The sequence below is a fragment of the Acipenser ruthenus genome, chromosome 14 (assembly GCF_902713425.1).
Source record: "Acipenser ruthenus chromosome 14, fAciRut3.2 maternal haplotype, whole genome shotgun sequence".
Lineage (NCBI taxonomy): Eukaryota > Metazoa > Chordata > Actinopteri > Acipenseriformes > Acipenseridae > Acipenser > Acipenser ruthenus.
Window position 1 is genome coordinate 25,435,407 of NC_081202.1, and position 138,036 is coordinate 25,573,442.

Consider the following 138,036-nt stretch of genomic DNA (forward strand, 5'->3'; position numbering starts at 1 on the left):
AATATATTCAAGCACAAACTAAAATTTTGTGAAATTATGTTACTATTTATAAAAAATATATATAAAAACATGGTTTGTGTTCAAAATTTTGGTACTGTTGTCTTTGTATAGGGCTCCCTTTGGACTTACACTGCTTTGTTACTTGTTTTAAACAAATAAAGTCACTTTATCTCAATTTGAACAGCACATGGTCTGAAACTTTATTTTGTTCACAAAGATTAATTGGACCTGACCAGCCTGACAGCCTCAAAATAAATGGACTGCAAAGGGTTAAGCCTAATTTGAGCTCACATGTGGCAAGAATCAGTTGTTTATCCTGCCGAAGCTATCACAATTTTACAGATTACAAAAAAAAGCAACTGTATTCGTCCCAACAAACATTTCCACTATAATTCAAGGAAGGAATCCCTTCCTTATACATATACAGATATATCGCTTAGCCTTGAAAACTTGGGTTATTCTAGTATTACTTTGTTAAGGTGACTAGACAAATGTATTATGTATAGGATACTATATGGTATGGAGTCCATTATAACCTGATAAATATATGAAGGGGTTTGGATGATGTCATCAATCACGTGACTGGAGATGTTGTAGTCGTTAGAAAACCCCAAGCTATCTGCCACCTAATAATATAGAATACCAGTAATTGTCTTCTAATAATATAGAATACCAGTAATTGTCTTCTAATAATATAGAATACCAGTAATTGTCTTCTAATAATATAGAATACCAGTAATTGTCTTCTAATAATATAGAATACCAGTAATTGTCTTCTAATAATATTGAATACCAGTAATTGTCTTCTAATAATACAGAATACCAGTAATTGTCTTCTAATAATATAGAATACCAGTAATTGTCTTCTAATAATACAGAATACCAGTAATTGTCTTCTAATAATATAGAATACCAGTAATTGTCTTCTAATAATATAGAATACCAGTAATTGTCTTCTAATAATATAGAATACCAGTAATTGTCTTCTAATAATGTAGAATACCAGTAATTGTCTTCTAATAATATAGAATACCAGTAATTGTCTTCCCCAAAACATTCACTAAGATCAAAAATAAAATGAAGTTCTAAAATACCTTGACAAAGACAACTGTTTCTGTTTTAGATCACTTTTTTTTGTATTTAGAGTTTAGTTTAATGTATTTCAGATTTAGATTTAGCTTAAACAATGAACAAAAATGGAACTGTGGGATTTAATAATTCATCTTGAATGTATTTTCAGGGCATGTTAAAGCTCTGTTAAAGGTTAAAGGCTCTAAATGACCACAGCACGGTGCAGAAGTGTGCCGTGTGGGTGGAAGGCTGGTTGGTTTGCTGCTTGGCTGTTTGTCTGGGGGCTGTGGAGGAGGGGCGGTGATCAATTGAGAGAGGATAAGAGGTGGATCAGGGGTGGAATCCTGGAATTAGATTTTATAGGTCAATTTAAGCCTTTCATGTTACTTCCCCACTGTGAGATGTAAGGTGGAGTTTGGCCACCACATGTTATTGATCCGTGTGGAGATATAGTACTTACTGAGACCCAGCCAAACAAATGACCCTGACTAAGCAAACACCTCCAAAATCGTTACATAACAAATGTAGTTCTGCATGCCAATTTTTTCTAGGAATCTCATGTGTAGGAAATGTACCACACAATTAAATAATATAACTTTGCAACATTGTGCAATTGTAGGCTACTCCCAAATTATTATTATTATTATTATTATTTATTTCTTAGCTGACGCCCTTATCCAGGGCGACTTACAATTGTTACAAGATATCACATTCTTTTTACATACAATTACCCATTTATACAGTTGGGGTTTTTTTTTTTTTACTGGAGCAATCTAGGTAAAGTACCTTGCTCAAGGGTACAGCAGCAGTGTCCCTCCGGTCAAGAGTCCAGAGCCCTAACCACTACTCCACACTGCTGGGAGGTGAGAATAATACTTAAATTGATCAATCAATCAATTATTTATATTATACCTATACTTTAATACTCCAAAGAAAATCCAGTTATTGATTTGATTTGGTTGCCACAATTTCATTCACTTTAAGGTTTAAATGCTTTCCTGATTAGAAACACAAACCCACAGAGATATACAAGCCTGTCAAACACATGATGTAAAACTTCTGGAATAAAGGGGCAGCTTGTGTTGACAGGACATGTACTGTTAGTGCTTATAGCAGTGTGCTGTGCAGTGGTTATTTGTATTTCTACTTTGTGCCACCAAGGCCAGTACTTTGTGGACAGGAAACAGAAGCCACCCTTTGTATTTGTAAACAGTGAACTTCACATTGCAGATAAAGCTCTTTTTTGTCCATGTGAAATCAGCCCGCACCTAATAACACCTACCTGTAATTATTGCTAGTGAAAGACTCACCTCAAACAAGCGCAAAGTTTTAGCCAGTGCCCCAACTCCCTCCTTAAGTGAGAAGATACAGGACACGACCTGAGCCTTGTTGGACAGTTCCTCAAGGTACATGGACTCCTAGGTAGAACCAAAATAAATAAAAAAAAAGATCATACAAGCATCTCAATATCCTTCAAAAGGAGATACTAAATGAATTAGTTTGTGCAAAAAACAGGATATAATTCCTGAAATGTATTAGCAGACAAATGCTCAGTAACTGTGGCTTCAAGCTAGACTGAGATTTTAGAGGACACAGGTCTACCAGTGCCAAATGGTGTAACCCAGACATACCAATGACCAGGGAGTTCTTAAAGAAAAGAAAAAAAGAAAAACTGTAATATACTACAGCTACATTTTATTTGTGGGACACATATGTTCCTTGTACATTAAAGGGTTAAAAAAAAAAAAAAAGTATTTCAAGAAAATGTTTCTTAAGAAAACCTAATGGACAATATAACACAGAAGTAAAAGTAGTATTACACAGTTCACCAACAGTGCTAAAAATGTGACTGGCAAAGCCACCAGCAGCAGATATCTGTATTCAAACTTCAACCCCCACCCCCTACAAAAAACAGTATCATTCGGTGAAGACCATATGGAATTGATTATTATATAAGACAGCAGTATGCTTTGCTATAAAAGATGTCTAATCGTTCTAGTAGTCCTTTAACCTGTTTCTTATTGACATAATGCTGCCTACACCAGCTTGCATCATGCCATTAGGTTCACAAAGCAGAAATCAAGTAACCAGAAATGCTATTGACATGTTACAACTTGCTCTTTTGTTAAAATATTTTTTTTTAAGTAAAATAAGTTTTTTTTTACAGCAACATAAACAAATTCTATCTATCTACCTATCTATCTATCTATATATTAAACTTACATTTTCAGCTGCTTGTCCTGTTGATGTGAAACATTCCATAATTTTTGCCTGATTTATACTCTAAATGATTCCTTGCACAAACACACCTGAAATGATTCAGTTACTGCTCTTACTCAGGCAGAACCTTGCAAGCTTGTGGGGCAGGAAATATCATTCATATTATTATTTTTTTGGCTGGATACCATCTGTTCCTCAAACACCTGTCCATCATTTGCCTAATACTGAAATGATGCAATCCTACTCTGTAGTTCATCATTCCACAAGATACACAGGGAGAGTGGAGAGACAGAATCAGTAAACAACTTTTCAACTGTACATTGATGAAGGCACTAGTTTGTCTAGTTGATTTACTTTTCTTTTAAAATGTATAATGAAGTGTTCAGAAGTTATGGATACATCTGTGTCCTGTTATAATTCTTCAGATTCCTGGGGATTTAATGCCTTTTCAAGTCAATCCTTTTGCTCAGGAAATTAAATTAAAATTATTTAATTCAACATGCTGGTGACTTATGGAATAGGATGAAGAATTGTGATTGTTTTATATATATATATATATATATATATATATATATACATATATATATATATATATATGGCAGGTGTTTTTTTATTCCCATCCCATAATTGAAGTTACTGAAGAAAAGTCCAGAATGTAATTAAATATACAGCTTAGCTCGTTGGCTTTGTCACCTGTCTTTGCTGGATGGTATTGATTGACCAGTCCGTTCTGTTGCTGCATGTAAACATTTGCAGGTATTACATCACAATCTACTGTTATAACATTGTTTTTGTAGAACTCTATTGATGTAGCCACCACTACAAACACTGTTGCACACAATAGCGCATTTTCAAATGGTCTCAAAAGCAAAGCTCTGGAAGTTGTGAACAGAACATACTGGTGGGGTTTAAAAACACTAAATAGTGTAATGTAACAACTGAACACAATTGCATCAGTTTATGTTGGTGGCCTATCCACTGTTTAACGTTATAATGTGTAGGTTGTTGCTCATGCTTTTCTCTGGCTTAGTTAGTTGCATAACAATCAAACAGCTTGTTAAGAACCACTCCTACTTCCCTAACACATGTTAAACCTGTGCTGGATTTTGGTGCTGGGGATGGGGCTTTGCGGGTCATTCCACCCCATTCAGATTCCTTGTTTTCTGAATATCTTGGTATCCCTGAACATATAATCATAGCCCTTATTTTAATAACCTAACATCCAACATGTGCTGTGGTACCCCAAATTTTATCCATTTACTACCAACCCATAAGGACTAGGGGTAGACCTAATCTGTTCTTCATTTTTACTGCAAAAGGGTTTCTACAATGAAGACTAACAAGAATGCCATGGCATTGATTGTCTTGGCACTCCCCATTACAGAAAGCTGTACGTTTTGGCTACAAGAGCCTATTGCAAATTAATACTTTTCCTAATAAATAAATGCGTACTTGAGCTCACTTAAAAAAAAAAAAAAGTATTTGAATATGCAAAACAATCTTATGTGAATGAGCCTTGAGTCTATTTGATTCGTGCACAGACTCAGTAATAGCGCTAATATGTATAATTACAGTAGAATACTAGAACGAGAATTAGACGAATACTATCAATAACATACACGAGCTGGGGGTGCAAGTTTCACATGGCTTTGAATAAACCCTCAGTTATAAAGAATGATGCTAGTGTGGGTTAAACTAACAGGACTACGTAAGGGATAAACATCAGTGCGATCTGGTGGACAGGGCAGGTAATTGAGCCTATAAGAAGTAACATGAACGTAAGTATAGGTGTGCCAAGGTAGTTATTTAAATATATTCCAGTACAATGGAATCTTCGTATCATGTAATAATAATAATAATAATAATAATAATAATAATAATAATAATAATAATAATCACCTGTATGCCAGTTTCTCCATTTATCTTGCGATATGGTGCATCCATGGTTCACTCTTCTGTGGTTTCCTACTTCTCTGCAGTTTTCTTCAGCTATGGGTCAGTAGTCTACGGCTTATGATGTTACACAACCCAGACTATGTTTGTTACCATCTAGACTAGAGGGATTTAAATTCTGACGAAACACCACACCCACTCCACGTGCACCGAGTAACATCCTGGGGCGTTCCTATACCACGCGATGTAAATCTGTTTTTGTGAAGGCATTCACGTGAGCACCGCATGATTGCCGTTGAACTTTTTCAGATGTGTTTCAGTTTAAGTCGAAATGGGTAACGCGCTTTGAAGGGCAGCTGTATCTACAATAGGTACTATGCAAGCCAAATGTTACTTAATGTCTTAACATACAGTTCTGTAATGCATTGTTCAAATTACAATAAAACAGTCTTAAATAAAGTATTCATTAATCTTCATTTTTTTTAATAATATGTATTTTGGTGTGTAGAATACCCTGTGCCTGTGTATGGGCACCCATTGCTAACTTGGTGAGATGTATATTCAGTAAAATACAGGAATGGGAAATATAAGACAGAAATATAAAAATAGAATACTAGGAATGTTAAAAGTGTGATTTTTTTTCCCACAAAGGATGGTAAAAATTCAAATAAAGTATTTGGCATTAAACATATTCTCAGCGTAGTTTCTAATTAATTACATATTTGCTAAGAAAATGACACATTTTTAAAAATTTTTTAGCATATATGTTCATGTTTAGTCTATTTTGACTAAAGAAGCAGCTAAAATCAATGATAGAAACAGTTCTTCATTCAGGAGTAATCAGACTTCTACATTTGCAATATAAAATGAGCCAGTCACTGTAATCACCATGTTCTTCATCATCATATGTATCATCCATTACTGCTGCATCAAATATGCCATGAGAGTTAATTGTGGAAAGCCATCTTGTAACAAAAATGGTTTTAGTATGTGATGTAAGTTAACAGAATCAAAAACAGTTGATTATTTTTGGCTAACAACTTGGCTCTGATCTTGAGACATGGCCTTGAAGTGGCAAAAATAGGCAGATTTGAATAGCTAGATAACTTTATATTGCAAGCAATTTCTCAGGAAATGGTTGATTACTTACAATGTATGAAACAAATCTATACTAAAAGTTTGTTAAATGGAAAAAATGGCAAACTGTTCATCTAATCATGTCAAGTTCTTATTTCTTTACAAAAAGTTCTACTGGTCCATATACAAAGAAAATATCTTATTATACTTATTGTGAATGCCCAGTGAATCTCGGGCAATGGTGTTACTGCCAACATTGGCCTGCCATTGTCAACAACGCCCAGTGAATCTCGGGCAATGATGTTACTGCCAATTACGGTAGTCTGTCATGCTGCACTAAGTACCCTACACTGAAAAGAAAAAAAAATGGTGTTTGTTATAAAAATAAAAAAAATGTTCTTGCAAAACGAAGTTTTACCAATAAGTGTACATAAAAAAAGCTAATGGTAAACTGTGTAACTGTAAGTGACATAGTAACCTGTCATGCTGCAAAAGTACACTAAGGAAAAAATGTTCTGTTGTAAAAAAAAATAATAATAATAAATTGATAAATGTTGTTGATTTTAACACTAGCTCTGTGTCGTTGGTTCTATTAATATTGAATACATTTGGTTGAATACAGCTATATTGTATAACGTATAAAACACTCCTACACACTGTACTTTGCCAAATCTCACTTTTATTATTTAAAATGAAAGATTTCTTCAGAGCATTATTTGGTTGAATAAAGCAATATGTTTTTTTTTTATTATTTTAGTCATAGTAATATGATTTTTTCAACATTGGTCACCTACTTCTGAGCAATGTCGTGTTGTTATTTAGGTCTTTATAACAACATTGACTGACAAAACTGGGCAATGACGTCAATGCCCGGTCAACGCTGTCATTGGCCACTGCTCTTGGGCACTGACAACAATGCCCAGCCATTGACGTCATTGGCCGACTTCGGACATTGGCCGTAACATATTCTGGTGATCCTAGATTATTTCCTAGATTCCTTGTTAAACTTTCCTATTAAATTTTTGTGAAGAATTTCATAAAACCTCTCATAAAGAGAAGTCCATCGTAGACTGACACATTTACAGTACATATTTACAAAATCGTTTGAGAACAGAAACTCAGGATAGATTTCACAACAAATAAAGACAAATAACAAAACATTGGCTTTGACATACACCAGGATCATTAAACAGTGCAAAGAGTTTGTATGGGACAGTTGCCAGGTAGCAATCCGACTTTACATTATTGCAAAGCCTGAGGCATTGGCAAAGGAGATGGGGATAGTGTGCATGGTTGAGTGCAATTCAGAGGCTAAATACATTAACTGAACTGAATTGTAATTTATATATACATAGGTTTTGGAATAGGTAAAACTGCAGTGTACACAAATGAAAGAAAACGTTTTTGTATTATTTTTAAAAAATGTATATTTCAGGATGTTTTGGACAGAGATCCTTCTTCAGCTATTGACTTTTTGTCTGAAACGTCCTGAAAAAAATAATTTTTTAATCCTTTAAACCTTTCGTGTACATAAAAAAAAAACGTATATATATTGAAATTCCACTGTCATAAATAATATCATGAAGTAAGTCATACATCAAACAGCTAAATCTCATGGTGACCGGTATGATTAACTTTGATCTTTGAAGACTAAGAGGGATGGAATAAACACATGTCTCTATAGTTCAGCCTTCTATAAACTCTTCTTTATCAGAAATCTGACATTGTTGGCTTACTAGTTTGTTACAAGGTACTGTTAGTTGCAGACACAGGCTTCTTCTCTCCTTTAAGTTTTCTGTGATCTTTATGAACAAAACAGTCTCCCTGCAGCTACCTGTAGCAACAGAGGGGAATGCATGATCTGTGTACTCTCCAGTTTAGCTCACTGAAGCAAATCCAACAATATATTTTTTTACTGTATTGACTGGACCACAGCAGCCGGGGGAGAGCTCCTTCATGTGGTCAGTGGGCAGGGCCGGTTTTCTGGGGACCTATGAAACTGATTAAATTAAATTTTCTTGAAACCAGTCAATTAATGTTCAGTTTTCACTATGCAAACCCTTTAAAACTACGCAGTTGTGACAGAATTTAAACTTTTTGTTTACTGTTTTCTGAGTATTGACATCCTTCCGATCTAAATTTATACAGAGGTTTCAGTATTAATCATTTCTAGAATCTGTTTATGAACTGTATTCCATGTATTTTCTTTATATTTTTTGAATAAATTGTATTGTACAAATGTCCTTTTCTCATTTTAAAGGCTGCCGCCGTGCCTTGCAAGAAGACCCAGAGTCAGGAGCCCACCAGTTTAGAGCTGACTGCTTTGAAGGCTTTAGAAATAGTTAAAAATTAAATGATAAACTAGCAGTGTTCCAAACATAGATTTCTGACCTTGGCTGGGTTAAGATACTGCCAGAATGTTGTCCATTGAGCAATATACCACTGGCTGAAAAATACATGATAATGATTCACTGCATTGTAGACAATCCATAGCCACAGATTTGTTTTTGCATTACTGTTTCATGGAATTGGACTTTTAATTTGGTATGTTTTTTTAAATTATTTTTTTATCCACCCACTCAGGGACCTGGATTAATTGCTGTGAATCTTTACTTAATTCAGGCCAGAATCTCAACCACATTCTAAACAGTATAGTAGTACCGGTGTTGTTATTTTGTGGTATGCTTCAATAAGAGGTACACCGGGTACTGCGCTTGCCCAGGAATGCACAAATGATTTGTATCTCAGAAAACAAGGAAATGGCCATCTGAACGGGGTATGACGTACTGAGTTTGCCCTTTAAAGTTGTTTTTAATATCATTTTTTTTCACAATTCAGCAAATGTATGTGAGCAACAAATGGGGTTATGTAAAATTGTAAACATATACGATTTTGTGGGTGAACTACACATTGTCTTGTTCATAGTGATTTGTGCATTAGTCAATCACAGCATTGGCAGCATATCATTTTCTGGCGTCAAACTGGTACGTGTACCACATTCTGACTATGTACCACTTTCTGGCCTTGTACCAGTATTTAAAAGACTGCCATAGTTAGTTCAGAGTTGGAATCAAACCTAGGACCTAGCTGGTGAAAAGTGAGTGGTCTTACCACTGCACCACTTACGACTGTGGCACAGTAGAAATAGACCCCCCAATAAATTATTTTTGTTAGTAATCAAGATTTTTTTCAGTTAATTGAGAAGGTCTCTATATTTTCACTAGGTAACTTAGTTCCACTGAAATTCATTGGCCGGTCGCTACCACCTCCAGCCAATCAGTGGCGTCAGTAGCTCATGCAGACAAGGTTGAAATGAGTGGAAGTCATGTTCGTCCTATACTTTTACTGATCACCCTTGTTTATAGTACTGCTAATGTTCAATGAGACGGTATAAACGATTATATGTTTGCTTTTTCAGAAATAAATGTGGTCTAATGGGAGTGAAATGACATGGGAATCCCATCTTTACAGTTTATTGTGAACATGTGTATGGATTAATTTCAGGGAACCAGGGTTATGATAATATTTTCAAGTACGAAATGTAACCATTACAAAATGGGTGAGTGTACCAAAGCCATCGCAAGGTCAATATTGCATAACGACTGGAATGCTACAAGGCTAAGCCTAAAGGCTACCTTGTGCTTACCCATTACAGTCTTCTAATTCCACAGACTGCTTTTTGGCAAAAAAGCAGGATTGGTAGGAAGCGTAACCTTTGTCCTGGCTTCTGCAAAAATTAAGCAGGCTTTCGCAATTGCATCTCACTCATCTGCTTAGCAGAGGTGATTGCAAGCAAGAAAGCCGCTTTTAGCGATAAAAAATTTAGCTTAGCTGAATGCAAGGGCTCAAATGGAAGCTTCATGAGTGCTTCAAGCACCACATTAAGCCTCCAGTGAGGAACAATATCCTTCATAGGGGGCCGAAGCCGCCAAGCTCCTTTTAAAAATTGTCCCGCCAGGAAGTGAGCTCCTGGGGAGACTGAGTCAATTTTGACATGGCAAGCTGAAATAGCTGCCAGATAGACCTTTAGTGTGGAGGGGCACTCCCCCTCGTCAAATTGGTCCTGCAAAAATTGCAGTATAACTGCCATCGGACAGGTCGTGGGGTCAAAACCCTGAGGCAGGCACCACATATGAAAGACGCCCCACTTGTACCAGTACTGGGAACTCGTGGACACTGCTCTGGCATTTTGCAGGGTGTCAATGACCCTATTAGAAAGTTCCAGATGGCTCAAATGCAGCCTTTCAGGGACCAGACCCAGAGCTGTAGGCTCAATGGATCGGGATGCCACAAAGTCCCCTGTGCCTGAATGAGCAGATTGCAGCATTTGGGCAGGCTCCATGGCTGGCCACTCAGTAGCTGCATCAGAGCTGAAAACCAAAGTCTCCTGGGCCAGTAAGGGCTACTAATAGCACCCTGGCCCTGCCCTAGACACAGCGGGAGCATGGCAAGTGGTGGAAAGGCATATAACAGTTGCCTCGGCCACTGGTGTGGCAAGACATCTATCGCCAGCGGGTCCCCGGCTCCTGTTATGGAGAACCAAATGGAACAGTGAGTTGATTCCTGGGAAGTAAAGAGATCTATCTCTGCTCTCCCGAACCTCTCCCAAATAAGGCTCACCACTTCAGGGTGAAGCCTCCATTGTGAGGGGCTGGGAGTGCCCCTTGAGAGGACTGACACCCAGTTTATCACCCTGGGCAGGTGTATTGCTCACAATGAGAGGAGGTTCTCATGTGCCCAGAGCAAAAACTTGCGGGTTATGCAATGGAGACTGGGAGACATGAGGCCGCCCTGGTGGTTTATATAAGCCACCACGGTAGTGTTGTCTGACCGCAAGCAAATGTCTCCCTTGAACATCCTGCAAAAAATTCTGCAAGGTCATGGGGACGACGACACACAACATGGGAGAGGGAGCAGGATAATCCTCAAAGATGGATTATTTCCTTGTCTCATCTGTAGGTCAGGGCACTTGCAATTTTGCAGTGGCCCTCTTAATCAATGGCAGAAGCTCTGCCGACAGGGAGAGATTAACTGCAGGTAATGGGCTGTCTGAATCCCCACTGGAGAACAACTCCGGTTCACCCACTTCCTCAGAGGCAGCGATGGACAGCATATCGTCCTGCTGCCAGTCTATGCTTATAGCCTCTTGTTGCCCCAAGGGAACAGGGGGGGCAAGCAGACCAGTGTGCTCATGCAGCAGCTCTGCAAGCACTGAGCTCTGATGGGAAACAGCTGCCCAGAGTTTCTCCAGCTGCTCGGAGTCCGCCGATCTCTTGGACTGGTGACTCTTTCTCTTCCTCTTCCTCAGAGAAAACCAGGCAGAGGATGATGAGGAAGACCGTAAAGATGGCTTCCTACGTGGGCTCTTCCCCCGGCCAACTCTCCTGCTCTCCCTTGGCACAGAGCCATCTGAAGAGGACATAGCCACCTCTTTAACAGATGATGTAGGAGGGCCCTGTCCAAGTGGAATGGACATGGAGCTCTCTGCAGAACTGCGAGACATACGTTTCTCAAGCGTGCGCTTAGAGAAACTCGCACAAAACTCACAGAAGTTGCGGTCAGTGAGTGCCTGTTTAGCATGATCTGGCCCCAGGCAGGAAGAGCAGCTGCCGTGCTTATCCTCAACTGGGAGACTGGCCTTGTATATGTCACAGGGATAAAAGCCAGACATGATGCAAGCAGCAACACAGTGTACAGTACTGTAAAAACTGCTGCCTCAGTCTGCTCAAGCAGCAACACCATTGTACAGTAATGTAACAGGGCAGACGCAGTGTACAGTACTCGGTACGGTACCCTCTGTATGGTGAGCATGACTGCCTCACAGGCACTGGCGCACTGCTTTGGTAATCTTTTCAGGTTTCGGGGTCATTAGGAGGTAAACACCCATTTGGTTATGGTTACATTTCATACTTGAAAGGGAACAATTGTTTGTGGTTAACTTGCTCTGGTGAAAAAGGCTTAAGGGCCCTATTCTCACTTGGTTTACACACCCTCTGAAAGCCCTTCTTCCAGCGCATAAATAGCATGTGAACCAAGTGAATTATGAGTTGCGCACGCAGCACTACCTGTGTGAGCTCCCTGGGAGAGCTACGCTGTGCGAGCCTTCGTTCTGCAGCAACATACTCTTGGTTTTCCACAGTTTGCCTTTATTATGAATGTTCTGCCATTTGTAGCTAAATATTCAGAACGTCCAATTGTAATTAAATATATTGGCAAGGCAGATGGTTTCAACCAAATACCGATAGCTACGAACGACAACCAAAATGTCATGAAGACTCACTTATGTTTAAAAAGCGTGGAACCTTATTTTTCTTTTAATGAATGAATGAAAGTAAATGTTATCTGTTTATTTTAGGATGCATTTGGTGACAATTGACTTATAACCCTTATTTTGAATACAACCTAGATTATTTAAAAAGGAGGCCTACGGATTTATTTCGTGAAAATTAACTGTCGTTACACCAACAGACAAAGATATTGCACTGACGTGTGTCATCCTGTGGTTCGCCAACCTATTTTTTGTTTTCTTGCACAGATATTTTCTGAATGAAAAAATACACTTATATATCTGTTATCTGCTGGCACAGCAGCACCACCTGGTGGTTTTTACGTGTCTCGTGTACTTTAATTCACCTCCAACAGCGCGTCATCAATCTGTCACGTAAATGTAGTACCAAGAGTATTGTCATGCAGAAAAAAAAGCCTACTGCAGTATGTAACAATAATGAAATACTAATGCCACTTCTCTGTTCCCTGTTAAAGGTTTACTGGGTTATGGTACAATCAATGAAAATTGTAGTGAAGCATAGAAAAAGTACAGACACCATAGTTAAGTATAGATATATAACTTTGTTAAATGCATTATCTGGTCTTAGACGGGAAAAAAGCACCAATGGGGGAGTTATACAAATACAAGAGAATACAAATGAAACACGTGCTTTTGTGGCTTTAATTTGACTGTTTATCAGGGTAGTGTAATCAGCAAGTCATCAAAATACTGTACAAACCAGCACAAAGCTACAGTTCATTTAACTAGTTGATATTCATTTTAACAACACAGTGAAATAAATCCGATTAACAAAAAAAAAAACTATTTTACTGTGCTGTATATCAATTGATTGTATGGTTACAATTATGGTGTTTATAGCTGTCGTGAATTAACCACTTTGCTGAATAAAACAGGCCGCTAAACTAACATCCCAAACGATCATTAATTATGTAATAAGACAATCTGAATCTGATGATACAGTATTTCAAAATGTCAGCGATGAATGATTCACGACGACAGATACATGATATGCAGGACAGGCAATGAGATTCCGCTGTTGTTATATTCTGCCCGATTGCACTTTTTTTCATTTTACTGTAGAGATAAAAAAAAAACCTGTTTATAATGGTCAGTATCGAAATGACAAAATACTGGAGGCCTACCCAGCAATTCACCAGTGGTTTCTTCATTACACTGCACTTACCGTGCATGTTAGATTTTAGTTTCAACACATCTTTTTGTTTATTATTTGAAAATATACTTTTAATTTAGCCTACTCAATTCTGTTGTAAAATGATATTCGCTGTTTCATTGGTTTCTGAAAATAGTCAATAGGGATTTACAAAACTCAATGCTCAATTAGAAATTGCATGGCATGTATCACAACTGCAACTTTTTCATTCTTTTTACTAAAACTGTTTGCGACTGGTGTTTTTTCTTTCGTTATTTCGTTTAAGCACTATGTGCTATCACACTAAATTCATACAGACAAAGAATAAACTCCACAGCCTTGTCTAACGTTTTGCAAAAACAATGTGAAGCTTAATTCCTGTGCAGTGTTGAAATAGGTGCAGATGAACATCGACAAGCAAGCAGGCACGCGGCGTATCGTTAGGCGGCGCCCTGGTCCCATCTCAAGTGAGTGAGTGTTTAATTCAACAAGTGGTTTGCCAAAGAAATAATTTCAGTAATCGTTCCAAAGTTGCTGTTGCTGCAGGGAATCCCAGCGTCCCTGCCTGCACCTGGAGCAGCACCTGCCGTCTCTCGAATGGTTAACAAAGTAAACAGAAGAATGGCCTTTATAAGCGTGGCAACACGTTATCACCCTTTCTCTAGGTATTTGGTCAACACGCATATTATTCTATCTTTATCAGTTGCTAATCGCTTTCTCTAATAGGAACCAGAAATAATTCGTTTGAATAGCCTCTTTAAACACATGGCTATGCATACCAAATCAAGTCACTGTAGGCATTATATCCACCAAATTACATGGTAGCATGACTTATTTAGAAATGAACCTTAATGAAATTAAATTAAGAAACTTGATGTATATAGCCCAACTATATACAAACCATATTTCGTATTATATTGAATTATTTTTCAAATCAGTACTATGAATAGCCATAAAAGCAAAAAAAAAAAAAAAAAAAAAAAAAAAACAACAAAAAAATAACGCTTTATTAATATCCACTCCACAGATATCTATTGCGATTTATTTGGAAAGGAGTGGGATATTTTGGATAAATAATTGTGAGATCAGCGTACACTTTCGCAAATATAATTGGAACAAGTGTTGATTTATTTCGTTTGGGGTTCATACTTTTACATTTCAGACTTTTTTCAAGTTATTATTTGTGAGAAAAGAGCGCAACATTGCTTTTTATTAGCATGTTTACTTGGCCTGTGTGAACTGATAGACAGGAGGCGCGTGGCTGCACAATGGACACACGACTGACCTCAGCCAGTTGTGCAGACTTTTACTTCAATCCAATTAAATCATTAATGATCGATTTTGCCAACTGATGGAATAGTAATAACGATTCTTCTATTAAAAAAAAATGTATTATACATTTCAGAAAATGTATTATATGGACACACACAGAGAACATATATATTACAAATCGCACAGTATAAAAGCAATAAAACAAAGTAAAATGACAATGAAACGGAACAACATGCTTTACAGATTGGGCTTCATTACTTCGTTTTGAAAAACCTCCACTGAAAAAGTGAATATGGATATATATTAGCGCTAAAGAGTTGCTTTGAGAGAAACATGATGGTCAGTTCAATATCATTACGACAAAAAGGTTATGTGATGCAAATGCAGCAGTGTGGAGTAGTGGTTAGGGCTCTGGACTCTGGACCGGAGGGTTGTGGGTTCAGTCCCCAGTGGGGGACACTGCTGTTGTACCCTTGAGCAAGGTACTTTACCTAGATTGCTCCAGTAAAAACCCAATTGTATAAATGGGTAATTGTATGTAAAATAATGTGATATCTGTATAATGTATAATGTGATATCATGTAACAATTGTAAGTCGCCCTGGATAAGGGCGTCTGCTAAGAAATAAATAATAATAATAATAATAATAAAATGCATATCGCGACACCAGATCATTGTTAATTTGAATCTCTGATTTTCACATTTGTGTGTGTGTGTGTATATATATATATATATATATATATATATATATATATACAGTGCCTTGCATAAGTATTCACCCCCCCCCCCCCCCTTGGACTTTTTCAAATTTTGTAGTGTTACAACCTGGAATTAAAATGGATTTAATTCGGATTGTTTGTCACTGATCTACACAAAATAGTCCATAATGTCGAAGTGGGGAAAAAAATCTACATATTTTTCAAAATTATTTACAAATAAAAAACTGAAAAGTCTTGATTGCATAAGTATTCACCCCCTTTGCTGTGACACCCCTAAATAAGCTCTGGTGCAACCAATTGCCTTCAGAAGTCACATAATTAGTTGAATGGAGTCCACCTGTGTGCAACTAAAGTGTCACATGATCTCAGATTAAATACACCTGTTTCTGGAAGGCCCCAGAGTTTGTTAGAGAGCATATCTAAACAAACAGCATCATGAAAACCAAGGAGCTATCAAAACAAGTCAGGGATAAAGTTCTGGAGAAGCACCAATCAGGGTTGGGTTATAAAAAAATATCCCAAACTTTGAACATGCCCCGGAGCACCGTTAAATCCATTATTAAAAAAAGGAAAAGAATATGGCACAACTGCGACTCTGCCTAGAGAAGGCAGTCCACCAAAACTCAGTGACCAGGTAAGGAGGGCATTAGTCAGAGAAGCAACCAAGAGGCCAATGGTAACTCTGAAAGAGCTGGAGAGATCCATAGCTGAGATGGGAGAAACCGTCCATGGGACAACTATAACCCGGACGCTCCACAAAGCTGGGCTTTATGGAAGAGTGGCGAGAAGAAAGCCATTGCTAAAAAAATCCCATATCAAATTCCGTTTGGATTTTGCCAAAAGGCATGTAGGAGACAAGGCAACCATGTGGAAAAAGGTTCTCTGGTCTGATGAGACCAAAATTGAACTTTTTGGCCTTAGCGCAAAACGCTAAGTGTGGCGCAAAACCAACACTGCTCATCACCCTGAGAACACCATCCCCACAGTGAAGCATGGTGGTGGCAGCATAATGTTATGGGGATGCTTTTCATCGGCATGGACTGGGAAACTGGTCAGGACTCAGGGCAAGATGGATGGGGCCAAATACAGGGAAATTCTAGAGGAAAACTTGTTTCAGTCTTGGGACTTGGGCGGAGGTTCACCTTCCAGCAGGACAATGACCCTAAACACACAGCCAAAGCTACACTGGAGTGGTTTAAAAACAAGAACCTGAATGTCTTAGAATGGCCCAGTCAAAGCCCAGACCTCAATCCAATTGAGAATCTGTGGCAAGACTTGAAAATTGCTGTTCACCAACGGTACCCATCCAACTTGACAGAGCTTGAGCAATTTTGCCAAGAAGAATGGGCAAAAATTGCAGGATCCAGATGTGCAAAGCTGGTAGAGACTTACCTAAAAAGACTCACAGCTGTAATTGCTGCCAAAGGTGCTTCTACCAAGTATTGACTCAGGGGGGTGAATACTTATGCAACCAAGATATGTCTTTTTTTTGTTTAATTAACTTTTGTATCACAATAAAAAATATTTTGCATCTTCAAAGTGTTAAGTATGTTGTGTAACACTACAAAATGTGGAAAAGTCCAAGGGGGGTGAATACTTATGCAAGGCATTGTATGTGTATATATATATATATATATATATATATATATATATATATATATATATATATATATATATGTGTGTGTGTGTGTGTGTGTGTGTGTGTGTGTGTGTGTGTGTGTGTGTGTGTGTGTGTGTATAGAGACATTGCGGAGGTGTTCTATACAAACTCGAGCGTCTACTTGTCATATTAATTAATACACCCAGACTAAAATAGCCAAAACGGAGAGAGACTGGAAAGAGTTTTTTTTCTGCTTCTCAGAGATCTTTATAGAAAAAAAAACCTTCACAAAGCACTAATTGGGTCCCAGAACTGCACTGACAAGCCACGGAAGAAGATAAGTTTCATAAAGCCGAGCGGTTGTTAAGAGGGCTGGAAAATCTTTGAATAGACCCCACGCTTCTTTTCTAAACTCCCTTGCTGAGCAAGAAATGGGCTACTTCTTGAATACTGTCTTGATCTTGAATGCTATATCCAACAGAGAAAAACTGCACATTTATTTGTAAAGTTTTTTTTCTTTCTTCCAGCTATTCATCTGTACCATGAGTAGGATCAGTTGGTTTTGTTTACCGTGAAAGACCATTACTTTAATTTTTCTTTCCACAAGAACAAAACAAAAACCACACCCACCCACGCATGTGCTCAAAGCGTACGCTAGCTCGCCTACTGTAAGAAAATAGAGTGTAACCAATCATACAAAAAGTAAAGAATACATTGAATCTTTGAAGATCTACATAGATTAACGACCTCCGTTATGCTTATTTAGGGAGTGGCAATTAGTTATAATGTACATTTAGGTTTGTTTCTTTTCTTTACAGGACAATAGAAAGCACTTCAATAGAGCGCCTGGATATTGTTGAAAGTTAAGGACATAACAATGCACAGGCAGCTTTGAAGAGAACTCGAACAGAAGAGACGATTAAGAAAGATATTACTTATACGTACTATGTGTACCCCCGGGACAGCGAATGTGCACTGCCCATAGAATTAGTACACCACCAAAGACATGTCATCGCATATGTATGTAACACGCGTGGAGAAAAAAGATCGTCACACGGTTGTAAGGATATCTGAAACACTAAACTTGCCATTCAACTTTTAACAAGTAGGGTCCTAATGTATATTCATTTTAAACAACTGTAAAAGAACATATTTTGCAGAGCTTAGGACAAATAAACTACTACTACGACGACGACTACTACTACGACGACGACGACTACTACTACTACTACTACTACTACTACTACTACTACTGAATGAAAAATCCATGTAGCATTTTAACATCAGTATTTTTCACAGGTGCACGAACCAAATGTTGTTTTATACCACACTGGGGGTAAAAAACGTTATTTATTCAATATGTACATTTCCATTTAAAATATCACTTACGGTAAATGTAAAATGAAATTCATTAAAGCTATAGGTGTCCGTGAGTAATGTATGTGCCGAGCTTTTTATTAATAGGAAACCTCCATCTGTAGTTGATAGAAGTTTGCCACAAGGTGCAACTTTTACTTAAGTTAAGACGAGGGGAACCCTTTAATCTTAAATCTATGACGAGCAGCACCCTTCCTTATATTTGCGATCAGGTTCACTTATCTGATGGAAATCTGGGGCTGATCCTAGTTGTATTAAGATGGGTGTTGTTTATTCAGTGGTTGGAGTGGCACGCGTCCGGCGTACGCATTGTAACAACAATTGAAGCTGATGGTGAATACAAGTTGTGAGTGGAGGCGTGGTCAGTGCCAGCGCGTGGGGCTGTGTGTGTATTGAAAAACCCGAAACTGCCCGAGCACGGCAGTCATTTCAGCTTGGGAAGTGTGTAAGGCAAGAGCCTGTGAGATTGCTTTAGAAAAACAACTAAAGTGTGCATACAAAGCCACACGCGAACGACACGAGCTAGACGCACAGTCCTCAAACAATCCAAAAGGGACTTTGAGATTCTCGCTTCAATTTCTTCCAACAGCCACTGCCAATGGATATCACTGCCAAGATGGAAATCAACGCCAGCCAGCAGCAGTTCATGCCGCCTGCCTGTTTCTTTGCCGCTGCAGCACAGAACGTGCAGCTCAGCCCGACTGACAGCCAGTGCAGCAGTAAGTCTGCTTCCAAACAGGTCAAGAGGCAGCGGTCGTCCTCTCCGGAGCTGCTGCGCTGCAAGAGAAGGCTGAATTTTGCCGGGTTTGGGTACAGCCTCCCGCCACAGCAGCCAGCAACCGTGGCAAGACGAAACGAAAGAGAGAGAAACCGAGTGAAGCTAGTGAATAATGGGTTTGCCACGCTCCGGGAACACGTACCGAACGGGGCTGCAAATAAGAAGATGAGCAAGGTGGAGACCCTGCGTTCTGCAGTGGAGTACATTCGGGCTCTGCAGCAGCTCTTAGATGAGCACGATGCGGTCAGCGCTGCCTTTCAGTCGGGTGTCATCTCCCCAACCATGTCTCAGAACTACTCCAATGACATGAACTCCATGGCGGGTTCACCGGTCTCCTCCTATTCCTCAGACGAAGGATCTTACGACCCATTGAGTCCTGAAGAACAAGAGCTATTAGACTTCACCAACTGGTTCTGAAATGCTATAGCAGGTGTGTTATAAATCAAGTGGGGATTTAAATGCACAGATGTAAACTGTATTATTACATTTGGGATATATTTGTACTTAAGTTTTGGGATACCGGTACCGTTATCTTTTAGTAGACCTATGACTTGTTTGATGTAACTTGCACGTGCTTTATATGCTAATGGTGAATCTAACCTGATTTCCCCTTTTGTGATTGCAGGAAAATAAATACATCCTCGCGAAGATGTTCCCCAGCATGCCTGGAAAAAAAGAAAAGCACAGAGGAGCTCCATTGCCCCCCCCCCCCCCCCCCCCCCCAGAACACTGAAGCACTGCATTTGCACTCACATCCTTCCACTGGAAGAAAGGGACTTAAAAGGGCCAGCTTCGTGCCCAGAAAGTACCAAGTGCCACCCTACAGTGGAGAGGATGCGCTTCCGTGTCAAGAACGTTCAGATTTCAGATCGGGGGGGGGGGGGATTCCTACATTCTACAGCACTGGTCCTTAAAAGAGACTGCATTATTACACTCTGCTTGGCACAAAGAAAAACGAAAGCCAACAAACACATTTTTTAAAATGTTATTTTTTATCAAACTATGCTAAACCCAATCAAAGTACTTTCATCATCTTTCGTAAACTTATGTAATATTTACATTCTAAAATTCTTCCAAAATTCTAACCTTGTTGTTTGGAATATATTAAGCTATTTTTGTATATAAAAGAGAGATTTATAGAACTTGTTTTATACAAATGTTTTTTTTGTTTTGTTTTGTTTTTAATATGTGTATATATCTTGAATACTTTAATATGTAATGCTTACCGTCTGCATATTTAGACGTGTAGTCTATATTGCTTTTGCAACTGGCTAATTGTGTAAATGATTTTCTCCAGTTGTACTTTAGCACCAACGTGTCTTATTTTATAGGAACTTGTTCATGGAAAGCGCTTTGGGTTTAAAAGGCGCTATATAAATTCAATTCTGTTGTTCACAATGAACAGACGTTTATGCAGCTATTGTCCAAACACAGATCACAATGACGACCCATTGTTTCTATACTACCTTTTATATGTATACCATTGCAAAACTGACAGTATAACTTTGTTTTTTTCTAAATAATAGTTTCATAATAAAACATTTTGAAAATATGTTATTCTGGCTGTGGTTAATATTATTTAGTAAGCAGTTTCATTTCAATCATCTCTATTTCACAATAAATTACACTATATAATACATGTTACAAACTATAGGTTTATGTTATTTACAAATCTAAAGACAAATCACACGTTTCATCAGAGCGATTTCCCCTCCTGTGCCTGTTCAACATGGGGGCGCTGAGTAAATAGATTTTAAAGCACTAGGTCACGTATTTTGTGTACCATTTCTTTTTAGAAATATTAGACAATTTTCAACTTAAGGCCAGTTTCATCATAAAGTACCATTTGTGAGATTAGAAATATCTGCCCCCTGCCATGCAGAATGTGACCTATGGAAGTGCTTTCCAACAACTGAACAGGGGGCTCGGTAGGGTCCCTACAGAGTGCTTGTTGTCAGGTTGGCATGGACGTGACATGAATAGTCTTACATTTCGTCTGGCTTTGCTTGCCCCCTCAATTGCATGTAAATTCAGCTTGCGTGCGCCCAGTCAAGCGGAAACCCAAATCATAAAATTAATCTAACAAACGTAACCTTAAAACCCGGCGGTTAGCGTGGCTCATAAGACGTAATATTGACCCAGTGTTTTGCATTGATAAATACAGATTCTCTGTCTTTATACCACAGTACTAAATGTGTTTTCTTTTTCAAATTCCACATTTTAGCATTTTAAATAACTACATAAAAACAACAGTCAGTCATAATCGGGTCAATATTATAATTTCTAGCGTCTTTATGTATAATTTATTATACTTTAAAATCAAATTATAAAACATTGCATATCGGCCTATAGCCAGGGCTGGTTTCACAGACTGATAATCACTAATGGTGACTGATAATCACTAATGGTGGACTACCTTATCAAATGTAACATTATAGATACACCAGCATTTGTGCTAATACGGGTCTGTGAATCTTAAAAATAAAGATATATATATATATAGTGTGGAGTAGTGGTTAGGGCTCTGGACACTTGACCGGTGGGTTGTGGGTTCAATCCCCAGTGGGGGACACTGCTGCTGTACCCTTGAGCAAGGTACTTTACCTAGATTGCTCCAGTAAAAACCCAACTGTATAAATGGGTAATTGTATGTAAAATAATGTGACATCTGTATAATGTGAAATAATGTATAATGTGATATCTTGTAACAATTGTAAGTCGCCCTGGATAAGGGCGTCTGCTAAGAAATAAATATTATATATATATATATATATATATATATATATATATATATATATATATATATATATATATATATATATATATTCTTCTAATATCAAATGACTACATTTAAATCATTACATATAGAATTCCATACACTGACAGGTGCCAGATTCCTTCATTCATACATGAATATATAGGCTGCCGACTAACTTTTACATCGTTAAGTTAGGTTGCTGTTTTTCTAAAATGCGTAACTTAGTTCCAAAAATCGACTAAAAACACAATTTTACTGGTAATAAGAAAGGGCAAACTAAGATTGGGTTAAATCTCATTACATCTGCTCTAATCGCTTAGCAACATAAAGCCCTTTCTTGTATTAAAAGGGAAGCCCATTCACTGCACCCTGACGCTGCAGCATTAGCTTCCCTATTAAAAGGGAAGCCCATTCACTGCACCCTGACGCTGCAGCATTAGCTTCCCTATTAAAAGGGAAGCCCATTCACTGCACCCTGACGCTGCAGCATTAGCCAAGTCCAAATCCGAAACCCCCACTCGTCTCGCTGCATAGGCTACTATATAAATATATGTTACGTGTAGCAGGCAAGATCTGAATATGAAATCGTTATTTTTATTTATTTTATTTTGGAAACTATAAAACCTAATGATGCAATGGATGACAAATGCGTTCCAAATTATTTAAAGCGCATTTTATTTATATATTTTGTATTATTATCTGCGGACTTAAAACTACAGGATGTAGTGTACAACCATAGCGCACACTGTTACTGCGCTTTGCCGTTTGGAAAGAGCAGTAAGTCTCAAAGTAATAGCCAATGGGTTTTCTCTGATATTTGTACAGGAGAGCAAACTCTTCTTTATTACTTTGACTAAAGGTCAAATTGAGCAACATTTTACAACAATTAAGAATGCTTCTATTTTGATCTGTGAAAGAACAAAACATTATTTATCATCAACCCATATTTACTCGTCGTTTTGATTTGTCGATTTAGTGAATATAATACTACTTTTAAGTTTATGTATGGTTTACTAAAAGTGCTAATAGATAAGTACAATATTTCCTTTTTTATCAATTCATTTAAAAATAACAATAATTGCTTTTTTAGCCCATTAGATAGCAAAATTTGTAACTTAAAAAAATTAGAATATTTACTTTTAAAACAATTACAATTTAAGGTTATCAAATAAAAGTGCTGCTGGTCGCGTGCCTTGTTTAATGAATTATTGGGGTTATATACTGGTTTAGCGAATTCAGAACACTGATTGGCTAGTGGCATGTGCCTACTGTCAGCAGCGCGCGACTTTCCAGAGCGCTGAAGAATTGCCCATGAAAGAAAATGCAGCTGCTGGACGTAAATTTGGTAGGTTGCTGCTGAAAATCAAATCATAAAATACCAAACCGCAAATAGCATTGATTATTTGTTTTCTCGTATCACCTACTTGTGTTATACTGTCAATGTCAATGCAACTGGACATAAAGCTGCAGTAGGCTAAGTGTGTGGACATGACAAAAATACATTCTTAGAATGATTGAAATGAAAGTTCAAAAGGACACACCGCACCTGTAATACCTGCAGCCTCAACGGCCCACCGAGATACTGACAACTATTAATACTTAACTCAATAATGGGTAACTAAACACACTTATCTAAAAGACGTTTCATTTTATATGCTATAATAAAGTATTGTGTTTCCTTACATAGTATTCCAACTTTTTCAATTTATATTTCATAAACTACATTGTCAGCTTGCTCTTTGCAGCCGAATGCAATACACGTTCCTTTTTGCTAAAAAGTATATTATCTTTGCAGTAGTATTACGCACTTTTGCTTCATTGTCAAGAGACAGTTCTTTACAGGGGCCCAGCTTGCCGTCGGATTAAACTCAAAGGTTAGTTAAGAGACAAAAAAAAAAACTGGAAATCTTTCTGAATAATGCTTGCTCCCCTTTGCTCGTCGTAGCATACGCGCCCCCGCTTCAATACAGCAACACTTTGTTATGGCTCGCCTATTGTCAGAGTTCCACATAAAGACAGAAAGGAAAAGCCTCAACAATTACGGGTCGCCTGTCAGAAAACATTAACGCGTTCCTCTCCGAGCCTGTCAAGCGTGAGGGAAATAAAAACTGCCATATCGAATTGCTTATTTTTTTCTTTCTTCTAAAAAAGCACAGACAGCTAGATGTGCATTGCATACACTCAACGGTTTGAGCTGAAAAGCACCGGTTTATTTGTGTTTACTTATATTTAAATACAATAGATATATGCTATGTATAAACTTCTAAACAAACCTATGACTATTGGAGTGTATTTTTAATGACCAAAAATAAGATTACGCTTACCTTCATACTGCAAAACTATTGTATTGTAATTTATTCAGGTAGACTATTACTACGTAACATAAGATTCTAGCAGAGCCCCAGTAGCTTTTTGGAGGCTTTAGTGCTCTGATATGAAATACATTTGATAAATTAACAGTTTCTTATACTGCTAGGGTAGAGGATTGGAACCTATTGTGACCGGCTTGAGGAATCGATTTCCCCCATGCTCACGCACCCTTGCTCTTAGAGAAGTTGATTAAAACGGCGTTTCATTTCAATTTGAGATTCTAAATGGAGCAGCGAAAGGCGTCGTGTTGGTCAGGTGTGAAAATCAGTTTTGATTGAACTGGGATGCTATTTCACCAGGATTATGCTGCAGCAGATTGAAAACTGCCATATAGCACAACACGGGGTGATTTTACTTTGACAGCAATACTAATTAAATGTTCCCTTTTATGTTGCTGGAACACTAAATACATAAATAAAGACAATTACATTGAAAACAAGTTTAAATAATAGAGCGCTTTACTCAACATACATCGTACTCATGCATGGATTGATGTCAAATATTAAATGAAGGGATGAAACGCGTTATCTAACAAGTTACGTCTCTACCCAGTCCTATACAACCCTTACCAAGAACGTGGATCTAGAACAAGAAAGAAAAACTCTAATAATATATGAAGCTCATTGTTGCATTAAAAAAAAAATAATAATAATTACAATTTAAAAAAAAAACTGTGTTACAGACTGTTTTACTGATTTCAGTTCAGTTTTTGCTTTATTTGCTTAAAACAAAATTATACATACTTTATTGCTTTTTAGAACAGAAAAAAGAAAGAAAAAACTGAATGTGGGTTTGGGTGGGCTGTGGAAATTGATTTACGAGTCAACTCCTCCTTTTACCATTTCTCGCTTGAGTGGTTTATAGGCAGCCTCTTTCATTCTGAGAGAATAAAGATGGATGTGGAAGGACCAGCATTGAAATTTAGTTGGGTTCAAATGCACAAATGACGCCGAACTCCCTTAAAAAGACTGGTTTTGGGGGTCACAGACTGTATAGGTATCTGGGTAGAGACTGTATTGTGCTCGGCCCAGCACCAAATAAATTAAATAACAGGCTTAAGCACCATTCAGGGTAGCTGAATGCAAATCAAAGATAAGTAGAAGTTTTCTTTTTTAAAAGGAGCCTATTTTTTTCCCCATTCCTCCTATCTTTACAGGCAAGGTTTGAATGTTAAACATGATTTACCAGGCATTATTCCTCCAGTGTTCTATTCAATTCATCTTTTTTTTTTTTTTTTTTTGCAATGATTGCCTATCCTGGTCTATGATTAATGAGCTGTAGTGCAATTTGGGGGCCATAATGACAATCAACACACAACTATAAACTCACATTCCTCTTGCAGATTTTCCAAGCTGTTACTAAGGGGTCCACAAATGAGCAGGATTGTTAAGAGATAGCTAAGCATTTCTGCAAACACCATTCTGCTCTTATCTTGCTAGGAAGTGCAATGGGCAGCAGGCTCAGTTTGCAAAACGCAAAGCCCAGATTGTGCTGGTTCTTTTATAACTAAACCAAAAATGAAAAGGGCTGGTGAAATAAAGATCCCCCAGTATTTGGCCTCTAAGCTATCATCCAGACAAAATACTTTCTTTGTTTTCTGAATTCAGAATCTGATTAGTTTGGAGCTAATGCTATTAATAAAAGCCACAGGCACAGATAACCTTTATCAACCTTCAGCATAAGTACATCAAAAAGTCTGGTTTTACTCTTCAAAATAAATAAACAAATAACTATCAGATTTAAGGATGGCATTTAATTATGCTAAAAAAAAGTTTTTGAAACCCCAAGCTTTATTTTATTCTATAGTGTAGGTATAGTGTACGCTTTATTCTAAATGTGAACATTTCGAGAGATGCTAACTTTTAATTTGGGGGTACTGGTACATACTTTGGTAAACTAACAAGTACAGTACACACAGTATCTTCAACTTTACATGCCATCTAACACAGATACCTACAACATCACCTCAATCCACACCCCTTCACAGTCTCATGCATATATCAGTTTCATGGGGATAGCCAGGTTACTGTCACCTTACTTGGGAACTGAGGAACTAAATACTGATGTGCAGAAGCAGATACAGCAATCCTCTTGCTGGGCTGTGATTTCAGCAATCTTAAAATATTCAAATTCTGGTAATTTAGTTCTTGGTTTTAGAGACTGGAAGGGTCGATCCCTCTCTCTACTCTTTTACCTCCCACCCTGGTTCCAATGTTACAGAACCAGCTCTAAAGGCACACTACCACTGTTAATGTATACAAAGCATGCAGCAAAACAACAGGCTGCACATGTCAGCTGTTAAATTAACATTCTGTCATTTTCACTTTAGAAACTAAAGTGAGTTAAATCTGACCCATAAGTTGTCTATTTCCCATCGCTAAAAAAAAAGTAAAAACATATTCCTAAGATTTAATTTAAGAAGTGAAACATACAAGTGCTTATTTAAGACTAACTAACAGAGCTCCACACAATAAAACAAACAAAAAAAACATTACAGTACCTCTACTGAATTTGAGTATATCCTACTCTAAAATGAGCCCCCTTTGTGCCAAAAACTTGTTTTTGTGCAGTAGCAAAAGTAGTGTCCTGTTGACAAGCAAGTTCCTTATATAAATAGAGGCAAAGCTTGGCATTGCAGTTGCTAAGGAATACCTGGCAACATTCAACAATAGTCCTTTTAAAGGGCCCATGGCAAACACTGACCATGGTAATGGTGTGGGCTTAGGGGAGGCTCTTGTTTTTTAAAAAAAAGCCTATCCACTCTTATTTAGCTCCAGAAATCGTCTGTGTTCCGGAAATTCTGGGTACAATGCTAGAATTCAATGGCGGGCGTTACGATTTGTGTTGTTTCAGACAACGGAGGCAGCTTCTTTGGCTGAAGCATTTCTTTTTTTCCAACCAAAAAAAAGCTAAGAGGCAAAATGCTTGGGTTTTGTAAAAAGACTGAAAAGATGCAAGGGACAGTGTAAAGAGACAGCAGGAACGCCCCTTGAATTTTAATAGAGATCAGCAAAAGGATCCAAATAACCAATTAGTGATGCTGGGGGTTGTAAATGAGGAGCTTGGCTTTTTATGAGATGCAGAATGAAGTGCAAACCGGCAGTCAGAAATGTAGACATAGAATATAGAATATGTAGATATAGAATATTTATTTTAAAAGGCAATACAAGGAAGGAAAACCACAGCAACAACAAAACAATCTGGTTAAGTAGAAATAAAGAAAGACAAATTCCTGAGATATCCGTTAAAGTGCGAAAAGAAGGAACATGTCTTTGAAGACTACAACACTTTAATTTAAATGTTCTTGTTTCAATTAATTCTTGTTTCAACTATTTGAATATTATTTGTTAAAACTGTTTTAAGATACCATTAAATAACAGCCAGTTTGGAGATAGTAATCTTTTTATGCTGGTAAAGGAGTTGGTACAGACATTTTGAATTCATATGGGAGGGTTTAAAACAGCCAGATTGGAGAGACAATCAGTCTCAAAAGGATCAAAAGATTCACTTGCAAAGTACAGTAGCTGTTCTGAGACAAGGTTGTCCAAAAACACTGCCTAGAGCTTTCAGTACCATAGACAGCACACTGCACACATCTGTTAAGTTTATTTTCTGATATAAATGTGCTGTGCACTTACAATACGCCTGGGAAACCCAAGAAAAGGCTCCGTTTTTTTTTTAAATTTAATTTAAAGGACTTCAGGGTTATCAACAAACCCTAAGAGGTGTGTGCATGAATATCTAGATGAACCAGAAAACATAAATGAAGATAAAGGAGGCACTAAGTTGCCATGAAGTGGTCATGCATTAAATCCCAGTCAATTCATACTTCTATCTCAATGTGTACCCCTTTACTTTTATAAACCAGACTGGGCAGCATCTAACAGTGTTCTACCTTTCAGAGAGATGTGTAATATCAATAGAGCTCCCTGTTACAGAGGATAAATTATATCAAAGGTAAGTATGACTACAAGAGCAGCGGTATACATTGAATTACATCAGCAGTACAATGTCGGTACTCAATTTAAAATCAATGGTGACATAATACACAAAGCCATATTATAATTATAAGATTAATTGTATAAAATATATTGTTTCAAAATGAATACAAACATTATGTCTCTCCTGGTTTGTATACATCATTTTTAATAAAAAAAAATAAAAAGAATCTCAGACTCCCAAATGGGAAATTCGGTTTACATCCACCTTCAGTATTAGTTATGATTTTGATCAAGTTCGGGGTCTGCAGCATAGCAGTGTATCATAGTGTCCTGGAGTCATCCAGTGGGTTGGAGATAACAGAGTTGTGAATGAGGACAAACAGGGGTAAGTACGTGAGGAAGTCAAGGAGGTCGAGGGATTGGATGTGTTTCAGTTCTCGACACACCGCTTCCTCATGCTCTTCACTGATCCCACCAGCCTTCAACTCCAAAACCAGTTGGTCTACTGAGATGCTGTTCGACTGGGAATCAATGTTGCACAGGAACAATTGCTGCAGAGAAAAAACAAACAGTCATAACAGACAAGGTTGTTCGGAACATGAGCACATCTCAAGCACCAACATCCCCGGCACATAGAGCAGTGGAACTTTCAGACTACATCAATCTACAAGTTAAAAACTTTTAAAGATTGGTGAAAATGTAAGGCAGTGTAACAGACAGAGGGACACAAAAACAGACTTACATAGTAAAGCGGTCCACATTTTCATTGAGCCTTCCTATTATATTTTTTTTGTGTTTGTAGTTTTTCTCTTCCTTAGGCATCAGCTATATCAGATGATGCCTATAAAAGATGTGTATATGTTTGTGGCAAAGTGCCCCCCCTGTGTATGTTATATGTTACGTGTTGTGTGTAAATGTTGGTGTATAGGCATTGGTACACGGGATATAAGCGGGTCTGTGTTTCACGTGTGTGTAAATTGTATATTTGTATTAGGCACGGGGATGGCACATCACATCACGTGCAAGTAAAAAGTAATAATATGTGAGCACGGGGAATTGCACTTTAATTAATTCACGTGCAGTTGTACCGAGATTCCAATTGACTGATTGACTAGCAATCGAGTCTCGGTACAACTGCATAAAAGCTGCATGTTTTCACTCACTGGTGGTTGGGTGTTCGAGAGTGGAGAACGGGTGAGGAGAAGGAGGAAAGTTTAAGTAGGAAAGGAAATTAAACTAAAATAACCATTTATTTTACTCACCGTGTTTGTTTGTCTCCGTGCACCGTTTGTCTGTGTAGTCCGTTTTGTTTGTCTATTTATTTTGGGCGTGAAGTGCCGTGTCCTGTTTTTGTGTTTAAAACCTTTTATTTTCTGTTTTGTTAATTATTAAATGCTGAGCGCGATCACGCGCTCAGCTTCACCAAAACCTCAAGTCTCCGTTGTTTATTTCCTGGCTCTGGTCTGACACCACCCACTCCGGCCGTCTTTGTGACAATGTTACAGCGTCTCTAGGAGTCCTGAGAATCAACTAGGCCTAATTTCACTGTAGCAAAAAGAGAACTCCAGGGAATGATAAGATAACTTCAAGATAACCTCACAACAGGGCATTCACAGCAACATGTGACTGTATGATTCATAAGGCTGACTACCAGCCTGGTTACAGCTGACAAAATTGACCATATCAATTTGAAAAAGTCATTAGGAAATGACTTCATAATGGTAGTGCTGAGCAGATAAAGCTGTGATGGCATTAATTTGAGTGGGGCCAACAAACATGCTCGATAATAACCAGTGGCTTGCAGAAGACCACAAAAAATGATAATGAGCCTTTGGTTCTGTAAGTCGTCTGCCAAAAGCATGGACTAACCAAAGATCACTCCACAGCTGCAATGCCTTTCTATTGAAACTCAGCTTCACTCTGAATAGGCTGCATTCGGCAGAGCTGTACATTTTTCCAGTAGCTCAGAGGATTCCAGACATCTATGTGTTGCATACAATGGACATGGGTTTTGTCAGGCAGTGCAACATTTTTTAAAATCTTCACATAAATACTGCATTTAACATATCCACTATCCATAAAAAAGAAGCAACTCACTGCATTAAAAGACTTCAGGGTGTTGCTTTACTTTTTGGTTAAAAAAATGGATTTCAAAAGCAAAACAGTCTGCATTACAAGTTGTTCATTTAGTTACAGCAGCTCCTGTGTATATCTATAAATACCATATAATTGAGATTCCCATTGAACCTTCACAACTACTTTTATCCTTTTAATGACAGCAATTTAAGCAATAGATTTAAAGCAAGAAAGTGACCTTGCATGAATAAGCTCTGAAATGGGATAACCTTGCTGGCAAATGAAAGAAAAAGCAGAGAAATAAAGAACATGAAAAGCATGACTCTTTCCTATAATTTGACTGCAGGTCAATAGTAGTCTAACTACATCCATTCATTTAAGAAAAGCATTCATTTTATGGCAAGACTGAAACTGGAAGACCTCAGGTTTCAGTCTTCTATTTGCTGGCCTTTATGCGTGCACCTGTTTACACAGCTAATGCATCCTGTTTAATAACTCTGGGTAATCCTCTGGCACTAGCACCCAGACAACAATCCTCGCTAGTTCAGCTGGATAATTATAAAAGACTATGTGAATCAAACCCCCATAGTACATCAAGAGTAAAATTACTACACACTGTGTATGAAACATGTTATATGCTACTGGGGGCTTATACTTTGGAAATACCCGCACCCCCTCACCCCTCAATTGACTGAAAGGGATTGCGTTCGACATAATTCCAGCATCGCCATAAACCACTGCTTGAATACATTAGATGCTCACATATATAGGCAGCAGGTATGTGAATTACAGTAGACTCTTTTGTGACCAGTTCTGTATAAAACACCAGCTCACCATTAAGACCACTGTCTGTCAGACCCTTTCAATTTGAACACAGTCTGAAAATCAGCTCTCAATTGCAACCATTTTTTTTTTGTGCTTAATTTTAGGGATTCCAATACAGAGCTGTTTCGTGACTTGTGTTATTTCCCTTTTCTATTGAGCAATTCAGTCAAACTTCTAGATATAGGAGAATGGGCCTTGGATGACACTATTGTTTTTGGAAAATATCCATAAACTTCTGTCAACATTCAATGAGCCCTTAATTTAAAATGCATATACAAAGCCTCTGAAAGTCTGATTGAATCACACAATAGAATAGGAAAATAGCACACCCATTTAAAAAAAAAAAAGAAATCTCAGAGGTGATGAATATATTGACAATGTTATAGCAGGATTTCTCATTTTATTCAACACCTGCATGTTGCTTATTTCCAAAATTGCATGAGTTGCCAGTTGGATTATAAAGATGTAGGTTAAGGGCATCAATGAACATTTAAACAAACATTTCCAACCCAAGGGCAGATAACTTGCCATTCATAGCTGTAAAATTGCAGTCTTAACTCTTTATTATTCCTTGTAGATGTATAACAGTTAGTTAAATGAGTCAGCAGGGCAAACACAGTTTCTTGTGGTGATTCTTGTTAAAGTAATTATCCATGGCTTGCAACTTGTGTGCTCAGATTATCTAGAGACACAATCTTTACAACTTTAATGACTTGCGCGGTGCTGGTTAAACTCTTTTCATCTGCTACAATGGTGTGTCCAATCAGTATCAAATATCAACCCAAAGAGAGCCAGAAATCAACAGTGATGCAGAAAATCTATTATGCAACTTTGAGAATTACAGTACCTGGAAATGGTTCTATTAACAATATTTTTGTTATACATTTTTAGTTAAAGCTTTGGCAATTTGCCAATAGGGCTCATACTAGAATGGATTTCAAAAACCACAGCAAGCCACCTTTTACATATCTAAAAATTATTGACTTTTTAGAATATACACATTTTGTGACGCCACTGGTTCCATTTCAGCATTGCCGTCAGCTTTTACAATATTTCATGTCAGTGGCGTAACTTTAGTGAAGGGGTCTGTTCTTTGCTTTTGTCAGCCTGAACATTCTTGTGCAGTGTTAGGCTCCTTTAGCCAGCATCTAGTTTCACAAATCCCTGAAATGATAACTATTAATTAATGGTAATGAGGGACAGAAAGGGGTGAGATTTAAGTGCTTATAGTAGATTTATGTGGTACTAAGAATGGAATCAGAACCCTTTAAAAATCAGCTGCCTCAATACATATTAAATTGTGAATGATTATAGATGAGAATAAGGCGGGCTGACGCACCTGTTCTAAAAAACACGGATGAACCTGTTAATTGAGAAGCCTCGCCTCTTAGTCTAGTCTCAGGTTTACTGCAGCGTTTGAAGTCTACCACCCCTCCTTACTTAAATATATAATAAAGTAGATACAAGGACAAGCACTTCCTTAATCAGAGGAAACAGAAGGCTGCATGTATTGCCAGATTTAAACACTACATTGAAGGACTAGACTAGAAAAAACATAATAAGCAGTTTTCAAACTTTTGAAATTGGGATAAATGCTAACTTCTTACAATAAACATCTTTATTGAATACAATTGTTTAAAAAAGTGCCTTTGAAATCTTGTTTAGCTCTTTTAGCAGTAAGGGCCCTATTCACAAAACTTTAAAAGCTGTTGTAAGTAATGTGTTTTTTGGGGGTTTTTTTTAACAGTGTTTATAAACATTCTCAGGTGCTTTGAAAAATGAGCAAATAAACCTTTTCTAAAGCAGTTTCACGAACTGCAAACACAGTTTAATGAATCGAAATGGGCTTTAAAAAAATATTCCTTAAAAAAATGTTTTATCTATCCTTAAGGATCCTGAAGTAACAATTCAGAAATGTAACCCTAATTTGTTATTTTAGGGTTACATTTCTGAATTGTCACTTCAAGCCCTGTTCACGATCCTTATTATTATTATTATTTATTTCTGCTAAGAAATAAATAATAATAATAATAAGGATCGTGAACAGGGCTTGAAGTAACAATTCAGAAATGTAACCCTAAAATAACAAATTAAATATTTTCTATATCCTGTATTGAAAAAAGCATATACAAGATTGGTCTTTCGTTTGCTTTATTCTATATATTTTTGACACCTTTCACTTGTGATGTTTACAATCATTCTGAGTGGCTTGGAGTTACCTTAAAACTCTGCTGGCACTAGCTATCTTATAGTATCAGAACGAAGCACATGGGGCTAGCAGAGTTGAAAGATCACCATATTATGTGATTTCTTTGGAATAAAGAAGTACTCATATTGTGAACTAGGATTCTATAGACTCAGACTAAACCAGGTGAATTCTGATATTTTAAAAAATATATTAAACTTCAGTGTTGGAGTAATACAACAGATAAAAAAAACACAATGACATCTGAAGCTTGACCTTCGTGTTCCAAATCAAACATCCAACAGTGCACATTTAGTGTATAACTACTGTATAAGATCCTTTTATGACAAATTTCCCCTTTCTCAGAGTCTTCAATGTCTGTCATACAGTATAATATTACTAAACATACCACCACTGAGTGCTTTATAGTTATGTCTGTTAATGTATACGAAGTGCCTGGGAGTTTTAGATAATCTGAATACACCCCAGTATCTTACATTCCCATGTATCTGTCTACTCCTTACCCTGGCTCTGTACAGCTTTAGCTCCAGTGATTTAAAGTCCATCCTGCCAATCAGGGACCGCATGAAATCACTGTGAACACAACATGGAACAGGAGATAAGAGAATATATATATATACAAACACACAATATTTGTGTATGAAAATGTCACTTACACCAACATCAATACTACTACTACTACTACTACTACTAATAATAATAATAATAATAATAATAATAATAATAATAATAATAATAATAATAAATGGCTTTGTAAAAAGCAGGCATTGTTGTACTCTGGTAGAGGAACAGAAGCCATGTTTTAAGGCAGGACTTTGACTGAATATGTAAACATGGGCGCAGTCTGTTCAGATCTGAGTAACATTACTCCTACAGCAAACTGAAATAACATCAATGAAAAAGACATGTGACTGTCCTGTGGAATTTTTTGTATTGTTTGACTTACATTTTCCATTGCACTTTAAAGAACAGCAAAACAACAGAAGACAATATCAACATCTGTAGATTCCCATTTTCTCTGTATGCTGCCTTTTTCATTGATGTCCTTTCAGTTTGCTGTAGGAGTAATGTTACTCAAATCAGAACAGACTGCGCCCATGTTTACATATTCAGTCATGGGGGTGTATTGAGTGCTGTATGATCAGCAGCTGCCACACTGCACTGTAAGCTGGCACGATTATGAAATGCTCTTCGGACAGTGTGGTCATTTAACTTGCTACCTGACTATAGAAAGACACATTTGAAAATGGGCACCTTTTGCTTCTATTCTGTTGGCGTGTCTCCTGCCATAGCGCTAGCCTGAAACAGCTCATGCAGCTTTACCAATAATGGGTTTACAATAAAAATGACTTTGTTTTTCCCCAAAATTTTGGCGGGTAAATCTGTCAAGTTTATGAGCTGATGATGAACTGTTCTGAATCCTTTGTGACTGCTTACACTGCATTGTGGCTGAAACAATTAGGGAGGACACAGGCCTGGCTCTGTAGAGTAACGGATAAAACTGTCAGGCAGACGAGCGAGCCCGTGCACAACATGACCAGTCACTGACACTGAAAGCATTTCACAATAATTAAACAGAAACAGAAACGCCTCTGTTTAGACAGACTATTACTTGTAACTTGTGGCACAACAGTGGTCAGGCCCTCTGCATCTCCCTGCTAACGAGTTCGGAATGCCCTATTAAACAAGGATGCTACAGGCTTTGTGCCACTAGGACTATGGCACGCATGAGTGGCTCCTGGAATCTCATTGGTCTGCCAGCCCAAAAAAGAACCCTGGCAGGGACTTTGACAAGAACGAGGGGAGACAGCACAGCTAATGATCATTAATTGCACTTGGTTTGCAGTAAAAGACCCCAAACAAGCTCTAATGACAAGATAACACCCAATATAATTGCTGCACCTAGGTCAGGCCTTGCGCCTAACCCAGTTCTTTTGTTGTCTTCCTCAAGCCTTAGCACCCCAGTCATTATCGGAATGGACAAACCAGCATCAATTTGGCACGCTATACTAATAGCTTACTGGCAGTCCCCTTTGAAAAAGCTCATGTAAAACTCAAAAACTCAGACACACACACACGTAGACTCAGTTAAATCAGAAAATATGAAGAGGCTTTTATCTCTTCACAATTTCCAAAGTATTTAACTCCAGACACTAAATCAAATATTCTGAATAAAACCAACATTTGAAAAAGTGTCACACTGATATGGCTCATGTTCCCATCTATATATATATATATATATATATATATATATATATATATATATATATATATATATATACACTAACGGTCAAAAGTTTTAGAACACCCCCATTTTTCCAGTTTTTATTGAAATTTAAGCAGTTCAAGTCCAGTGAATAACCTGAAATGGTACAAAGGTAAGCGGTAAACTGTCAGAGGTTAAAAAAAAAGTTTAGGTTACCAAAAACTGAAAAATAATGTACATTTCAGAGTTATACAAAAAGGCCTTTTTCAGGGAACAAGTAATGGGTTAACAACTTATAGCTGTTCTGCAGCAATGGAAGTAAATTAAGCCTTGAAAGTTGATGCTAACAATTCCTACAGGTGTCCCAACTTTTGTTGATTACTTACAAACCCTCTGTCTGTATAAAAGCAGTGTTGGAACAGACTGTGTTACTACACCCTCTTAAGCATTATTTGGACAGTATTGTACTGCAGGAAGTAGTATATTGCTGTCATAATGGCGAGAAAAAGGCAATTAACAAAGGAAGACAGACAGACCATTATAACCCTTAAAAGTGTAGGTCTTTCCTTTAGAGAAATTGCAAAGAAAGCCAAGGTGTCAGTGAGTACAGTTTCCTACACCATCAAAAGGCACTTGGAAACTGGAGGAAACTCTGACAGGAAGAGGTCTGGCAGATCCAAAGCCACAACATAATCAGAAGACAAGTTTCTGAGAGTCAACAGCTTGCATGATAGGTGGCTCACAGGACAACAGCTTCAAGCACAGCTTAACACTGGTCGAAGTAAGCAAGTCTCAGTTTCAACTGTGAAGAGAAGACTTCGAGCTGCAGGTTTGACAGGTCGAGTGGCAGTAAGAAAGCCATTGCTAAGATGGCAAAATAAGAAAAAGAGGCTTGCCTGGGCCATGAAGCACCGCCAGTGGACTACTGAAGACTGGAAGAAGGTCTTATGGACCGATGAATCAAAATTTGAAATCTTCGGTTCATCACGCAGGGATTTTGTACGCCGTCGAGTAGGCAAAAGGATGGTTCCTCGGTGTGTGACACCAACTGTCAAACACGGAGGAGGAAGCGTGATGGTCTGGGGCTCTTTTGCTGGATCCAGAGTCGGCGACTTGCACAGAGTGAGTGGCACCCTGAACCAAAACTGCTACCACAGCATTTTGCAGCGCCATGCAATACCCTCTGGTATACGCCTAGTTGGTCAGGGGTTCATCCTACAGCAAGCTAATGACCCAAAACATGTCTATGTCAAAGGCTATGTCAGAACTACCTTAGAAGAAAAGAACAAGACGGTAGGCTTCAAATCATGGAATGGCCAGCACAGTCTCCAGACTTAAACCCCATCGAGCTGGTTTGGGATGAACTGGACAGAAGGTTGAAAGCAAAGCAACCTACAAGTGCAACACATTTGTGGGAACTTCTGCAACAGTGTTGGGAAGAACTTTCCGAACAATATTTGATTTCCATTATAGAAAGAATGCCACGAGTGTGTTCGGCTGTTATATCTGCAAAAGGTGGCTACTTTGATGAGTCAAAAATTTAGATTACATTTTGTTAAACAAAACGATTCCATGATTTCTTTTTTATCTCCAATTGTTTATTTGTTCTATGCTTTAATTTTAGAGTACATTGAGACATTAAACTGCGTAAATTTCAATAAAAACTGGAAAAATGGAGGTGTTCTAAAACTTTTGACCGGTAGTGTATATATATATATATATATATATATATATATATATATATATATATATATATATATATATATATATATATATAACAACACTGAATGGACAAGAGTTTGCTATTCCTCAGGTGATCAACAGGGTTTGTTCCTTTAAACTTCACACAGCAGCCTAAGAAGCTCAGAATCTTTAATTGACAAAGTGTATACATGTATTCACACATATTAATATGTTATTCACCCACGTTTGTGAACTATGACCATTTTCACTTCACTACATCATGACTGACATCAATTACTGTATTAGCGTTTGACTGTGCTTTAATTTGCTTAAATATTGGTGTGCTAATTCTTCAAACAATAGACTTAAACACATTTAGAATGATTGCACATGCTAACTCATACACACACAACCCATTTTGATGCCATATTCCCAGAAGTACACATAAAGTATATTAATTGACATGAAGAACAACATATATATTACTTTAGAATTTTAGGGCCAAAAAATGATTACCTTGTGATATTTTTTATTTATTACAAAAATAATGCAATAAAAACTATCTGAACATCTTTTATCTTCATCCATAATGCACTGTATAAATACCGTATTCAAGAAGTCAACAGCATGCATACTACTACTTCAAAAAATGAACCCAGTGTACTTTATAAAGCAAACATACTTTTAGCTGCCTGCTGCTGAATTCTCTCTAAATTAGAACACCCCAAACCACCCCAAAGACCACACTTATTTACTGTGGGTTGACCCCCCCAAACCCAATATATACACAATGCTTAGCCCCCACTCCCCCCTTTTTGTGGCCTGGAATACTTCAATAATCAAGTCCATAACACTAGATTAAATTACATCACTGTAATGTGATTCACTTGAATTTAAAGGGTTGTATTATTACAATTGTTGTCATTATTAAAGTATTTATTATTTTAACCTTTTACATTTCATGAGTCGTGGCTCTTCAGTCAATTGACTGGCAAAGCGGAAAGAGCTATGCCCTCCACTACATAGCTTTCTTATTTAAAGCCAGCAGGAGGGTGGTACTCTTCAAACATTTGCTCCGTATCCTGGGCAACAACCCAATAAAACATAGCTAACCTGTGCATGTCTAGTGCTGAAAAACTATACAGCAAACAAAAGTGAATAAACAATGCTTCAAACACAACCTCGGAACTCTGCCTGTGTAATGCTACCTGCCTTCAGAGATATGCAGTTTCAAGAACAAATGAATAAACGCAGAATGCAAGTTAAAGGCATTTCATTTCATCTTCAATTTAATGGAGTAGCATTATACTATATTAATGTAACATGCTTTTTTTTTTTACTGTATAGCATGTATTTCTCTGTATTTAAAGTATTATGGATTTTCTTGTTGTTACTGCATCTTGTAAAGTGCTTTGTGATGGTGATCCACTATGAAAAGCGCTATATAAAATAAAGATTGATTGATTGATTAATTAAAGCTTTATTCTCTAAAACAGTAGGTCACCAGAAAAATGTGTTGTGTCTCAACTGGATGGAATGAGAATCAGTTGGTTCATGATCCTAGCCCAAGTGTTTATTGTGGTATCCTGTGGTAAAACCATAGTAAACAGTAGTAAAACAATTAGGAAGTCGTTTGTAAACCACATATTTACCATGTCTTCATGCTAAAGTATAGTAAAGCATGGTAAAGTGTGTTAAAATTGTAGTAGAATCATGTCAAATGTTTTAACAGACTTAGAATGGCCAATGGGATCTCTCTGGGCTCCTTCAAGCATCACTGATTGGATCTGACAAGGGCAAGTGGGTCTACCATTGGCTCAGTTACTTGCCTTAGTAAGTGCCCCCCCCCCCCCTCATAGGGAATGTCTGGTGTCTTTATCAGATATTATATATACAGTATATATATATATCTTATATAGATTTTTTTTTTCATTTGGAATCGCTAATTATTTTTTCTTGTTTTCTCCCCAATTTGGAAAGCACTCTGCAGGCCCACCATGCAGCCACCTCAGAGCTACAGCGTCGGAGGACCACGCAGCACTGGGCAGCTTACAGGCAGGCCCACAGGCACTTGGACAGTCTACAGGGGTTGCTGGTACGCAGTGAGTCGAGAACACCCTGGCCGACCTAAGCCCTCTCCACCCAGGCGACGCTCAGGCAATTGTGTGCTGCCCCCTGGAAACTCCCGTCCACAGTCAGCAGAGAAATAGCCTGGACTCGAACCCGCGACCTCCAGGCTATAGGGCGCATCCTGCACTCCACGAGGAGTGCCTTTACCGGACGCGCCACTCAGGAGCCCCATATCAGACATTACTCATATTCATTTTTGTGGTGGTATGCCATGGTAAAATCTAAGTACTGTAACGTAGCAGAATAAAAGCATGACAAAAACAGAGAATCTTGAAACATCATGGTAACTATTTCCAAATTGTTCCTGAAGGTGTTGCTTGTCATGTAATGTGACATGATCTGCACTGAAGGAATGTGTCCACTATACATATTGAAGGAAACTGAAGAGCATGCAGATGTGTAAAAAGTGAAATTGCTTCAGATGAAATATCTTCAGGAAACATATGGCCAAAGAGGGGCAGATGGACTGGGTCTCAGCACAGAGACTCTCTCTGGGCCAATGCAAACAGATCCTTCCCCTGTGGCCATTCCATTGTTCACACAGCAGCCTCGGTACAATGTGATGCCCATCATTCATTCCTCTGAAGTGCCCTCAGGTGATTCTCATATGTGATATCTGGGAGTCTAACCTCTAGATATGCTGTGAAAGACCTACTTTGCCAGAGATAACAATGCACCCTTGTCGGTTTCAGCTTCTTCTTTTATATGTTTTTTAAACTATTTTTTATCAATTATCTAATTAATTGCTGAGCTGTTCAGGCTAGCCGTCACATTCATTTTCATTACAGAAAATGTCAAGTTGTGCCGTTCTTTTTCTAGATCCTAATAAATAAATGTCATTATCCTGCAGTAGCATGCATTTTACTTTTATTGTTGTTGGCTCTTCTTGAGGTCAATGAATGCTGGCCTTCATGCTGTCCCTAGTTTGGCTCAGGGTAGTAGGGGATTTGGTAATTATGCATCAAGACTATAGAACTTTGAGCTTGTTTCTTGTTGTAGTCTTATTACAGTTTAGCACTTTGAGGTGCTAAGAGATTAAGCATACTATGATTCACTGAAGATTGTGCATTACAAAATAGTCATCTATAAGCAAATGTGCAATGGACATACTGTAGCGACTTATTCATATTTACACCAGTATGGAAATTTCACAAATTCCAGTATGACTTTGGCAATTAAAAATGCACAAGATAGGGGTCTTGATTAAAATAAATGGGTATCGAATCTGGATTTGTGTTTTGTGGTTGGTAAGGGGTTGAGATTTAAACCAGTACCATATGGAAAATAATTAAGTGGTAGAAATCCACTCAATGTGCAGCATGTACGGCTTCATGGCCAGTCTGCTGTCATGCTTATAGAAATGTGTTGGTTCACAGTTTAGACCTTCACCTCCAGCATGGATTAATGGGCGTGGGGTCAGGCCTTTCCAGTGCGAACAACCTGTGCATTTATTCCTGCGGCTGCAGGAGGAGGGATATTGCAACCCTTTGGATTCATCCATGTCCCTTATTTATGGGGGCATTCAAACTCTCTCTGGACCCTATTGTGGCTGTGGAGTTAAAATTCATGAGCCTCTCAGTACTTACTCGAGTGTGGCTATTTTCTGTGACAAGCTGGCCATCACCGCAAAGAGACGGAGGTCTGTCAGGCCATCTGTTATGTGATAGTCGACCATCTCCAAAATCTAACCACAGACAGATTGACAGAGAGGGGGAGCAGCCAGCAAAAAGAGAACACATAGAGAACAGTTAAATAAACGAACAACATGTTGTCAATGTTGTTGACAAAGATTATCTGTGGAATTGTGACTATGGGCTTGAGTAGGATAAGGGGTAATACACAATTTAAGAAAAAACTAAATAATTATGAATTATTATTAAACATCAATAGAGAAAGCCTGCACTCACAGACTTAATTGACTTAACTGACAGATAGATGTAATACTTCCATATTTGTTAAAAAAAAAAAAAAATTAAAAACAGCTTCATATACAAGTATTCAACATCAGAGCTTTTTAAATGTATAGTAGATGCTGGTTATTAGCAACCCTGATAAAGACAACTTTCGGTTATTAACAACATTTTCCCAGGAACCAATCCCACCCCATAGACTTCAATTTTAATGGAATTCTGATATTAGCAACTGCACACAGTTTATTGACAACTTTATTACGCACTTGCATAATTTATGCACATACTTCCTGCAGCTTTTATAACACACTTCGCAACTGCGTATTTCTGGCGGACTAAGGCAGAATCGTAGCTTTGAAACTGGCTATGAAGCTGCACGCAAAATTGAGATGGTACATTGTAAAAAGCAGACAACGTTGGACAATTTATTTTAAAATTTTGTTCTTTAAAATTGATTGTAAGTACAACACATGTTTTATGTTGGCTTTACTCATTGTAAGGACAATTGTAGTACATCGTTGTGTAGTACTGTACTATTTAAGCCTACTCCCTTTTTTTACACACGCGTGAAGTACAGTTATGTTTGGGTATTTAGTGTTTCTCATGTTAATTTTTTAACACTAACATTTAAAACACATGTATTTCAGTGCCATATTTGTACAACTACAGTATATATCAATGTTCCTTATAAATACACTTGAAAACAGGGTTTTTCGCTTATTGGCAACTTTCGGTTTATGACAACTTTTTGCTGGTTGTTAATAAGCGGCATCTACTGTATTTGCTTTTCAGCCATGAAGCAGGACTGATGACTAATGTGTTGGATATATGTCTCTTTTTAAATAAATGCTGTGAGCTCCCACTGAAGAACTATCAGTCTTTATTAGCACAGCAAACCAAATAAAAAGTGAGCCAAAACAATAACTAGCATCGAACAAAGACACATCCAACCAGCAGACCCCAATGACTATAGGTAGCAACAACGCCTGCAGAGCACACCTGCTATTGTAAGTAGTGTAGACTGGGCCTGTTTTCATTTGTTTAATGCACGCTAAAACCATATAACATTCACAAAATAAAAGAATCTCACGAGATGTACTTGCACAGCACGTTTGCTGACATAAAAGGAGAGGGAACTTTCAAAACCTGCTGTTGTGTTTGTTCAAATGGCTTTTTGTAATACAGATTCTTTTATTTTAGTAGCGGGGTTCCAAAAAACATAGCATTATAGGTCCCCATGTGTTGCTACAACTGTTTAAATAATGTACCTATAACTTTTCTTTTCATTTTTAACATCCTGACAGCTTTTTAAAGTCTGTTTCAAAGCTCATTTCTAAATGGCAGAAGTTATTTATTTACTTTAAAACAGTTGGATAGTTGGATAGTTCAAGTAACTTGAAATCGGCAACTCTTAAGGAACTAAGAACAATTAAAAAGGTATAATTAAGCACATTATTAGTTCAATTTAGGGTTTAATTAAGTAATTGAGAACTCAGTTGGAATGAAAACCAAAAGACACAATGAGTCCCCAAGACTAGGATTTGGAAACCCTGCTCTAAATTACTGCAGGAGAAGAAAACAACATAACAACAAGTGCTCTGGCTTTTCTGTTCCGCACGCATCATGAATCATTATTGCTGTGTTACCTGTTTGAGAATGTGGGCAATAAACCTTACAATATCAGTGCACTAGAGCGGGCATTTTGAAAAGAGCTTTGAAACAGACTTTAAAGTTATAAGTGTAAAACGTTTTCAGGATGTTAACAATGAAAAGAAAAATGACAGGCATGTTGTTTAATCAGTTGTAGCAACACCTGGGGACGTGTAACACTATATTTTTCGGAACCACGCTACTTACTCATTAAGGACATAGAGTTAACAAAATAATCCCAGTATTTCTTACCTATGTATCACAATCACTTTGTGGGTCTTATATTTTCCTAAACGCACACATTACGGTAAGAAGTATTTTGTTTTTTAAAGCAACTTGTTTTACCATTTAAAAATAAACAAAAAAAACAGCAAAAGTTTACTGAGAATTTTTTGTGGTTCTTTTAGATTATGACTCTTCTGGACAGTGAATATATAAAATAATACATTTGCTTCACTTCCTCCTCTCAAGAGCCATAGTCTAAAAATAACTTGAAACATTCAGAATTTCTAGCATCTCTTTCCTTCAAGGACTCCCAGAAGTTGTTTCAAGTGCTGAATGTCTCTGCAAAGGGTAAGTTCATTCATGAATGCTCCTCCTGAAATGGAAAGACTGGGGCACCAAATAAACCCGGAAATGCAAGACTGAAATATGCCCAAGGAGTGCAAAGAATCTTCTTCACAAAATTACCTCACAATGACGAAGAACACACCAAAAACACTGATAATCAGGTTGAAATCAAAAGATAGAAGTAACCCCAACCCCCATGAATCATGAAGAATTCAAGAGTAAAATTATGTCTGCACATTTTTATTCATCAGTTACAAGTAGCCATGAAGCTTTATTTTTGTTTATAGCTTACAGTAATCTTATAATTTGTAAAGACTGACATAGAATACTGGCTTTTAGACCAACACTTTTGTGGATTCAAAGAATACATTTAGCCAGTGACTTTTTGCACACTTAAATTTCAGTAGGATTTATATGAAACTGACCCCACTCCCTATTAAAACTCTTTTCTCTGTCACCAAGTAAGAATTAGAGGTATTTTTTAAAGCAAACAAAACATTTAATAATACAAAGAATGTATGCTTTAGGAGGCATGGGATGAAAGGTTTTTTTTTTTTTTTTTTAAACCAGGGATAATAATTTAATTGATAGTAGGCTTCATGAATCCATTATACAAAACAAAAAATAACCACCACCTTTTCAGTTACAAGGTGTCTATTAAATGGGCCGCATGTCATGGGTATATGATGAATGGATCAGACAATGCAGCTCACTGATCGGGAGAAAGGCAAAGCTCTCCCTTTGTACAGTAAAGCAGGCTAACAAACACAGACATCCCTGGTTCCACCTGTCAATGGCTTTCAAAATCAGGGGAAGGTGCTGTATTGGTTTAAAAAGGCTAAGATGAGCTTTTGTTATAAGAGGCTTGATGTGGATTACTGTGTGGATTTAGTTAAATACATACTAGAAAACAATACAATAATATATTTTGATCAAATATATTAACTGTATTTATAAAAGGTAAATCTATGAGTACGGTATGTGTGCTTTTAGAATAAGGGGGGCTTCTTTCTCCTTTACTATATCATGCAGGTTTACTGTAAGATGGACATCGGTTTTATCAAGGGCAAGTTGGATGACACATATCCTTACAGAACATTTTCTGGAATGCTTTTTTGTGTATCATCCTTGTTTTTCCCCTTCTCAAATGACCCTGGTTTGAATTTTATTACACTGTGCAAACCATATGGATTTAAACTGGCATATCTTTTTTTTTTTTTTTTTAATGTCCTGATTCCCATCACCTATTTTAGCTTTTTTAATGATGCTTGTGCGTGTGCCTTGTCTCGTTCTACACCTAAGCAGAGTTGAGAAGTTTGCCCCAGGGACCTTATCACGAGGTAGGACTCAAACCCTGTTACTCCAGGCAATTGATCCTCAGCTCTTACCACTGGGCTACACTGTCCCACAACTCGAAAGATTAAAGAGAAAGTGCATCTTCGTTCATGCCTTACTTAGAAAAAGGTGGGTTCCAGTAACTTCTAATGCACATGGGACAACACCTCTGCAGTTGTTGATGCATACATAGTTCACCCCCTAGTCACTGTAAGTCGCTTTGGATAAAAGCGTCCGCCAAATGACTAATTAATAATAATTAATAGTAAATTAGTGTTCTAAAACTATTATATGAGAAGTGCTTTAGTTTTTCCTTTTCCTGGATTGTAAAAAAAAAATGGAGTGACTTTGACGACAGGTTGCCATGCTGTTAGTGGAAGCCTTTGTAACATCCCTGCATATGAAAAGTGGAAATGGTCCTGTATGTTGCTGTATAAATGGATTTGGAATCTTAATGAAACTCACTGGCAAAGAGATTCACATAGCACAGAAGAGTGGTCAAGAGTAATCAGTAGCCAAGGAACCCTAATAATAAACATTTTAATATTACAGTATAAATGGTTAATCCCAGCAATACAAAGCATTCCTGTAAGACCTTTACCCTGTAAACATAAATCTCTTCAGCATCAGTGAGGGCACTTGGTGGGACGATTTCTTTCAGAGCCACAAGCACCTGAAAGCAGGTCAGGTAGCCATCCCCATCACTGTCCGCCTGGAAGACAGTAACATAGATCAGTAACACTATATTATTCTTTCACAGTCAGCATTTATTCTCAGTAAAATACATTAGTCATATGTGTGTGTTTGTAGGTGTAGGGGTGTGTTAAATTACAAACTACAATTGTTCTGTGGTGATATTCACTCAAACTTTCCAGAGTTGCAGTATATAAATGTTTTAAACTAGGGGCTTATAGAATGTAATCATGAGTAATGTGCTCAGTTGGTATGATTGAATAGCAACATAAAACAGGGAACACTGCACGCAATAAAGTCGTACCAGAATCTGCCCATCTAAATTAATTTTAATATAATACAGGTTATATGCACTGGCCTCCATGTCATTCTAAAGTGTGATGTTCATTCTGCTATTAGTGTGCTCTATAGCCTCTAATTGACTTCTAACAGGGTGTTCACTAAAACAGCAAATCTTTTTTCATTACATGGAACTGAGATCAATAAAGTTTTACATTGTTGTTGTTTTTTTTTTTTAAAACCATTTTCTTTTAGCAGTTTTTTCACCCCTCCCTTGATTACTGTGTATTTTTAAATATTCCCTGCATATTGTGTCTGTGAAGTTCTTGTGGACATTACTGTTTGGCACCAGATGGTAACTTCCATTTCAGGATGCTAGTGGCTTGTCTTCAGAACAAATTATTTTAACAGGTTTGCATGATTGAGAGCACCTGACTTACTCTTGACTTGGAATTTTTCAAACTGGGCAACATGCTATCCAAAAACAATGATAACCTCTGACCACAGACCAGGCAGTGCAATGTCCAAGCACTAGTGCATTTGACCTTTGTATCACAGTGCTGGTGTCAGCCTTTAATTGGTGAAATGTTAGATTGGTTTTCTCACAGCCAAGCATGCTTGTCAATGAACACAGCTATGTCTGAACCTCTTGTAGACATCTTGCCATTTGGTCTATTATACCTACTGCATATATGTTCTATTGGCTGGCTGATTATATGTTCTTAGTATATTCCACGTTAACTATAAAAACACTAGAACTGGTATAATTCTGAACACCTGTTTAGGTCCCAAATTAATGTTCTCTTTTCTTTTGATTCATTAACATGCTAGAGTCAACATTAGCCAGATGTAAAGAAGAAGCAGAAGAAGCAGAGTCATATGGCAACCCTGACTCGTAAGTGGATGACAAAGGAGGACTAAGTGTCAGGATTAGCAGAATGTTGAATGACATATCTGACATCAGTTGAAGTTTCTTAGAATTCATATATCCTGGCTTTTGTAAACTACGAGTACAAGAAAAACAACCTTAATCCTGTCTTCATTGCACATGGAAGACAAAGCGAGTTACTATAACCCACACAGTATTACGAATTAGAGAAAATACTGTTTTTACGGGCATGCCATGTTTTTGTTGTGAACCGCAGTTTACTTAGAATGGAGGCTCGGGGACAATAGCACTGGCACCAGTCAGGCAGAGTGCCAGCAGGCACTATGAGAGCTTCCCCTAATAGCTCTGCAAGCACACATCAATTCTGACCTGAACAACTTCTGCCATTCAGACCTCTCAGGCAATTGTACAGAATTGTGTGCTAGTTTTATGCATGGACTAATGTACTTTGGGGGCGAAGTTCGCTTCACCAGATTCATTTCACTGGTGACCTGAGCTAGATTAGAGGCCAGTGAATTAGCCTGCCGTGGAAGAATTCCAGTAGGGTAGTGGATTGACCCATGGATTTAAGTTACAAGTAAAAGCATTTAATTGAGAAATTAAACCATATGAAAGATTTTATTCCATTTGCCAGTTTTCTGAATATTGCATATCTATAAATTTGAACATGTAACTGAACTTCAATAAAAAAAGGTAATTATATATAAATTAAATATGCCCAATAAAACATTACCAATGTATCTTTAGAAAAGACATGACATAACAACAACAGTGTATTTAGGGTCAAAAACATTTTGAAAAGAGATATAAATAAAAGTTCAGTTTGAGTAGTAATCTAATTGTAAATTCTGAATGTGATGCTTTTGTTAATGCCCACCCTTTAATTTGGCCAGTGGTTTCTTTGTTGGAAGGCTGAGCAGAATAATAAAAAAGTAGGAGCGGATATGGGAATTGTTCTTGGGAGAGAAAAGTGTGCCTGCTTTCTAAAGTTACACTTGATTTAGGAGCAATTCAAGAGCTGTGAACCACAAGCCTCCACCTCGGGTTATTTCATCTGAGCCACCACTGGCTGTGGGGGAAAGAAGAGAAGTCAAAAACTGCACTCACCGCTTCAAAAGCCCTTTTGTATTTGGCCAACTTCTCTTGACTGAAAATGCAGTATTTTGCCAAAAAGTCAACTGCAAAAGAACACAGAAAAAAAGGCTGGGAGTTATACAAATACAGCTCTGTTTTCAGAGCAAGCAGTTCAAAACCTACAGCAAAAAAACGCATCTACCAAAACAGAAAACAAATAAAAGAAACTTAAGGGGATCAGTTAGATTTGTTTTATTAAATGTTTACTCACAATAATAGGCTAATTAGAAGTGAGGGACCTTAAAGAGCAACTGGATAGAGTATGAAGTATCACTGTTATTTTAACTAGCATATTTCTCTTTGTATAGTATAGATTCACTTTGTACAGCACTTCCTGTTTCAGTCGTCACATCCAGGTTATTTAGAACATATGGCATTGTTGTTCTAATGCAGATCTTTATTTGAAAAGTAAATAAAAACCGCAGTGAAATACAGCACAATTATAGCAACATTGCAGTTATTTTCATAAGGCCAGTATCTGATCTGCTCAGTTTAAAGAGCCATGTTGACATGAAACAGAAATGCGTTTTAGATGCTGTTTTTCTTCTTCTTTTGGCCTATTGCACAGCTTTTATTAACTTCTTCTTAACAGGGCTATAAAACAGTTACAAGGCTAAATGCACCCAACAGGTCAACCCTTATCACAGTTAGGAAAAAAAAAAAAAAAACGGGAGGGTGGGGTGTGTGTAGGGGGATTGTGAGAGTTTTTTTTATACATTTTTAAGCTCATCCATTTAAAAAAATATATATTAATGATTACATTTTGAAAGGTTAATAAGGCCTTTTTGGCCCAAAGCCTTCTTGAAAAATAAAATTTTTAAGTGGATTGATAGCTGACAATATCTGATGCTTGTCAGCAGTTCTTTTCTATAGAATTGTCCATGAAACTTGGCTAGACAACCTGGCATTAATGTTTGCTCTATGGAAGAAAAACAAAAAAAAACAGCATTAGGTTTGAGCTCAGGTTTGAAGATGTCCTCTGTGGATTTTACAGGTGATCTTTTTAGTTTGAACAGGACAAGCTGACAAAAAAAAACAGAAAAAAAATAGCTTAGAAACAAATGTCACAGCCAATGCTACAGAAAATAGCTTTAATGAAGTGCATACTGTCAATACTATCAATTCACATAACAAATGTTTGTCCATAAATTTCAATTTTGTAAGACAGCCATGGTGCAAAACAAAAATGAATCTCTATTGTTCTGGATTATTTAGAGGGTATAGTATAACAGTCAATATCACAGTTCCTAATTAAGTATGTAAAGTAAATAATATGGTATGTATGCAGTTTGTTTAACAACGTAAGTAGACTTTAACTTGGTTCAGCAAATACAATAGCCTTCATTTATAATAGCAATCCAATGACATAGTGTTGAAAATCATGCCAGTCCTCTTTGAAAGAGTTATGAACAAATAAACACAGGTGCTAACATAGGTACCAATTCAGGTGGGATTTTCTGTGCTTATCTGTTTTGCTTTATACCAAAAAGGGAGAAGAGTTTACGGCTATAGGCTTACTGGCTATCCAAAAATAACATCAGTAGATTAAAAAGTGTAGGGATTTGAGCTGACCAAAAGTGTTTCATAAATTGATTTACTTAAAGTATTTGCAGGTGGTTAAAGTTTCTTGTTTGGTTTAAAAGCTGAAGATGTCTGTGTACCAAAAACACAAAAGCATGGCTCAGGTTTGCAGAGGGCCACATTACTTCTCCTGGTATGCAACTTGACAGTTGTGTGTTTGCCTTACAAATCAAGTTAATGATGCAAAGCATTTTACACAAAATGCCCACTTAGTAGGTTCTTCATGGGATGAAAAGAAGGGGTGTGCTTGAGGACACATTGTTTCTCTCACATATCAGAATAAAGGTTGATTGACTGAAGCAAGGAAAAAGAAAAAAAAGATGGCAGCCCACGAATACCTCCTATGTGTTTGCTACTTTCGACATCACAACTAGAACTTTCTATTCGTCTGTAAAATTGGCCTAAGACAACACTCTGATAGCTGTTTAAAATGTAATATAATAAGCCACATATAACTGAAGGACTCTTTCATATGAACCTGAATATTCTGGAAAGCTTAATGTAATTACGTTTCACAAGATGCATGTCCTCAATTCCTCAATTATATTCTAAGAATCAAGCTACCTATTTATTATTTACAGAGCGTTTTCTCGAAATCTTTGGATTATCTGCTTATCCTTAATCCAAATTAGGTATACAATGATTTTCTTTTAAAATTCAATGATTATATTCACATCTAGTCAACTTTACTTGTTAAAGGTTGACTGAACAAAACCCATAGCCCAGTCTGTACATCTGTTTGCAAATATCTGTGACAGCCCTTTCTGGATAGAAGCAATGTTTCAAGCCGATCCCTACTGGCTTAGAACCAGCCTCTACCTCACTTCAGATACTCAGACATCTGGCAAATCCCAATCAAATCTTTTCAAGAATCAATTCAGTGGCAGTTACTCCATTTGGTGAAAACAATAGAAATCCGCAGACTTCAAGTCTTATCAGTTGCTGACCGCCACCTTCACTACCTCATTCCACGCCTGAAAATCCTCCCTGGATTTATTGCAGATGTACGAAGCTTGGTGGACATAATAGTTCAAGAAAGAGGCTAGTCAACTTTGAGCTCAGAGCAATACCAATGGGAAATTACCCACACAAAAGATGCGTTGGGGTGACAAATGAAGAGAGAGCTGCAGCCCATAGAGGAGGCTGGGGCCTGGAAAAGCTTACACACTAATACCAGCTTGATATCCTTATCTGATTACACTCCAGCGCTTGATGGGTTTTTTTTTTTTTTTTTTTTTACTTTCGCTTAGGGGACACAGGTTCCTTCCTTTGGTGTGCAGCCTACCAGATAATGTTAATCTAGAGAATGACTACATAAAAAAGCCAAGAGTAATTTCTCAAAAAAAAAAGAAAACCCTAAATAACAATAAAAAAAAACTAATCTGCAATGAAGGCGATTCAACCCAGATAAAGAGAAGAATAATAGGCCTCCAAGACGTGATTTATTTTATTTTTAGGATTTTTGTTTTGTTCATTTTTTATTTATTTATTTTGCCTCACTGCAATTTATTATTGAATCTGATCTACCCTATTTCCTGGGAGATTTGTTTGTGAATATATATATATTCATTCACAAAGGAACCTGTGTGATTCTTTAGATATATCTTTACGATTTTATTTATCTACAATGGTACTGAGGAACCCATTGTGAGTGCTCCCATCAGTGAACATTCCCTATCGTTTGAATAACTTCATCTTTGCTAGTTATGGAAACGTCATCTTCTGTGTCCACAGGATGGATAATCACTACTAATTTGGAACAGTATTATGAAATCCTTGGCTATGTTCCTGAATATTATTATTTTTTTAAATGATGGTTTGGTAGGAGTCAGATGTGAAGTACTTTGAAATGAATAGACACCTAGCAGCGTGAAGCATAATTGATCATGCAAACCAGTCTATTTGAGTATAGTAACACAAAAAAACTTTTCACCTGGCACTAAATGAATTACCCTCTCATGTTTGTATTGGGGGTGGGGGTAGTATTCTGTTCAGGCTAGTGTAGCGACACATTTAATAAATGGGTTTCACCAGTTCTATAAAAACCCTCTTGGGGTGGGGTGTCTATGTTACTTTTATGTTAATATTCACACTCTGTATGTTACCAAGATTCTGAACCCAAGAAACTTATCACTTATATTTGAGCATCAAAAGGAATGTATCACTTATATTTGGGCAGCAAAAGAAGAGTATCACTTATATTTCAATAAAATTCACTAGATGTGATTGAAAAAATGACAAACTCTGTGCAGTGACTTTTTATTGTGCTGATTAACAATTGACATCATGAAGATGCTGCAAAATCTGTTGATCTTGGGCAGGTGTTGTGACTTGGTCTCCCAGTTCGTGGCCTGTCATTGACAGAGTGTGTCTGGTTATATCGTCTCGCCAGGTTTGAAATTGCTGGCTGTGAGCACCCAAGACGGTTAGCCACAGTACGCTGCCCTAGTCCAGCCTCCAACATGCCGATTACACGAAGGTGCTGCTTTCTTGACAGACATGGCATATTGTTTTTTTTGTTTATTGCTTTTATTGAAGCTTGCAATTCAACAGTTGAAATCACTCCATATCCAGTGTCCAATCAACTGTCTCACTAATTAGGTGATTAAGTGCATATGCTTCAGTCATAGTCACTCAAGCATGTCATGGTCAAGGATGAATGATTGAGTGATTAAAAAGAAACCAAAAAACATTTCGTCAATGTCCACCATTTCTATACCTTATCCCCCCCCCCCCCAAAAAAAAAAAAAATAAATGTGTTATAATAGTGATAAATTTGATGCTTAGAATACATAGGCGCTTAGAATTACTGTTTGTTTTATTTCGTACTGCACATCACAAACAACAATATACAAAGCTATTAAAAAATAAAGCATTACTATTGTACTGTTATCATATACACACATTGCACAATAACAATAAGCAAATTAAATATCTAGCCAACGAAGTGTTCAAGTGTGGCAGCAATGCACTAGCAAAAGCCACAAGGCAGTGACGTCAGCTCCCTAGCAACAAGCCTCCTATGTTGTGTTGGGAATGGATTATTTCAATGCAGCAGGTTTGTGCATTTGAGAAAGGAGAGGAAGACTCATGAAATTAATTGGAGACTGAAGTTGATGAGAAGTACAAATTAAAATGCTGCTTTTTATACGAAAAATGAAAAAAAAGCAGGTTGCATAGAGAATTTATACTGGACCCTGACGCACCCGAGGGAGTGGTTGTACTGTATGTATTTGATTTTCCATGGGTCTCTCGCTATATCGTGGCCCTCAATATAGCGGATTTATATTTGACCCGACACCCGCGATATATCGAGTGGGTAGTGTATGCCTACCTGTATGTTTGAGAACATTTTTGATGATCAAAAGTTTACTTTGAAAGCTCGTTCTCCCTCAGCAAGTCACAGGCAGTGTGCAAAAGATCCTAATGGCGATGCAAATTTTCCCCAAAACAGTTTGCAGTTTAATTTTGTAGATTGCATTCAGTAGGTCGACGACCTTTCTCTTTGTGAAATCACGTTGTTTTTCTCTTTATTTACATCACTTACAAAATTCTTTAAGATAGGGTTCCTGCTTCACAGCTCTGATTCGAGTGGGATTTACAATGACTTTTTTTTAAATCCGCCTACAATCACACGTAATTTTTATACACTGAGCATAAGCATAATGCAATCCATTTGCTGCGGCATAACGTGGAAAAACACAGATTTTAAGTTTTACACTTGGGACGGGGCAGAAAAGGCTTTTTTGTTTGTTTGATAACCAAATCAATACACTTATCATATATAATCATCAATACAGGCAATTTTGCTTTAAATTTATGGAAACATACTTGTTTAATAAAACTGCTTCTAGTGTACAGAGGTCAAGGTTGAATGAGGCGCACTGTCAGTGTCTCATTCATGCTGAAACATAGCTGCAGTTTACTTCAGTGTCCAGTGCATTGTAACAACTGAATGAGCTGCTTAAACATGTAGAAAACGATTTAAAAAAAAAAAAAAATCACCCCTAAGATCGGGTCAAGGAGTTTGGGAATATCCAGATAACAAAGACTCAGAGATAAACTGCCATGAATACTATTTATAGTTTTATTATTATTAGTACACAGAAGTATTTGTAAAAGTAAAATGGTAAGTTTGTTTATATTAGTGATTGATGGCACTGGTGAGCTTGTAACTTCCTTAGAAGTTAAAAGATGCTTCCTGTGTTAACTGTTATTCAATAGTTCTGTTTGTTTATCTTATGATGTGATGGTGGAGGGCGCAATTTGAGCATTTTATTTTATTTGCGGAGTAACGCAGATTTTTATAGTTTTTTATCAGAGAATTTAATTTTTTTTTAATTGCGGAAAACTAGGATCCCTGGTGATGATGGTATGTGTGAGGTCTGTCGCGCGCTCATGAGCAAGCCGTTTCGAGCAAACCATTTCTCAGCCAAGGAAAGGTGGAAAAAAACATTGAAAGCTTATGGTAAGATTTGAATGCAAAAATGATTAGTGTAGAGTAAGAAAATATTTCCAGGACTTAAGGAAATGTGTTTTGGCAATACAATTAAAACAATAAATAATGCTCGGGCCTGGGGCCCCCCCATAGCTCGGGCCTGGGACAACTGGCAGCAGTGTGGAGTAGTGGTTAGGGCTCTGGACTCTTGACCGGCGGGTTGTGGGTTCAATCCCCAGTGGGGGACACTGCTGTTGTACCCTTGAGCAAGGTACTTTACCTAGATTGCTCCAGTAATAACCCAACTGTATAAATGGGTAATTGTATGTAAAAATAATGTATAATGTGATATGTTGTAACAATTGTAAGTCGCCCTGGATAAGGGCGTCTGCTAAGAAATAAATAATAATAATATGGCCACTATTTCACACGATAATGAATACAATTGCAATAGTAAACACGGAAAATTATGAACTTGCACACTAATTGCAATTATAGTGCATCATTATGTTTAGTGCCCTTTCGTAAATGAGTTAAGTGTCTTAGAGTGGTCTTTGAAATATCGAGGTATTCCAAATTGAAGTAGAAAATACAAGCAATGAACCAAAAGATCTTCAACAGAAGAAAGAGAGAAAGTGATGATTTTCTAACTTAAGTTAACACTGCTTTAAGCAAAACATGATTCAATCCTTAATAAAAATGTTACATAACCAAGTGAAGGACATATTATCAGAAATTTCCTGGCACTGAATGTTTTATTTGTATATGAAAAAGATAAAACAAGGAAATTCGACACATAAATATATACCTTGTCACAAGCTTATAGGAGAAGTTTGTGGTTTGTATTTCATGATTTCTGAATAAGTAAAATTGCTTTCAGCAAAACTGCAATGGGGTGAGTGTTTGTAATAGATCCTTCTATTGTACTGCATCTGAATTCAGTTCGCACAGCCCCTAACTTTGTAGTAGGTTTTCCTTTTTTGAAAGCCTTTCATACAGAAGGCATGAAACTGCTTAATTAGAGGATATAAAGTTTACTGCATACCAGGTTCCTTAGAAAATGCTCCACAATACAGATTACTTTACAGCCACTGCACACTCTGGGGGTGTCACCCTCTGTTACAAGAGACTAAGCTTCAATGAGTTGTCCAGAGAGACCTACTGTAGGGTCTGGCACTAAATCAGGAATTAATCAGAAAGCTAACCAAGGCTATTCCAAAGAATTATTAACACTGAACACAAACCAACACAACACAATTAATGGCCACTGCTTGGGAACCAGTAAACATTCCTCTAGCTCACAAACAATCAGATTAAATGTATTCTTATTACTTGGTTTTAAATTGTGTATAATATAGATAGATAGATAGATAGATAGATAGATAGATAGATAGATAGATAGATAGATAGATAGATACACACACACATATACATTGTGGCAAAGCCCTTGACTTGGGTTTGTTTGCACCCTTTAAAATCACTGACCCAACACAGGAACGCACTTTTATTTACAATAAATCAAAGCAAACAAACCAAAACAAAAGCCTAACTCCTTTACGGAGTGCTAACTAAACTTTTTCTTTAGAACAGCTTCCTGCATGTGAAAAAATGTCGAATAACCAATCCATGCCATTCCATTAACACTTTATTCAACCTGTGTCTTTTTTCAATAACCAGCAATGCACCCTTCAGCAGAAACGTCTCCAGTCATCCTCATCATCCCCTCCATCCCCATGTCACGCACTTAACTCTGTCACCGGGGCTGAACGTTATCAATGTTGTCTTGTTAATTGTGTGTTTAGGTTTGTGACGCTTCTCGACCCTTCATGTATTACATTTATTTTTCATGTTTTTGTTTCACTTGCTGCATGCTACAGTTGCGAAGCCAGAAGTGTGGAATGCTGTGCCATGGTTCAACTGCTGCCACATCAGGGCCTTTTCATAAACCTGTCAGCAGCTGGCAAGATTGTGCCGCTTGGGCTGAGACGGGCTCCCATTATGTTGTAAAGTGAGCGAGGAGGGGGATAAAATAATAAGTGTCGCCACACGCAGCAGCCTGGGGTAAGTGGGCTGGGCCTGCAGCCATTCGCATCACCGCAAGCCTGCGAGATCTCCAGTGATAATACAAACAAAGCAAAATGATATGCTATTATTGCTGTCGTTCCCCTTGACGTTGTGCCATTAATAAGAGCATTGTGGAGGGCCCTTTTCTGGTTGCACTGAACATAATGAGCTCTTTGACAGATTTTTTTTTTTTTTTTTACCCTCCCTACTTTAAAGAAACCCAACATATGCCATACTTCTGCTTATCAATAGCTTTGTTGTTTGTTTGCCCAGTAATTTCAAGTTAATGTCAAGGACAATAAGGTATTCTGGCTTGAGGTTGTGCAAATAGTAGGCACATAAAAGCAGTGTACTGCTGAAAAAGAGCTTCATTTTAGTATATGTCTACTGTACAGGAGTAAGAAGCCATCAATGATAGGTGCATTGGCAGATGTTTAACTTGGAATCTGACCAGTACCGTCTGTTATTTAGACATATAGAAACATACATGTATTGTAAATGTTAGGGTGATTCAAGGTGATACATGCTTCTGGTATGAGACGGTATATGTTCTTGATATTGGAAATGTTTAGCAAAGCACTGTGCCGTTTCATGAATTCCACAAAGCACTGAGATTAATCAGCAGGAAAGATACAGACTCCCTCAGCACAGGCAGTAAGCGTTTTAAGACATTTCACTTTATTGTCCTGTTGTCCTTTGTGTTGGTGTGGTGCGCACAAGACCAAGTACAATGGAGGGGCACCTCAGCCCTGTAGAGTGTTCCTAGCTTTTTTTCCCCTCCATTATTTTGGCTTCTCAGGGAATGCTTAAGTGCCAATTAGCACCAATTAGTGCCATTAATGCTTTTCATATAATAATGAGGTGCTCTGTTCACAGATTACTCAGCTGAATGCATTGCGCCTGGACTCTAAAAAATAGCTATGAGCATTAGTCCCATGCGATTGGACCTTTGTGTCAGGGGTCAAAGGTAAATATCTTGCTCAGAGAAATGCACTACACTGCATAAGTCTGATGTATAACGACTAGCAGCTTACTAAACTATACAATTCATTTTAATAGTTTAAAGCTACTTATTGTTATACATCAAAACTAGTGGCAATGAAGGTCTGTGAAAAAAGACCACTATATACCATTGTTTGTTGCTTGACACAGGACCAAATAAACACTTTTAAGAAGTTTCAAAGAACTAGACATGCAGGGACATTTACAGCAATTATTTTGGGAAAACTGTTGTTCCTCATTTCTATTGTAATTAAGTACTGTGTGAGTGACTGTGGCAGGGCAAAAACTAGAAGTGTGTGTGTGTGTGTATATATATATATAGAGGGTTGGCAGGGTGGGGTTTCAGATTCTCAGAATACATGTGAGAATGTGGCTGGAGCCTTAATTGAATAATTGATGCTTAATTAGGCTCCTTTGTCTGGTGGTGGTGTTGAGGTGAGTGTTTGTATTTGTATTTTGTGGTAACTTGGTCAGTGAAGGTGAATGTTTTGTTTAACCTTTTATTTTCACCCTTGTGCTTGTTTATTTGTTCCTGTCTTTTGTGTTAATAAGTCTTCTTTTTGATGCTATCCTGCTACATATGGTGTCAGAGTGAGATAGTGCCTCCTTGAGACTGACCAAGTTACCATAAAATACAAATACAAACACTCACCTAAACACCACCACCAGACAAAGGATTGTTCCTTCCTTATATAAATGTGACTGGAGCCTAATTAACCATCCATCATTCAATTAAGGCTCCAGGCACATTCTCACATGTATTCCAGCAGGGAGGAAAATGATATTGTGGGAATACCTACAAAACAGCAATGGTAAGTTATGTATTCAGATACTATAACCTGTCCACTTACAGGACCCCAGTAGCACTTTAAGACACGGCCTTGCTGCTGTAGAGGTGAAAATCAATTTAAAAATAACATTCTGTTTCCAATAAGCGGCACTGTACTATCAAATAGCAGGGATGTGTCTGATTTGCAAAACGCACTGAGTGTGTTCTCAGTTTTAGTTCACGTGTCAGGTATCCCACTTTTTATCAGTTTTAAGTTACTTCCCCTGAACTTTCCAATGATTACCATTTTTTTAGGTAGACACAACTTGCATTCGTCCCAAATTAAACTGCAAGCCCTGTGGTTTGCCTGCAGCCCCAGCATGTAACACGACTAGTTTTATCTAGATTTTTAACAAGCAAATACTGGGAGTTATGATTTATACAGGGAGAGGGAGGAAGACAATAGAACAGATTCACAAAGCTTTTACTGTAGTTCCTGTACCTGCTTTTTGCCGTGGTTCAGCACTGTTCCTTGTGGACAGCAGCAGCTCACACGACCAAATGACCCCCACAACTGTACATACACCAACAATACAAAGCGGTCCTGTAGTCCAAGCTCAGTTTAAAAAGTGAAGCGAATCCGCTGTAATACTGTGAGTTACACTGAGCCACAGCCTTGTTGATTGAACCATACCTGGCCGTGTGAACACTTGTCTCTTGTTTCTTTTGCACAAAAAAAATAACAGTTCACACTTCGAGAACAAAGAAGGAGGAAATTATAGAAGATCTGAATGTGATTATTATCATGGAGTCAGCCAGCTAATACAACATAACACTATGTGTTTAGAGTATGAATGTAGCCAGATCAGTTAAACAGATTTGATTACAAGGTTTTGCTGGCACTGCAATCAAGTCTATTGAGCAAAGGCAATATCCCTGAAACCATTGTGGACAGGGTGAACAGTGGGCAACGAGAAACTGAATGAAAAGACTGCTTAATAGTATCCCAAGGCTGGAATAATAATTTGGATTGTGAATCTTGTGTTTCAATTTATTTTAAATTGACAAGAGGTGCAGTTCTAAGAAACTGAAAAAGACTGAAGCTTCCTGATGCCCTTTTATGCTGAAGGTCAACTGCATGGTCTGGCCTCACTCCAAAAGTCCCATCCTCACACTGATAGACTATGGAAGTTAGTTACAAAAAATCTATAAAACTTGCATATGCTTAATTAAAGAAAAGACCAAAAAGATATTCAGCCAATGCTGTACATCAGAGATAATGTTTCGAATGACAATAAGAGGAAAGGCAGATTTTGTAGCCTTGGTTATCACTATTTTAAAACCAATTATCTCATCAACTTTACTACCTGTTTAAGTGTTCTGCATGTTTTCCTGTTCTACCTATGACCTGTGTCCATGTTATTTCTGTCTGTAGTTTTTCTACAGTTGACTAATACATTAATGTTGTCGAGTCATGTTATACATTGTGACCATCAAAAGAGAACAACTTACAGTCTTCAAACTTGGAGATGCTCACTGCTTCAGCAGATTGAGCCCTGGAGGTTTTGTTCTCCCGCAGTTTGGTGTAGATTTGAAATATTTTGGCTTGTCTCTCCTCAGCCAGTCGCTCCTTCTCCCTCTCCTCCCGCCAGGTGCAGTCCAGCTTCAAGGGCTTCTTCTTGTGCCCCTGCCCCCTGCGCACTGCCTCCCCACTCTTCTCTCCTTTTACAGGGCAGCTCAGGACAGACCGGGGGTCCTCCTTCCTGGGGGCACTGCTGTCAGAAAGCCACCCTGAAAGATCATAAGAACTGTCAGGCCTGCTTTTGTGATTGTGGCCTGAGCTTATCTTAATTGATAAAGTTTAATTAACCTCTGCAGTGGACACAGATCGTCTTGATGTTTTTCCAATCACTTTATGACACTTTCATGAACTGCAACAGCTTTATTCTACAGGTTTTTTTTTTTTGGTTTTGTTGTTGTATGGTTAACAAGTTTCTTTTTCTAAATGTTAACCTATTTTATAATTACTTTTTTTTTTTTTAACTGTCATACCGAAGCAGATATCTTCTAATGGTTATGTAGCACCTTTATACAGTAATGATATTTGTAATTTAGTTGTATCCCATTTCACCCTGTGCTGCAGGAAAATATAACTGCACACCAAGAAAAGCTCGCAATAATATACTTTTTAACCCACAAACAGATTAAGCGTTTAAACATATTCCACCAACTAAGACTATAAATAAGATAAACTTTAGTTAGTTTCCACAAAATATTAAAATATCATGCAGTACTTTGGGTGGAAATGAAAACAGGAGTGCTGCAAGGCAATCCCTTCTCCTGACAATGCCTAATCACCATAAATTATACATGTATATAGTTTTTCATTTTATGGTAATTCTTAAATAAAGACATAAACTCACAAGAATAGCTCCCCATATTATTTACAGTCAATTTTGACCCTCTCGTGTAATGGGACACAAGATTTGCTCCAGTGAATGAAGCCCATGAGCATGTGCATGGCTACAATCCAAAAGCTGGTGTTGAAGGTGCTCTATTTGACACAAGAGGCCTCCCACCTGGCCTTGTGATTAGTAGCTAACTGATCCATTCTAATTAGTACAGTAAACGGAAACCTGTGAATGCAGCCACTAGGCAAACATCAGCCCCACACCTTAAGCACATTGCTGGGTTGTTGGAACTGAGCTTTGTAATTACAAACGTTCCACTTAATACAACAAGACTGATTACAGTTTTGGCAACTTGAGCTTTCTCACTGAATAAACAAAAGGTATTTAAATATGGATTGGTTAAGTAAAGTAACATGCAAACCACTTAAAGTTGCATTGAGCCTGATTCCTTTATGAGTCAGATCTGTGCCTTGTATCAACCTTTACTCTCATTGGAGTTTTAGCACTAGTCCATTTAAAGCCCAGGATGGGTTCTGCCTCTAAAGCTTTTTTTTAGTAAAATATTGGATTAATATGTATTCAAAATATAAGACAATCTGCTACATTTTAGGTCATGCTAATATTATACAATTAACTATAAGTCTGCAGTAGTACTTCATGGTAGAAAGCCAGCTATTGTATAGGTTACTTGTTATTACAAGAAGTCCTTGTGTTTTTCATTGACAGTTAATTTTACAATATTGACAGACTACTTATGTAGCCTTATATTTTCCACACATAAAATATGACTGAAATCTACGTATATCCTTCATGTTTTTATCCTCGATTACAGCCAGTTCATCCTTCATTCTTATGTTCTTAACATTCCTAATGGATAATTGCATGGTCCATTTCACCCTCTCTCTTGCGTTACACATCACATAACCATACTTTTTATCAGTCATCGCCAGTACAATTAATTTCTTCACGGAACAAGGTTGAAGGAAAAGCAAATGTTTTTTTTTTTTTCTCTACAAACCAATACCTACTAACATGCAATTGGCCCATTTGAAATCTTAAGAATAATGTTTAGTTTTGTACTCGTTGAAAATTGATACATATTTTGTATTATGTGGTATGTTGCTACTGCTATTGCTGACCCATTTGGAAGTAGAAAACTCTTTGATGGTGTCTTGTTGAAATGGGGATCATTTTGACAATTAACTTATAATCTAGGAATTTGAACACTTCTAAGTTACCAGTGTCTGTGTTTGCATCTGAAGTTGCCATTTTCTAGATGAAAACAGAAGTTAATATAAATAATAAAGTTTAAAATTATTAACCACACAGACACTTTACTGATGAATTTTTTTTATTTTTATTTTACTATATTTAAAAACTGGAAATGGCAGCAGCTGCATTAAACTGCTTAGAAACCATCTTAAATATACAGACAAGGTTTCCATACCAACAAAACCGTCTGAAAAAGGGTAGATAGCTGGATTTGGCTGAGAGAGGTCTTGTTAAATCCTTGCTACAGCCCATCCATGGGCTGAACCAACAGTGGGGACAAAAAAACAGTACGACTGAAAGAAGATCTAACTTGTATCTCTTTCTTTATGTGTTTAAAAAAGGATGGCCGTCCAAATCAAAGAGAGTTAAGCAAGACAATCCCTAAGCTGTGACAATGTGCCAGTCATCCGCGGATGCCACCCAGAGTTTTTTTTTTGTTTTGTTTTGTTTAAAGAGGAAAAACCCACAAATTATTCAAGGGAGATTGTCCTTTGACTGGTAGAGCCTTTGACAGGTTTGGCCTCCCTTTCTCTCAAAACATCATCAACTCTATCAGCCCTGACAAGTGCCAATCAAACTTTTTGTATCCAAAGTTTAAAAAAAAAGTAAAAAAAGCTGGTGGATAAAAACATGGAGGATTTGAAGACAATCGCTACAGAGCATCCACTGTCAGTGTGTGGTCTATGGAGGAAAGCAATCCTTCCCTTAACACTTTTAATCTCTGCCCCAGTGTTTATGTCTTTTATACACTAAATCTTGCAATTCCTCCCAAGCATCCTGAACAAATTGTGGGTCAGTCCAGATTAGGCTGCTTTGCAGGCTTTTCATTAGAACATGTATTTGCACTTTAACATCTTAAGTAACAGCTGAATGCTAAGCACAACAATAAACGTCCCCAAAGTCTCAAGAAATTACCACTGTTACAAAAATTGTTTATTAAACTCAAGATTAAAAATATGTTTATATGTACTTTTTATTATTATACATTTCTTTTCACACTTTGGTTCAGCCTCTATTAGCAGAAGTGCAGCAAGGTGTTTTTTTTTTTTTTTTTTAAACAAAATGGTACTTATACAGGGAGTTTATCATTACGTTGTTTTAGCTATGCATTCCCTGATGAGAACATGTGTACTGAGAGCAAACTGGATAAAGCTTGAATCGCAATATCACCAAAATAATAAACATCTTAAAAAGAGCTATAAACTAACTGTATCATACAGAAAAAAAGGTAATGCTGTAAGGAGTAGATTCGTCTGTCAGTAGCTACTTAGGCTAACCTTTCTGAAGGGCCGAGAAATAAGGAAGGATATGTGATACATCTGTCCCATGTACCGAAGGTAGGTTTACGGTGTATAATAAAAATAAAATAAATACATACATACATAGCTACACAAATAAATGAATACATTTTATATTGCTTGCTTCTTTGTAAACCTATGTTGTATTTCACAGTGTCTGATCATGTGTTTTGGCTGGCAGTATTTTTTAATTAGGCTATCTTGTATGTAAAAATAGATATGTCCAGTAATTACAGCACTTAGATCTGTAATTTACAGATACAGTATATATTTGTTACATGTATTTTTTGTCTCATTTTACTCAAAATAAATGAAGAATTACCATTACAAGCTATGGATTTTTCAAATCTAAGATAGGCCAAGTGCCACCAAACTTAGGAAAAGAACGAGTTAGCAATGTTCTGTAATACGCGATTTCCTATCTTAAGATAGGAAAATGAGTTAGGAGTCCTTGTTCTGTAATACAAATTCCCCTAAACGGACACTTAAGATGTCCTATCGCTAAGATAAGATAGGATAATTCTGGTTTCTCTTCTTTGCACTCTTTCTAGAGCAGAAATATCCTTTTTGTAGCGAGGTGACCAGAACTGAACACAGTATCCACTTGATCATTTAAATTATATTTAATTATACCTTTTAAACAGAATGAAACTCAAGGCCCATAATTGTCTCTATTCTGCAACATAATCATTGTTCAGCATTAAAATTTAAGGATAAAGTCCACTTTGTGTATTTGTTTTAGCTGAAAATGTCCTCGCTCTATTCTTAAAAGTATCAGACAGAACACATGTAACTAGGCATAAAGCAAACCTACCAGTAGTGTGCCCTCCATCTGCAGTCTTCAGTGAAGGTTTGATACAGTGCTCTACTTCGGTCTCCACATCAAGCTTGTTATCACTGGATGGTAAAGCTGTGGTGACATACTTTAATTACAATACAATGACTATAGATGATTAATAGACCATGTAAATTGTGTTCATAGTTATAGAGAAAGTTATGAACTATACAAACAACATTATTTTTTTTTGTGGGGTTCCATTTGGTACTGTGGGGTTCAATTTTTTACTGTGCTAATTTCAGTCCACAACTCCCTCTAGGACCTGAACATTTCACTAGTGTGTTTCCAAAGTCTTAGATTACAACTGGACACATCACATGTCATACTGTTTCTCTTTTCTCTTATTTATTGAACCAATATGACCTGAAAGACCACCTGTTCAGCCATGGTCTTCTCTCAGCCAATGTATGCCTAGTTTTGAGATGTTGACTGCATTCCTGAGGATGAGGCTGAGACCATGAAACTCTTTTAGCACTGATGACCGCCTGATTAGACTCAAGCTCCAGAAGTGAAAGGCTTCTGTGTTAGTTCACTGCACCGCCTAGGCTTTCTAAATCTTGTCTGCCATATAAATATAAGAAACTACAATGATTTTATTTTTTTTATTTCTTCATTACTAAATTTAAGCAAATGTCTTTAAAGGCAATTAATATCTTGTTAAGGGTGCTGAAATGTAATATCACGCTTCGATAATTCATGAATCTGGTTAATTCACAGTTAGGCCTCATGACAGTAAATTTAATGTATAAGCGCCTTCACTAACTCACTGTAAGCAGAGAACACTATATGTACATATTATATATTGTAACGGCTGGCTATCCAGCAGGTTCAGCGGGAGGAAGGTGGAAGAGTCATTTGCTGCAGAAAACCGTGAGAACGGCTGCATTTATTTGGCTCGTCGTGCTCTTTTAGAAAGCTCTTTATTGAAATGGATTTAACACCAGGCATACCACAAACACACTGTCCTTACTCTGGTGAGACAGCACTCTTTATAGCGCCATGCTCCGCCCACTCACTCGGGATAGGGGACTGAAATCACATAAGGGGATAGGCTAACAGCAGACTCAAACAAACTAGCGGGTGAAACAGGACTGCACACATAGGAAGAGTCATATTTCCCACCCGTTCCCCAGTCCATTTTCAAGTCCTGTACCAATTGCGTGGTGGCTGCCCCAGCGGTACTATATATATATATTTCTCAAGGGAAAGTATGTCTGAAAACAAACAGTGGATGTACTTATAGGCTTTTGATGCCATGGTAACTACATTCACATATTTCTGTGTTTGTGATGTAATTTATTACATAGTTAATGATGTAAATGATTTCTTTTTTAAACCTCAATAGCGCATCATGGTATTTAGTGTATTTATCCATTTATTCTTCTGTATTATACATAATCTAATTGTATTTATTCTAAAACTACAAATTGTAGTTAATTCATGTTATTATGTACATTTTTGGTAGTGCTGACTAATGGTTAATTAATTAACTTTTTTTATTTCTTATGCTTGATAGGTAATTCTGTATTATTTTATATAATGCACTGTGTGTGTGTGCTGAGAAGGGGCTTGGCTCCAGCATCCCCCAGGGCCTGGATTGACTTCTTACTCTAAGCTGCTCTGTTTTATCCCTGAGCAATATCTCTTCAGCCACATACGTGGCTCCAGTAGTTAGGAAACATGCACCTCTTTAAGGAAAAGCCAAAGACAACTCATGGCATGATATCATCTCCAGTTATGTCCATTTTATCTCCCACTTCCATACAACCCTTGAAGGGAAGTGAGTCCCACAAAACTGCTAACACTCTTCTGACAGGGTCGATATACTGCATTAAACCTATTTAAAAACCTCTTGAGATTGCCCACATCTACCCAACTATACTTTTGTGAGTTTTCAGTGGTTGCAATAATTCCGTGATGCTGAAGGAAACCGTACACCAGGATTAATTACATTTGTTTACCAGCAACAAAGATTGTTGAGATGATACTGTTGGTCTGAAGGGAACAACTGGTGAGCTTGACCTCTTAAACAGCTTCTAAAAGAGATTTGGAACTTGGAAAACTTGAACATAATAGAAACAGTAAACAAGTTTATGGAATGGGTTACAGTAGGCAGAGATGGATTCATAATCAGGCAATATAAAAGAGGAGTGCTTACGAGCAATAGATATACTGATGAGGAAAATCTAGGTGTGCAGTTAATCTCTATCATTATGGGGAAAGGGGTGATGTATATTCTCTTGGTTTGAAAAATATTTTCTGCAACCCAGTGGATCTAGAACTTAGACCTGCTATAAAGCACACCTTAGTGCAATGGATTGCTAATGTGTTGGGTGTCATAACATTGTTTAGCATTGGTATGTGGAAATATGAAAACGGTAGCAGAGGTATATTCAACCAATGGCTTACGAGAGCTGCGCGTGTGCAACCATGGACCCCTAGTACTGAACCATTACATTGCCGTTAAATACATTTGCTTAGGGTTAAGACACCTGTGTATTATAATAATGTTCTCAACTAACAAATGCACAGGAATTCTGCTATTGAACAGTGTAGCACAGCTCTGTATATTATATGTAAGCCTTTTCATTCAGTAATATTATGTACAACTAGCAATATACTATTTGTATTGCCATGCTGTATCAATCAAAGCAAATTGTGTGTCTTTGAATCTTTTTAAATCAACTCCTAATCACAGTAGAACCTGTCACATCCGATTGAATTGTTTCCAGGGGTGCTTCTGATATGTAGTTACTTTATTAACATCGGGGCATTATAAATTAACAATGTCTGGTACATCATTGTGTCTAAAACACCAATACAGCAAATATATTAGAAAGAAAATCTGTGAATTATGGCAAAATAAAGCACTTTAATATAGTATTTGATAATTTATAAAATAGCATTCCAAACACAGTTCATAACTGTGCTTTCTCAGTCTATGGCAAAGTAATCTATCAGGTTTTCTTGCACTGTGCTTATTAATCCGAGACAGAAACAAGAAGAAAGCGTGCACACAGACACACACTGGCTTTTTAGGTCAGCGAAAAAAATCTTGTTTCAGCTTTGTAATGGTACAGTAATTATATTAAATCCTTGCTTTCTTTTATTTAACATGGTTAAACTGGGCAGTTCAGTGAAGTGACAGAAGTGACAGCAGTGTAAAAAGTGAAACTGAATTCCCCAACGCACCTTCTTTTTCTTTATCTGTAGCTGAATCCATTCTGTCCTGCTAAAAGCTGAATTTACTGTTTTAGACCCCTAATGAAATATGCACTGATCTGTTTCTATCTGTACCATTCAGTTGGTAGCAGCATGTGTGAATGACATGCCAGAGGTCCACTGGTGAATAAAGGGTATCTTTTTAATTCTTTTACCCATGATTTTCTCCCCAATGTGGAACGTTAGGAGAACTGAAGGTTCATTGGGCATCTTCCGATCCCACAACTGAGCCAGCTTTCACACCCATGCACTCCAGAGCAGATGTCAGCAATCTACCAGCCTCTGGAGGGCAAAGGCCAGCACTGCCTTGTGACATGCTGTGATAGTGATATGAACAAACATCAATTGCATTGTTTGGATTTTATGCCAGCAGGTCAATAATTCACCTGCAAGCGGATGGGGCACTTGGGAAGAGTGTTGCAGTGAAAAAGTAAACATAAGTGATCAGGTAACTAGAAACTGTGACTGCACCTGGTCACCTGATAGCATACAAGTTCTACAGACAGAAAAAAGTAGTAATCTAGGCTTTGATATTTTCATGCACTTTGTATACAATTCAATTATCTTTTTTTAATATGTAAGCAAATAAAAGTTTGGGCAATTGTAAATGCATTCAAAAGACAGAGCAAAGTTGGAGAAATAATTATTTGGACTTGATTAATCTAAGATGTGGATTGTGGATATAAATACTGTACAAAACTATTTTAAAGCCTGCATACCTGTGGACTGTAACTGGGAATCTCTTTCTTCACTGGAGAAAGAGTTTGAAGTTGAAAGGTTGCTGGAAGATGGGCCCCTGGCAGGGGATGAGGGACTGGGAGATCGACATCCTGTTTTAGAAGGTGTCTAAATACAAGAGAAACAGACATGCAATTTAGAAAACCACTCATTATGATGCTATGAGTAGTGATAGTATAACAACCAATACTGAAATATGAATATAACTTTGGAGTGCTCCTAAAATGTAAAATAAAGATGTACATGTAATGAAAGTTTTTGTAAACGAACTTGCTGTACATCTGATCAATATATTGACAGTAACAACATAATAACATGGAATCGCATTATAATATAATAACACTGAAACACGGAGATGTACTGTTAATGTCAGCATGTTGTATTACAGAGTAATCAGTTTCTGGGAGAATGGCAAGATAACTGACAGGCCAGTAATGTATGCCCTGGGTATTTTGCTGTAATCCATATCAATTGTTCTTCTTTATTTATACCTGCATTTGCATTGTCACAGCATCAGTAAGAATGGATTCACATAATGCTGGCGTAGCAAATTAAACAAAAAAAAAATTCCCCCTCATTTAGCAGTGTGGAGTAGTGGTTAGGGCTCTGGACGCTTGACCGGAGGGTCGTGGGTTCAATCCCTGGTAGGGGACACTGCTGCTGTACCCTTGAGCAAGGTACTTTACCTAGATTGTTCCAGTAAAACCCAACTGTGTAAATGGGTAATTGTATGTAAAAAATAATGTGCTATCTTGTAACAATTGTAAGTCGCCCTGGATAAGGGCGTCTGCTAAGAAATAAATAATAATAATAATAATAATAAAAAAAGTAAACAGATGCAGACACCCAAGTAATATTTTTTTTCTCCATTAGTATTTTCAAAGACAAATACAATCTGAGTGTTAAAAACCATTGCTTTTGCTGAATAGATTAATTGCAGTATTTCTCAGCTATAACAAACAATTGCGGACTGAGCTCTAACAGCTGACAGTGCAATTTTATTCCGGAGGCTCTCTTTCTTCAGGTGTCAATAGAAACTCACAGCAGTTTTGTAATTACAAGGTTATCACCTCATAAGCTTGCAGCTATTCTGTGTCTGGATATGTACAACTGATTTCACTGCACGTAAACTTTAGCTATACATTAGATTATGAGACAGGTTTCCTTATACAGTGTTCTCTGTGCTAGTCAGTGGCTACATTCACAACAGCAACAGAACACCATGCTTATCACGCTATTATTCCTGAAAACAAAATCCCTTGACCTTGTCCTTTTTTATTTTGGCAAGAGTTTACAACAAACTTCTAAGTGCCATGCCAGTGGGTGTCATTATATGACAATTAAGGAGGGGCTATGCTAATATTTCATATTGCATGCATCATAAGAACATACCAATAATTAAACATGTTTTGTATTAAAAAGGGTTTTAGAATGATATTACAGAAATGTTCTAATTTTACTCACCTAATTGTGCCAATCTATTTCCCTTTCAATTCGAAGACGACCACCAACCAATACTTTTGGGATATGCCTGCCATAGGTAGGTAGTCACTGAGCATTTTATGTCAGAGCTGCCGATAGGCACCTCTGTGGAGTGACGTCCTCATTCCCGCCTGCCGAGGGAATAAGTAGTCGCTCCGTGGAGCTCACTTCCTCTTTTGCCTCTCACCTACGGTAAGGTAAGCTTCTGTGTCACTAACCTGAGTGTGTTTTTGAAAGTTCATCTGAGTCGACTGCAGTTTCCTTGCATTCGTGCTGAGAGTTGGCTTGCCGCTCTCGTGGAATCAGCGGCTCCATTTGAGTCTTTTTTTCTTTTTCACGGCCTGCTTCGCTTATGTCGGTTATGTCTTTTGTATGGCTGTCTGTCTTTTCTACGGCTGTCTGTCACATGAATGTGACTACGTGTGAAGTATTGGTGTATGCGTGTGGTGTCTTTCAACCTACACCTTCAGGGAGAACACCGTTCCTTTGCTAGGGCTCGGCTTGCCATCTCCGCCATTGAACGACTCTGCTGTACAGTATATATATTTAGAGTATAAACAGTTTAACCTGTTTTGACATTATTCAGAGATGTATGTTTTGAAACTCCTGAGAATATACAATCATGGGGAAGCACTGAAGGCTGATGTTTTATTATTATTTATTGTATTATATATTTCGATGTAGTGTCATATGTATTTCTTAACATGAGATTTGCAATGGGATTAGAGGAGATAAGGAAGTCTATTTCTGTCTCAGTAAAATGACGATTCTTCAATTTGACACATTTTGATGTTGAATGATGTTGATTGTACCAAACTGACACTGGCCTACCCCTCCAAACGTTCCACACTTGGAACATGCATTTCCAAAACCTAGACAAGTATATTACGATAACGGGATGATGACATCACGCATTCGAGGTGGCAAAAGCCATTGTAAACATTGCCAGTGTCCTTTTAAATGAAAGGTTTAACTCACAAACATTATCACAAAGTAAGCAGAATGGAAACAGAATATGTTACTGTTCTCGCTCAAAAATAAAAGAATGGGGGCTCTAATGCATGTTAAAATTAAAAGGTTGACAGCATCGTAATAAGGGTAGCAATGGAAATGGTAATTGAGTAAACAGTGACTACAACTTAAGTACAAAAGGTATTGTTTTATAAATTCACACTTTTGTATTATTTTACATAGAAGAGCACCACTGAGCATGATCAGTGGAATTCTCCATTTGTTGCTGTATCTAATTCCTTCCAGACTTTGACAAACAAAGTGATTCCTTAAACCACTATTTTAGAAAATCTACCATATGAACAATGTATAATGCTCAATATAAGGAGCAGTAGTATTTCTTGTCTCTAGGGCTTAGAAATCTCAAAGTTGTATGAGCTTACAGGATTCAGAGTGCTACTGCATTTTTAGAAAGTAAAATGTCTACCAACTGGGCCTGTGCCACTTCCTAACATACAGTTGCTACAAATTGCTTGTGCCTCTCTAACCTCCATTTTGAGGCCAGGCTACAGCCGTCCACTGATGCACCTGCAATGTCCCAGTCATCAATTATCTCCTGGGATGAGGCAGTGTTTTGGTGGCAGTGTGTTTTCACAGACAAGGGAACCTTGTTGACCCCTGACGCTGCCTGGCCCATTCACCAGTAAAGTCTATGAGCAAGTGCCTTGTAGAAAGAAGAGGCTACCTGATGTGAGCTCCTCATGGAGACAAGCGTGACGTCTCTGTCTATACAAACCACAAGCTTGCTCTCTGGGATCTCGCTATGGAAATGACCCCCCACAGCCTGCACCACCAGCACCACCCGTTCTTTAGTGTCCTTTAGTTGTTAAAAACGCTGTACCATCCCCTCTATATGTTTAAGTCTAACCAAAACTCTGTCACTTAGTAAACAGGTTTGCTGTTCTTACCAGTTACTGTTGACTTTTGTTTACATCAGAAATCCATCACAACAAACAACATATAAAGACAAAGCTGACAGTGGAACTATATTGTAACTGCAGTTATAATGCAATGATGTGATGTTACATTGGAGATAAACCCCAGTCATTACTTGCCCAGTTCAGTCACTCTCACTACAGTCAACCCATCCAAATATTACATTGTTTTATGACAATGGAACATAATGTCAGATTTGTATAATTTCTACTGTATTTAACACTTATTCATACATTCTGAGGTAAAACTATAATAAACTAACACTTGTTGCTTCTGTATGTCTTGATATTGTTTGGATGCATTTGAGTGTTTCCCATTTATTCCTCAGACTATGAAAAGAAGACTTTTAATCAAAGCTCCCTTTCCAGATAACGTGTCCTCTATGTGTTAGTCTGAATAAAGCTTGTGTAATCAGTCTTTTTGCTTTGTATTTTGTTACTGAAGAGGTAAAGCTGCAGGTGTGTTTTTTAAATGGGAAGGAACTGCAGGAAGATGATTCCAGGACACTGCTTGTGGAAACTGTGATTTAAGGCAAAATGGAATTGCATTAATTATTTATACAGTACGGTTACAAAACAGAGCTGATTAACCCTGTTCTTTAGAAAGGAGCCTAATGGCGGATATTGATCATCGGTATTGCAGATGAAAACAGCTTGTTAGTATTTACAGCCCTTTGTGCTGATCATTTTATAGATCAGCCCCATCAATGGCAAAACAATAAGAAAACTTGCATTCATTAAGAGTGGAAATGTACTGAACCATACTGCAGATTATGGATAAAAAGACAATGTTGAGGGCTTTTACCCTTATAACAGATGCATCACCTGCTAGAAAAACTATGTATGCAGCAATCAAACTTGCATAATACAGTATTTCTAGTGTAACAATAATTAAATAAATATAGCATTTTAGTAGTTTAAATAATATAGCAAAGTTTTCAACATTTTCAGCACTTCAAACTGGATCATACTGTAGTCCTGCTAAAACCTGGCAAACCGTTTTCTCATTTCCTCATTTAAAAAAAAAAAATAGAAATAAACATCCAAGAAGTTTAATTTAAGTGCGCCTGTGTTGTTTCTTATTGGTTTTGTAATGTCTGCAAATGCTAAATCAAAGAGCATTACTATATACGTATCATGATTCTGTGTCCGTGAAATCCCAGGGACCGACAAAGGTGCACTTACAGACCGGTTGTTGAAAACCACTGGTTTAGACACTGGCTCCATTTTGTCCCTATCTACCCAGAAAATCTAGTTTTAGCAAATATCTACACATTTCAAAAATATGAATTGGTTTTTTGGGGGACCAGATAATAATAATCTATTTAGAATACAGTTCCTGTAAAGGTGTTGTAGCACTGTGGAAACAGAGTAATAGTTATTGTTCTTAAACAAATACGTGTATACGTAAATGTGGAAAAGTACAGCAGGTTTTTGGGGGGGATTATAATTTCGTTCTCCGTTTTGAATCTATATGAAATGAAGCCGTCCACTAATGCACCTGCAATGTCCAAGCCATCAATTATCTCCTGGCATTAGGCAGTGGTTTGGTGGCAGTGTAGACCCCTGACACTGCCTGGTCCATTCACCAGTAAAGTCTATGAGCAAGTGCCTTATAGAAAGAAGAGGCTACCTGATGTGAGCTCCTCATGGAGACAGGCGTGACGTCTCTGTCTATACAAACTGCAAGCTTGCTCTCTGGGATCTCTGAGACCCCCCACAGCCTGCACCACCAGCACCACCCGTTCTTTAATGACATCCTTTATGTGTTAAAACACTAACAAAAAACCCCCACCCCCTCATATAGGGTTAAGTCTAACAAAAAAACCCTGTCACTGAGTAAATAGGTTTGCAGGTTTGTTGTTCATGCCAGTTATTGAGGACTTGTTTACCGCACGAATCCACCTAGAAATAAAGTCCAGGAATGAAGATACCACCTCACCCCGTGGGGTCCTGAAGCCAGGAGTAGTAAATTACCCGGGAAGAGTACACAGCCCAGCAAAGGACTGGCCTGCACTCTGTGAGTGATGAAGAGTACACAGCCCAGCAGAGGACTGGCCAGCACTCTGTGAGTGATGAAGAGTACACAGCCCAGCAGAGGACTGGCCAGCACTCTGTGAGTGATGAAGAGTACACAGCCCAGCAGAGGACTGGCCGGCACTCTGTGAGTGATGAAGAGTACACAGCCCAGCAGAGGACTGGCCGGCACTCTGTGAGTGATGAAGAGTACACAGCCCAGCAGAGGACTGGCCGGCACTCTGTGAGTGATGAAGAGTACACAGCCCAGCAGAGGACTGGCCTGCACTCTGTGAGTGATGATTTCTAATTTCCTGTGCTGCTTACCTTATAGTTACAATTTCTCAAGCCAATGATTAATGAATCAAAATGTATAAAATAAGGACATTTGGTCTTTAATGAGGTAAAACACACACAAAAAAATATTACAAGTAAAATCTTGTTGGCATCATTACTTAAAATGGCATGTTTTACATTATTACCAGTACAAGCGATGATGCCGTGTATCAGGTTGTATTATGTAACTTGTTTCCTATTAAAAGAAGGCAAACACATTGTTGTCTATATGTCACTATAATCCAGTTGATTAGTTATGATAATGGGATTGTTTTAATTCTGGCCTAAAATGGCAGCAGGTGGTATTACTGTGATTGCTGTCTGAATTAGCACAACTGAGTATACACATTTATTCGGCTTTGATTGCATGACATATTTGTTAATAAGGAAATATAATGAAGTACAGTGTAACGGGTGTACAATGTGATTCATTATTTAATTTTCTTGTGCGTGTAAATTTTTTTTATTTTTTTTTATACTCTATTTATTTTATTGATTTGTATTGCGTGATTTATTATTTTTACTTTGATAATGGGATACGGCTCAGTTTAAAACTCACGAAAACTTTGAGGTGTCCATAGCAACTGCAGTGCTAACTCCTAATTGGGATTAGGTGTATAAAAACACGTCGGGTCAACCAAACGAAAGAGCTACCGGGTTTTGGAAATTGTGAGCTGAGAGCACGGGTCTGTGAACTGCCGTTTGGTAAGATTGCTTAAAGTTTAAACTGTATTACTTGCATGCGCTGGAAATTGGCTGGGGCGTTAGGTGCTAATATTAAACTTTCGCTATTCATATTGAATAGTTTGGTACACTCTATATTAGAGTGGTTTGGTACAGTAACCTTCATGCTTTCAGACTGTGGTAGCTATTTGATATGTGTCTTGTCTAAACAAAGAAAACTGCTGCTTTAAAGATCTGTATGGTTTTCGCTACCAAGTTGCTGAGTGATAGCTATTGTTTTACTGCTAAGTGTATTTTTGGATGGAAATTAAGTGCTAAATTATGGACTAGTTTCAATGTGTTAATTGTCACACTCTGTTCAAATAAAATCCTTGTTACTTTTTACGTTGGTGTCTCCCTCGCTTTATACACTTGCCTTTTCTTGATTGTTAAAGAACTTGTTATTTGAAGCTAATTTAGTTTCGAATTGGCGTAGTCATTAAACTTACTTAATTGGTCATTTTAAAATAATCAAATAAATGTATAGTGATAAGCAGGGGCGGTCTCCTTGTCTGCGGTTGGGGGATCTCCTTGGCTACCCTCCTTGAGGGCGGGGCGCTACAACAGGCTTCCATATTTGCTTTACAGAATAGGCCAATCATGCAGCATCTGGGTAAATAAGTCACTGTGTTCTTATTTACCCAACACATTTTCATTCAGTAAATATTTAGGATATGAATTTAAATCTTATCAGTCATCAGTTTGTCCAATAGACGTGAATAACAGCAATTTGCAAACCAAGAGCTCAGTACAAGGCAGGCCAAACTGGGTTCTACTGAATGTACCTTTTAGAAGGACTTTTTTTGGGTTACTACAGTAGGTGGTTAATATGTTGACCCAGTTATCTGCGCTGCAACATTAGTTTTATTGTTCCATTTATGTTATGTTAACTGAAAATTCATAAGATGACCTGGATACAAACATACCCTATGTCAGACTTTAATTGTGTTTGTATTGTCTACTATTTGCTCATTTTTAAAAAGCTCTTGAAATCTTAAGGGATATGATACGTGTGCCGTATGCAATGCAAGAAAAACCTTTTGTAAAGCGGTACTCACCATTGTGCAAATACTCCGCTGATCATCTCTGCCATTATTTGGACAAGTATCCGCTGGCCTGTTTTCTTTAAAGACGGCAGGTGCATGGTGAAATGGGAACCCTGCCAAGAGAGATGATAAATGAGCACTTTGTGTAAGGGAAGAAAAATCAGCATGCAGCTAATATATCAAACCATCCGCAATGTTGACTGATTAGAAAGTGGGTGACTCGGGGGTAAATGGGATTTGTTGTTTAAAGTTTGTATACACACACTCATGAAGAATTCCCCCCACCCCCAATCCACTAGTCAAAAGGCAGTTTTTGATTGAGATGCCATTTAATATTACTGTACATTCAGTGCATTCATCACAACTTTAAACACTCAACCACAGGATATTCAGTAACACTAAATAGAACAATTAAGACACAGCTTAAGTGGTAGAAGTTAAGAGAACAAGAATTCCTTTTTAAATCAATCATGGCATTCGGACATAAAAAGCCATAGTTTATAGGGTAAAATCTGTATTTTGTTTACTAGTAAACATTGGTTCTATGACAAGCTGCCCAATTATTCAAACTGCGTTTTAATGTTGCATCATTTTAAACCCTCTATGGCTATGTTTACAATGACCTTTGACACCCAGAATGGAACATTCTTTTTCTACGTTAATGATGTCACCATACCGTCATCCTACTATGCTTTTCTAGATCTGGGAAATGCACGTTGCAAGTGTGGAACGCCTGGAGGGGATAGGCCAGTGCCAAAATCATTACATGGGTCAAAACGTGTCAAATTCATGTGACAAATTGTGGAATCATCATCTACTGAGATAGAAATAAGCTTCCTTATCGTCTGTAAATTGGAATGTTTCTGTAATATCATTCTAAAATCTTACAAAGTCGTTGTGAAGACCCCTTTTAATTCAATGTGCATTTAAATATTGCTATATTCTTATGATGTGTGCTATACAGCACAGCCCCTCCTTTAAATACCATAAAATGACACCCACTGGTATGGCACTTGTTGTAAACCTTTGTCAAAATAAAAAAGGACAAGGTCAAGGGATTTTTTTGTTCAGGGTCACACACACAGTGAGTCAATGGTTGAGCTGGGATTGAACCTGGAACCTCCTGATAACAATCCCCTTTCTTTAACCACTGGACACGCATCCATTGTTGTTTTACAGTAGGACCCAGTGACAACAGAAACCTTAGGCATAAGGAACATATCAGACTATAAAAACACCCATAGAGATGCCTGCATCACATGGGAAATTAAACACTGGTTTACTTTACCATTAGAATGAATTTCATTATATCCTCCAAGAATATCGCTTTCAAAATTTGCAGTCGTCCCCATGTGATCTCCAGCGATGGTGTCAGCCTCACTTCCGTTGATTCCCCCAAGGGGTTCTCCTCCCCAGCTCTGATGATCCAGCAGCAAGAGCCTTATATCAGACAGTGGCCCTGGTTCATCTCCACCCACAAGATCTTGGGAAGATGTTCCTTTTAACAAAGCTAAAAAATAAAAGAAACCAGCGTGAGCAGTGTTTTTTATAGCTATAATTGTTACAAGAATAATAAATACCATCATAACATTCACCCTAAAAATGTAAATAAGTTTTTGGTAGTAGCCTAAACTTTGTTTATATTTTTCTAATTGAGCCCTTTAACTTTTGCATCACCCATTAACAGCAGTATTGTAATAGTTGTATTGGCTCGGCCAGGCACGATACCAGTGTAAAATATACATTTAATCCTGTATATTATTCTGTCCCAACTTGAAAAAAAAGGAAGGGCGCAGAATCACATGAGTGCACCACAGAGCTTCCTCTTACAGCTTTGCAGACAGACATCAATCCCAACTTGAACCCCCATTTTGAGATCACAAAACTCATTTCACTTGTAACCTGAGCCTGTGTAGTTAGTAACTAACCACACGATTGAATAAAACATTTCTCAAAACGTTTTAAATAAACTATGCATGCAGTGTATGCAACGTATATTAAGTTTAAATCTCTTATATCCCCTTTGGTCACAGGTTTTATTTATATTTTTTGAAATTCGAGTTCGAGTAGTTGCCCTGCCAAAATTTTGAAAAAAACATATGTACATCATAAACTAGATTCATAGATAGGAAACGTAATGTGGTACAGTTATGCATGCGGTGACTGAAGGTGATATGAGACATATGTCTGTTCTTTATGTATACCCCCCCGAAAACTGCATTAAAAAGAGACGCAGCAACTAAGCAGGTCTGCCCTTTCTATTACATCCTTACTGCTTCTAATGTGCTGTAAATCATTTTTGTGATACATGACCTTAACTTCTGTTAATGGACATGTGTAATAGTTGAATATAACAGCAACTAGTTGGTTCCTGCTCACTCAGTCACACTTTATTAAATACTTGATTTGTAACAATGTATTACTGGCACGATGCCTGTTCAAACAGCCCATGAATGAAAAATGATTTTGATTCCTTTGATGTTTTTCACTGGGGGAATTTCTGTGTGTCGCTACACTGTTTATGGTAGGCCGAGTTCCTGCAACCACAAACTTTTATGGTTAGCTTACTCTAACTCTCTTTTTTGTTGTTAACTTTAAGAATGGTCTCATTAGAAAGGTTAAGGGATTCATTTTTGGCAATTTGCTTTAATGCTGATGTTTGTTATTTTGTAAGATTCAGGAGATGGAGATACATTTACTATGCTGTAGTAATACAATGTATCTATAAGAATGGGTCTCTTATGAAAGAGTGGCCTTATTTAAAATCTGTTGACTTAGAATGAACACCCAACTTTATTTAATTAATCAAAAGACTTTAAACATGCTTTAAATAACTATTTAAGCATTCTTTTAAAAACTTGGTTAAAGATTGGTGAAAATTACCCAGTATCATACATTACATTTAATATATTACATATACAGTATACATACATTCTAACACGGTATGTATTTCTTATACAACAATCAAACAATGAAAAATAGATAATTGTTCACACTTTACAAAAGATGCAAATCCTTTTACCAACGAAGGTGTCTCACAAGTGCAGTGATGGACCAAAATGTATACATTGTCTTGGAATACAGAATGGATATTTGTTCTTGGTTTTCACCCCTAAAATAGTGGGATTCTGCAATGGTAGATGCCAAGACTGGTATTAGATTCAGTGAGACGACTTACACTTCTGTCTTTCTAATCCACCTGAACAGACATTTGCTAAGGTCAAAGATAGGGTTGAAATTGTTAAATTAGAAGTATAACAAAATAATATTTAAAAAAAAATACTTAGCTAAAGCATAAATAAGGTTTTCAAGATATTTGATTTATTACAGCAGAAAGCCTACAAGCTTGGCCAGCTTATTTCACTGGCACATTGGTCTTCCATTCCGGGTCCTGATACTTTATCCCATTTAAAACATTTCTGTGATGCTGCCCTTTGATCTTTTGATTGATTAATTCTACAAATCTTCTAACTAAAAGTGGCTGTGTGGCTTTGAAGAGAAGGGGAGTCCGGGGCAGATATACTGTTGATTAATACTGCTCTGAATCCCCAGAACTGTTGATTTGTCAATGAAACCACAGTCAGAACAATTCAGCAGAAAAGGTAATACCATTTTTTTTTTTTTTACATAACAACCATTTCAACAATTAGTTAATTTTAGTATTATACATTTTAAAATAACACTTATGAAAGGCTTATGATTTTAGTTTAGCATTTCATATTGTTAAAGAAAAATAATACAATTATACATTAACAAAAAAAGTTCTCATAATTACAAATTTACTTCCACATAAACATCCTCCCTTACAATTTTTATTTCACATTTCTTCTGGACAGGTTCATTGGGCAACAGCATCACTTAGTACATCTCCATCAATTACATGGACGTTAGATGTAAACTCAGCTTTTGCATTCCTTTTGTTTAACTATTGTTCATACAATTATAGCCCACTTACATTTTGCCTGAGTTCTTCTCGAAAACCGACTGCAGGCAGTGATATTTAGGTATTCATCTGTTTTAGGTTTGGTAAAACGATCCATAACTTTACTCTCCAAGGAACTCATGACATTTCCACAATATGAGAGACATACATTTTACTGCTTGAACTAATTGCAACAAAAGAGTAAAAAAACAAATCTAATTACCAAGTTAACAATCAATTGGATCTCATTATCGAACAAGTATCAATTAGCAAGAAATGTTTTAGATGGCATAATAAACTCAAAGTGTTTTTTCAGACGGTACCTGAGGGACTGTACAATCCTTAACCCCTCTGAAAAACGTCATCCATTTATAATTTGCAAAATATTATTTTTGTATACATTAATTTCAGCATATTAATAAGTGGTCAAATGAATTGGGATGTACACAAACAGGGGCAAGCAAAACCAATACATAAAAGAAATTCAGCAGTTTGTTGTGTGTGAAATCATTACAAGGGAGTTTGGAGAAGGCCATATATTGGGACCACTGAAGGAGCGATAAGATGCCACCCAGGAGGAAACGATGAACTAAAAAGGGATAAGCCTTGATGGGTTGAAAAGCCTTCTCTCGTCCCCAGCCTTTCTCAGGTTCTTAAGTTCTTATGGTATTGTGTTACACTACACAAACAGATGCAATCCATCAGCTCTTCTTACTTTAAGGTATTAATGTGGTCATCATTTTGGATACAGTATTTGCATTTTTTTCCAATTGCTTTACAGCTTCTCTGGATCGCCATAGGATATGCACGGTATACTAGCACCCGTTAAGACCTGTTAAGAAGGCTTCATTCAAAATAGTGGCTGCTAGGGTGACTAAACTTCCCAGGAATGTTTTGGAATTGCCCAGAACAATTGGTTGTTGCTGAGGTTAAACAGAGAAAGAGGTGAATGCTCTGAGACAATGCGCATGACAGCTGAATTTTTAAATTTTTACGCAAACCAAAATACTGCATGCCTTCATTTTTTGAGCCATAAAAGTGACAAATTGTATACACATTCAATTGAATTTCATTATTAATTTTCTATTTTTATATAAGTATCTACCCTGATCCTTACTTTGGGTGTCTTTACTTGTTTTATTTTCAGTTCCTCGACATGGCTCAGGACAGTTAATATCTCTACTAGCTTTTGTTTTTGTTTGTTTTAAGATCCAATGTGCATTAGCTTCTACTTCACCACTAAATTAATAAACAGTACTACCAGAAGGTAATTTGGGTGGTGCTCTCCTAAACAATGAAATCAATGTCTACTGATATACAGAGAATAGTTGCTCTAACTGAACTGATTCTACTACAGTACCTATTCTACCTCTGAGACGGTGTTTGTCAAAAACACCTAAAAAACATATAAACTGGACAGTTATTAACATTACACATACCTGTATCAGGTATATTTCCATGAGCCAAAAGTATATATTGTCTTGTTTTCTTTTTTTTTTTATGTATATATAAATTAGCAAGAACTGTTGGTTTTGGACAGATCGACCCAGGTCATGCTAGATGAATAAATAAAAAACGACAACTTTGGATTCTCACATGATGATTGTTAGCCTTGGGGTTCTCCCAGTCAATACATTGTTCATTAGCACTATTCAATTTCAAATAGCTTAGTTGTGAGTCCATCATTTTAAGTTCAAAACTGAAAGGTCACTACAGTACTACAGTACTTTATAACTGTGTCTGTCTTGCAGGGGGTTTGCATGTGGTGGGGGATCAGCAGTGACAAAGCTAGCTGATATCCTGAGGGAAGACACAGCTTTGTTTAGTTAATAAGACTCATATACCAGCTTAAGTTATAGTTTCAGAACAAAAGGCCCCTTTTAAGAAGACAAACATATTGCAAGTTACTGTTTCACAAACAAACCTGGGATTGGCAAATTAGGTCTACAAGTAATACAACATTGTGTCTGTTAAATTATACATTAATTCACACACCCTTTCTATCTAAATATTATATTTCAGAATCTGTGATAAAGGAAGTAAATACTGTGTGTATCAATTCTACCGCAAGTGAAGTTTAGCTTATATCACAAATCAAACATGAAATAGTTAGATATACTCTAAAAACAAACATAGGCTCAGCAGGAAGATATGAACAAACACAATATGAATAGATGGATAAAATAACTTCAAATTGGATATCCCTTGGTTAAATACTTTAATCACACCATTAAATAAATTGTCATATTTTCTTCAAAACAGAAAAAAAAACACGTAGCACCTCAAGCTTTCTAAGAGCACACTAACACACTTCAACATAATAGTGATTTTCCAGTGTTTACCTGAGCCAGGTGAGCTGTATTGATCATTCCGGCTGTCCAGACAAGGCTGTGAGAGAGAGGAGCCGGTTCTGGGAACTATCCCTTCGAGTTCATCAGAGACATCTGACTGGACATTGCTCAGTTCAAAAGACTTAGAACTCAGCTCACTGGGATCTAACAATAATAAACACAGACACATTATTTATATTTATCGGCAAATTACATTGAAAGACAACACCAAACAGTACGTTATGGTCTTCCTGCTGGACGTAAAACCATGAAATTGTTTCTAACCTTTATTGTATGTAACAAAACATTACTGCCTCAAATACCGCCACAAAATGTTATTGGGGGAATGCATTCTTAAATGTTTGCCTACCAAATGTTGGCTACCAACATTGCTATTCATTTTGTATTGTTTCTGGAGACCAGGTAAGCACTACAATACAAACAACGTAACAGTATATAACCATGTAAAATGTTATCAATCAAAAATATCACAACTATGATGCAGTCTTTTTTTATCTCATTTATTTATTTATATTTAGTTAGAGTGCATTATCTGATCATAGAGATGACATCCGTTCTGGTCATGCAAGGCTAAGCAAATATGCATATAAGCAACATAAGACATTGTAGCACTCTGCTGAGAAAAATCTAAACAAAAGAATTATTTGACTCAACAGTTCAAAGCATACTGCTGCTGTCAAGCCGCCCATCATCTTTCATAGAGGCGCACCATTCTTCAACAAGCAAAGGGAGAAATGGGAAGCTCAAATGAAGTCACTCAGAAACAACAAGCCACTTTGTCTCCTTCCTCCGGCCATGTCATGCGCTTGAAAGCAGTTTAACTCAACATTAAGATGGCATGCAAGGGTCAGACAATGGGAAGGTCTCCCTCATTGTCAAGGACAGTTAGACTTTGAAGATGATGCTCAAAAAGGGTTAAAACAGGGTCAGCTAGCGATTGTTCAGCCCTTGCATGGTGATCTGAAAAGGAACACTGCAGACATTACAATGAAATCATCCATCTGAAAGAGAAACAGAAATCAAGGGTTGGCAAGTGAGGGAGAGAGGGAGGGAAAGAAGGTCCACGGCTGCTGGTACCAACACCCTTATACAGCACAGAGAGACAAGTCATTAGATTCAGTGACATTGCTATACTTCCATTGATTCTATATTTAGATTCTAGCAGTTGGTGGCATGGACTTGTATTCAATGAATATAGCAATAACTACAACATTACATTTGTATAGCACCTTACATGACCAAAGCTGTCAAATTTGACTTAAAAGCTAAAACATACCGGTAAGTATTGAGGCCACATAAAAACAGGCACTGTATTGAATTCTTAATATTCTCAAGTAAGGTCTACACTCAAGAGGCATAGCAGTTAAAAGCCATATCATCCTGACTATATCTCATAGGTTCTGGTTCACATCAAAAACGCATCAAATTTAAACATGCATTTCTCCGTTCAGTTTATTTTTTAGTAGTATAGTCAGGTATTTCCTGCTGAAAAAGGAGACCCCCTCGTTAACGCTTGCTTACATTGTTGTTGTGCTTCCCTGATCTTGCAGATAACCTAATATTAAATCATGGCTTTGAAATTCCACTGCAAAGAGAAAACCTGGCAAATATATATTTGTTCAATCCCTTTATTTCTTAATGCTGATGCTATACAGAAATCTTACAGGGCAGATTTATTTTGGCTATAGACCGTTCGTGGCTCCTCAACTTTATTCTTGTATTTCCCTGAACCCTCTCAAAGCAGGAGGAAGTGAACAGCAAGTTTATGATAACATACACAGAGCCTGCATTTGGGTCTTCTGACAGTTTTAGAACACATCAGTATTCAATGGCTTCCTTCTTTTATCTCCCCTCCGAACAGTGATTTATAAAAGAAGAAAAGGAGAGCGGCCTCTTGTTTGTTTTGAGTTCATTGTTAAAGTGACAGTTAACTGCGGTGAGAATGGATTTATTTATTGTTACCAGCTAGAATTCCTACTAAAACAGAATAACACAGAAGCGAAAATATGGAAAGAAACGTTCTGCAGTAACGGCACACGATGAACCAAACGTCCATTGTAAAAGTCCAATGTCTTGAAACACAGTGGTACAAAATACTACCAGACATTTTTCAAAAGGCACTCTCTTCTCTTTTGTTCTAGCATTCAACATTATTTATTATGTCCAAAAATGGTTTGACAAGGGCCTAACAATGGGCCTGTGGAAACCAATGCATCTGAGGCACTTTCTGTATGCTGAGGAACAATTCCACCCCAGGAGCTCAGGGTAAATAACTATTCATAATACACACACAGGGGCCTGTGAACAAACCATATGGAAATAAAAAAGTAAACATTTATTAACCTCTTTCCGGTGAGATGGGTGGAAGAACAGGCCAGTGGTTGAGGACTCTGTCATGCCAAATTTCCACAAAGGAGGGTGTCCTCTCTGACTGTGAGTGTTTGCCTATAGAGATGGTTTGTTCTTGGAGTGGGCCAGTAGCATTGCTGTGGCAACCAATCTTACTCAGGTTGAGATTCTCAGTGTTGCTGCTGATATTGGTTCCATGGTAACTCGATCCTAACAGCAGGGTTTTGTTCAAGGTGTCTTTCTCCGAACCTGTGCTGGCAGGAGTCTCTGGGTCCAGTTCAGAGTCTGAGGAAGCAAAAGCTGACAGAAAGATGGAGGAGGTGCGCAGCTGGGAGAGTGGGGTGCTGCTGGCCTGTCCAAGGTCACTGATACCTGTGCAATACAACAAAAGACTTCCTCAGCTACATATTGTTTGTTTACTGAGTAAGACTAAAACCTTGGGTGACATCGCATTGGTTAGTATACTGAAGAGCAATTATTTGGTAAAGAGTAAGCTTCCTTAGTATACTGCAGTTGACTGGAGTGATGTAAGGTCATTAGGAGACAATGCCCAGACCAGCTGCTCCCTGGGAAAGGGAGGGTCAGGGAGTTGAACTCGAACTTGACATATCTGTTGCTGTGAAAGTCTGTCACTGAAACATAGCCTGTACTGGCGAACTTGAAGATGTTCCAGCCTGCCCATTCACTATAGCATTTTCTTATTTAGTGGTGGTTAAGGACTGCTAAAGGGAGATGCTAAATACGTGTTCCTCAGTATTCAAAGCCACTATGTATGAACAAATATTCAACTATTAAGTGTGGTAGTACAAACACCTCCGAAGTAGTTAAAATCAGTTCATCTAGTTTTAATTTAGAGGCATTCCCTACGTACTACATTTTAAAAAATCCTTGTTAGACAGGTTGACTTCAAAAGACAGTTCTGTTTCTACTTCCCACAAATCAACACTATGCAGTTGTTGGTCAAGTTGCTATTTTTTAACAATCATAAATCCTGCACCAGAATAGGACACAATAGGAATAACTTACAAAATAAATTATGAAAAGAAATGTGTTCAGAAACTATGAGATGCCCTCTGTAGATTGTGTCAAAACTGTACAGAATGGGTTGATCTAGAATGACAATCATACAAAGCTGATCAGAAATGCTTACTCTACATCATTGATTGCTGCAGATACACATAATAATGGCAATGTAAAATGGGCACTCTAGATGTAAGATTATAACCTTAAAAAATGAAGCAAGGGTTATTGGACTTTACCAGACTTTTGGGAGGTCCTTCCACTGTGGAGGCTGGTACTCCGACTGAAGGCACTAGATGGGGGTCTGCTGAAATCAGAAAGAGACTCTTCGTTGCTCGACAGGGCAGGTGTAATGCTCTCCCTGAGCTGGTCCAATTTGTCTAGCTCTGCGTCATCCTCTTGCAGGCATGTGTCTGCCCAGGGGACCTCAAGTTCTCCATATTCCTCCTCTTCTCTGTAGTCTCTGATCGGCTGGGTCACAGGTTGGGTACAATTCTGAGTGTCAACATTGTCTTCTGCATGAGAGGCTGTGCTGGGTGCAGGAGAACTAGGCTTTTTATACGAGGCTCGGTCAAACACAATTAGGTGCTGGACATGACCAGCGCTTTTCTTGGGATTGAACACTGAAAGAAATTAAACAGATAATGAAACTGACTGAACTGTTTTCAATCTGTTAAAAAAAACTAAACTAGGACTAATTTTAGGTCTCTTAAGAACATAAGTTCAGTATTTCTGGTTTGTAAGATATTTTTGTGTATAAACATTGGTGCAAACTTTGTACTGAGGCCAGAGTTTACCTGATCCAGAAACAATAAGGGGTCCACATTAGGTCCCACGACAGACCCTCATGCTATGTAAAGCAGCACAGATTGTGTCATACATACACTTAACCAATACCCATTTATAAAGATTACAATTACCTCATGTTAAACTTAATGCCAGTAGTTGAGTTAGTAGATTATCATTTTCATGCCACAGTAGATGTTCATTTCTAGATTCATTTTCTCTAATTGGGAACTTTATGAAAGAATTAGCAGTACCAAGTACCAATAATTAATTGTATTACTAGTATCATTTACAGACATGGAGTGAAATGCAATAACTATTGGTATCTTACATTTTAGACTTTTTATAATGTCAGTGTTTGTTTTATCTAATACATGCTAGTGATTAGATTACAGGCAATATACAGTAACACCTCAATTAATATTTAAGCAATAAGACACAACATTATAGAAATTACCAGCAATTTTGAGCCACTTTGGTAAATCCTTGTAATACTATATCTACACGATAGAACCAAAAATGGTTAATTAATTCATCAGTTCATTTATTTTTGCATTTGTTTTTTTTTTTTCTCTGATGTATCCATGTTCTCTCTGAACTGATGATGCACAGACTGGTGATGGCGTTTCTCATCTACAGGAATAACCTGTTGGCTGGAGCAGAGCAGCATATTGTGTATGGTTACATAACATTGCACACACCTAATTGTTTCCTTTTTAGATAATCGCATCAATAAATATTAACATAAGTAATGCCTGGGAAGAGAACAAAACTTCAAAAACTCAAACATAGTGTATAATCTGAGGTAAAACTAGGTCTACTTGACTTTATTTATTCTTGGTTTTATTTAGCACCACACTCATTTGAATATCATTGTCTCAACTCTCTTTTGTGCTGCATATGCTTTGAAAAGTGCATTACTTGAGTAAATAAAGAGCATTAACAATCCAGTGTGTTTATTAGGTGTTTAACATGGTTAAGAGTTGAACATGTGAACATTTGCATTACACCCATCCGGCTTTTAGCTAGACATTGCTATGTACTGTAAGTGTGGCTAAAACAAACCTTCCTTTCTAAACCTATGAGACAAACATGCTTCTGAATTCAGACATTTGTACAAACAAACCCCACAATACCAAATGAATCCCCAGGCTGTACTTAGCATATTAACATTTTCTTGCTAATTTATCAAAATGTTGGACCATTTCAGATTACAATTTCATAGAGCTCTATGCATCACAACAATAAAAAATAAAACCCAGCCATCCATTATAATCTCTTAAAAAGCACAGCGATTCTCTTCTCAAAACCCTATTCTTTCATTTTGCTGATCCGCTATGTAAAGATTGAAAATAACCATCTACGCTTGATTAATTAGGTTTGTAACTATTGTTTTGGAACCAGACAATATTTCTGAAGATTTGAATAGTTCAAAGACTGCCCTATGGCCACATTGCCAATACATCTTCCAATACACACTGGTTACAAGCATTTTTCTTCTCAATATGTTGTCTTTGGTTGGTGCGACATTGTTTGAATGTAAAGCTTTTTGGGTCAAAATGTTTTTCTTTGCATCACAGCAGTGGTGCTGAGCACAGCACTCTGACCATACATCTTCCATGTCACAGCCATCAATGCACATGATGCTTCCTGGTGACCAATCAGAACTGCACTGACATCCTAATGGGGGGCATATTGGCATACTGAGCTCTTTAATGACAGGCATTGTTCAGGGCAAACAAAGGAATAATTAACATGGGGTCTTGTGTGAAGGTCATCTATATGCCACATTCATCATAATTTAAAACTCAAAAAGGAAAAAAATCAGACATGCTTTACTTGTGGCCACCTCTGAAATTTCCATTTCAAATGTATTGGCTTGCAAAGCAAGCATTTTCTTTCATCCTGCTTTGCATCTGTGACAGATAACAATTTTCACACTATTTTGTTTTACTTCAGAACTATTTTGATAAATTAAATGGTTACTAATGCCTGGAATTAGGAGTGTTTAGCTGTAAGCTGTATGCAAAAGGAAAGTAAAACAAATGCCAATATTTACTTTTTGAGGAAACACTAACTTATGTCAAGAAGATTCATCTTTCAGCTACACAGTTAACACTTATTTGGGAGCCACGCACAATTTTCTTTTTACAAAGAAGAACTAAATCTTGCATGGATGAAAAGCAAGTTAACTTTTTTTTTTTTTTGTTAAACTTTCCGTAAATATTTTTAGCAGTGTATCCCTTTTTCATTGGTCTCTGATAAAGGCTTTTACTAAATTGAGTGTGTCTGTGAATAGATTGTCTTTATTGTGTTTCTTGTCTTATATCGCCATTTACAAATACAAGTAAATATGAAAAGAGAAAACACAAGCCTCATCCATTAAGGAGAAGGTTTTATTACAGATCTCTCTCTCTCTCTCTCTCTCTCTCTCTCTCTCTCTCTCTCTCTCTCTCTCTCTCTCTCTCTCTTTCTATATATATATATATATATATATATCACATTAAAACAATGAGTTTATATCATAAATAAATGTTTTGGGTTATATTTAGTAAGGCTCCAATTCTCGGAAGAGGCAGAGGAAAATAAATCAATAAAAAACATGCTGATAAAATATTTTTTTGCTGTGTCCACAAAAGTGTCCAGACGAAGGCTTTTTGGATGAATCATTTATTTGCGCCAATGCTGTAAGAAATGCGTCGGCCCCGTTCTATTTTTGTTCACCCGTTCATGCTGATCTAGTACCTATTGCTTTCTCATAAGTAACATTACTGTATAATAAATCCTTAAAAGAAGAGTTGAGTGTACTGTGGAATACATACAGTATTCAGAATACAGGAAGCACATGAAGCCTTGCAAATATCTTCTGTTGTGTCAACCCAAAATAATGAAACCAATGAGGAAATCGGTTTTGTTTACATTTGAATACATTCATGTTGCTTCATAAGTAATTGTATCAAAGTCAGTTTTTTATAGAGAGATGCGAAATCATAACTGCACTGTTTAAAAGCTGATACTAACTTATGTAAAATATAGAGAAGAGTAACCTTTTAATGTTTTCTTTATTTGTTCATGTGGAGCTTTATACTATTTTATTATTCACCAGCAAATGTTAAAATACAGTCTTATTATTCTTTTTTTTAAATAGTTCAAATTTTTAACTGATAAAAAATGAAGTAATTTAGGCTTCATTTAAGACAAACATACAGCCTTAACTGAGAGTTTTAATTGCATATCAGAAAACTATATTCGATAAAATAATAAAACTTTTCAATAGATTCTACTTTCATGAATTACTAATATAACGCTATTGAAATAATGCAAATAAATAAGGGAAAGAAGGGAAAAGAACAGCTTCCCCAAATCCCCAGTGCTTTAAGTAAGCCTGTTTATATTACTCCTGCTGGCTCAGATTGATTGCTACCTTATTGTGCCTATCAATACAGTGCAAGAGTTGGGAGGGTAGGAGGCTCAAAGAAGATTTCTATAGAAATGTGACCAGGCACTGGGTGAGCCTTGATACCAGACTAATGAAAAGACCTCTGTCAGTCTCTCTTTCTGTATCCCTATCAAGCCACCAATAACATCCTAACTCACAATAAGCCACGCATTGGGGATATAGCGCCCCCCCCCCCCCCCCCCATTCCCATTACAGCAACCCACCCACCCATCCAGAATCCTTTTATCTCCAATCCTGATCCCTTCGATAAATAAAAAAGGCAGCCAAAATTGTGCTTTGCCTTCTTGCCTGAGAGGGAGAGGGAGAAAGAATCAAGGGAAAGCCTCCATGGACAATCCCTGCTTGTTATATCCCCGGACCATGTGACCAAAGTCATTCTGGGGGATAAAGAGCAGGAGCTGAGTACCAGATTTATGCAATGATCTTTTCACAATTCCCAGACTTATCCCATCTGTTATTCGAGGGGCCGCTTGAATGGCATGTGTCAAGAGAGTCATAGCTGTGCAAACTGCCTTAAGAAATCGTCAAGCCAATTTCCTTTTTTGCAGGGGGTGGGCCAATTGTTGCTGAGCCGACCACCATATGGTTGAATAATTAGTGCAGAAAATGCTCTCCATCTCAATGTAAGGCCTTACAATATGTATATTAATGGAGAGCTGATGACGAATGCCTATGCATTAACATCAGTTCCAAGGCTGTAGATAGCCTCTCCAGTGTGATCTTTTCAGTCTTACAGGAAAGAAACCAGAAGGTTCAAGTTTTCAGAAGTTGTTGATATGCAGCGTTGGGAGGTAACATGCAATGCATTACTGCAATCGGATTACATTTTTCAGTACCTCGGCCTGTACTGGGGAAATGTGGTAACTGATTACATTTTTTTGTGAAAAAATGACATTGTTACTTCCAGTTACATTTAAAGGGATGACGACTTATTCATACAGTGGAAATCAAAAAGGACAAGGCTCAATTGAGTCCTGACCTAAGTCTGTCAGGACAGGAGTTGGCCACTCCTGAGAGGTGACTATTTGTAACTGTAACTGTAACTAGTGACAGGTTTTGCAAAGTAAAAAAAATAATAATAATTGTAACCATTTATAATTTCGTCAAATAACTTGTAACAGATCACTTTTTAAAAGTAACTTCCCCAACATAGGTGTAGTTGTAGTACATCCACAAAAACACAATATAGCTATATATACAGTATATGAATTTCAGGTATTTACTTAGGTGAGGTAGCAGCAGCCCAGAAATACTTTAACTGCTAATTTACAGTGAGTCCCAGTCATACTGATCAGTATTGAGATGTCAACACTACCCAATAGAAATGATTCTTAATCAAATCCAGTTAGATGTGTGATAGTCCAAAAATCAGTGCTCATAATATACTAGCCAGTAACACGATAAAAATTGTTAATGCTGTATATATATATATATATATATATATGTATATTGTATGTATGTATGCATCTACTGTATGAATGTATGTACTATATTTGTCTTATGTATTTTATATATATATATACACATACGTTTTGTACTTGAGGAACGGCAGCATCGGTGTGACCTCCTCAGTATTAAGAGCAGGGACACTGCAGGGAGTGGCAATGTGAACTTCACCTCCTCTCTTTTGGAAACAGCTTGAAAAAGTTTTCAAGAACTAATTGCGCTAAATAGTTTCTTGGTATGGTAACATCTTGAAACATTTTCAACATGATTTTTGACCTTGGAAAAGGGATTCTAGCATGACATGAGCAGCTTTCAAAACAAAATATACAAACAACCTCTACTTTTGCTATTCATCAAGCCATGAAATACAGTAGTACCATAAACCTGGGTTACCTGCACAACTCCAATTGCTACTTCGTGCAGTACGAGCCTGGTTTCGCTGCGCATCCAGTGAGTCACATGGATGTGATTGTGGCTTCGATCTGTGAGCTCCGGGGGGTCCCAAGGACCCAGGAGAGGACTTCATGTGGGCAGCAAAGCGAGGGCAAGGCAAAGACGGTCCATGCGAGGGCGGGGTTAGCTGCAGTGACCAGAGAAACACAAATCAGTTAAGCAAAAGGTACTGTTCATAGTACATACAGTGACCCTGTGGTTACACTCTATGTCACAAATAGACTATGTATTCCAAACATGGACAATTCTTTATAGGGGCAAAAGTTCCACAAAAAGTCATAGAAAAGTCTCAACGAACGAACATTAGTAAAAAAAAAAATGTGACACATCAACAATGGACTGGATAAAGTGAATCAGCACAAGAACAATATCATAGTTCAGAATCTATTACTGATTGAGACTGATTCATATAATTTAAGGATGCTGAAAAGGCATAATATCCCAACAGATCTTTATCACTCCTTCAAAAATGAGGTTCCTCACTGTCAGAATATTTGCAACCCAGCTAACTGACAGCATAACTTAAATCACAGCAGCTGATCACAAACTGTGGATCTCTTGATAGTGTCTAGCAATTGCCTACAGGTTCTAAATACTGTATCACAGAGAAGGAGCTGTGTTTATTGCTTTTATTATTCTTAGTACTTTATGTATTTAACTTTTTTTTGGATGCTTTGAACAAGGAATCCATCTAAAATCAAAATAAAACCACTTTCTAATTTAAACAGGTGCAGTTTGTTGTTTCAACTTTAAAACAAAATATAAAATCCCCAATTCTCTATTTGTTTTTCTGTGATGCCTCCCCCTTGTGGACTGCAGCAGATAGAAGCTCCTTACATGTTCACACTTGAGGCCTGGTAACAGTCTGGCACCTAACAGAGCTGAAGATTAAAGTTATTTAAATAAATTAATACATATTTTCACGACCCGTATTGGGTATTCTCTTAATTACACATTATGCAAATGCATTTACTGAAATCCTGACAAAATTCTGACCCTCACATTACCTGAAGAGAAGAATCTATAGTTGAGTAACACCTTCAACAGACAGACCTTTTTAACACATGGGAAAACCTCAACAAACCAAAAACGGTATTATTACTGTTAGTAGTATTTATATTATTACTATTACCCATTTGAATATGTAAAGCAGGTTGACGTTCAAAAACCTTAAAGAGTAGAAGGTGATTTAATTTAAAAAAGGGTTTACAAAATTAGATTAACTCTGCAAGTGCACTGTGCCTTTATCTTTTCTAAAGCTTCCTGCTGCTGTGTTTCAGTCCTGCTCTTCATCTGAAGACAGCTGTCAGTTTTTCTTCAATTGCCCTACTGCTACGTGATTGGCATTTATCAGAACTATGTTTAACTGCATTAGGTTTGCTGCACTAACTAGTGCATCCTGGTCTCTAGTTTATGTCTCTAAGAAAAAGACATAAACATATCACTAAATAACTGCTCCTTCTTTATTCAGTATAAATACTCTTTGCTTGAAGTATTGGTCTGTCCAAACCCTTATCAAAGCAGAAGTCTTCTAGTTATCTTTACCGTGTCAAGACTGTACTCATCCCTTCATTTTCATGTTTTTTTTTAATGCATTTATCCATGTTGTAACTAAATTACACATTGCAGTTTTCAATTCACAAAACTTTAGCATTGATAGAAGACTAGAAATGATCAATTCACAAAACTTTAGTATTGATAGAAGACTATTTGTGAACACTCTTGGGGTTACCAGTAGTTTCTTCCACTTCAGTGAAGGCATTTACTGGTATTTTATTGGCCACCCAACTAGAAGGTTAAATATCTGGGAATGAATTCACGTGTGTACACAAAAAAAAAAACTGAACGAGGAATTATTAAAATACACATTGAAGCAAACCGTGTTTCCTTAATGAAATACATTACTGTGATCATTTTACCACTGCTTGTTTGCAAGGCATTTCTATGGTTGCCAGTCTGTGCATGGTATAGGCTACCATTGCCAAAGTATGTTCAAATCATTTTTCAACAATGGTAGCATGGTGTTCCAAATGTCTGAGAATTGATTTAAATCACAACACAAAAACAGAGAGCTGTACAAAAACAGCTACTGTATAATCATTGCAGCATTTCACATTAACGCTGTATATCATCAAGAGATTGCATACTCATCATGCTCATTAGAATGTCTAGTTCTAGATTGAGCTAAACAGCTTGCTGGATTTGAATGGGATTATTGGCTGCACTTGTCTCCTCGCTCACAGAGCCAGCGTAATGATTGTTACTAACCTGAACCAAGCAGGGATTCTCTCACCCCTCCAGACTGGTAGTCAGTCTGTCCTAATGGGTTCAATTTAGATTTGTATCCAGTGTGAGCCAATACCAGCTGAAGATCAGCCTCACAGTGGAAATGAACCTATGGAAACTTTATGGTTTTGTTTGTTTAGCTATGTTATTATTATTATGTATTTCTTAGCAGACGCCCTTCTCCAGGGCAACTTACAATTGTTACAAGATATCACATTATTTTTACATACAATTACATTATTTTTTACACATTATTTTCATGTACAATTACCCATTTATACAGTTGGGTTTTTACTGGAGCAATCTAGGTAAAGTACCTTGCTCAAGGGTACAGCAGCAGTTTCCCCCACCTGGGATTGAACCCACGACCCTCGAGTCAAGAGTCCAGAGCCCTAACCACTACTCCACACTGCTATATTACTATATTAAGTATATTTTATCACAAGGCATGCGCTTCTCCTCAACCTGTCTGAGCCAGCACAAAGCAGCACTTTATACACGAGACACATGTTTTTATTCCTTCTCAAACAGAGCCTGTCTAACAATGAAAGATACCACAACAGCAAATATTGATTTCCATGATTGATGGCCTACCTCTTGCTACAGACTCTGCCTCCACCAAAGCCAAAGACCCTTTTTGTCAGGAAATAATTTAACATCACTTTGTGTACCACAACGTTCGGAAAGTAAATATTTAATTCTAATAAATTTCTCTCTGTGGGCGGCATGTATTTATTTATTTATTTATTTATTTATTTAGGCCTCAGCATAATTGCACCTGTCATCTTTGTGCTGGTTACACAGGTCTCATGTGTTCTAGTTTATTTTTCCATTCGGCTTCAATATATTTTATCATTAGCAGTGTAAAGAACACTAACAGGACTTACAGTCTTAGAAGCTACTTGTTAACACGTCTTATAATGACAATAAAAAGCACTTCAGAAATGTACAGTAATGGTAAAATTCCAAATTATACCCACAGTATAGAACAGTGCATGGGGAGATATGCAGGATTCCTTGTGGCATGTAGCTCCTCCATACGATAATTCAAATATGTATTAGTACATAATGTTGACCAGTTGTGTAGCAATCCAGATTTGAATGTGCTCCAGCCCACATCAATTCTATATTTAACAGAGTAGCTAATGTAATTAATTGTGTAAGTTAACAGCTTGTTAAAGTAGAACTACAATTGCTGACATGAATGCATGAAGTCTATTAGTTGACATCCCAGCTGGCAATCCAGAGAAAAAAAACTGGAACGGTCCCACCCTACTGTATAATGATACGAAGTGACCTATTGTCTGGGACCAAAACAATCTGAAAATCTTTCTTAGCTGAATAGAAGTTTGTTTGAATTTCTTTACCTTCATAAAGAATCCAGGCTTTCTGTAACTAGGTTAAACCCCCCAGAAGACTGAGCATGACTTTTTTTTTTTTTTTAAATAATAATTTTTTAGTTTCTGCTCATTCTAATTAAGGTTAATATGGGGAAGCCCAGACAGTACAAAGCATTGTTGGGGCCCCGCAGATTTAGGCAGGAAAATCTGATTATCAGCTTGTGTCAGAAGCCAGGCTATAATACTGCTTAGCATTCAGCTGAACTTTGTATCCACAGGAAGAGATAATTATTACTCGTCTTTTCAAATCCTGCATGTCTCTTGCATTAAAGAGCCAGTAGCACAAATACTCAATTCAAAACCAGAGCAAAACTAGTTTCAACAAGCCCACTGCTGCTTGCAGTGACTTGATTGAAACTGGGTGTGAATACATTGAAAAAGACTTCTACTGGAAATGTTTTTCATTGAATTGAAGCTTCTTTTAGTATTTCTAAACTCATTGCCATTGTTTTACTGTACCATGTCAGTGTTTTTAATATTTGTAGTTATGGAGTCAGCTGTGGATCGCTCCCCAAGTGACTGTGTGGTCTTTCAGCAACTTGCACACATCAGATAACAAACCCTACAAATTCCATAAAAAATAACAAACCCTACAAACATCAGTACTGTGTAACTTCTCAGGTTTTGCAACATGACCATTGATTTGATCGAGGATGGCTGTGACATGTAACACGTATATGACTTGCTGCACTGCAAGTCCAGCAAAGAATGCATCTGGAAATATTGAATTCTAAAGGTTCACACTACACTGCCCAAATCTCTGATTGGCTCAAAGGGCTATCAAAATCCAACATACAGAAATCCCAAATATACAAAGTTTAGGAAGAGATTTGTTTACTTTGCCATACACTCTACCTGTTGAGCCGGTCTAGTGATACCTGGGATCTTACCGCTAGAATTAGCCATCATCATTCAACACTTGGTAGTATTAAAATACAGATACCATTCTCCAGAACTATACAGCTCAACTCAATAATGCAGAAATGTGTCTTTTTGTTCTCATCTGTCCGCAATACATTTTCCAGCTGTGGTAGGGTTTTGGTTCCTGTCTCTTAGCTTCGAGTTCAGGCATGTCCTAACAGGACTTTATGTTCAATATTTTAACCTGAACTATAGGTAACCCATGGCAGCCACTAAACATTTGTCCTTTGTCATAGTATTCGGCAGACAAGGGCCTACAATGTCCGACAATAAAAGAACACTTACCTGCTTATATGCTCAACATACCACACTAAAAAAAAACTGGATTTTGAACTGACCTACTTTACAGCTTATTAAATATAGAAATAGGTATAGTAACAGGAAAGGGCAGGGAAATATTTTATTATTTATAAAATACCTATTTTAAAATAGAAACAGTATTTTCTATTTTTATTCTAAATAGATTATTTCTATTTCTATTTCAAATACTTTTTTAGAATGAAAAAATGATTTGTAAATGTTTTTAATCAACATACAAAATGGAAAATTACCTATATGGTAACAGTATCCTGGGAGACAGTCAGCATGGTTTTAGGAAAGGGAGATCATGTCTAACCAAACTGCTTGATTTTTCTGAGGATGCAACATTGACAATGGATAACTCCAAAGCATATGACATGGTTTATTTAGATTTTCAGAAAGCTTTTGACAAAGTCCTGCATAAAAGATTAATTCTCGAACTGAACGCAGTAGGGATTCAAGGAAATGCTTGCACATGGATTAGGGAGTGGATAACATGTAGAAAACAGAAAGTACTGATTAGAGGAGAAACCTCAAAATGGAGTGAGGTAACCAGTGGTGTACCACAGGGATCAGTATTAGGTCCTTTGCTATTCCTAATCTACATTAGATTCTGGTATAGTAAGCAAACTTGTTAAATTTGCAGACGACACAAAAATAGGAGGAGTGGCAAACACTGTTGCAGCAGCAAAGGTGATTCAAAATGATCTAGACAGCATTCAGAACTGGGCAGACACATGGCAAATGACATTTAATAGAGAAAAGTGTAAAGTACTGCACGCAGGCAATAAAAATGTGCATTATAAAATAATATGGGAGATAATGAAATTGAAGAAGGAATCTATGAAAAAGACCAGGAGTTTATGTTGACTCAGAAATGTCTTCATCTAGACAATGTGGGGAAGCTATAAAAAAGGCCAACAAGATGCTCAGATATATAGTGAAAAGTGTTCAATTTAAATCAAGGGAAGTAATGTTAAAACTTTACAATGCATTAGTAAGACCTCATCTAGAATATTTTGTTCAGTTCTGGTCACCTCGTTACAAAAAGGATATTGCTGCTCCAGAAAGAGTGCAAAGAAGAGCAACCAGAATTATTCCAGGTTTAAAAGGCATGTCGTATGCAGACAGGCTAAAAGAATGGAATCTATTCAGTCTTGAACAAAGAAGACTATGCAGCGATCTGATTCAAGCCTTCGAAATTCTAAAATGTATTGACAATGTCGACCCAGGGGACTTTTTCAACCTGAAAAAAGAAACAAGAACCAGGGGTCACAAATGGCGATTAGATAAAGCAGCATTCAGAACAGAAAATAGGAGGCACTTTTTTACACAGAGAATTGTGAGGGTCTGGAACCAACTTCTGGGATCAATAAGCGACTAACAACCAAACAAGCAAGATGGGCCGAATGGCCTCCTCTCGTTTGTAACCTTTCTATAGTGCAAGCGGAAGTGTTGGTGCAGGAAACAGGCATGATCAGGATGAACTCCCACCCAATCTAGGAGAAATGATTGGTTATTAACTGGGCTACTTTGATATAAATGGCTGCTATTGCTTGAAGTAGCAGCAATAATTCTATAAGCAATAATGGATGTAGATAGCAGGTATAGAACATATTGTAAGTAATGAAAGAACAACCATAATTTCAATACTGGTTAAATAAACTAATTAAGCCTAATTAAGCCTAATTAACTAAACAAAGCTGTGTCTTCCCTCAGGATATCAGATAGCTTTGTCACTGCTGATCCCCCACCACATGCAAACCCCCTGCAAGACAGACACAGTTATAAAGTACTGTAATGGCCTTTCAGTTTTGAACTTAAAATGATGGACTCGCAGCTAAGCCATTTGAAATAAAATAGTGCTAATAAACAATGTATTCACTGGGAGAAACCCAAGGCTAAAAATCCTCATATGAGAATCCAAAGTTGTTGGTTTTTTTTATATTTTATTATCTAATAATAAATGGACTAATCTGTCCAAAACCAATAGTCCTTTCTATTTTATATACAGCTATGGCCAAAAAGTTTTACATCACCTCGAATTTTAGGATTTTACTATTGAGAAAAAAAAACAAAAGAACTATGAACATAATTTAGATTTATTTTTTTATTTTTTTTACATCATGTAATCAAAGAAAATATACAAAATGATATTGCAAAAGTCTACCGAAACCATAATAGTATCTCAGTTTTTTATCAGTTTTTCATTAAGTATATAGAAAACTACAAAGTGGTACTGTATGTAATTCAATATGTTAACGTAACATTATTCAGCAGGTTTCATTTGTCTTTATGAAATAAATTAGTTATTCTAAAGGGTGATGCAAAATGTTTGTGCATAGTTGTACAAGTAAAATGCCAGCAAACTCACTGCGTTTCTATGTAAGTTAAGCCGAAATCTACAGCAGCAGCCACTACATTCACCTGGTACACTTCACCCATGACAAAACTACTTTAGGAAATATGTCCACTGGACTGTTTTTTTTTTTAATGCGAATTGATACATGCACAACACGGACGTGTATGTGATGCAGATGTAGAAGTAGCATTGCTATCCTGTGCAGCCGTCATTCCAACTAGATCATTGACCAGTCACTTCAATTATCCAGCTGGAATAATCGCGGCATCGAACAGTAATGCTTAGTGAGTAAACCTTAATGAAATGATGCAATACGGAAAAGGGTAACGCAATAAAAAGTTAAAGTTATTAAGAATATCAGATTCTAGAGATTTAGTAGGAGGTGTCCATGTCTGTCCATACATCCATCCATCTGTATGCCACACTTACATTGTAGCATATATACTGTATTTGGAAAACCGCTTATCTAGTGATTATGAAACTTGGTATTAACAAGTTATTGAACATATCCGATTCCTTGGTATTTGGTAGAGTAATATATTTTTCAATTTGACGCTAGGATTCTCATGCTATTTGCTGGTCCTTTACAAAAACCGACGTTTCATTTCACCTTGCACAGATGGTAATCACTAATTCTAAGCAATGAGGAATGCGACCCCCCTCTTACCTACATGCTAGCTCTGTCACAATCCCCGACATGCTTTCTATTGCAGTACAGACCCTAAACCCCTCTTTTCTTCAACTTCTAAGCTGACCTGTAGAGCAGGGTCCTGACCCACAATAACCTACTGAGCACTGATGCAGAGTCTGCATTCAAGTACTGAGACACTTTATTATTCCAGCAAGAACCTTTTCAAATTAAGGGGTGAAAGTGAACAAAGAATAATGCAGGTATCGAAAGTGGAATATTATGCCGACGGTAAAACAAAAAAAAGAAGCTCAAAATATGAGGATAAGAGGATACTTAGTACAAAGTTACGCTTACCATGTCTTCTGGTGTTTGGAGTGAAGTTTAAAAAATGGCAGTATATACAAAAACAATGACAGTGTCGTTTAATTTTTATATATATATATATATATATATATATATATATATATATATATATATATATATATATATATATATATATACTGTGTATATATATATATATATATATATATATATATATATATATATATATATATATATATATATATATATATATATATATATACATACACTTTAGGAAATGTGTCCACGCTTTGCATCAAAGCTCAGTAGTTATCGCGCAGATACAGTAATCACAGCATTAGTTTCACACAGTACAAACACTCAAACCTAGGTCAAAAACAGCAGACATAATATCTGTAACTGGTGATAGAAACAAAGCTCTCATAGAAGAAACCTTTGTTTTAATTTCTATTTATTTATTATTTGACATCAAAATCCCTGGACTGTTTTTTTTTTTTTAATGCGAATTGATAAATGCATAACACGGACGTGTACAGGAACAAAAACACTGCTGTGCAAAAGTCTTAGACTTGTTGCATTTTTCTACTCTGATGCATTATGAGCATCAACAATTTACTCAAAGCCTCCACTAGTGTTTTCTACTATTATAACAACCTTGACTTGCATAAAGAAGGAAAAACATTGAAGAAAATAGCTTGCATCACTCGCTTTTCAAGGTGTGGTATCCAAAGCATAATCAACAAGTACAGAAAAACATCATCTGTAATTGACAAACCCAGGACTGAAAGACCCAAAAATCTGTCTAACAAGGATGAGCAATACTTGAAGATAATATCCTTAAGGAATAGAAAGAAGACAAGCGCTGAATTGACAACAGAACTGGCAGATGGCACAGGTGTCGTTGTCCATCAAATCAACAGTACGTAGGTCACTCTTGAAATCAGGACTTAAAGGTGTTGCACTAAGAATACCTCTGTTAAGAAAGGGGAACAAGACTAAAAGGCTAAAATATGCACAAGAACACAGAAATTGGACTATGGAACAATGGTCAAAGGAGCTTTGAACTGTTGACAGATGGACAACGGTCAATGCTTGTCTTCTTTTTATTCCTTTATGCCGAAGGTAAAACAAAAAAAAGAAGCATATTTACAACTTGCCCAGAAGAATTAAAACAAGAATACAAGAACTATACAAGGCTAGCATCAAAGCGGGTTTGAAAATGAACCTGAAGGAGACTCAACTCATGTTCAATAAATATACCCCTCCACAGGCAATTGAAGTGAATGGGCTCAAGCTTGAAGAAGTCAATAACTACGTATACTTAGGACAGTTAGTTTCAGCAACGGAGAACCAAATGTGCGAAATCAACAGAAGAGCAAAAATGGGCTGGAGTGCCTTTGGAAGATTAAGCATGGTTCTGAAAGGGAACATACCCTTATGCCTCAAGAGGAAAGTCTTCGACCAGTGCGTGCTGCCAGTACTAACTTAGGGATGCGAAACCTGGACCCTCAATGCAAAAATTACAAAAAAATTACAAACTATTCAATGGAGTATGGAAATAAGCATGCTGGGAATAACAAGAAGAGACAGGAAAAGGAAGGAATGGATAAGAGCGCAAACAAAAGTATGCAATGTTATTATACGAGCGAAAAAACTGAAATGGCAGTGGAACGGACATGTAGCAAGAAGAACAGACCATCGCTGGACCAAGGAGATACTAGACTGGATCCCAAGAGATATAAAGCAACCAAGAAGAAGACCTCCAGGAAGATGGCAAGATGAAATTAGGAAACACACCAGAGCAACGTGGATGAGGGATGCAGCAGGCAGGCTTTTGTGGAAGAATCTTGGGGAGGCTTTCATCCAGCAGTGGACTGAAAAAGGCTAAAGATGATGATGATGTATATATACATATATATATATAATGTTGCATAGTATAGGCATGTGTAACCACATCTGATATTAATTTTAAAACTCCTTACATGGTTTAGCAAGTCATGAGAAAAAACATTCTAACTAAAATAATTCCTTGTAAATCTTTATAACCCCATGACTATTGTTCATCTTATTATCAAAGTGTTTTCCTAATTGTATCTCTTGATAAATATCTCCCATGTGGAGGTTTTAAATTGATATTTATGCTTTTTAACCCATAGTTAGTATGCATGTACACCATGGAACCACCAACCTCATGTTTTTTTTATTATTATTATTTCAGAGTAAGTCAGGCCTGCCACCTCAATCGTACCACTTGAAACTACCTTTCAAAATTCAGACCAAATTCTGAGGGTAACAGTTTTTATGCTGTGCTGGCAATGTGCTTGAAGGGAATGTTTCTATGGGGCTAGTCAAGTGGTTGGCCAGCAGTCGCCAGTACCCACCCCATGAATGTCTATTGTTAAATTATTTCCTTTTCGCTCTTAAATAGTTTGAGAAATAACTCTATGAATTAGCATAGGTTCTTTGTGATTTCCTCTAGTACTTTACAATTATGTCAGTCAACATGAGAGGGAGTGAGAGAGGGAGTGAGAGAGAAAGTGAATATCAAACAAGCTGCTGTTAGATACCATGCATATTCCTCCCAAGAGAAGAGGACAACACACTCCCAGAGCTGCACAAGGAACGTTGCCCTGCAGGCCGTAACGCATTTGGCTTGAACAGTAAGTACTACCACAATACAGTACTTTAACAAGCAGCTAATGGTTATTTTTCAATTCAAAACCTTTTTTAGGGGCTGGTGCAAAAAAAGGATAAATGCTCTCCATTGGTGATGTCCAATTTATGCAATGATGCTTTTCAGATATTTTTATTTTAAGCTTGTTGTCAATATCCAGTGTTGTAAATATTTGCTATGTATGTATATATGTGTGTACAGTAATGTTAACAAACATTTTCGACTTGGACCCCCATCTAAGGGGATGGGATTTGACTGAACAATGAAATTGAAAAAAGAAAAGAAAAACCTTGTGCTACCGAGACAAGCAAAAGAATAGGCCCCCAAAATACAAGACAGAGCTCCATTAAAACTAACTAGAAGAAAATGGACACCCCACCCCCTATTCATTCAGTTCATTATGCCTTCACTACCCCATCAGAAAGCCTGTGTTCAAGAAACTGTGGGGTCATCGTTAAAGGTAACTGAGATCAGTTTAAAGAGTAAAATACGAAGGAAATAGGAACATGTAAGCCAGTTTAAAAATGCAAATTAGACCATTAGCTGAAGAAACGCCTTTGTTTTCTGTTTTCTGCTTGCTTAAGCAAAGGCCAGGACAGGATGCATGCAGTGAAAACTCTGGTATCTCCATGGCAACATTCAGTGTTGATTGTTGTTGCCAACGCCACACATACACCTACCAGTGACCCTTTGCATGAGTGTGTGTGGGGATTTTCTAAAATAAGCTCACAAAGGTTCAGCACTGATTAAGTGGCATTAACAAGCAAGGGTCCACCACGGTGGAAATAAAGAGATAATAGGTTAGCAATTTCCCTGATGTCTTTGGTAATGTACATTTGAGAGAAAAAAAATGAAGTTAACATCCTGATTTGTTTTGCATTGTGCTCCATTTTAATGAGATGATCATCAAACTGGCCCTCAACTCTACAGTTAACCTTTAAAAAGAATCCCTCTGCGCCTAATGGCCGATTGGTGTTCTCTTAAAATTAATTGGCCCATGAAAATCTTTTGGTGGTGACTAATTGGAATGGCTGTTTGTTCCAAGCAGTGTTAAACACTAATATAAAAAGCTGTTGGGAGATAAAGGGACAAAGTATGGTCCACATTTGTTAATTTTTACATAATGTAGAAATCAGGGCCAAAACAGTCTTGTTTATATAAAAAAATAGAAACATAAAAATAAAAACTGTACAGATATTATTTTATAAGAAACAGCTATGAATACAAAAACAGAATAGTTGACATATAGCGAATAATGCACAGGTTTAGTGTGTAATATGACAATTCTCATTTATCACGCACTACCCCATGCAGTAATTTTTATATTATTATTATTTATTTTTTCTTAGCAGACGCCCTTATCCAGGGCGATTTACAGTCGTAAACAAAAATACATTTCAAGAATCACAGTACAAGTATTAATACAATTAAGAGCAAGATAAAATACAATGACTTCGGTTCTAGGAAGTACAAGTATATGACAAAATATGATTCAATAATGGAGCAGATAACAGTGTCAGTGATAGTTACATCAGGATATAATTAAATACAAAATACTACAGATTAAATAACACTTGTGACAGATTACAGTACTCTAAAGTACAGGATTAAATGCAGTAAAATAGAGAGCAGATAAGAGCAAGTAAAGTGCATTTAAGGAAGAGTGATAGTGATAGTGTCCAAAGGGAAAAAAAGAGGAGTTCTACAGGTGCTGTCTGAAGAGGTGAGTTTTGAGGAGGTGCCGAAAGGTGGTCAGGGACTGGGCAGTCCTGACATCTGTAGGAAGGTCATTCCACCACTGCGGGGCGAGGGTGGAGAAGGAGTGGGCTCTGGAGGCAGGGGAGCGTAGAGGAGGTACAGCCAGTCTTCTAGTGCAGGAGGAGCGGAGAGGTTCGAGTGGGGGTGTATAGAGAGATGAGGGTCTGGTCAAGGAATCTGTAGGCAAGTACAAGAGTCTTGAACTGGATGCGAGCGGTGATTGGGAGCCAGTGGAGTGAGCGGAGCAGTGGAGTTGCGTGGGAGAAGCGAGGCAGAGAGAACACCAGGCGAGCAGCGGAGTTCTGGATGAGCTGGAAAGGACAGGTAGCGGACGCAGGGAGGCCAGCCAGGAGGGAGATGCAGTAGTCTAGGTGGGAGAGTACCAAGGAATGGACCAGGAACTGGGTGGCATAGTTGGTTAGGAAGGGTCAGATTCTTCATATGTTGCTCAGGAAGAATCGGCAAGTGCGTGCAAGAGTGAAGATGTGCTGGGAATAAGAGAAGCAGGGGTCCAGGGTGACTCCGAGGTTCTTAGCTGAGGAGGAGGGAGAGAGTGTGGTAGATTCCAGAGGAATGGAGATAGAGAGATCAGAGGAGGGGGAGGAAGAGGGAAAGAAAAGGAGGTCAGATTTAGAGAGGTTGAGTTTGAGGTGATGTGAGTGCATCCATGAGGAGATAGCAGATAGACAGGTAGAGATACAGGAGGATAATCTCTGGTGAGCAATGTTTTCCTGCCAGAGTTCTAAAGTTCTGTGTTGCTTGTTGTGGAAATCCTTTCAGTTTGGCAGCTTGCGCTTCAGTCGCTCTCTGTTGCTGGTTATTATGGGAAATATCAACTAGCTGAGCCCATTGAAAAAAATGCTCAGCAGTTATAACTCAGTCAGGCCATGTGAAATCTCTTTAAAATGCCAAGACTTAGATCTTTTGATCCATTACTGCAAACCAGTGAAGGTCAGACAATATTGGGGCTATTCTTTGGAACATTTTTAGCTGAAGCCTTCAGCGATATTCCGGAAAGTCAATTGGCGCTATGCCAACTAATGAAAAATCGATCCAGTTGCCGTTGCTTTCATTGTTTACTGTAGTTGGAGGAAAATGTAGCTCCTCTAAAACGCAATGTCCATAAAACAGTTACATAGCATCAAAGTTCAATGATTTTATTGAACAGAATAAGAGGGATGAATGTACAATTACAAAGTATATAAATCTTCACAATGGCCATATATACAGTAAAAAGTGCAATCTGTATGGTATATGCTTACATACCATTAAAGTATCAAATGTTTTACTTACAGTGTAATGGTACACTCCTCTGTCCCACAGTGTTGCACCATTCACAAAGGAAACATAGCATGGCGAAACCTGTAAAAATACAAGAATAAAAACATTAGGAAACCTGCTTCTCCTAAATTATCTTGAAACGCTAAGAAATGTCATAAAATGTTCAAATCCACATGTGATCGGCACGAGAATAAAGGCAACAATGATTTATTACTTCCATTCTAGTGTTACTGTGCTTATGCCGTACTGTGTATCGTGTGTTTTAAAGGTAAGTTTATGTAATTGTAGATAAATATATTCACCTTTAAAAAAAAAATTCCTACAGTTTTTGAGTCTTCAGTTTTTTTTTTTTTTTTTTATGAAGACATTTAAAAAAAATGTTTTAAAAGTTTAAACAGGAAGGCAAATGCAAATTAAACATAGTGTAAGTTGTTTTGACCCCCTTTGTAGTAATTACCCCTTATTGATTTTAATGAAACCTGCTTATTAGAATATGAATCATTGAACGCAACTATACAATAAGCGAGATTTAGCTATTACAGATAATTTATTCAAATAAGCACGTTGAGCTTTAATTTATACAATCTTTATACCCTCTTTCACAACATGTCCCAGATTTTTTCAAGGAATTAATAGTCACATAAATAAATAAAGTCCAATTTTGTATTTTGGTATAATAGATCATTTGTATATTATATATGTAAGCCGAATTAGTAATCCTGTCATGTGTCTTAATGTTAACTCACCTGTTAAGAAATGACCTACACTTGTGCATAATCATATATTGTTAATGTAACCATCTATTAGGTGTCTTCCCACAGCCCAATTTAATTGTCCAATTTGCATATTTAAATGTTTCATTTTCCTTCAATTGAGATTAAATACAGTTAACATTAGCAAAAGCTAATATTAATTAATATTTGTTCCCGCCCAGTCATTGGATTTTGTTAGCCACACAGAAAAAGCTGAATCCTGCCAAAACCATGAAAACGTTGTGTATACTAGTTCTGCCTTTTCCAATTCAATTGTATCACAGTAATAAGCCAATAGAAGGATCAGCCCTGTAGATATTACCAGGTACCAATCACAATGATAAACTACACATCAATCAGCATTCAGCACTTGGGAGGTCTATAAAGCAGACCTTCCAACTCCAACATATGCTGTGTGGCACATACAGGACACTCAAGTCTCACGCTCACGCTCCATGTACTCCAGTCATAGGCATCAAAGCAGAACCTGATCCAAGCCCTCCTCATGATCAGTCATGACTGATGGAACCCATCCACTACAGCAAAGGAGGGAAAGCGGCTAAGCCTTCGTTTCTATAGGAGGGAGGTCTCATCAGTGAGCGTTATCTATCACATTACAGTGAGATTACTATGGTAGATTGGCTCCTCTGTGGAAACCCTGGACTGGCTCAAAATGTGCTGAAGCGGGGACATTAGCGTGATGACACAACAACAACAAAAGCAAATCAAAGCAAAACCAATGAAGGAAGAGATTCAGTAAGACAGGACAGGAGGTACAGTAATGAGGGAATTGAGGAACAAGGACAGAACAGCAGAGCCCCCCTCTCCTTCCAAAAAAGATGGAGATAGATGTATAGTAACATCTGAAAGGCCACAAGCGATACGCACAATAAAACAGTGAATGCAAGTACTGAAAAATACAGTATTGACCACAATTCCAAGAGTTACTTGGAATATTTGCCATTTTGTAAAACTCTTGTGACAAAATGGCAAATCTTGACTTCTGTGGTGCATAGATCATAGGTGGATAACAGAAATAAACCTTTATGGTTGGATGAATCAGCCTTCGGGTTGTTTATCATTGATGGCAGCACTGCACCCAGATTCTGGCAAACTACCATAGTTTAATGTGGTTTTCCATCATTTTATATATGCTTTATCAGGCCTCTCCACATTCACCAAAGTCCACATTCACCCTGCTGCTTAATACACGTGATGCCATGTTAATAAGAATGAAGATGACATTAGAAATTCATTACAATCACTTTGATTTAAATTGAAGGGCAGCTAGATAATGGAGCCTGATAAATCCGAGCCAATTAAATAGCAAACTGCAAGCACTTGGGTAACAATTACCTTGTTGGCACTAATTAGGTATTCAAGGCTAAATCAAGTATATTTAGAACAAAAAGGGGGAGACGCCACACCAGTTAAAGGTACACGATGATTGACGAATAGAAAACATGGGACATTAACAAGGAGAGTATTAATAGCAAGCAGCATTCAATGGAACAGGGAATAATATAGCACCGCACAGAACACAAAGGTGTTAGTTAATAAACAATACAAAAATAGAAGGCAACTCCTGAAAGAAAGGAAAATGGTTCTGAGTAAGTGCAGGCAGCTGGTGTGTTTACTATACAAAGCCAGGCACTCAGTACTCGCTGATAAATGGAGCCACCTTGCCGATCAGGTGTATAGGGAGTGAAAGTTAGTTTGTCTGCCTCTTGAGCCTCAAGGAGTCTGATCCTTAATTACCTGCATATATTCCCCTAATGAGAATGAAATATGATACCCAGCTCTGTTAGACTGTCAGCAGATAGCTTATCTACCGACTGGGTTTACAAGATTAGAGAGGACGGTAATTGAAATACTGTTGTTAGGTAAGTAAATAGATTAGAAGTAAAACCAGTTACTTCTAATTAAATTGCAAGATCATTTCAAAGCAGATATGATCTGATTATATGTCTGTATGCTATAGTTTCCTAGTAAAATAGTTTCTATATTCTTTTTTAGTATGCTGAATAACTTCATACACAGACAAGGTAATGACTGATCTGGAGATTTTCAAATCTGTGGGTGTGTTTAAAAATTCACATGTTGACCTGATTGAATCACTCCAAGTCAAATCCAGCATGCCGTACAACCCTAGCCCAATTATATAAAAGCATTCTAATCCCAACCTGCTCTTGAACTAAACATGCAATAACATTCATGTACAGCTTACAGTTATTAACTTCATAGAAATTAACATAAGAAAGTGGTGCAGACAAACTGAATACTCAATATGTCATTGAATTTATTAAGTTTATTGTAGTATTTCTAAATGGAATACATTTGATGCTTCCCTGAATAAACTGATCCCTCATTCCCCAGGATTTTGCTGGAGTATTTTCCCTTTAAGTAAAATAATTGTAACAAATGCTCAGGACACTCCTAAAATATTTTCTGTTTAAATATTTCCATAACATTTACTTAATATTTCAATTTCTTCAGCCCTATTGTTAATCAACGAACCCATCAAAAATATGCTTCACTATATGGTTGTGGAAATGTAGAGGTGGCATTTAGCTTATATTGGATCGAGTGGGGTTGACCTTGTTTGCTTAGGGGATTTCAGTTCCTGGTTTACCACAGTAGTGATTCCAACCCAACGACTTCAAGGGAGACTGCAGAAGACAAAATTGGTGATTCTTTGTTTTTACTCAATTCTTTTTTGCGTTATTATTTGCTTGACAGACACAAAGGTGAGAGAGGCACTGTTAAACAAAGAACAGTGTTTGTTTTTGTCTATCTCAAGCACCGTACCTCAGGGCTCAGAGCGTTGGCCTGAAACCCTGACCTGGACGCTGTCACTCAGAGCACAGCTCTCATACCTGAATGGCCTCTTTATTTTTCTGATATTGTTTCAGTGTAACTCTTGGGTTGGTGTGGCAGGAAACCCTGGTGGCTGTGTGAAGTGGGCTTGCCAGTTCCTCTTCCCTTACTCAATATGGCCCTACTACTGACGCCAACACCGCTGAACCAAAGAATGATTTTACCTGAAGAACTTAAATAACTCAAATATAGAATAAAAGATGCGCAGTAGTGAATTATAATAAATTAGAACATCTAAGGTGTGCTCTGCCAATACCATGTTATTTCTGATTTATTATACAGTGGCATAAAACCAGACTCCCACATCTTGCAGCCAGGATCTCTCCCAACTGAATCAAGGGGTGGCCAAAGCGTACCCTGGATCCCTGATCCAAGTGCTGCCTTGTATGCATAAAGTCCAACCTGTACCTGTGCTGGTTTTGTATGGGACATATGCAGGCGCGTGGTTAATGTCATGCAGTAATTTAATTTGCAGCTTTTTCTCTCATGGGCAATGATGTCAGGACTGCACTACACACCACTATGGATGAAAAGTAGTTATTTCCTGGTACCTAATTATTTCATATGTTGTTGCCCAAACTCGGACTACCAGGATGCAGTATTTAATCTAATTAGCATATCCTGAATTAACAATAAATAAATAAATGAAGAACCAAAAGTTTCTCAGCACAATGAAAGCAATAGTTATCACTTCTTTAATGGAGAAACAGAAACTACATAGCAACTGGTGTATTACATTGTATACTTCATGGTATTCATTTAAATAAGACATCAAGAAATTAGCTCAAATGAATTGCCAGTGACTAAAAGGGGGTTTACAATATTTTATTGTATTCTCTTATTGTTACAACATTATCATAAGAGTTTTTCTTGTTAGTCACCTCGTATACATTTATGTTTTTTACATTCAATTCTATATTTAAATTGTTCATTGCTATAACGAAATGCCAGGGCAATGTTAAAGCCTCTTTATTATTATTTGCCTAGGCCTGAGATTAATAAATATATCTTATACACAGCCGTTAGAAGTCTATGATAATATAACATTTTTAGGGCATTTTGAATGATGACCAATGGTAATAATAAAAAGTTACAGTGGACAATATGAAAGTGTGTGAAGACACAGGTATAGAAAATGTATGCAAATTCTGTAACTGAAGTCCGGTTGTGAGAGCAAAAATGCATCATTAACAGCTGTTATCTTCCCTGAGTTTCGGTTGCAGGGTAACATTTTCTTCCAGTAATGAGTGAAGGATGCTCTTTGGTCTGCTGCCTCTGTTTTCAGTAAACAGTAAAAGGGAAACTGAGAAAGGAGCAGAGTCACAGGCTCCTGAATGACGGGGTTAGCATCCTAGCCCAAGGGCCAACTACGAGGTTTGAGAAAGAACTGCCATGACCTCTCTCCAAGTGTCTTTAATTTGGGACACATTATAAAGACATCTCAGCACAATGCTGCCGCCCCTGCAGACATCAAGAAATATTTGCTCAGGCACAAATTTTACACACTGTTACTTCAAAGCAATCAAAGAACGGCAAAGTCCCTGCTTATTATAGGAGCCCTCCTGCACTGGTCATTCTTCTTTTACAAAAATTGCATTTGGACAAATCAAGGAACCATTCTCTAACTGAACACAGGGGCCAACTGCAATAAACATGTAGCACTCTTGAGGATAAAAAGAAAAATCAATAGGCATTAAACTTTTTAAGCCATGCACCACAAGCATGTCACATCAGATGCAAGTTTTAGTGCTCAGAATAGAGCACTCTGTGCAGGGAAATTGGATTTATTTTGTACATCAGACCTATTGTAGGAACCCCAGTAAGCTCTCCAGTAATAGATGGAGACATTTATAAATTATTGATGCTATCCAGTAAGCCACTTCTAACAGTATGAGAAACAATATCAAATGTACAATAGCATGCTCATGTACTGGACCATAATTGTGACTAGTTAGATTTGTTCTCCTTTAAAGTGTTACTGAGCAGGCGATAGGGGTTAAAACACAACGTATTATTTTCCCTAGCTTTCTGCTTTGTTGTACATATTCTTGCAGTATCTTTTTCAACATAAAAAGCCTGTTGAATCAGAAACATTGGTTGCCGATTCTTCTCCCAAAGTTCAGCATTTTGATTGGTTCCTCTGTCCTACCTACATGCTTTGGCACTGATTCAAAGGGACATGAACAGGTTTATGAATATGCATGACAAGCCCCATATAATGTCAATAAACAAATACATCAATTATTTTGGTGGGTTAGGGTGGAATAAGAACCAGTAATAAAACCTTAAGAGAGAACTCAATACGCTAAGCAACACAACAGCGTTTAGACGGAGAGCAGATTTCACTGCCTAGGTTATAAAGTGTTCTGTGTGACAATGTCTTATGCACATTTTGAGTACAAACATAAATACTCAATAAGGGGCTTGTCATGCATATTCATAAACATATTCCCACCCCTCTGAATCTGTGCCAGAGTAAGCAGGTGGGACAGATGAACCAATCAAAATACTGAACTTTGGTAGAGGAGTAGGGAACCAATGAAATGTTTCTGATTGAACAGGTTGGATTTGAGCAGCCGATGTTATGAATTCAGAAGACATAAATGATATAACATTATCTATTTTAAGTGGGTAATGTTAGCTCTTACCCAGCTCTCATTCTATGGCAATCAGAACTCTAACAAGGTCCATGGCCACAGAGAGCCTTGTAAGTAAGCAATACAAATCAATTCGGTATTGTAGCGATCTTGGTTCCCGCAGGCAGGCGCATCACACAGGGCGAGGAAATCCACACACAGGCAGAGGGCGGGCGTGAACCCGGGGCCTCTCGCACTGCAGCATAGCGTCAAAACCGCTGTACAAAAGAGCCGGCTCCTTTGCAAGGAGCGTATATCAGGCTTATGTCTTTGTGCGTGTTTACATCACCTACCAGCCCTATTGCTGCCTTCCCCCGTGCACGCTACAGTATCATACTAACCAGTAAAGAGGACGAAGTACAAATGCAAATTGAAGAAAGTAATAAAATGTCATTAGGGCTGAAATATTGAGAGAGTGTTAGTGATGAGATATTAAGACCAAATACTAGCAGGCCTGTCTCCCAACTATGCCAATAGGTTATCATCCATGAATATTAAACACTAGAAGCCTTTCTCAATGTCTTCAACACCAATATACAGTGGTAATATGACTGGTTGATCTGGTACGGTTAACACCCTTGTCCCTGCCTTCTGAACCAGCTGGTTTTATAAGTGAAAAAACAGGGAAAGCTGCAAAGGGAACTGCAATAATCCACTCCTGAACAGGGAGGCTTAGCAATGTCACTGGGAGTAGGAGAGTCTAAAATGAGGGTTCATTAAAAGACCCTGGTTTTGCATTGAAGAAACTAGTGTCATAAGCCTAAAGTTTAGATAAATAATGGATGGGGTACTTTAGCCTGCAGTGTTTTAATCAATCTACTTTTTCTGGATTTTATTACAGACAATGTCTCAGTTTTTTGAACCTGTGGTACCACTGACTTACTTCAATAGTATACTTGCTCTAGGCTTCAGGGATTCAGGAGGTGGAGCACAATAGTAGTCAATAGGTCTGTATCATTTTCATGCATAAACCTCAAATGACCTTTCTATCAGGATGTCAAGACAATTAGAGATTTCTTTAATACAACAAAATGAAATCAAGGTATTATTTGTTTAGAGGGAATTAAAGGTTCGAGACTGCTGGAAATTAATATTGTATTATCATTTAGAAACAGTGTCCAAATAAATGTTTTATTGTGAATTGCGAAAAACACTAATTATATATATATCAAGGCAAAGCCCTTGGCTCAGGCTCGTTTGCACCCTTTAAAATCACTGACCCAACACAGGAACTGTAGGTTTAGCACTTTTATTATTCACAAAAACAAAAACCTACCTCTCCTTGGAGTGCTAACTAAACATCTTCACAACTCCTAAACAATCAACCAGACAGCTAAGCCATTTCCCAGTTCAACAAAAACACTTACTACACACCCAGCTTCACACAGTACCTTAAAATCTTCTTTGACTACACAGGTCTCTTCTAATGTTTCTCCCACACACCCACACACCCACACACCCACACACCCACACACCCACACACCCACACACCCACACACCCACACACCCACACACCCACACACCCACACACCCACACACCCACACACCCACACACCCACACTCCAACACTCCCCTTTTACTGGGAACAAAAGCCAGCTTTTATGCCATGTGGCTGAGGCTTAATTGATTGCCAATTCCCCAATTATATCTCAGCCACATTCCAGACAAGGACCCGTTAAGGCAAGATTTAAAAAAAAAAATTCTGCTAACCACCACTCACACCCATGAACACACACACACACACACACACACACACACACTCCGCTCCTTTCCCCCACCTTGCCACTATATATATATATATATATATATATATATATATATATATATATATATATATATATATATATATATATATATTACACATATACACACACTCTTCGGTATTACAATTCAGTATGTGTCTGTCTATAACAGTGTACATTTACTGTAATATTAAAAAGTATAGCAGATGTTCATCAAATAAGTTTTAAATACACTCCCAAACAAATACTGGGGAATGACCTTGATATGAATGCTAGAATGTTTTAAAGGTCCAAAGGAATAAGGAATAAAACACAAGGAATAACATATTTACCCATGTCTCCTATAAACTGGAACAGTCCCAGAAAAAAAACAGCTGAATATTAGAGATGGAATATTTATATTCCATCTCTACAGGTAACCAGAGTCAGAGGCAGATAGGTAAGTGATCCTGCATCAAGCAATTAACATTAGCTTTATTTAAGTAACTTTATAAAGGTGGTGTTGTTTTAATTAGGTGATCTACTGTTTGTGATTAGTACCAGGTGAATGCCTAGTACCAATTGAATAGAGGTTGATTTGCAATTTGATTGGTTTACACACATCTTTTATCCATCTAGTTAGTATAATAGACAGCTAGCCCATTTGTGCGCCAGTCAAATAACCGGGAATCTAGCTGTGGGAGTCCTGCGGGGAGAGGCTGTTGGAGAAAATCCAAACCTAGCAGCGCTCTGGAAGACGCCAACTACTAGAGAGGTCTGTACCCTCCCCCCCACCGCTCCCACTACTACTGTACCTATCTGTCTCTCACATGCCTGTTATTCTGTCCTCACTCCTGTCCTCTCTCCACTGCTGCTCCCCTAACCCATCTAACCTCATCCGTCTGCCTTCCGCTCTGCTCAGCAAGAACCAAACTGTGCTTCGTTAAAAAGAAATGGAAGAGCACTAAACTCCCTGCTGTGCTAGACCTCTACCACTCTCTCCTCTGCTAAACACTCCTATTTCCAATCTATTATCCAATCCTCCACTAACAACCCCCGGGAACTACTCTGCCTTCTCCTCCCTCCTCAACCCTTCCCAACCCAGCTCATAGAGCGATGCCTTGTTGCTTCCCAGTTCAATATGTTTTATTAATTGACTTATACCTGATTACACGGTCACTGGTGCAGATTATATTAATACACAACATTTAATCAATGTAATTACTAGAAATAAAAAATAACACATATATTTAATTATATTTAAAGGTTAGGTGTCCCATCTGGTTAATTAAGAAGGTTGTTTCCATGGTGAAAAAATCATCCCTGTCCATTTAAATGTTATCAGCATATGATTTCTTTCCTGAGCTAAAAACACAGCCATTTACTGTACAATCTCTTATGCCTTCAAGAAGTTAAGCTTGTGTTCTTACAGCAAAAACCACCCTGAAAACAAAAAAAGACTAAAGATCTGCTTTTTGATAAAATAGGGTGAATATATCCTTATAAATGTTTACCATAGTAAAGGCATAGCAAAGTGTATTAAAGCATAGTGGAAGCATGGTAAAGCATTGGCAATTATAGCGATGTATGGTAAAGCATATAAAAAATATGGAAAATCATGGTAAACTATGGTAAATGTATATTACTGTATAACCATGGGAAAAACTGCAAAAATATTGTGCAAAAAACTAAACTGTGGTGAGCTTAAACTGTAGATGACTGGTTAATAGGCACAAATTAATTATATTATAGTGTAAACTTGAACATGATTTAGAAACAGTTTTGAAATGTCTGTTGGTTCATGCAGCTGGCATTGTAGTTTGGACACTATGAAAACTTATCAAGAGATAGGCCTACCCAAGTTTAAATTCTACCCTTTGAATCAAACCAATTATGACATGTGGTGACAGATCTATAATACTGTAGATCTACAAACTTATAGAATCGGAGCCTTTGACAGCTTTATGGCTATTTACTGACTGTAAAAACAGCACCCTTTAGTTTGCACCTGCTCCAAAGGGAAACATATGCTTTATGTTATTTTAGTAAATTCCCATTTAATAATGAACCAAACCTTTAAAAAAAAAGAAAAAAAAGAAAAATAAACATTGTATAATCTAAAACTTTTTTGCATAATGAAACTGCAATTTCATGGAATAAAGATATATATAAAAATATACAGTATATATATATATATATATATATATATATATATATATATATATATATATATATATATATATACTGTACCATCTATTAGTTAACTGTGTTGGGAAGTTAATGTACAAACAAGAAAAACTACCAAGGTAGTGCCCTTTAACTAGGCTTTTTATTGTGATTTGAAACCAGTAAACAAGGCCTTTATTTTTAATTTAAATGTTTTTAAACTGTAGATTTATTTACATTAAAATGTGTCTTTTGAGCATCATGATTGGTGGATGAAAGTTCTGAGCTTTCTAATTATAAATTGTGTTTGACACAAAGATCATAACCATAAACTACAGAGGATGTTAAAGAGTAAGTAAAATATAGTGTTATACGTCCCCACTTGCTGCTACAACTGTTTAAATAACGTACTTGAAATTTTTCTTTCCAATGTTAGCATCCTGACAACTTTTTACACTTCTGTTTCAAAGCTCTTTTCAAAATGTCTGCTCTAGTGCACTGGGGTTTGAGATCTGTCCTCCAAATCACTGCAAGAAAAGCAATAAAAAAAACAGCAAGTGTTCTAGCTTTTCTGTTCCGTACCACATCATAGATCGTTATTGCTGTGTTACCTGTTTGACAATGTGGGAAATAATTCTTACACTATCAGTGCACTAGGATGGCCATTTTGAAAAGAACCTTTAAAGTTATAAGTGTAAAAAGTTGGCAGGATGTTAACAATGAAAAGAAAAATGACAGGTACGTTATTTAAACAGTTGTAGCAACACGTAGGGACATGTAACACTACATTTGTCAGAACCCCGCTGCTTACTCTTTGATGTCACCAACTGAAAAGGAAAATTTGGACTGGATCACTAGTTTCAAGAATCAAGAATCAAGTCCTGTTAGAGGACAACTACTGATGGAGTAATAACCACTCTTTTCAGAACTGGATTGGCTGAGATTATCCATGAAGTTAATAATCAAAGCTAAGTATCCCTGAAAAAGGGATAATGTGCCTTTAAGAAAACCAGTGGCAACCTAGTGAAGCTTTCTAAGGTCTGCCAAGCCTAACTATTCCATAGAAAAAACATAGAACAAGGTCATCAGGAAGCACACCACTCTGTAATAGAAGGGGATTTCTGAATGAAGCAAGGAAAATATCACACAGAGGATTGCCTTGCTTAGAAAAGGATGCATGCTCTTTAAATCTGCAGGTTCTGCTGAGTTGCTGTTCCCCCTTGTGTGTTCACTGGTCCTTTATCAACATGTGCAGGGCTGTTGATTAACTGTCCAATGCAACACAAATCCTCTCCATTGCAGCTTTCAGACAAAGAAGACAGGATAGGGATGCAGCAGTGCACTGAGTCAGACAAAATCCCTTAAAAGAAACGCAAATGCCCAACCCTTTCGATGCAAAACAAAAGGGCTGCCTTACTCTCCTGGCTTGGATGCTGCCAGTTGAAGAAAAAGAAAAAAAAAGGGTTGGATCTTTTCAGCAACCAATGTTAGCAAGAAAACTCAATTGTCTTTAATTAAGTTATTCCAAACAGGGCACTGTGCACATTGGCATTGAGGAGGTTATCAGGGGTCAGATGACTTTGAATGACTTTGTGACCCTGAAACAAGCTTTAAAAGGTGGAGGAGATTCCTGCTGGCATGACAGACTTCCCCGTTAGTCCCTTTCTGCTTTAATGTAATAGCAATCAGCACAATATGGCTCCGTGGCCCATGACAATAGGATGAGCAAAAGTTAGTGTTCTAGCTGTTTGAGTCCGCTCAGCAAGGGGGAAGCAGCGTGACAAAAAGTGGCACTCGTTGGACCCTGCTGCCACAATGGCCTGGTCACTCTGATATCCATAAATAACCTGCTAACCTACTTAAAATTCATGAGGGTTTCAAACTTGAGCAGATGTGAAATCTTTTCATTTTACAAAGCGCCTTCTGGAAAGCTCAGCAAAGCCCAACTGCCTTCTCATCTTTACCAAAAAGCACTTCCTTTCAAGAAAGGTGGATAACTAAATACAACAGGAACAATACAGTATGCTAACTCCCTCTTTTAAATTCAGGGCTAAATGCAGTAGGCTGTTTGAAGTCCAGATGATATACTTGTGAAATCACGATGAGCACCATATACTTGTGTACATAGCCCTCCCCTTCACAGAATAAGGCAACCGTGAATTTACATTACAAGTTGAGGTTCTACACCCACAGTGCTAGAGCATAGAGGACTGATTCACTGAATACAAAGTTGTTTGGTGTAATGAAACACCGTGTCAGCCATCCCCCATAATGCTGAAAGTCTGTCTTGAAAATCCATACATATAATAGAATAGTACTGTCCGAAACACTAAGATTTCCTACAGTATACAACAGCAAATACTTTTGGTGATTCTTATAAACTATAGTGTTTTGGCGCAGTTTCCTATATGGGGGTACAGGGGTTGAGGTCACATAGTTTTAAAAAGGACCCCCCTTCTCCTTCCAAACTTTTCCTCATTAAAAACAAAAAAACATAATATTTCTTGTTCTATGCTGAGTTCGGTGGACAAACTGAAGACAACAGGCCATCCTTTACATTTTCTGGAGTCCTGTCAATTGTATCACTGATCATATTTATATCCAACACATTGACACATTGTACTGTCAAAGCCCCTGTTCTTGCCATGGCCCATGGAACCAAAGCTCATTTTGATTACATTAGGAATCAAAACAGTGCACTATTTTTAAATTACAAAGAAACATAATTTTGGAGCCTTTGAAAGATGTGACACACATTTCAACCATTAACATCTTCTTGAGGCACAACATTTGTCACCTAAAAGAAATTAGTTACAGTAATCCATTGCTTATCCACCACATGTCCACCAATGATCAGCCTCTTCAGCAACGTTAGCTTATTATTGAACAGAGAAGATTACTTCAAATATTGTAGATCCTACCAAAGTTTTCATACACTGTGTTGTATGTGCTCCGTGCGCTGCCATTGCTGGTAGTGTCACGTGAGCTGTTCAGTGTGTTGATATGCAAATAAATCCTGTTTGCCTGCGGGGCGTATCAACTTCAACCTCCGTCTCGATCTCCTGCCTGTCACTCAGCAGCAAATGCAAGCACCCACGCGGCAGACGGCTACTCTGTAACAAGCATTAATACTCTGTATCTTTCTAAACAAGGGATTTAGGGGAGCTCCCTAATAAAAGCTGAATCTCAAAACAATAATTGTGTGCATATAGTAATTGTTACAGCTGTGTATAATGGTATTTAAAACAGGATTCATTCATCCGACTTTTTACATATCCGCCCTTACTCTGGTCCCACAGCAGTCAGATAGGCAACAGATTAGTGTATTTGCCACATACTGTATATGCCTGGTTATACTTTAACACATCCAATATGGCCCCATAAAGGAGCCTGCTGTGCTTCCATGTGGAGGTTTTCAATCAATTGATTTGCTTTTAATCATTCAATTCAAGATCCATCTCCTAATAAGCAAATTTCCAATGAAATTCTGCTATGCACCCTGCAGTTATTGGAAACAAGAACATCCTTCTTCCAGCCCAAGCCTGGAAAATGACTAACAGTACATTTTCAATTGTGTGGTTTGATGTCTCTGTATCTAGCTAGATTTTCAATATGAGTGTAGTTAAAATTCAACTTCAGAGGATAAAGAATGGCAAAACTATCTGAAACTAAGTCAAATAGGCATTTATTGACAAAAACACAAGGTTCATTGTCTTCTAAATAAGATTTTAAATTAAGAATTAAAAATGACATTTATAGGAATTTATTTAGTAAATTACACTTTTAAAATCTGATCTACAGTACACAATTTTAACAGAACTACAAAGAGTACACTGTAACTTTCACATATTAAGCTTACCCTGTGTGTTTGTGGTACTGATCGGCACTTGAAGGAGAGCGGTTTGAAGAACTGCCCGTCCTCAGGCTGGCTCTTGTTCATTGGACTTCTATTCAGTAGCTCCATCGTATTCCTGTTGTGAATGCAGAAATATGGGCTTTTCTTAGGCACAAGCACAGACTTTTGTGCCCAACAGTGCCAGGCAGGCTCTCTAATCTTCGTTTTACAGGGTTGTACACCAACTTTAAAATCTCCTTTCATTTTATTCATTTTGTAAAATAGAATTTATCTTGAAAAAGGAAATGTCAGAGAAAATATACTGGAAGAAGATAGGTAACATTTAAAAGCAACCCGACCAGGGGGCCAAGGAGAGATTTACTCATGCATGCTCAGTGTGGGAAGGCATAGCAAGGAAACACTTTCTGTTAATAATCTTGTGAGATCATTCTGTAAATGTTAAACTAGAGGAGGAAGGAATGTTACCTGCAATCTCAGGAAAGGGACACACTAAGCTTGGGGAGGGTAGTGACCCTGAGAAGCCGCTGGTGGTTATTATTTGCAGGTTTTTATACAAAGTGTTTCAGAAGTACACTCAGAATTCAGCAAACTAAACAAAATATAATATGCTAAAAAAAATTGTGCTGTTGCTCTGTTTGGCATTACAATGACACGTGCAGGCTCAGTTTTAAAAAAGTAGGTAACATTAATGCATGATGGTTCTGCGAATGTAAAAACAATCAATTGGTGAGGAATGAGAGAAACAACTCCCAAATGTGTCCCTCTGTGCTTTTGTTGTCTTCTTTTACTTTATTATGTTTGCTCTACCCACCTGGACTGTATCTCTGGACTAGTTTTCTAATATTCTGCCTCAAATGCAAGCGTTATCCAACTACATTTGAGGGGCAAATACAATGACAAACATCGACAGGGGATGAGCACCTTACATCAGCCCTCATGTTTTCTTGGGAACTGCCTTGACTGAAATAGTCAATCCACATAAAGCCTGTCTTATTGCTCAAACAAACATTTACCAAAAAACTAAATTAAAACTAGAAACAGAAACATCAAGTATATAATATAATGTAATATAATATAAGGTCTTAGGGCTTGCATTTGTTTTTGTAACTTGTAAAGCAATTGCTTTTATTTTATAATTTATCTGAGCAAATATTTTGTGTACTTTTATTTAAGGAAAAACAGAAATAAAATTCCTGCCATCAAAGTGCTACTTGAAATTTTTTCAAAAGTTGCAGCAAGAGCAGGCCTGTGCCTTCAAACTAAAGACTGCCGGAAAGGAGCGAAAACATCTGACATGTATTGTTATAATTTATATAGACATGTTACTGGCTCTTTAATACTTGTTCTGACAATCACAAGAAATACACAGTTCATATACAGTATGAATTACTGTGAACAAATGCAACAGGAAATCTGGAAAAATTATAAATCAATTGTGAAAAAGAGTCCCAAAGAGTGTGTAAATTGCTTTATAAGCAGTTAAATGTATTCATGTTATTTAGCTACACAACTGGGTGTATATGATACAGTATACTTTTATGTGTTTCCATTAGAGTTGAAGCGAATTAAAATTCAAAAGATGAGGATGGTCATATATCCCCATGACAGCAAGAACAGACATCTTTGACTAGACACGTCAGATGAAATAAAAACGAACTTCAAGAGCGCAATAAAACAGAGGCAGTAAAATATAGCAGATATATGCAGGTCACAACCAGTACTCATTATTTCAACACCCCCTCCTTATCCCAGAAAACTGTAACTAAAGTATAAAACACAGAACGACCTTCTATTTCTACTCAAATACTCAAAGAAGAGCATGTAACCCCGTCAGGTTGAGGGGTCAGCCTCCTAATCATTGACGCACTTGCTCCTGGGGACCTCATATTTTGCAGCCGAGGTCAAAGCCAAGACCTCTGTAGAGTGTCCTTAGTGAAGAATTAACAAGTGTGACAATTTCTAGTCCCTCCCCTCTGAGCCCCTTGGCTTTCCCATTCGAATGCTGTAAATAGAGACATCTGGACAGGCCTTTCACTGCAATAATTGAAAATGAACATGGATCAAATTCTAGCCTACCGTATTCATAAATCTTGGGGCCTAATTACATTAAAGGGAAATATATGGGCCAGCTCTATGGAAACAGTGCAGTCTATCAGCCTCTCCAATCATGAATCATTAAGATGAGTGTTTTCTTTAGTTGCTCTGGCTCAGGGTTTTTTTTTTTTTTTGGCTGCGCCCCACATTCTCTTTAAAAAAACAAAAGCAAACAAACAACTAAAAATGATTAACAAGCCCCTTTTTTAGGAAAGAGGACAGCAGTAACCAATGGTGACAGGTCTGCAAGGTAGTTTAATGCTGTTAGAACTGAGGACGATTAAGCTGTGTGTGCAGTACAAAAAATACTGCTCTCCTACAACTAATTACCGTGGAGTAGTGGTTAGGGCTCTGGACTCTTGACCGGAGGGTTATGGGTTCAATTCCAGTAAAAACCCAACTATATAAGTGGGTAATTGTATGTAAAAATAATGTGTAAAAAATAATATAATTGTATGTAAAAATAATGTGATATCTTGTAACAATTGTAAGTTGCTCTGGATAAGGGTGTCTGCTAAGAAATAAATAATAAAATGGGGGACCATGTAATCAATGTTACCTTTTTTTACAAAAAAAAAAAAGGTAACATTCCCTCGTGGATCATTTTAATTAGCAGTTTGTAAACTATAAATAGCCTGGCTAAATAACGTTCGGGAGTTCAGTTCGAAGCGACAGACAAGCAAACCAAGTGCGAGAAGGACAGCGGTTTGGGAGAGGGGATGAGGGATTGGGCTCGCCCCAGGTTCGGTTGCCAGAGTGGGACTGAAGCGAAGTGAAGACTGTAATAAACGAAAACCAAAACGTTGAGGTGTTTTTTCTTGTACAATGCCCCCTTTTCTAAAACATTTTTAGAGTTTATTTAAGTTAAATGTGAGTTTTCACTTGTGTGTACATCTAAAAAAAAGGCAGAAGTAAAACACAACAATGATATAACTTTATGAAAATGTGTCTGTTGCCACTTTCTTTTTGGTGCAGAAACCACAATACCAGGGATTTAAAAAAAAAAAAAAAGGCTACTTTTATACTGTTTCTGCCTAAAAAATATTTTTCTGGAATAGATCATGGTAATTAATCTACACAGAAAAACAAAAGAGAAGCACACAGAACATATTATTGTAAGATAAGTAATACGTACAAAATAAATAAAAGAAACAGGGATATATGTTCTAATCCAAGGCTATTATTGTAACATGGCCAGGTCATGTTGTAGATGAGTACCCAGGGTCTGGAAAGTATGTGGATGATTTCAGAGAATACTATGGAGATTAAAATGGCCAAGTACATCATTAGTAGTAGTAGTGCCTGTTACATAAAAAATATGTGGGGTATTTTAGCCCCTAGCACTTTTTTGTTGAGGATTTCACCCCTGGATACAATGTTACCGGGTCTGCAGTCGGTAGCTATCCAACAGTACTGGTTATATTTATAGCATCATTACTTAGCTTGATTCATGGGTTTACAGCAATCCTGAATTTCTGAAAGACTACTCTGTCAAAAGTGACGGGTTTCATTTGTTGTTGTATTGTTGTTGTCTGTAGCAGAAAAACTACTGGAGTGTATTTTGAGAAGTGAAAGCATATTTCGCACATAGGTGCTACAGCAGATTAGAACTCACTTTGACAGTAGATATAAATAACCCTCTTTCTATCCATTGAACCTGTTGGAAAGTTTTTTTTTAAAATAAACGTCCCATTCAGTCCTTCAGTTTGGGTGCTTTGATACATAATGCGGTTCCATGACTAATTTTATATTCAAACGATGTCTGCACTCATTCAATCCTGCCATGCACTAAAATGGTGCCGCAGGAAATGAGTTGTGGTATGCTAAGAGGGACAAGACAGGAGTGCGATTAACGTGTGTTAAAAAAAGTAATCTCCCAAAAAATGTATGCATTAATTGCAGAAGTTAACTGCGATTAATTGACAGCCCTAATATATATATATATATATATATATATATATATATATATATATATATGGAAAGGTTTCACACAGATTCAGTGGCCCTGACTACAGTTCATTATATAAAGGGCAGACACACACACGTACTAAACAAAAAAAACTATTCTGCCAGCTTCAGGGAGTTCTCCACAGTCAGCACAAAGGTTATCAAACGCAGTTGAAATGAAATAGAATTGCATGCTCGGTTCAGATTATGCCTTTCACTGAATTGATTTCTAAGTAGTGGAACTGCATAATTTAAAGAAAGCCATCCTACATTGAGAGGGCCATTGTTTGAGATGGAGATGAAAAACAAAGGCCTGTGACCTGGGCTGCGTCTCCCCTGAGCAAATACAACACAGTCTGGCAGCAGTCCATCCTACCGTCCCACACTGTGCCACCACGGAGTGCGTTGCTATTTACCCTTCCTTTTAATCTGTCAGCGCTCTGATCAAACATGCACAACAATATGGTCCACACATTTCTCCATTAGTCACTGCTGCTACACAGCTCACAGTATATATTTAATATATGCGCAAGCAAGAACCTGCATTACAAAATACTTTGTTGTTAATCTTTTACATTCTTCTTAAGAACATTCCCTTACTTCAGTAAAATGCTTTTTTTCCTTTGTATTGAAATACTATAAGGCACTCTCTAAAAGATGATTATTGTCATTATTAGTAGTAGAAGTATTTTTGCCTGCCTATGAAAATGTTCACATAAAAACAGATAATTGTATTACCAAGAATGCAGATTTCTTTAAAGAAAGATGGTGGCAGTAGTTTCCTGTATGATTGTATACTCCTACCACTGGTAATAATAATAATAATAATAATAATAATAATAATAATAATAATAATAATAATAAACAACCAACATGTGAACTGTATATTTCATTTAGAATTCAACAAAATCATGATTGTTAAAAAAAAATGTGTGTGTGTGTTTGTCATTCTGGACTTCAAAGGTTTGACTAACTGACTCTCAAGGCATCAAAATTGACATAAACGCCCTTTTCTCCTAATTTGTGACCAATCGCTAATATAACAGTAAATTGTACTCTTTAATATTCTACACTGTCACTGGTGTGGGCACATGCCATGTGTACTATTTCTAGGGACTAGGGAGACTCTCTCAATTATTGCACCCTGTTTAATCTGTGCACATGACATGTTTCATTTGTAAAGATGATCATATAGCACTACCATACTATTGTATTGTGCTGTCTCTTTGAACATCATACTGAAAATAAAACAGCTTTTCAGAAGTGAGAACTGCCCATTTTAAATCTCTCGTCCCATTCTGGCTTCTATTAGGGAAAACAAAACTCCTGTGAGTGATAATAATAGCAAAACAGATTAGGACCAATTTCTTTTTTTTTACCACATAAAAAAATTATCAGATATGAACGCAGCAGACATGTTTTCCTGGGCATGTCCAAAACAAACAGAATATTCTGCCAGCATTAAAAAAAATGTGTATTTAATCTCTAAACAGATTTAATTGAACTTTTTATTGGCTTTCATAAAAAAAACAAGACATACTTAATTCCAAAAACATAAATGAATTATTGCATATGTGATTAGATATCTGTACACAAGATTAATGTGTGTATTAAAAGCAGTATTTTGAATTGTGTGCTTAGTGCTACACAGTTAGGTTTAACTTATTATTACTGTTTTAAAAATGAAGTCATATCACATATTAGATCATTTATTGTTTACCTTTAAAGGTTTCTGCCAATAAAAATGTACTTTACTACAATTATTCTGTATTCTATGACTTCCATTACAACAGCGAACAGATGCTGCACACCAAGCAACATGCATAGCAATCACTGAATAGGTACTTTTTTTCCAGCCAACCTATTAATTGGGCTAGCTTTCAATTAGTTCTTGTTTTGCATCTTTAATTATGTATCAGCCTTCGGTGTAAACTTCCCAAACAATCTGGCTAAGGAGAAAGTATTGATATATGCAGTACAGCTTCCAGACAATAGCCACTCTTTCCCCCCCATTGTAAATCCCAGGTGTTTGTGGGCACAGGGCTCTAAATGTTCCACACTTTCTTTGCCACTTGTTCTAAAACCTTAACTGATCTTCATAAAAACTGAGTAACAAGTAGCTCTCTGTGAGACTCCAGCCTGGCCACTGCGGCATTAGTTCAGACAGATTTGGAGCCCTGCATTGTTTGTGGATTATTCATTATTTAAAAGTGCTGCTGAGGATCTCAGCAGCACGCTATCTTCAGTACGAAAAAAAATTATAAGAGTTAGGAAAGTTACTGTAGCCAAGGTTTAGAAAACTGTCAAAATGCACCCTCTTGTTTTTTTAGTCCTTCATGGCCTGGTTTGGTCATGAATCTATGTGACAGCTATGAAGTTGGTGAAAATCAGTGAATGGTTCTCCAACGCTTTCATGCCACTAGCTTGGGTATCTGCTGTAATGCAGTGTACAGTGTGAAAGAGGGACAGAGCAAGGCCTCCTTGTTGAGCCAGCCTCTTCCAGGCCAGCTATGAATCACAAGGCTGTCTGCCGAGCCGTAGGAAGTGTGCAACATGGCAAGAGGGGAACTCGTGAAAACTCAAAAACCAAGTTGGAAAAAGAGGAGCAACATGATCAATATGGTCGCATTGTTTGGCCTTGCTTACCTCCACGGGACACCATCTGCTCCCTGTCAATGGATCACCTGCTTGTCTGAGCAGTTGCCATGGAGATGGTGGGAGGAGGGATTAGGAAGGAGAAGTTAGGCTGGCTGGTGGGAGGGAATGCATTACTGGGGAGGCTGGGGGAAGTGCAGGGCAGGCTCCAACATTCCTCTATTACAGGACAATTGTTGCCCTCTTCTGGCAGTCAGTTAGACTTTATTATATTACTGTCGAATCAAAGATGAAATGAAGACTCTGTGTGTGTGTGTGTGTGTGTGTGTGTGTGTGTGTGTGTGTGTGTGTGACCATGGCCCATTTAGACATATAATACTATGATACCTTACATGTACAGAACGTTAATAATTATCATTGTTCAACTATTTGCTCGTCTAGTTATTGCCTAAAGAAATGTTTCTATGTTTTGCTGTGTTTTTAGGAAACACTGTGAACATTATCCCTCTAGGACCCACGCTCACACTTTTGGTTGAGACTAGTTGAGAGACAACTTGAAAAGCTAATGCTGTTTACATTGTGTCGTCACGTATGTTTCCCTGTGTAAATAAAATAATAACATAAGTTAACTTTGTTGAATGATTACTCAGTTCATTATTAGATGTGACTGAAAGAAAGCTATTATGATCCTGTATGCTGTAGGAAGTTAAGGATCTTCCTGTGTGCACATTAATCACTAAGGCCAAAGAGGCGTCTACTGCCGTGTGTATAAACAGGTTTATCACAGACCAACGTAGGAGTTCATAAAGCCTTGTTAATTGAAAAAGTCAACACCCGGAATTAATGAAAACAAAAACATACAATACAAATGTCAAAGAGCAGAGGAACAGGGATGTGTACCTTTCCCTGTTAACTTCAAAAACATTAATATTGTTAAAAGAACATTTACTACAGGATACAATTCAGACTCCGCTATATATCATCACTCTTTACTTCATAAAAATAAACTAATAATAATGGAAACCATGGCTACTGGATCCACGGCACTATACTACACTATGTTATTAAAATACATTTTAAATGTAACAGTAAAAAGGTTGGTTTCTGTGAATCCCTTATTTTCAAAATAGGTCCATGGGGCCAAAAAGACCAACATAAATCTGTTACTACCAGAGCCCTAACCACTACTCCACACTGCCGCCCCTCTAGTTGGGATGTGACTTAGAGGGGAGTTAGGAGGAAGGGCCTTTTCTCATAAAGCTCCTAAATTACAGGAATGCTCTGCCTTTTTCTGTCAGGGAAGCTGGCACTCTTACTGTTATCTCTTTTTAAATTTCTGGTTTATCAAATTCTGTATTAGACTGTTTTAAATGTTATGGTTTAATTGTTCACTTTGTGTGTATGTGTGTGTTTGAGAGTGCTTTGGGATCCTTGTGATGAAAGGCACTATAGAAATGGGAATTGCTGTCATTGTAGGCACCATTATAACCAATTCCTACAATAACTGGATTACACTTCAGGGCTGTTATCAATGCCTCTGCTTAGCTTCTGAAAAATGAAAATCCCCTGCATCTTTTTTTATATGTACTGTATATAAATAATATCTTACTACATTGATATCACGAATAGACAAATAGATTCAGACTGGGTGTCTGTGTGAAGGGTGGATCAAAATGAGTGATCTCCAGGATGGGAAGACAAAGACTTTGTGATGTTAGAAACCATTTGTTTTTATCACAACAATATATGCCCTTTTTAAGTTGTCTCTCAACAAGTCTCAAACAACACCCAACTACCACATGGAGTAATAAACTAAACAGTTTCTTCATGATTCTAACTAAAATCGGACAGCTAAGCCGTTTACCGATTAAAAAAAAAAAAAAAAACTTTACAAACACACACAACAAAAAAAGGTTTACACACTACCTTTTTCTTTACACAGACTGCAGACTGATATGAACAAACTTTTTTTTTGCTGTTAAATACCTGCCTGCTAATCACAGGCAGGTGGCATTCATTAACTATTAACGTCAGGTGTACCTCATCCTGGCTCTATCCAGTGGCATTCTGGGGGATGTAGTCCTTTAGCCCCTCCCAGACTAAATTTTTCTCCCCCCCTAGCCTGCCACAAAAGATAAACCACTCACAGGTGAAAAGTGTCTGCTGCTGAGTGTGTCCTTTTTCCTTCTTTCCTGTTTAATTTGTAAAGAGGTGGCATGCTGCCGGGAGGGGCCCACAGCGTTCACTTCATAAGCGTGCCTAGTGCTGATGATATCTTTGCCGGACACTTTTTAAAGTACATGTCAACACAAACCTACAGGAATCCCAGAAAAAAAAAAGCTTCTTTAATGAACTGCTCAGTTTGCTAGAGAGATTAGATTTAACATATATATATTTTTTTGTTCTAGATGCTACCTGTCAACACACCTCAGGCAAGTGTCTGTTAGTTTAGACATTATCTTCTTAACAATCGCTGGCAAACAGTAGTACAGTTTATGCCTCCAAGCAGAATATGTCACAATGTGTCCAAGTCAAAACATGATAATATAATTTGTCTTATGTGCTTTTATACGTGAGTTAAATGCCAAGACATTATACTGTATTGTAAGAATCCAGGGGTTTGTAATTTTAAACCCAATTAAAGGAGGCATCTGAAAACAGTTAAACAAGTTAAAACTCTTCAATAACAGATTCAAATTTCTGAGTAATAATAAAGGAATAATATCAATGTAAATTATATTCTTTACCAGTAATCGATTGCCAGAGCACTGTAAAACCAAATGCACAGATAAAGAGCCAGGGGAGAAGTAAGACATTAAACAGTCCCTAAGTAACACAATCATTGCAATAATTAGTTTAGAAGAAAAAAAACATAGTGACCAACCATTTTCCATAAAATTGAACAGTTCTATGAAAATTGAAGGAATGCTGAAGCATTCATGCAAACTGCATTCTCCTGTTGATGTTTGCTGGTGACTCTGTTGTGATCACCAGGTTATGACTATCTGGTTTTATTTCCACAAGTGTTGGTGACATCAAGTCAAGCATTTGCAGTACATTTGAAACTTCCACACAAGTTGTCCAAGCACTTCCCCTGAGAGATATTCCTTCCAGTGTCATGCTCCATTAGGGCAAATCTGTATTTCAGAGTCCACAGGGTAACACCCAGAAGATTGATTAACATCTCTGAAATTCATATCACATGCAGCTCCTTCCACTTTTTTGCTTTCATTATTCTGAGATAATCAGTTCATTGCAAATGGATGTTACACTAAATAAAGTCATTCTTTCCATGGAAAAGAACATTGCAGAAACAATAGTCATTTTTACATGTGTAAACTGTAGCATTTTTATTTTTCCATAATCTAAGCAAAAGATTAACTAGACCTGTTCCTTTAAAGGCACAGCTAGACTCTCTTTCCAATCTAATCTCAAATGCATGTCATTTGCCCATGGTTAGTTTTTATAGCAACATCCTAAAACAGTAACAAGATAGAGGAAGGTTGGAATTCCTGTTGTTTACAACACAATAGAAAGTAACAGGAAAGTTTAAGATGTTAACTAAGTTTGAGGACTAGGCAAGCGTTGCTGTGAATCAAAAAAGATATACAGTAACTCTCGAGCATGGGACAGAAGCTGTCACTGCCACGTGCACCATGGAGGTAAATTAAGCGGTTTTGCAAACTATAAAATTCAATTATACAGAGTGAGAAACAGGCCATTTTGTTCACCTCGCACTATTATTCCTTTCTTTAGATGTTGGCTATGGATTCACAGCATGCACCACTACAACTTCGCCCAAGGCTAAGTGCCACAATACGCATCTTTTATATAGAGTGGGAAAGTTCCATGTGCTGTGCTGTCCTTTGCCTATTGTTTCGGCACTAAAGCTTCCAAAAGTGTTTTTGCCCCACCCACAAACCAAACGAACTGGCTCTCTGGTGGGAACTTTACTTTGTGCAGAGCATTTTTGCATGATGAATGCTGTATCGCAGGGAGCTCTAAAAGAAAAATATCAGACGAACTCCAGCATCCTTCAAAGTCCCTAGGTTACAATAATCCCTCTTGGACTAAAACCTATAGTTATTCCTTGGGGTTACAAAGAAGTAGTGACAATATTCTTTTTTCCTAAAAAAAGTTGAAATACAATAAAGCATTATTTGCAACCTTAAAACAGCTTGCTCTTCCCTCAGAAAACATTTTGTTCCATTTGGTATACCATAGTAAAAGAATAGCAAAGTCAAGCAGAGCAGAGTTAAAGCATTATATGGTGAAGAATTTTATGGTAATCTGAAAATTACATTGCATTTCCCATAAGCATTTAAAGACCAGACTTTTTCTGAAAATCACTTTTACTTCACACAAAATAATATTTCCATAGCAAGCCTATGGTAGCCTAAACCTACTAGACCCCAACCTCAAGGCACAACCAGCAACGGCTGTTATACCCTGATAAGGGATATAATAAGGAAATATATATACTGAATAAAATGGTACACCCTAAAATACCATATTAGTTTTTCAGGCATTAAGATACATAAAACGTTAGAGAACATGTGCTGTCTTTCATTATGATGCTGAAAGCCAGTTAAATAATTATCATTCATGCAAGTTAAATGTTTACTTTATTACTATTCTGGGGTAGCACACAGAAACAAATACATTCAAACAAATATATTCCTGACAGTGATCTGTTGTGTCCTTGCTGTGCACCCCAGCTGATTAAAAGAGTTGAAAACTCACAAGGTTGATTTAAGGACTGATGTCTCCAGTTTCATATCACTAGTTATCCCCATTAGTTATAAAAATCTTATGATGAGTGGAATTAGCAGCCCTGCAAGCCCACAAGTTGGTTTTACAAATCCCTGCCAGCTATATTTACAGTGGCAGTGACTCTGAAAGTCACCTTATTCAGCTAAGCTGGATCCCTTACAGTTTGTATTTGTTATCTGGGTTTCTCTGATGGTGGTTAGGGTTGGTGGACGGAGTGTGCTGTATAAAACCAGGAGCAGGAATGAGTTTAGGAAGAGTTGGGTGTGAGATCACTGGGAAAAGCAGGGTTTGATCAGTAATTTTACTTACCATTGAACTAACAGTTTTTTTTTCCTTTCAAGAGTAATGAAATCTGGCTGTGCATGTTTAATAAAAATCATAAATAAAATAATTTAACACACAACTGTTTGTTTTAATTTGACCTCGGTTTGTAACTTTACGGGCGAGCAAGCATTTGTGGAACTAATTTCATCTAGTGATGCATACAAATGTCAGTAAGTACAGAATCATTAAAATAAATAGGGACAATCTGAAATCACTCAAAAAACTACCTACAGTGTTAAGCGACCCCCGCCCCTGGAGGTTTTAAAACTATAACATTTTTTTTTTTTATTATTTTCTTTGAGCGTGTTTAGTCTAAAACCACCTATTTGAATAAGTAACACGAAGTAACTGTATACAAACCAATAACGAGAATAAGGTAGTTTGTACCTGTCATTTTGTCATGTTTCCCAGTAAAAACTATCAATACTGATAATAAAAAGGTTATGGTTGAAGCTAGTGTTAGGGTAAGTAAATGAAATAATGAGTGCAATTACTGGTAAGTTTTGCCTAGTTAACATAAAGTGTTACCTCAAATGTGTAAAAGCTGTTTTTACTTCTTAAACTGTACAATCTATTCTAGATGTAATATAATCACAAATTCAGATATTACTTTTCAGAACAATTTCCCATTATGAATAAGAACAAGGAGCTTTATAGCTTTTCTCACATAGCAAAATGAATTATACAATATATAATGTGATGGTAATTAAATAATGCCCAGTACAGTAAATTACTATGAGGTTACAGGATGAAGGAAAGTATGTGTATACATTTTATTATAAATAGAAGTTTTTCAGAAAATGATTAAAAGGCACTGGACATTTACTGCTTACATCAGTCATCACCTGCTGTGGTGCTCAACGTGCAATTAGAAGCCTCATTCACATATTTGACCTGTTAAACATGTGTAAAAATGTTGGGAAATTGGGATAACTGCGGCAGCCGCTACTGCAGTGAAAGTGGTCTGTGTCTGGCAGCTCCCTACTATTATCGAAAGACTAAGCAGGGGCCAGACACATGCTAAGAGTTTCTTCAAAGAGACGCCTCAGCTTACTGCTTCACCCTTACAGACAAGGTGAAAACAAGACCACACATACAAAGGAGGAGTTGTTATTTTCCCTGACTACAATTACAATTATTAATGTCCGCCGAACAACAGCTCATTTAGCAGGCCCTGGTCGTTTGTCTGGCCATGATGGGGACCTTCTCAATTGCGTTACTGAGCCTGTAGTGGAACTGAATGTTTTGAACAATACTCTTATGGCTCCTAATCTTCTCAACTACATTTTTTGTCAAGGCATTTAACCTTTGGTAAGATTATGGATAACTGTTGTTGGTCGGTGTTGTGGCTCATTACTCCAGCACGATGACCCTGATACAACGAGGACAGTGCTGTGCAGTGAAATGATGCGAGGGCCTGCCTTTCAAGGGAGAGAAAAAAAACACCAAACACTTGGGTTCTTTGACACCTATACAGCAGGTTTCTGATCAAGGAACTGTCAACATATGGTAGCAAGAGTTTAAAAAGAAACCGTGGCTGCAAAATTATCTACAAAAACTATTCATCTTCAGAGGGAGTTTTTATTTTATTAAGGGAACTACAGTACACCCTCGCTATAATGCCCTTCATTATAACAAACATTCGGCTATAACGAACCAGGCACTTGGACCCCAAATACAAAAATATAAAAAAAGATAATATAAACACACACTTTCAACATCTCTGTCTGTAAGCACGGGATGCCACCTCCTGTAACTATACAAAGCTGGAAACTATATTGATCGTTTGAAAAAAAGGAGTAGTGCGGCATATCTCTGTCATGAATATAGGTTGTCAAAATCACTCTGTTTATTTGGCTTGTTCAGCAGGCAAAGCTAAATTGATTAAAGAAAAAACAACAACAACAAAAGAAACTTGAGGTCTGACGAACTTTTCACGTGGGGTTGATTTGGAATGAAAGCTCAGTTTGGGATTCTTGCATGTTGGATTAAGATTTGGTGCACTTTGAAACGATTTGTGTCAGATTGATTTTGAATAAAAGCTTCAATTCAGGATGTTTGCTTTTTGTACTGCGTTTTAATTGAATAGGATAAAGCAAAGGCAGAATACTACATACATTAAATGAACAGGTACATGTAATTCTACTTGTATTCACAATCTCATCTCATTTACTTACTCCAACAGTTTGTCATCCATTTTGATTGTCCTTTCGCTTTAACGAACCCCTCGATATAACGAACAAAAGGCATGGACCCCGACAGATTCATTATAGCGAGGGTGTACTGTAGTTCAAATAAAATAAGATTGATTCTAAACCACAGCACACAATGTATGTCTTCCCATAACTTATGTGAAAGCAACATAAAGATCCCCCTTCATGCAGTGTGACTGCGCCCCCCTCACCCCCCTCACCCCCCTCACCCCCCTCACCCAATGCTGTGTGATTTTTCTTCCACAATTTTTTTTTTTTGTGCAAAATAATATATATAATCTCAATTTGGACAACAAACTTCACTCTTCACCGGGCTTTCTTTTTGAGCTTCACCAGAATTGGATGCTGGCTATTGCTTTTTAGGACCTGTCAGTCTTGTTAACCACCAGTCTTGTCACCAACTCTGACATAATTCAGTCTTCCATGTTCTTCAGAACACAGAAGTGCTGGCAATCTTCTGACAGGTAGCAGGGCTGCTGTTCTCTAACTGTTCCTAGCTTCATAAGATAGTATGCTGCTTCTGAGACTCCATTCTTTCAAGGTGTTTTTTATAATATGATAAACCCCCAGATTACATTCCCACATTTCTGGGTGGATTTACAACAAACTTTTTTGTTATATATTTTGACAATGTACTAAATGCATGGCCCATTCTTTCTTATACTTTCTTATACACTGCGTGACCTCAGGGCCTTCTATAGTCTAATTTTGTGCTGTCTGTAGTCACGTTAGTTGGTTAGAAAATACACACAACATGATTTCTTTTAGCTCTCAAGTAATAATTTGTTTACTCTTTAATGTTGAAATTGTTTTGTACTTCTATATACAATTTAATGCAATTGAATCATCTAATCTGTTTGAGGGCCCTGGTGGCACAGGTTGCATTGGCAGAAATTGCTTACAGGCAATACTATTACAACTCCTTAAATAACTCTCTCCCCTATCCAAGACACCTCAATTAGCAAGGGGTGTTGGGTTACACACTTACAAGTACTCCAATTAGTACAGAGGTAGAAGGAAGACTGTATACTGATGGAGAAGATTACTTTTGTTACAGATATCTGTTGTCACAACACACATTCTGTTGATGTTTCATATAAGTTTACATCCCATTTGCAATTAGCCATGCTCTCCAGACATCAAATTGCTAGGCTAAATGTCAAATTTCCCCAAATCCATGGGTTTAAAACATTAAACACACATAATAATAGGAGCTAATGGCAGAGACACATTTCCTGGACCAAAGGTCAGGAGGGTAGAGGAAGACATCATGCTGGAAGCGCTGGAGGGCTTTTGCAGCCTCCTGATTTTTGAAACCCCACGGTCTGTTATCACAGCTCCACAGAACACTAGATATTTAATGTCACTCGCAAAAGACTTGAAACATCAATTACTCTTAAAAAAAGGTTGTTGATTTGTATAGCAATTGTTACGTTAATGCATTAATAAAACCTTAAAGATTAACTGTATTAATGCGGAACATGGAAATGACCAAATGTCTGCTCCCTGGTCAGAAGCTCCATGAACACCAAGGCTAGACCCCCTGCAATGCCACCTAATTATATAGAAAAGGTGAACTGGTGTAGCTTAATTGTTTAGAGGGGTGTTGGTGGTCTCCCCTGATAAGTGTGTGTAAGGCTTACAAGGCAAGGCAGTTTCTTTTCTTTTAGACTGCACAGTTTTCCTATTTGTTCCACCTTTCTCCTGACACATTTTTCTCCTAATAGGTCTCCATAGCACTTTGGAATACTAGAAATATAACTGTTCTACTACAAGGACAGAATTCTATTACACAGAATGTTGTTAACCGATACATAAAATCATATCTTTTTTCAGGATAAAATGCTCTCTGTGAACTTTCTTTTCATTCTTTTAGTACGCATGTAAATAATATATTTGTAAAGAAACACGTTTAATTTGAAGGTTTTGCCAAATAAAGGTTGTGTTAGATATGGCAGGGCTGGGTGGTTAGAATTCCCTCCCTGCCTAATTGAAATTCATGTGCAGCATGTGGCCAGGTGTTGATTGACTAATTGGCTATCAATTAACTCTGTCCACATGCCTTTAAAAAGGAGCTGAAAAGCCAGTACTTAGTTCTTGGTTTTCCATGTGTTGTTCTTTGTCAGCAAGCTGGAAATGAATTGGTTGGGAAGCCTCACGTCTGCGTGTAAGAATCAGGTTGAGCAAACAGAGCAACCACTCATGATCACTGCGTGTGTTAACTAAATGGTAAGGCATCTTGAACTCTGGTAGTACCGGTAATTTAAAAATGTAAAATGAGATAGAGATATATATATATATATATATATATATATATATATATATATATATATATATATGCTGGATTTGAACCAGCATGAGGACCAAGCTTTGTGCTAAACATTCAACATGATACCACTCAACCATTAAAGCAGTCATGCTTCAAGGTTCATAATACCTTACATATATGTTTTTTTTTTTCCTTCATGCACTTGCACATCAAACAATTCCTATAAGATTGTACGACATTCAAAATTGAACAATGTCACGTTAGGTTATTTATTTGGACAGTGTGGGTAAAATCATTACGTATCGTTACTGCCAATGTATGACACTTCAAAGCATTCCTAAAAGGAACACTCACAGGACACATGTTATGGTTCAACTGAACCAAATGAACCTCTGCTTCGTGACACTGTTTGCCTCACTTGGTTCATGTAGGGTCGAACCAGGTGAACCTTAATTCCCATCACTAGCTGAACCCCTGGATGGCAAACTTTAGTTTTTAGCTGTTTACCCACTAGGACTACCATTGTTGGTATGCTATATATATATATATATATATATATATATATATATATATATATATATATTGTAACAGGGGGTCCTGAGGTGGGCCGGAGAGATGGGCGGGGCCGGGACCCTGACTGTTCCTCACCAACCCGGAAGGAAGCGCCCCGTGGAGTCAGCACACTGGAGTGAACGGGAGAACCCAGCCTGTACTTTTCCATCCAGCGAGGTTACCCGTGGTTAGGCTGGGGCCATGCCCCCTTCCTTCCAGAATGTTCCGATCCCTGGACTGAGGCCCCTGGGCTGGGGGATTTCCATCCAGCTGCCATTTGGGGAAATTCCAGCTGGGTGAGGTGTCTGTTCTGGATTGGCTGGAATGGGCACTGCCTCACTCAGCTCTCTTATAAAAGGGACTGAAGCTGGACCCCGGGGTCGGACTGAAAGAAGGAGAACAGAACGGGTGGACAACAGCCAACGAGTAAGAAAGCTAAAGAGAAGAGAGAGCTGACTTGTGAAAGCGTGAGCTGTGCCTGACAGCAGCTTTGTTAAGTGATTATTGAAGCTAAAACAAAAATAAAAGTTTTAGCCTTGAACTTGCCTTGTGTCCTTTACATCGCCATATATATATATATATATATATATATATATATATAACACACACACACACAGTTGTAATCAGACGTTTACACACCCCAATGTAAATTTATAATTTCAAGAAATGTCTTGAAAACAAAGAATTTTAGGAAAAATCTTTTAAGGAAAGTTGATGAGGAAAAAAAGTAACGAGAAATACATTTAGATAGTCTAGAATTATTTATTTTTGCAAAACTCCAAAAATGGTAATTCCAAAGTATTCATACCCTTTGAAGCTATGATAGAATTGTCTACAAGGTGCTAGAAATTTCAATATGAGAATTCTAGAAAAGTCTAAATAATGCTGGATTGTAGGTGAACATTCTTAGAGAGTATAAAAGGGTTAGGCATAGGATGATTGCTGTCATTACCAATAAGTCAATATGGGAAAAAGTAAAGAGCTCTCTGAAGACCTTAGGCAGAAAATGATTTATTGTCATAAAGCTGGAGAAGGACACAAGAAGATTTCCAAGCATCTGAGTATTCCAATTTCAACTATTGTTTCTATTATCAAGAAGTACAAGACTCATGGTACTGTCGCAACGCTCAATTGCTAATCCCAGGCAGTTGACACTAATTAAATAAATAATTACACCTGTTGCTGTGCAAACACAGCCACACCCACATGTATCTGGCAAGGACAGAAATTAACCCTGTCTCTGCCAAACCCCAACACGTTCTTTTTTATATATCATTTAAGTGTGCTAGTTTTTTTTTTATTTTAAATGTAATTATTACATTCAAACTTTGGAATATATGCTAAAGTATTCAAGCAAAACCCAAACAAAAAGAACAAAAAACACGTTCCCTTTGGACTTTCAGCCTAGAGTCACAAACATTATTATGCCCTCTCTGTTACAAAACACATGTGCCCCCAGGTCATTCTCCCCTTCGTCCTGAGAATGAATACATATATATAGAAACTATTCCTGCTTATCGCCTACCTTTTTAAGGAAAACCCCTGAATTCTGGAGGGGCGACCACTCTTTGTCTGTGACCCTCTGTTTCCCACTGAAGTCTTGTGCAGCAAGTGTTAAAATAGTTCCTTGTCTCAGGTCAGTGGTTGGTCTCTGGTCAGGCTGAGGTGGAGGTGCTGCTGGATCAGCCACTGGCCTGCTTGTGAATGGAAGACACTGTAAGAGAACTGAAATACAAATCTGGATTAGTCCCAGGATTCCAAGTGGCAGCTGAATCTAGTTAAATCAGGTAAATTAGGTTTTTAATTATATATTTAGAGATTTATTTAAAAATATTATGTCCCCTTTTTAAACCAAGCGTTCTGAGCGTCATCAGAATTTGTTTTTAAACCAAAATATAAGTTAATTCTTCTTTCAAGTCAGACAGACTTAAAAACAACATGCTTTTTGGAAAGTATTCCACCAAAACCAAAGAACAAAACATTGCAAACATCTGGCAACCAAAATCAAAGGGCTGGATCTTCATAAATGTATTGGTATTCAAATGCAGTTGTCTGATAAATGTTTTTTTGTTTTGCTGTTATTTTTTTTTGGGGGGGGGGTATTGCTTATGTATTGTTTTGTATATGTTTACACTGTATTTTTTAATTATAGGCTCCAACAGCAGTACATTATTTCTAATTCCTCAATAGTTTAAACAACACAGTAGCTGGCACTATAATTAGAGGCTATACAGTAATGAATATGGCCATTAGATGG

General features: G+C 37.4%; 4 protein-coding genes and 1 long non-coding RNA gene across 6 annotated transcripts in view; 2 read left to right on the top strand and 3 right to left on the bottom strand.

The window, feature by feature from the left end:
- pah (phenylalanine hydroxylase) overlaps window positions 1-5,358 on the bottom strand; it is a 21,380-nt gene extending 16,022 nt beyond the window's left edge. Inside the window, exons 1-2 of one of the 2 annotated variants that reach the window (XM_034032336.3) lie at window positions 5,191-5,358; window positions 2,382-2,489 (exon numbers count right to left, since the gene is read on the bottom strand). In XM_034032336.3, coding sequence (XP_033888227.3) covers window positions 2,382-2,489; window positions 5,191-5,235 — 153 coding nt within the window. In that variant the 5' untranslated portion in view covers window positions 5,236-5,358. Of the gene's footprint in view, window positions 1-2,381; window positions 2,490-3,294; window positions 3,429-5,190 lie in introns of those variants that run through there. The other variant, XM_034032337.3, reaches the window with a different exon arrangement.
- Window positions 5,359-19,107: 13,749 nt separating this feature from the next.
- On the top strand, window positions 19,108-20,927 carry ascl1a (achaete-scute family bHLH transcription factor 1a). Its single transcript, XM_034032158.3, has 2 exons — window positions 19,108-19,876; window positions 20,072-20,927. The coding sequence occupies exon 1, from the start codon at window positions 19,267-19,269 to the stop codon at window positions 19,861-19,863; it is 597 nt and encodes a 198-aa protein (XP_033888049.1). The 5' UTR covers window positions 19,108-19,266; the 3' UTR covers window positions 19,864-19,876; window positions 20,072-20,927.
- Window positions 20,928-27,782: 6,855 nt separating this feature from the next.
- On the bottom strand, window positions 27,783-41,319 carry LOC131697438 (uncharacterized). The gene is made up of 3 exons (XM_058986220.1): window positions 41,228-41,319; window positions 34,126-34,195; window positions 27,783-29,066 (listed from the first exon to the last, which is right to left on the bottom strand). Exons 1-3 carry the CDS (start codon window positions 41,314-41,316, stop codon window positions 28,836-28,838), a joined length of 390 nt encoding a protein of 129 aa, XP_058842203.1. The 5' UTR covers window positions 41,317-41,319; the 3' UTR covers window positions 27,783-28,835.
- A 3,743-nt stretch (window positions 41,320-45,062) lies between these two features.
- On the bottom strand, window positions 45,063-119,268 carry LOC131697472 (uncharacterized). The gene is made up of 14 exons (XM_058986510.1): window positions 119,016-119,268; window positions 105,017-105,085; window positions 91,011-91,197; window positions 85,165-85,548; window positions 83,900-84,277; window positions 81,548-81,700; window positions 76,572-76,793; window positions 75,296-75,396; window positions 67,716-67,842; window positions 63,751-63,846; window positions 59,468-59,746; window positions 48,075-48,145; window positions 45,708-45,818; window positions 45,063-45,068 (listed from the first exon to the last, which is right to left on the bottom strand). The coding sequence occupies exons 1-14, from the start codon at window positions 119,262-119,264 to the stop codon at window positions 45,063-45,065; spliced, it is 2,433 nt and encodes an 810-aa protein (XP_058842493.1). The 5' UTR covers window positions 119,265-119,268.
- A 15,802-nt stretch (window positions 119,269-135,070) lies between these two features.
- On the top strand, window positions 135,071-136,320 carry LOC131697363 (uncharacterized). The gene is made up of 2 exons (XR_009307195.1): window positions 135,071-135,187; window positions 135,819-136,320. It is a non-coding gene; the product is annotated as an uncharacterized LOC131697363 (long non-coding RNA).
- Window positions 136,321-138,036: the final 1,716 nt, after the last annotated feature.

Bases quoted from the DNA above. Each gene is read 5' to 3' on its own strand.
- ascl1a (XM_034032158.3), top strand. From the start codon at position 19,267: ATGGATATCACTGCCAAGATGGAAATCAACGCCAGCCAGCAGCAGTTC.
- LOC131697438 (XM_058986220.1), bottom strand. From the start codon at position 41,316: ATGGTCGACTATCACATAACAGATGGCCTGACAGACCTCCGTCTCTTT. The intron at 34,196-41,227 runs GTAAGTACTGAG...TTGTGTTCACAG, and splicing joins CAGAAAATAGCCACACTCGA to TGATTTCATGCGGTCCCTGA. The intron at 29,067-34,125 runs GTAAGGAGTAGA...TTTTCTCTGCAG, and splicing joins TAAAGCTGTACAGAGCCAGG to CAATTGTTCCTGTGCAACAT.
- LOC131697472 (XM_058986510.1), bottom strand. From the start codon at position 119,264: ATGAATAAAATGAAAGGAGATTTTAAAGTTGGTGTACAACCCTGTAAA. The intron at 84,278-85,164 runs GTAAAGTCCAAT...TGTATTGCACAG, and splicing joins AAGGACCTCCCAAAAGTCTG to GTATCAGTGACCTTGGACAG. The intron at 67,843-75,295 runs GTGAGTACCGCT...TCTTGTATTTAG, and splicing joins AGCGGAGTATTTGCACAATG to ACACCTTCTAAAACAGGATG.